This window comes from Dromaius novaehollandiae, chromosome Z, assembly GCF_036370855.1.
Source record: "Dromaius novaehollandiae isolate bDroNov1 chromosome Z, bDroNov1.hap1, whole genome shotgun sequence".
NCBI classification, from domain to species: Eukaryota; Metazoa; Chordata; class Aves; order Casuariiformes; family Dromaiidae; genus Dromaius; species Dromaius novaehollandiae.
The window spans coordinates 16,008,067-16,115,064 of record NC_088132.1 but is presented as its reverse complement, the minus strand read 5'-3'; the positions used below and the strand labels follow the sequence as shown (position 1 = coordinate 16,115,064).

Sequence of the window (106,998 nt, the reverse complement as noted above, 5' to 3'; positions counted from 1 at the left end):
GAAAGTCTGTATGATTTTTTTTTTAATACCTGCTTGCTAAGGCACTCATAATTTTTTCTTAGTGCCTGTATGACACTTGGGCTACATGCAGGTGAGCAGAAGAAAGGGGGTTGGGAGGTTGGAGTGCTTCCAGAGGAGGCGAACATGTGGCCAAAGAAAAAACATGTTCTTTCTTGAGAGTGCTCAGAGTTGCTTTCTTCCCTGGTGATGGCTTTGTGGAGAAAATCAGATGCAGGAAAGGAATGAGGGCACTTTTCCTGTTCCCATCTTGCTCACAAAAAAGGAGCATGTTAGAGGCTTTATTTTTTTGTGGAGTTTCACTTTTCCCAGTGTCCTTTTAACTGCTGATAGCATGTTCTTTACAGTCTGTCCAAGATATACATGGTAGAAGGGTGATGTTAAGTAGCATATCATTCACCTCAGTTTACTGTGCTGGAAGTGTGTGGGGTTTTGGAGAAGCAGTGGGTGAAGGAATTAACCAGGAGCATGATCATTTGTGACACACAGGTGGGTCCGGAGGCCCCATGTGAAGATGGATGTCCAACAAGTTTTTTTTTTTCCTCGCTATAATTACAATAGGTAGCAGTTGCTGCCCATGTACATTGATCATATCCTTCTCCAGGGAGGCACTGACAACTCAAAAAGCTGGAACTTTTTCACTTTCAACAGCAGTTGAATTTCATTCATCAAGTAGATTAATCAGGAGCACTTCTGACAACAGGTATTTTTGCTTCTAAAAGGTGAAGCACAATACTTTAGATCAAAGGCAACAGGATGCAAAAACTGCATGTAAGACTCCAATAGAGGAACTAACTGAGCATGTGCCTGCTGTTTAAAAATGTAATTAGTCCTTTGCTTTAATGAAATGATTTCCCTATATCCTTACGAAATCTGATCTGTGGACTGAGTGTTTCTTTGCAAGCTAATGAAATTAAAGCTGCTGTGAGTAAAAAAAATAAAAACAAGGTCTTGGAGTGATTCTTTTGCTCTCTTCTGTTAGAGCAGTTCCCATGCCACTTGGTTTCATCACAGATTTTTTAACTTCTCTATTCAGATTTTCCAGCTTCATTATACAGTTGTAGAACTTGCTTCTGCTGTGTGAAAACATAGGCAAAGTACTTAGGAAAAAAGAATTACTCCACTTAATTTTACTTATCTCAAATCCTACAAAAGGTTTTAGGTGACTTCTTAAAATACCAATGATCCTCCCACAGTCATTAAAATTCTTCTGTAGCTGGCTGCCTCTGGCCCGAGTAAATCCTCTTGAAGTTCAAATGTAATGGTGTTTGTTTCAGCAAATGTAGTGGTGAGGTGTTGTGTAGTAAAAGCAAAATGGTTGATTAAGTCATTTGCAGGTCAAAGAAAATGGTTTTTTACTACTTCATTTATTCAGTGGCAGCACAATCTGGAAACTAATTGAAAAGACTGTCCCTGGATGAGGGATTATTTACTAAACTTTTAACTCCCTTTTTTCTATCATATTTGACTTTAAAGATGCTGGGTGAGCTGTTGATCCACAGAGCTGTTCATCACAGCATTTGCATGAAAAGTTGAAAATAATACATTCTGTTTGACACTCATTGCATTTGTTGTCAACCCTGTTGTTTGCTCCATGGTCTCTGAGATCTCCTGGTAGCTTCAGGTTGGCTACTAGCTGGGCTGCTTAGCCCTGGGCATATAGCTAGCACAAGAAATAGCTCACCAGTTATAAGCTTTTTCAATGCTTCCTAAAAGGAAAGCACACCTACCCATAATGCACTGGTAACTGGGATTTTAAAGTAGTTGCCCCAAGATCAACCATTTTTTTAACTGTTTGCTTCCCAGCTAGTCACTGCAATGGCACTGCTTGAAAAAAGCCAGCAGCAAAGACTTGGCATAGGTCAAGAAAGGACAGGCATGTGATGTCCACAGCGCAAGCTGAACCTGGGTAATTTGTGTATCAAAGAAGAAAGAACATATTTTTATGATCAAAGTTTTAGTTGTGTTTCTCCTCCAACGCAACTTAGGAATATTAATATAAATTTCTCCTGAGATGCCATTGCACTTAGATGAAACATTTCCTGTCGCTCCAGCCGCCAGCAGGAGTATTTTGGGGATGTGCCTGTGTGGTGGTCGGGGCAGCGTGTCCGAAGAAGGGTTGTCCAGGCTAGCCAGCCCCAGTAGCAGCCCCCTGGAGCACGAAGCTCGAGCTGGACCTGCTTCTGAGGCAGGTTTTATGGCTTGTTCTGAGCTCTGTGCTGCCCCAGAAATATACTAGCAGATACCAAGCTTAACTGGTATTACTGGGGTTTCTGTCTTTGATGCTGCCACCATCAGCATTTGTCTGTTCTCACTACAGCAGACGAATGCAGACTAAACCCACACTGTTTTTTTCTGTTAAAGAAATAAGAGCCTACTGAACAGATTGTTTTCCCAAGTGAGATTAAAGAGGATGCCACCAACTGGAGAGGCTTTGATACAAACACATGTAGTTTGTCTTTGAATCAAAATTAATCAGACTGATGCAAAGCAGAGCTGACAAACACGTCTGGGACATCCACTCCACCCCGCGCTGAGGCATGACTCTGTTCCTGCTGTACCTATAATTTCCTTGGGGCCTTTCTAATTGTGAAATGGGATGCAGTTGGCAGAAATCAGGCTTAATGGACTGGTTCTTTTTCTACATGCTGCAGAAATAACATCATAAAACTCAAATGTGTGCTTTTCCTTTGTGATCTTTTTAGGAACTTGTCTGTACTAAAATTTACTGTTGCTGTAGTTAACATTGCTAAACTAGGATGAAAGATGATAGCATAGAAAAGCTCTGAATCTGGAATCCTACATTTGTGTGTTTAAGGTTTGCCATCCCAAAAGACATGCATCAGCCGTTAGTAAAAGTGCTTAAAAAAATGTTACTTGGTTTAAACACAACCAGTACTAAGAGCTGGCTCCTTTGTTTAATCCTAAATCTGCAAGCAGAAGAGATACTGGGTTCTTCTGTGGAGAACAGATGAGGGCACGGAGAACTTTGCTGTTCCCTTACAAGCATAGTAGAAGTTTATTTGTAGTGTATCTTCTGATCAGTTCTTCCAGTTAGCAATCAGCCTGTGCTATACACATATTAAACTTTATGGAGGGTCATTACAATTGTGATCTCAGTTTTTCAACAAAATCACCCAGGTTTTACAGCTTGATTGGCCATTTTCAAAAGACAGTCACTTTAAAGCATTGTAACTCATGCCTGTCCAGCCATGCCTCCTCAAGAATACGTACCCCATTCCTTCCTCCCATTTTCTTATCTTAGAAGATTTTCCAAACAGTTTTTCACTCAACTCCATTTTTCTAAATCTGTTGAGGGGAAAGAAGAGATTGATAGGAAAAGATACAAAGTTATTAAGCTGTGCTGTTGTCTTCTATAGTATAAGGAAATCCAGCCCACTGATAAGTCGCCAGCATTTTAGCAAGGGCCTCCTTGAAATGTTCCTTCTTGCCTGTGATAAACTTCTGATAACCAGAAGTGTATGTGTGAGCCTCAGGAATCTGTTCCTTTGTTTTCCTGTTTCAAGAAACCCGATGTTTATAACTCTTAAGTATGGAGAGAGCCAGTGAGGTTTGGCAAACAATTTTGCTATTAAGTGCACTTACTGTAAATGTTTATAGGTTGTATCTAGCACAATAAAGTATTTAGCATGTGTAATATGCAGTGTGCAAGAAAGGTCCTTCGTCAGGAAAGCTGGTGTTTTGGGTGTGGAGGGGAATTCTTCAGAAAGTGTGTCTGTGTAGGCACAAGCTTGTCAGCTGCGGGAGATACGGTAAGGATGAAACACAGGGACAATGAAGGGGCAGCTTATTTCTAGTAAATCACTTAATAATCAAAGCCTATTAGTTCTAGAGCTTGGGGGAATGGGGGTCCTTCTTCTGAGTCTTTTATTCCTAGCTCCTAGTTACCCATCTTTCTTTCTTCCAAGCTGTACAAGTCCCCATTTGCACCTTTTAACTTCAGGCATCCTCTAGTTGCTAAATAGTTAACAGGAAAACAATCCTGTTTTCTTCCCTTCTCTTTTCCCTTCTTTTTTCCTTTCCCCTTCCCTTTCCTTCCTTTTTCCCCTTCCCCTTCCCCTTCCTTCTCCTTATCCTTCCCCTTCTCCTTCCCTTCCCTTCCCCTCCCTTCCCTTCTTGATGCCTGTGCATGAACATGCTTCTCCCAGAATAGGTCTCTAGCTTTGATATAACCAGGGAAGGCCACATATTAACGAAAACAATGCTGAATAGCTTGCATTTGGAAATGAACATGTCTATTGCCCTGTCTGGCACAGCAATAGGAAGTAGGAGGAACTGAAAAGAAAAGTGTTATTTCAATTTTGATGGAGCACAGCTGGTTTACAAGTCTAGTGTATCTTTATGCTAATTCCTACTTCATTCCCAATTTCAAGAGAAAAGGTCTTTGTTAGGGGGTCGATTAACCCCCTGCCTTTTGTTAAAGCAGCTAAGCATTTATATTCAGAAAGAAACCCAGTGCCCTGCATTTTTGCTTTTTTGCTTCAGCAAAATAAAGGAAAATAAAGTTGACATTCCTAAGGTAAAATTAAAGTACTAGTCATTTGGGACTTTATTAAGTACCCAACAAAAACGTAAAAAGGGAAAAGTCAGATTATTTTCCTCTCCTCAAACCCTGGTGATTCATAGCTAATGCCCTAGTGTGGACTTTTCATGACATGGCATGTGTAATGTAAAGCAGTTCCATAGAGCTTGATTGCTGGACATAACAAGCAGAAAGCCAAAATACACAACTGCTAAATAAATCATGCCTCATGAAAACACAGTGCAATACCTCTGGGATTTCTTATTTTAAGACCTGGATCACCATTTGTTGGCAAAGTTAGATTGTTTATATGGCAATCTGTTACCATTAAATACACAACATGTGCAGTGATGCAGGACAGAGCCTCAGCATGCTGTGGGCAGCAAACAGAGCCTTGGAGAACAAGGCGCGAGCCTCTGGGATGCCGAGGCCCAAAGTCTGCAGCACCTTCCCTGGGATCATGGGGCACAAGCCACCCACCTGACAGCAGGCCCAAGCCTAGAGCACAGAGAGGGCTAGGTCCATCAGTATTTCGAAACGATAAAGCTGAACTTCGGGGGCAAAAAACAAGATGTGCACAGCCCCTTTGCACTGCTGCAGAATATCATCACCCACCCTCACTGCACTGCTTGTCTGTCTCATCCAGGCATCACTGCCTTTGTTTATCTGGCTTTAAACACTTTGGCTTTGTTCACTTTTCCTAGCTTTCCTATTTTATGCATCTTGCGATCTGCCCCTTCATGCCAGGTGGCTAGGATGTGTGTGGCTGGGATGACAGGGCTGTATGTGGGCATGTGGGGTTGGTGACCTTGGAAATAGAAGAATTTCAGGGTTTTTTTGTTTTTTGTTTTTTTTTTTTTTTTTTTTTTTTTTTAAGCCAAGCTAGTGCCAATACACTCAAGGCTTCTGTGACGTGGAACAACTTGGAGAACTGGTCCTACTTACCAGGAGAGAAGCAGATGAAGAAAGTGGCCTGAGGTGGACAAGTGACTGACATGTTTAGCTGAAACTCCTTACAGCCTCATTGCTGTAGGTAGCATATTTCCTCTAGAAGAACTAAAAACACTGCTCTCTTATTATTTCCTGCAAAGCCTGTAAGGAAAAAAACAGCAGAAAAATAGTGAGGTTATAAAAGCTGAATTGGGAGGCTGTGTCCAGTTTTTGTTCTTTGCATTCGAAAGATGTGAGTCACAGCCAGTGACTCAGCTTTGCTGGAAGTCCTCTCTTTTCGGCTCCCCAGGTGCCTGCATGTAGTGTACCTGGGAGTTTTCACACTGCGCATCCCAAAAAGTGCCTTGGCTTACCTGAATTCACTCCAGTGCTAGACTGCTGCAGAGGAACTGGTCCCAGCAGGAGCAGCTGCAGATGAGCTGTGCAGCAGCAGAGCAACTGGTTGTCGTTTGCCTTTTTGTTGCAAATGGTGATTCCGCGGTGTCTGTACTGCAGACTGTAGCTCTAACACCTGCTATTATCTGAAGGCTTCCTCTTCTTAGCATGGCTTTCACGTGCTTGTGGATGTGCTTTTCCCATCTCTAGTCATTGCACTTTCAACCTACTGCTGATCTATCTCTTTCATGTCACCCCTTTAAAGAACCCTTCCAGTTCCTCCTTTGTGTTGCTTTTTCTTTCTAAGCGTCCTCCAGGTAGCCCAAATCATCTGTAAAACAAGCTGTGAGATGAAAGCCAGGTGCTTTCCACCACTGCCATGGTTTCCTTGAAATTCACTGGGGGATGGGGTGGAAGAAAAACGAATACTATACATAAAGAACAGAGAAGTGAAAAATTACAGAGAGAGAGGGACAACAAAGTAGAGACCCCACTACCTTCTGTGCAGGACTTTGTTTATGATCCTTTCAAGGGCTTTCCGACAAGTTCAGGAAAGGGGTTTTTTGCTCTTGGAAAGAATAATGCCCTTTCCATGGCTTGGCTATTCTTCTGATGGAAGCTTGGAGACTTTGTTATTTTAGGTGTATTTCATTATTAAGAGCTCAAAAGGCCAACTGAAAAAAGGAGAAGCCTTCCCATTTCCCACCCACACTCAACACAAAACTGAACTGTTTTTATATAAATGGTGTTTCACCTCTGAAAAATTGAAGGATGCTTCGAAGTCTGACATAGGCCTTTTTTTTTTCTTCTGTTTTTTTCCAGAATCATGATATCTGGATATTTTAATGCTTGATCTGCCACAGATTTTGAAGCTTATGCATTCTTTTTGTCCTCAAGTGTCTCTTTACAATCCTGCTTTTTCAAAATGTGTAAACACTCCTTAGTTCAAGGGAGTTACTCAAAAATGTGCCTGGTTTGAGCTAGTCCAGCTGCTGTTGCCTTCCAGACCCCTCTCCTATTTGCTAACAGTGAGGACAGAGTTTGAGCCAAAACTAGATGTTAGCAAGTGACAATTATTTTGTTTAGAAATTCTTGTGTCAGAGGAGATGCCAATATCATATATGTGTCCTTACAGCTAACACACTATCCTGCTGGCAAGCTGGCTACCCCCAGGACATTTCTTAAAGAGGCACATGAGCTGGGGTGGTTTGAGGTTTTAAAAAAAATGACTGACCTTTCTTTTTTTCTTTGAAATTCAGTTCTTACATCCTTACATGAAAATGCTTAGGGATAAACTGTTGTTTAGTCTTTAGATTGTCTGTTTTTTCTTCTACTATTTTGGGATGTGCACACTTCTCTTCATGGCCCCACTCACCACAGTGATGTCAGTGGAAACACTGATGGGGTGAGGAGCGTTGAACTTATGCAAAGAGCTGGGAAAGAAGTGAGAGAGGGACTGTCAGAGGGCTCAGTAATGGGCTACCACTGATAAACATGGACTGGCACATTGATATTACCAGCACACCATTGGCTTCTGGCCCCTGAGTCAGATGATGCTGAACATTCATTTCGGACGTGCCGGCCCAAGCACTGGAGAGGAGGAAGGTTCTCAGACCTTGTCTCAGGATGCATTGGATGAATTCTTGCTCCTGTGGACATCTGCAGAGGTCTGGCTCTCGACATTGCTCTTATTCTTGGCTCTTTTTCCCTTACCAATTTGCATATTTTACCTCAGCTGTTCAGATAACGAGTTTTGGGGGCATAAAAGACCTTGCACATTTGAGTTCGGTGGTAGCAAATTGAGAAATTGGACGTGCAGTTCTTGTACCTTGTATGTTCACAAGCAGTGAAAATGAAGGCACCAGTCCCAGAAACAGTGATAACGTGCAGTGGTACATGACTTTCTCTGCATGGTGGGGAGATGAAGGACAGACCAGTGTAGCAAAATCTTTGGCAAATGAAAGTTTCATCGTGTTATGAAGCAGAAATTATTAACTAAAAAGCTAAGATAAAATACCTCCGGGGTACAGTGTGTCAATATCAGTGAAACCAGAGGGTCATCAGGGTTGATAAACGTGCCGTGGATGTTCTCTGCATTTTATGCTCCCTTGTTTTTATTTTGTGATCAGAGCTGTGATTCATATCAAGTGGCTAGATCTGTTTACATGAATTAAGTGATGTTCAGCTCTGTTACTGGGAGACCTTGTGTTTAAACAAACAAAAAAAATTGCAGTTTCCTGAGTGAGCCTGAAAAATAGACTCCACAATCATAGCTTTGTCCTTCTTTCTTAAGATAGGCAGGCAGTTAATTTTGAGGCTGCCTTGGCCAAGGTGCAGCCTGGCTTGTAACGAAAATAACAATGCTGGTAGCTGCTTGGTTATTTAGTGGATGGAAATTCAGTGTTCTCTAGTCCAAAAGAGCCTCCTAAAGATCTCCTGGTGACTGTTCTCGCTTTCCTTCTCTGCTAGGTGAGATTTATGATTTCTGCTTTTTGGGGGAGGGAAGGTCATTCTGAGACCTGAAAGAGTGGTGGGTGCTGGCCTGCTTACACCTGCAGAGGTGAATAAAAGCTCCTAATACGAGCTCCCTGAGCCCAGCCTGCCCCACAGCTCTCCCTTGGGCCATGTGGTCCGGGAGGCCAATGCAGAAGAGGAGCCTCAAGGCAGAGGCAGCTGAACTGGGGCATTTGGGTGCCGCTCTATCAGGCTGGCATCAGCCCGCAGTGAAGTCCTCCTACAGGAGAAAGGAGACATAGGGATAGGGAAGCATCCCTGAACCCCAGTGCTTTCTTTACTCAAATAGCAGTGCCTGCGGCTCCTGGGCAGCTGGCCACTGCTCAGCGGTGCCACTCGGTGACTCACTGTCATTTCCAAATAAAAAAAGCCCCCAGGAGCCTTCAAGTATCACTTAGCTAAGTGCCAGCTTAGTTAGCTAAGTAGCATCAGTTTAACTGAGCCACTTGAAGGGTCCTGTGAGCTTTTTGTACATTGGAAAAGACAGGTGTCAGTGTTTTGGAAATGCCAATCTCCATTGCAGATTCTCATTCCTGAAAAATGTAGCCCGGAAAAAAATGAATTTTCTGTAAAGCAGAAATCCTGCCTGTCAAGCCACTTGACTAAAAGCACAAATGAGCCAATTTATTCAAGGGAAGGTAAAGGAAGGATTTGTACCAAGGCAGGTAAAGCAGGAACTGGGAACCTTGACTGACCTTTGCTCTCATCAGCAGGTCACATGCTGAGTGTCTGTGTTGCGATGTCTGCTTTGGTCCGGGAACATGAGACATACTCAAGGACTTAGGCTAAGTCCACATGCAAAATGCAAGTGCTATACAAGCAACTCTTTTGGTTAGAAAGTAGCCATGAAAACTTGTAAGATTAGAACACTTTCACTTAAAAGGGAGTTACTGTTATTATTATTCTATTGTTCTATGTGGAAAACTGTCTGAAACTGGGCAGCACTGTTTTTTTCTAAGCAAAACATACACTGAAGCGACGTAAGTGTTTCACACTTCTGGAGGGGGGAAAGGATAATTATAAGGAAAAAAATTATGATTTTTTATAGCCATCCATAGATGACAGCTAAATTTTTAAACAATCTCAACCTAGGTGTTCTAGGACTGCAGACCTTGAAAACTGTCCTTGCAGTGAGCTCAAAGAGCAAAATGCAATCTGAAGGGTTTTGTTCACACATCTCAGTTTCTGCCTTTCTACAGCTGCAATAGCGTGAAGGGAGGCAGACGTTGAGGGGGACAAGAGACGAGCCCCCACATTGGTCTTGTAGAGAAAACAGCCTGCACAAGCCCCCAAAGGCGGTTGTGCCTGGCAGCTTTATCATGAGAGCAGCAGCCCATGGGTTAAAGACATTGCCATGTTGTCAGAGGGATGGGACAAAAAGGGCGGCAAGTAGCTCGTGCAAGTAGCCACATGAAATGGAGCTGAGCTGGACTACCCTCCTCTCTGCCTTTAGCGTTTTGTAAGGAGGTACAGACTTGGCTGGGATACAACAGAGCAGCCACTGAATTTGGATAGTACAAATAATTTATTATGATGAACCAATAATGTGGATTATCATGATGGCAGTCCTGGCCCAGAGTGCAAGGGAATGAATTTTGTCTTGGCTGAGGCTCTAAGGTTTGTTGTTAAGAGATGTCAATTACTGTGTTCTATAATGAACTCGGTATGGTCTGTACAGCACTGGCTTTTAACTTGTACTAGAGAGCTGTAACTCAGCCAGCTGGGATGTGTCAAAGAATACATACGACTTTGTCAATATTACAGGTCAGGAAGTGGAAAAACTGACAGTCTGGTGACCCCTCTGCCTTTCCAGTGGCTCCCTGCAAATGAGCATTTCTGCCACGCTCACTTACATTGCTTGGCCAGGAGGTTTAGCTGTTGTGGCAGAACCAATGCCACTGCAGATACCACCAGCAGGATGTGTGCATGCCTGCTTTTGCAATGGGTTTTTTTGTGGCTTTTTTTTCTTTTAACCCAGTAGTTGAATAGCATTTTGGAAGTTTCCTGTATCAACATTGTAGCTAAGCTAGCCATTGTGTTAGTGAGCCAATGCAGGGTGGTGATGTAAGAAAAGCATCTTACAGTCATCTGTACAAAAATTAAAATCCTACTTTTTCCACCCATTTTGCAGTACACAGTGATATCAGCAAAGCCTTTGTAGCGCAGACCCTTATGGGTTTTTCTAAAATGCTAGTGCCTTACCCGTTTACTTGCAAGGCTAGCATTTCCCCAAAACATTTACATGGCCTAAGAAGCTTTAAGTTTGGGTGAAATACGTCAGCTGAAAGTCAAAAGGACATAGCTTTCCAAGTGCCTAAATCACTCAGAAGGGTGGCTGAGTTCATTTTGCTGAGTTCAGTGGAGGGGACTCTAGTTGTGTAAAAGTATCTCTTCCAGTATACCGGTGTTTGTGCGAGTCTAGGTTATTCTAGTTCAGGAATCAAAAGACACAGTACCAGTGAAAGGCACCTTTGTACCAGTGCCTTGTATCGTTGTGTGATGGAGCAACCATTGAAGGAAAAACATCACACCCAGACCAACACACACCAGTGAAATTTTTTTGGTGTAGGCCGTAGACACCTAAGTGGCTTAGACACTTTTGAAAATACTACTCTTCATCCAAATAAAGTAAAAGAGACGCCAATATTCACAGTGAGTGGCTGTGCTAGTCATGTTGCTTAAAGCAACCTCCCACAAGCTTCCACCTTCAGTGAGAAACTCCATAACTGAAAAGCTTGGACATGGCCCAAACCAAACAGTGTGTTTTTCATTAAGAGTGGAAAAAAATTATGCTGTGTATAAATTTGCTATTAAGCCATGTTGTTTGCTATGAACTAATAGTGACATACGTGTGATTTTAATAAAGAAAAGCATGATTTCATTAGTTAACACTGTGTGCAGCTCAAGCATACGATGAAAAACAAAGCAGGTCCATTCATTCATCAAAGAAGCACTTATCAATAAAGCAACATGAGCCTTTGCAATGACAATCCCAAACAGGGTGGGTTTTTGCCTCCTTGTTGCTTCCTAATGGGCTGATCTGATTTGTGCCCACAGCCAGCAGTGAAGCCTAAGAGACAAGCTGTGCTTGCTGGGGCTGGCGCAGCCCTCCCCAGGTTGGTGCCCACACTTAAGGCCAGCACACTGATACCATGCAGGTGTCTGATCTCGCCACCAGCCCTCTGGTAGAAATCTCTGCACGAAGGCACCATGAGGGCTCTCCCCTCACTCGGGAGCTACAGTTAAGTCCCTGCCTGGGCTCTGCTGCAGCCATGCCTGGCTGGGGACCCCAAACTGCAGGCTTGACTTCCTCAGCCCTGCTGGCTGCTGCAGACTCGGCTGCTGCGCTGGGCCCTTGGCTGACCCTGGTCACTCTGCCCCGACTTGCCCTGATGACCTCGCTCTGCCCAGCCTGCCCTGCTGTCCTCCTCCGCTGCTCTCCCTTGCGGAGCAGCCCTCGCTGCTCCCTGACCGTGCCTGCTGGTTTGTGAGCTGTCCATGGGTGCACCCAGCAGTCAGGGCATTACGAGGACAGGTCACAGCAGGGATGCTTCTCGCCTCCCCAGTCCACACTCCCCACCCAGTTGCTCCTCACTGGTCCCGCCAGCCAGGCAGTGCTTCTGGAGAGCTCCTGGGGCTCATCCCCCAGTTCATAACCTGCCCTTCCTGGGCACCAGTTCAGATACTGCAGAACTGATGGTACCCTTGTAAACACTTGGTTCAGACACATTACACCAGGAATAAGATTATCCATATGTGGCACCTAGTTCAGCAAACAGTTACCAAATTGGTGCATTGGGACAGGGAAATAGCTGTCACTTCTGTTCCTGCCTCTAACCCAGAGACCCAGCACACAATCAATAAACGCAAAGAGAGGAAATACAGTCAACTGAGTAAAATATTAGACCAAGACTCTGGAGATACTGATATGATTCCTTGTCCTGCCACAGGCTGCATATGACTAGGCAATTCGCGGTCAGTATCTAACTTTTCCATTTCAATAAAGGGTAATAGTTCTGTTCTCCGACTCTGTTCTCTTTCCACTGTGAATTCTGCAATATGGGGAATGCCTCTTTATGATGTATTTACACAGAGCCCAGAACAGTGAATGAACATTTCCACACAAGAACATTTCCACCAGGAAATGAGGCCACTTCTGGTGCAGGACTCAACAGTCTCTCAGTAGAGCAATTCAGTCACTCAGTTGACTCACTGTCAACTCAGGCGTGAGCTGGTAAGTAATGTACTTACCTCATTCTTTGGAGAAGAGTTTGGATAAGAAAGCAGACAGAAAGAATTACATCAGAATGTGTTGGATACCAAAAATTAATGACAAAGGAAGAGGGCAAAATACATGTGCTATTCATTGTTGGTAAACCAACAAATAAAATATATATAAAAAAAAGAAAAGTAAATGTAATGGATTTAACTTCACAGAAAAAGCTGAAAGATTCTTTGCAATCAAACTTTGCTGGACCACAGCCAGAAAACTAACTGGCCTGCATGCTTGAGCCCTACCATTCTGTCAAGACTTGATCTTCTGAAGGACTGGGTATAAATAAGACACCAAAATCAGTGAGACCTGCTTAAAATTAGGATGCTAAAGTAGAGTCCAACAGGAAATGGCTGTATTCCCTGAAAGGTCTATGAGGCTTGTGTTAGCAAGTTTATCATTCAGGCAAACCCAGCTCCTTGCAGCCACTGACAGAGGAGGTGGAAAGTCTCTAAGGAAAGTGGAGCTGTGGGCTGCTTCATGGTGAGCCTGTGGTGCTTTGGCGGAGCAGGGAGGCAGTGGGCTCTGCCAGACAAACAAGGAGCAGAGCCACGGAGCTCCAAAATATTGCTGCAGCACAGAGGGACCTCTGTTAGAGCAGATTGACCTGACAACAAGAGATGCATTATTGAGGATTTTGGCTGCTATCTACTGCATCAAATTCACTAGCTGGTCACATGGCTGTTGGATGGGAGCATAAATCCACAGCACTGTGAAAAAATATCATCATAGATGTTCCCCGGCCTTCCCCAATGGGCCTGTGTTCCTTTCATGCATGGCAATTCCCCTAGGGCAACTAAGAGCTTTCATTTACAAATACTGAGACGAAAAATTTAACCTGGGTAGGACAAAAGCTCCGGTGACCATGTCAAACTGACCCTCTGTGGGCCAGCTGCCAGTCTGCTAGGTTTGATTTTTATTGGACCTTGTGCAGGATGGAGCCCAAGCCATGCAGCTGCCAGCCCCTGTGTTTCCTGTTGTGTTGAGGTTAGTTGGGTTTATTTCTTTCCTCCCCTTTATGACAGCTGGAAATGTGTTGCTTGTTTCTCTCACCAGAGCCAAGGCCACAGCCACGGCCACATTTTGCTGAGACAATCAATCTGAAACAGTCTTGCTGAGTTTTGTTGAAACAATCAAGTACTGCAGACCTGAAGGAAGTGGGGGACCAGGAAGGTAATACAGAGGCTTGAAATCAACCTCACTGTAGTGCATTCATGTCTTTGTAGAGGGAAAGGCATCATGGATTTTGCCCTGAAAGTACAGGTGTAACGTTATACAAAACTAGAGCTGCTACAGCATCTGAGATTGAGAAGGCTAGTGCCGTTGGAAGGGCTTTTCTTCTAGAATCGTTACATGTAAGGAATGCGAATGGTCCCAGTGCATGTGCAAGTCTTCTCATTTAAGTTGTTTTCCATGATTGCTGAGTTCAGGGATCTTCTGCCTTCTCCCAGACCTCTGAAGTTTATGGAAATATTCCCGGTGACTTCAGAGAAGTCTGGGTGGGAACTTCCCTAGCCTGGCAGGAAGTGCATGTCTTACCAATGTTCCCAGGGCCTGAAGCCATCACAGGATGGTTCAGGATGCTCAGGATGCCTGTGCCCACTCAAGCCTGGGCCTTCCCAGAGAAGGTGTGAAAGAAGGGGGCCACACCACTGGTTTAAGTGAAATGTAAAAAGCCCAGAACTTGTCCATAAGAGTCTGGGCTGATGCAAACAAATGCCCTTCAGAAAGGCCAGTGGCCATTCTTTGGAGGGAAAAAATTTCTGTTCATCATCACATTGGACTGAATGCAATTTAAGTAGATGAAGGCGACTTGGGTTTTTGTAAAGAAATTGCCTTTCCTTAAAATGCAAAAAAGTGAGGGGGGCATAATCAAAAGCATGATATCTTATATAATCGCATATCGGAATTGTGTATTGGGTGGTCATTGGCTTCCTATCCTACTATGAATGGAAATTTCATCTGCACCATGAGACAAAAACATCTAAGCGATCTATTTTATAATGTCTGCACCAGGATTGCTGCAGTGTTCTACACAGTACTCAGCAGAGCTGGGAACTAGTTCTGTAGTAAGATCATCAACTTTTTTGCATAGACTTGCAGATGCCATACCCTGGACAAATCAGTTGTTACAAGTAAAGGGCTTTAAACCATACTAAAATAGATTATTGAAGCTGCTCTCAAAGCCACAGAAAATGAAATACACAAAGTGATGTCACTGTTATCCATATGATCATGATCTTGTCTCATTTCTCCCATAAATGCTAGATGATCACATTGCAGTCAGAAAAGCAACTCCAGGTGTACGTCTACAAGACTAAGAGCAGAACCTGGACACTGATTCTACTTTCTTTCAAATGAGAGCTAAACTTGATTTTGACCTTGGTACAGACAGATCATATTTGTAAACCCTGTACTCTCATAAGCATAAAAATTTTCAGGCCAGGGACAAAGTTTCACATGACGAGGAGTGGTATTGAGTCTCTGAGCCGTCTCCACTATAGAAAGTGATCACAGGATGGAAGGTTACAGCAAGCCTAACCTTGGGACACCAATACTGCTTGGGTCAGCATTGACTTTGAACTACAAACCTTGATTTCCTATTTGTCATAAATAACACTTGTACTTTTTTTTTTGGAGGTAAAGATCATATCCTTTTTCTGAAATCACACTACCTAATGGCTGAGCTTTCAAAGAAAAGCTTTCTACGTTATAGTGAACATTTTGGATATACTAGCACTGATGATGGGGGAAAATTAAGAACTTGTTTACAACCACTCAGAATCCTAAACTGACTGTGCAAATAAGTTTCAGAGAAATATTCCTCTAACTTCACCATCTCTTACAAACCTGCTGCTTCAGTTTTGCATGCTGTTCATGTTATATATGTTTCTGGGACTTTTCAGAGTTAGGAGTAAGAAAACTTTCTGGTCATGGAAGAACTGGAGCTTACCAGCTCTGAATTCAACAAATAATCCACATCCAGTGGGGAAAAAGCTTGATTTCTGGCATGTTCTCCTTCCTGGAGAAGCAGGTGTGATTGCCTGGAAACCCATCATCATGCAGACAAGCTTGGCAAGTGGTAGGGGGAGTGCTCATATTAACAAAGGTGGGTTTTAGAGTAAGTAGTGCAGGTTGCTTTTTCTTCAGTTCTTTTTATGCATTTCAAACACGTTAAAACTCAAGTTTCTGGAAGCTAAGTACTGAAATACACGCAACTTTTAATTTTTCAAAGGTTTCAACTATTTATGGCTGTTATCAGACTCAAAAAGAATGAAAGATAAAGCCAGTTTCATCTACTTTCCTCAACTTCATCTTCCTTCCCTAACTTCAGGTAAATCTGTGCTTTCATTTGTTTAGTCATGTGCACCTTCTTCCATATCTAGCTGTACAAACAGACAACGATACCTCCATTTCACCTATTTACAGTCCAACTATAGCTGAGTTATATTCTAATTACTGTCTAATGTGATATTGACTGATTTTATCTGCTATCTATCTAGGTATCCATCTACAATAAATTTTATAGTGGTAGACACAATGATATTCATTAAGTAATCTGACACCCAAAAGAAAAGTGAAAAAGAAGACAGACAGAAATACAGGCGCAACACTGGGCCATTAAGTGCCCTTCACCTGTTCACAAACAGCCTCTGATTCGGCTCTGTGACGGGTTGCTCTCGGAAGGTGTTTGATAAAGTCCATACATCTGCTGACGTGCCGACTCACTCACTCGTGCAAAAATTCTCACTGTGTTGTGATGTTTGTAATAAACAGGGATCATGGGACAAGGGGAAAGCTTAAGGAATGTACAGGAGACTGGTTATCACTGCTTCTGAATCTGTGAAGGATGCTTTTGGCTTATGCTTTACTGGCCAAACACAACTATCTTATACAGCTGGGGAATGCTCACAATTCCAGTCACGAAGACGGGAACGCCTGCTGAAAATACCTAGCGTTCCTGACCTCCAAGGGTTATCCCTGGGAGCTGCAAGACAGGGTTCAGTTTATCGTCAGCTCTCGTGAATTCCAGAAAGTGCCTCTCCCATCTCTAGCTGGAGTAGGAGCATGAAGGAGCCCGAGCTGCTCTGTGACCATTCACCATTTGCAACCTCTGAAAAACTAAATCGCCAATTCTGACAGGGTGAGGAGAAATAATGTGGCTGAATGAGGCCAGGCTGCTGAATATCTTTCCGAAAACGGCCCACCGCACATTAGCGTAGGCATGTCAGGAGTTCCTCTTTGGGCTGACTGCATTTCCTATCGTTTTGTGAATGAGCACAGGTTACCGATGAGGGAAGGCTGGACTAGGCTGAATGGTGACTCTAGGAAAAGGGATGGAATGGCAATGTTCACAGGACTGACAGGTGTTAACACCAGGAAGGGAGAAGTTGCTGGAAAAAGGAAGTGTGGGGCTGTGAAGAGGAAAAGGAAGCTGAAAGCTGAGTCCACATAGACCGAGAAGCTTTCTGTCTGTGTCTGACACAGGGAGCGTGTCGCTACAAAGTGGTTTGAGAACTATAGTCTTTGATATTTCAACACAATGCAGACACTGTTTGCACCCAGGTAAATGCATTTCAGATACAATTGTTTGAAATAATTTCCTCATCATTCCTGAAGTATTTTTTCCCCCAAAAAAACCACTCAGTGCTACCCTGCCTCTACTACCTCTGAGATTAGTGCTAAAATGCACAGCAGTTCCAGAAAGAGCCAGTGCTGAACAGTTTTCAAACTCCCATCCTCCATGCTCAGATTAGCCATGGTAGGTGATACACTATGACTCTACAGGCCTCAGTGATAATCACAAGAGCCAGATTTTTGTAAACATAAACCTAAACAGCAGCAAAATACTGTTGCCAGTCCATTCCCTCTCAGCTTTTCAAAGATGAACTGAACTCCCCTCAGAGCAGACCACTTTCAGCAGCAGAAAGCGAGTAGATACAAGCGGCCTCAAAGTAGGAAAATCAGTGTCAAAGATGATTAGTTCAGCAGTTTTTCCAAAAAACATCATTCTTCCTCCTGCTTCATGCACATCCCTCTCTTACTACTCCACTTTGTAAATATTATTCCTAAATCCTAGCAGTCTTTTAGGAAAGCCTGTTCTGTGGGTTACTCTGTCAATACTGACCATTTGGCAATGTTCAAAGTTTTGTCACAGCCCGTTGAGTTTTATCGGTGTCTCGTGGCTCATGTTCTCAGCAACTCCCCTGCCCACCTCCAGCAAGGATGCAGCATTCATCCTCCAGTGCCCAGGAAGGCCAGAGGAAGAGTGGGACTATTTCTCATTTATAGAGAGCCTCTTTCAGGTCATGTAAAGGCTATTCTGCATTTTGATCTTTGTGATTCACTTACTGACATAGAGATCATGTTCAGCAGATGCAGAAATGGAACAAAAAATGAATGCCCTCGTTGGGGGACATGGTTACTCCAGGCACCGTGATGAACTGAGGATGTGCATATCTACACAGGCAACGGGCCATTTGAATTGGGAGACCTCCACTTAGTTCCTGGTATGCTCATGTCCAAATTAGGCATGACAGTTTTCTGAAGGCATAGTAACACAGTATGTTGAAACAAACATTATGTCAGTAACCCCAGCTGACAGGTTAATACACCTTAAAGTGTTGTCATGTGTTAGCATGTAATTAAATCCCTACATCTAGCCAATCTGACATGTGTTATATGATCATTGCCTAGAGAAAGCCAACCAAGTGGCACATTATTTTGCAAAGTTAAATGAGAAGAAAAGCAGACAAATGGAAAAACAGAAGTAGCCAATACTGATCATGCCACCTGTTTTGTTTGTTTTTGAATAATTGTTTTTATTTTGATACTGATCTCATTTACAGTGTTTTGTAATTTTTTATGACAGAGCAATGCCTTTCAAGATGTCATTTGCCAAGATTTGTCTGGAAATAGGTCTATTTTGGGGTAGGAGCTGGTTAAAAACAGCTGCAGTTGGAGAGGTGGGAGAGTCAGACCACGGTTATGGGTGAGCAGGAGACTGCATATCTAGCAGACAGGTGAGCTGCCATCCACAGGTCTCCTGCTGCCCCTGTGGTTGGAAACAGTAAAGAGCTGGTGCCATTTGATGGCTGGCTGTGTCCCATGTGAGCTGAGCTGCCAGTGTCGTTCAGGTATCCATTCGCACCTGGAGATCAGTCAAAGGATGTGGCCACCGAAGGAGGAGCACTGGGGGCAGCGGGCTGGGGTGCCCCCTCATCCAACTCTGCTGCTTCGGACAGAGGTGAGATCTTCAGCAGAGCTGTTGGAGGAGGCTGTGGTCGCATTGGTCTGGGCTGTGCGAGATGATTTAGGGCTGCAAGGCCATAAATCCAACCCAGATCAGAAGCCATAAACATAAATACTGACATTTTAAAAAGTGGAAACAGCATTTCAGCTGTGTTTCCCGAGAAGCAATGCCAATTTCTGCTACAGTAAAGGAAAACAGCAAAAACAGTACAAAGACCTTATTTTTGATGAAAAGCATCGTTCTGATGAAAGCATCATTCATTAGTTAATATGGGACTGGAAATAGCTTTTAACTCTGCTGCTGACACAACCATAATACCAGCGTTCAGGAAGTGTTTATCATCCCATCTGAAAATTGAGGTACTGACAGACTAAAGAGAAGGGAAGGCAGGCATGCATCTGCCTAGATGCACCTGAGAGGAGAAAGAAATGTGATTGCAGCAAGGTGCAAATGTCACCCTCTTGCATTGATGAGGCCTTGCATCCCAAAGGGAGCTGAAGAATTTTGCAGACTGCGGGTCTGGGTCCCAGATCTCCAGGGTGATAATGACTGCTGACCTTAGGAGGAGTAGATCAGACCTTGTGTGTGGGTACAGGAAGGTCTTTTCATCCACAGCGGTTGTCTCCATAGTGAAATGGGAATCTGGAAATCCATTAACATTGCATATCTTAGCTCTGTGCACAGAAAAGGCAGATTAATCATCTAGCCTATCTTCTAAATTATCTTAATGTGAATCAACACATGTGCTGCTTGAGGAAACTGTGTGAAGCACTATAGGCGTGTGAAATGTGTTATAAAAAGCTCTCCCAGAATTTGGGGCTGCTCAGCTTAACGAGTCTCTTTCCACAGCTGGAAAATTCATATTTCAGCTAAGTAGTGGCCAAAGGATTATTGGAAATTCTTGTAGGAGGGATTCTTGTGAGAAGAGGGCATTATTAATTGACACTTTCTCCCATAAATGTCTAGAGGTGATCTGGGAAATTTGCCTGTCTGGAAAAAAATCAAGGCAGCTAGAAGGTAGCTTGACCTTTGCAGATGCAAAGTGTCCTTTGTAAGAATGGTCAAGCAGCTGAAGAGAATTCCTCATTTTCTACCAGCTGGGGATGCAGATTGCTTCAGTTCTGACTGCCGAATAACATGGCTCTTCCTCTCCACACCCCACCTTCTCTTCTTCTCTTTTTGACCATGCTCCTTATCTGTTAAGTAGTTCCTGGCTTGCCAATGCTCTGCCAGTCTATTCTGCTCCCTGTTGCATTACCTGCTTTGACTAATGCCTCTTAGGGTTTCATGCTGCTAGCTCATTTCTTCCATGTCTGAGCCACCCCATGTGCAAGGGAACGGGACCTTAAGATGACAAATAGCCAATATCCATATTCTTCATAACTTCCTCTTAAGATACACCTCTCTCCATTCTGAGTTTACGTCTTAAGCACATGAAAGAAACCTTCGGTCATAGCTCTGGATGTCCCAAGCATAATTTCTGAGCATCTCCTTGAGTTCCAGTCCCTCAATAAGGGGAAGAGACAGAATATGCCTGTAGAATATCACCCTCTGATGGCAGCTTTCGAGTTACCTGCAGCTGGTCTATCTGACAACATGCTTATGTCACTACCTCACTCTCTCCTCTCTGTCCTTGCCCTACCTGTTGCGTGTTGTCATTAGCATGGGGAAAGACAGCCTTTTGTTTATTTGTACAGCATCTAGAACCATAAATTCCTAACTTTTCTGAGCACCCCTGGGCACTGCTAGGAATTTTACAGCAAATTCCAGTATATTGAGCAAGGGTATAGGGATATGTCAGGAAGGTTTGCCCTGATGGGAGGAAATAGAAATTCAGAGTTTTGCACATGTGTAATGTCCATAGCAAAATTAGACTTTTTATAAATTAACCTACCCTACAGAAAGAAATACGTGGGAGGCCCTGGTCTGCCTATCCCTTTGTATTAAAGCAGAGGAAGACAGACTGCTGTCAGAGAAATGGTATGTTAAACTCATGAGCTACATACTTGATGGTGGTGTGGAGTGTCACGTAAGAAGTTCTGTCTCAATCTGTTGCTAAGCCCTTTAAAATGCTTTTGGACAAATATACAGTTACTCCTCCAAGGACACTGATTCAGTTATAAAACTGTCTATTGGATCAGTGAATATATGAATCAGACAAGATGTTTTCTGATGCTCTCTGGATTCCACAACTTGAAATGATCTTGCTGGAAAAAACAAAGTCAGGACTATGGGGAGCAGTTAACGTGAGTGTTAGAAGACACATGATAGATGTGTATTTCCTGGCTTTTTTTTTCCTTTTCTTTTCCCCAGTGTTCTGCTCATTTTGTTGGTGCACTGCAAAATTTTCCTTTTATCTGTTTGTTATGCTTTCCTCTGCTGTCGCTGTATGTCATTAGCAAAGAAGAAGAAAAAAATCTACTCAAATAGAAATATAAATAGCTTCCCATTTATCAGATTCATTCAGACTGGTCCTCTAGTCTCTGCTGTGGCAGCCAGTTGTACTGGTTTTAGTGGTACTGAATGAGCAATTTAAGTGTCATGTGGATGAGGAATCCAGGCTTGACCCTGCCACGGGTAAGGAGACATCCCTGCAGTCCCAGGAAAAAGAAGGACGGGAGTGCAAAGGGACTTTTCTGGCAACACAGATAGTTTGGGATTCACTGCATGCAATTCATTCAAGACTCTTCATAGGCCACCTCAAATCAGCAGTAGGTTAATGAATCAAAACTCTCTGTGCTGGCAACTGTTTTCCAAGAAATTGTTCTAGGAGGAGTTTTTTGGCTGGTCACAAAGGCCTTTAAGTCAAAAATAAATCTGCTGAGCAAAGAACTGGTATGGGAACTTCCTAACTTTGCAGTTGTACAACAAGATGCAAACAGGAAAAAGTGATGCAAAATGACACAAAAGAGGGAAAAAAACAGAATGACCCCATACCAAGTCACATGCCTTGAAATTAAAGCTCGAGGAAATCATTAGCTGTTTTAGGAATAGCCTGCATTACCTGTAATGAAGATCTATTATAGGGCTACCACTGCAGCTTCTGTGAATCAGCATAGCCTCTACACAGTCACTCGTCAGTTTCCTGAACTGGCCTGCAGATTACAGAAAAGGCTGATCATCTTATCTTGAGCAATTCTCATGGCAGATATGTATGTCTTTACTAGGTCCATTTTGTAGTATACTTTATATCCATACAGGAAGAGCACTGAAAAAATAGGTTGCCAGTCACTAAAACAATCTTTTGAACATCTATTAATAACCTTTTGTAGAGCATTTGTTTATAAACCTCAGTAAAAGCTATGAACTATATTTAATCTCTAAACCTTTTTTATTTGTCTAGAACTACTTGTATGGGGGCTAGCAACTGCTGTCTTTGCTCACTTGGAGCTCATGACACAATTCATGGATTTCAAAGGAGCTATTCCTCAAGGAAAATACAACTTACACTGGTCAAGGAGGGCAAAATCTATCTCACTACCTCTGTTATTCTTATATTGGACTTTTTTTCCATGAAGGAGGAGAAAATCAGCTGCATGTTCATGGTGAGATAGAATAGCAGGAGATGCTTTTAGCAAATACCAGTGTCGAGGCCTGAACAAAGAAGGGCAAGACGCTGAGACTGCCAGGCACTGAGGTGTGAGCAGACACACACTCCTCCAGATGGCAAAAACACCTGATCTGTCCCTGGAAAATGCATCCGAACTCTGACTAACCCATTAAATGTATCCTGCTTTGTCATTAACTCCTCTGCAATAAAGAGACCTGTCCATCTCTGCAAAAGGAAAGAGCAGAAAATAAAGCAGCAAGGGTAGTTTTAATAGCTTGGCTTAAGAAGCTAGGAAAAACCCAAAATACAATTAGGAAATCACATTTTCTGCATTTCAGTTCAGGTGATTAGAAAATGCTCTGGAGAGGGCTGATGAAAAAAAGTTTGGGGGTAAACTATTTTCCATCATTTTCTGCACCGAGGTGGTTGCATGACTGCCCTCCAGCTTTTTAAGCAATAACCAGGCTTGAATTAACACAGCAGAGCGCCAAGGATGCTGCTGCTACAGGAGGAGTTGCAAGGAGCTGCTGTGATGAGGGAGGAGTTGTTAACAAAGGCTGGCACAGGGGCTGCAGTCTGGGAGAAGGGTGCGTCTGGGTCTGTCTGGGAGCCAGAAAGGGAAGGCTCTCCTCTGTGTTGTCTTAGGAACAATAAGCTGAAGAGAGGAACTCCTGTTACGCGGCCTCTTCTCAGCCGAAATTCCTCTCGGGAAAGAGGCAGGCAGATCTTGCGCTGGCTTTACCCTGCACCTGCCCTCTTTCCTGTTGCAGACCCTCTGGGTTGTGAGCCCAGCTGTCGTGCCCGCAGCAGGGCAGACTGACACGCCAGCCTCTGTGGGTCTCCAATGCACCAGCAACAGGAATTACAGGAATACGTGAGGCTGTCAATTTCCATGTTGGGGTTTGTGGGCTTTTTTTGTTTTCTTCTGGTTGGATTTTTCTCGGTAAAGCTTCTCAGGACAATACAGATGATCTTGGAAACGGTACTGCCTTCTTTCCCCTCACCTCTTTCCCCACTTGTGCTGCTCCTCCTACGTCTCCTCCCTCCAGATGGATCAAAACTATGATGAAGATGATGGAGCATGAGGTGACTGTATGTCTTGTCAAAAGTGGGATTTGGCAAGCTAGCCACTTTCTAAAGCTCTTGAGTGGAGACCTAGATGACACAGTGGTTAAATGTCATATGCTAGCCTGTTTTGTTTTCTTGTCAGAAATTGAACTGTACCAGTAAAAACAACAGGAGGAAACTTGAAGGGGGGAAAAAAACTTTGTACGGACAAGGCCAAAGTGTATGAAGCACAAGACGGCTGAGGATGGCTGTTCCAGCCCCTGCATGTGATCTGCTTGTAATAAAATAACAGAGAGTCTGGGCCATTTGCAATGTTCCAAGGCCCAGTGGAATAACACAGTCCTGCCATTTGGCCTTTCAGTATCTTTCTGCTTCATTAATTTTCCATATCTTTCCACTCCTTATTTTTATCTCTGGATTTCACTTTTCCTCTCTCATTTAAATCTGCATTTTTGCATGAGAAGGAGTAATGTAAAACAAAGTTACACTTCAGAACAATGGGTAGGGAAGATTCCCATGCAGATTCAGTGCAACAGAGCCAGACAGCTATAAAGCTGTTGGCTTTTTTGGTGAGAGATACATTTTTTTTCTTGGAAAACACGTGGTAAGTTCCTGTGTGGAGTTTGCCAATTGTGAAGTTTCCCAAGCTGCTTAAAGCATTCATCTTATTATTTTGTAACACAGTCTTCAAAAACTGTCCCTGGCTGTCTTTGCTGACTCCTCTATCATTTAAGTCAGACCTTCTGGATAATGGATGTTTGTGTTTCTTGCCACTCAAAGAGGGAACAGGGATCTATTTGTTCATTGGATCATTGTGTTATTTTGGCCTTAGTCAAGAGACAGAGAGGGGAAAAGGAGGATATTAGTTTCCATGTGTGCAAAGATTTTCAACTATTTTCCATTTTCACCAGGAAGGAATGTTTTGCCCATTTCAGTGCTCCTGCCTGTACATATTCACACCTCCAGAAGGTAAGAGACTTGTCAATTTCAGTGGCAGCAGGATTTAGCGCAATAACTTCAAAGTCAAGTCTGGACCAAACATTCTTGCAGGAATATAGACCCCTAGACACTTCACCTATACTTTCAGCTCCTGCAGTCCATACTGCTTTGAGTATCAAAATTATTCATTTTCTTTTATTTTTTACTTAATTTTCCAGACTTTTCCCCCACATGCTCAGGTTCAAGCACAGTCATTTCTATAAATTTCAGGGAAGAACAAAGTTTCAATGCTTCAAGGTTTTCTGTGGTAGCCCCACCAGATTCTTTCATACCTCCTGCTTTTCACATCTTGTTTCATTTTAACACACAAGTGTTCAATATGAACCCAGCAACTTAAGCTGGTTTTGAGCATGTGACCTTGTACTTATTACATATTGTAAAATCATTTAATATATTAAAGTGAACTCGTTATCATTTATGATTCACTTAATCTTCTAACAAGAAAATAAATGCATATTCAAGTACTTTTCCTGTTCAGCTCCACTGTGGTTATGTCATGATTTTTTTGCATCCTGGGCAATTCCTTCAGCATTTTGTTATTTCATATTGATGACTGCTTTGACATGACTGTTTATGTGCAATAATTGGTTGTGTATATGCATACCTCAAGATGTTTGGGAACCAAGTGAAGGAATACATGGAGACATCAAAAATCTGAGGTGTGAACCCCCATCAGCAGTTACATGCCTGGTGTTAGAAGCTATGATATGGGATCATGGCATCCGAGCGACAAAGAGCATTTTTGTTAAATATATACTTCTGGAGGACCCAAAATTGAATGCACTCCCTTGGAATCAAAGCTTAGCATTACTTCCAGACCTAAACATACACAAGTATGACATTAGCTTAAAAACCATGAACAGGTAAAAAAACACCTTCAGGGTACTTCTGCCTGCTGGTTGTGACTCTTCCAGGTTTTCCAATAATAACTTGCAATTTCAAAATTTAAGTTTTCTTTCAGCTACAGGAAGGCTCAGTGCTCATTTCCAGCCTTGGATGAATGCTGGGATTCTCACCTATCCTGGGAATTCCTGGGATGGAGATTTTAAGAAAAACACCAGGATTTGTTGAACTCATAAACTGAAATCGAATTGACTGGCAGGATTGTGTTTGAAATGAGATAAAGAGCTTTCTCTGGGAGAGGGAGTAAAGCAGGGGCATTGCTTAACTGCTCCAGGAACAGAAAAGGGAGGCTTTCCCCTTTTCCAAAAGAAAGGAGCAAGCCAGCTTCCCCATTTCAAGCTCTACCTCACCTAATCCTTGCTCACTCCAAACCGCTTGCTATTTGCAGTGAACTAGATGCCCAGGTCCTGTAAACTGCATTGAAAACCCCAACCTATCACTTTAAACTGTGCTCTCCTACACCTCTCCTACTCTCTTCTCTACAGTAGTCTGGTGCGTTAAATACAAGACTCTCCCTGACCCCACTTCACATCTGTGCAGACTTGCTTGTGGCTGTGTTATCTTTGTCCTTGCATTGCTGGTGGCTGTTACTGAGCAGCAAAGAGGGTTCTCCTAAAGCACTGGCTGGGAGTAACCTTGCTCTGGATGTTACAGTTATAACATTTATTACTATTTTCTTAACAAATAGCAGCAAAGTTTTAAAATTTGCAGTTAACATCAGTGTTGAAACTTTCTTCTCCTTTTTTTGGAGGCAAGCCCATCACTTGTAATAAAGGAGATTGTGTGTGGTCCTGAACACTATGAGAGGCGAAGAGGTGCCTATTAATTCTGAAGCATCTTTTTTGATCTTTGATCTCTGACAAAATGTAATGTTTTCTTCAGAAGCGGGACACCAAAGCAGTAACACTATAGAAGGGTATAAACTGAGAGAAACAGGCTTTTGGTATAGCGATTGCTGACTTACTGCTGTTCCCTGGGATTTGTTTTGGCTCAGCCAGGGCTCAGTCCTCCAGTGTCCTGAACATCTCCTGCCAGGGATCGGGCCTTATTTTGTTATCGGCTGACCACAATGTTTTGCAGAACAACTGCAAAATTCCCCCCCCCCCCCCAACAATATTATTTAATTGTTTGTTCGCAAGCATCTCAGCCAGCAGCTGGGGAACTGAACTGTGGGCTTCCAGGGCTGGAAAGCTCAGCAAATGAGCGGCCAGAGCTTTGTAACAGCTTCCATCTTCTGTGGCGTGAAACACAATATGTGTTCCCCTTTGGGAGATGTACTTCCTCTGCACAAAAGACATTGTCCCCATTGTTTGAGGCCTGTCATGTCTCAAAGACTGTGGGACTCCTCTTACATCACGGCTCCCACTTGGCCCACACATGGGACCTGCGGGGTGAGCATTGAAAGGCCTCGTTTTCTGCAGGTGTGCCTGTAGGAGCTCCCATGCCTTATGCATTAGGCAGGGGGAGGTACCAGCAAGTTGCATGAACATTCACATGCCTAATTTGACCACAGCTGGACATCTAACAAGTCATTGTAGCAGGAGCATTATCCTCATTACGCCTAACTTCCTTATATAGTCATAATAACTACAGTTGCAGGTTAGATATTAAATTTCCTATGCAACTTCAGACGGGATCTTGCTCTCATTAATAATGGAGCTAATGAGATTTTGTTTTCATGTTATTTCTGTAGAACACAGGCTCTATTGTAGTACTTCTTCAGTGTTTATTGGCTTGTTTAATTAATTCCAGTCCTGAAAAGAGTAGAAAGGGAAGCAAGGAGGGGATTTAGTAACTTTTTTTTTTCACTAAATAATATATGAAGACTTGTTTTTATTTTCAGGTAAGGATATTTATCTCCCAGCTGTACCAGGAGCTGAGCCGTGAAATCCCATGGCATCTTCAAAAATGAAAGGAGTTGGGAAGAACTTAACACAGGTACACATAAATGAAAGGGTTGATCGGGCGTGAGAGGGTGGGTAACAGCTTCCTGAAGTGAGAGGAGGCTTAATGACTCATGCCAGTTGACAAAACGTGGCCCTGTATATGTTAAGTACACACAGATGATGACCTGTAATGGATACTTTTTTCAGAAACACAGGTCAGACCTAAGCAGATCATATTTCTTAAGCAAATCTTACCATGTCTCTGTACTCTGTAGATAGCATTTAACTGGGGGGAAAGCACTGGCTGAAGACTAATTATGTTCTGGTTTTTGTTCTGTTTTGGGAAATTAGTGCAAATTACTTGTGTGCAGGTAGGAGTAAGGCCTGAGAAAACAGGAGACTTCAGTGAAGCCAGGTTGTCCCCTAGGGAGTGTTACCTCTATTCAGCCCTTCTTAACTCCTTTAACAAAACTAACATGGTACAAAATACAGCCTTCAACAGAATACACTTCGCAGTTCCTGACACTTGCTCTATCCTGTGAAGGTTTTAAATTTGCATTGTATTAGGCATTCCTCTCCCACAGACCGAGCAGGGAAGAATTTGCAGAGTCCAAGGGCATAATATTGTTAAAAGGTTAAAAGTCCTAGTGCTGCATCGTGGGTCAGGCAGGACTCAGTGGAGGAATTCTGGCACAGGTAACACAGGTAACTCACTGCAGCAATGGAGAGTTTCTCTGTCCCCCAGCAAAGACAGAGTAACACTCCAGTAAGTCCTTGCATGTTGTGGCATAGATTCTTGTAAAATATTTTCAGGTTTTTTTATTATAATTTGATAATTATTTTCCCTTATGTTTTCCACTTTAAATTTGTCTCAGAAATCAGTTATCAAATATTTTATTTCATTATTCTGCTGTCATTCATATTTTATAGTATAAAGAAAATTGAGAATTCTGAAAAGAACATGCCAGAGCCTCTGTCTCATCATTCAGCGTCCTTCATTTTCCTCCTGGAGACTCCTGACCTCCCAAAGAACAGTCATTAGTCAGCATTCAGTCATTAACAGCAGATGTCCCTTACAAACATGACAGTTAGTAGTGGGTTGTTAGTGCCATCAGTGAAGTTTCTACTACTTACCACCAGATCAGAGTGAGTAGAGTACACAAGCAGCTTTTGCAAGATTTCAGCAGTGAAGTGAGGGGTTGAGATGCCATCCGGGCCCATGCCCAGGGTTAAGGCATTAATGTGATGATAACGATAGATAATGGCATGCTCTCACTCCAGCTGTGTTACGACTCAGCCCTGCAGATGCTCATTTCTGCAGCGTCCAGTAGGACAGGCAGAGCTACACATGCCAGGCTTTTTGTGCGTCACCACAAGCGTAGTCAGCATGGGCAGGACTGGGTACTTCATTGGTGTTTGGGGGGAAATCTCCTGTATCTGCAGTCTCCATTCTTGTGGCATCAGAGAGCTCCTTGGTCTCTCACAGGATCACCATCGTGATGAGTGCATGCGTTGCTTGCCCTGGGGGAGGAAGCATGGCAACACTCCCCAAAGCACCCAGACTGGCTGCAGCGATGCCTGGAGATGGGTTCCCAAGCAACTGGACCACTCTTCCTTGCCAGCTTGCGGCCAGGTATAACTCATCTGGCTTTAGTGAAATGGCACCCAGGATGTCCTGTACCCATTCTGCTAAGAGATAAATCATTTATACAAGATCATTTTAGCTTCATGTATTCCTTAGAGACTCGTTGTGCTTTGCTGGGGGGAGCTGCCTAAGCATGCTCCTGGTCTGAGCATTATGAAGCAATCAAGGGGGCAGGCTTTTGCGGTTGACTTCCCAGGCTATTTAGAGGAGTACAGTCTATTAAACTAAGCAGGACTCACAATTTCCACCATTCACTCACAGGGTGTCTTTGTTCCTAGCACCCCATAAAAGCTCTCCCAACATTTTGAGTTTCTGTCACTTACAACAGCCACAAGGAAACTTAACAAAACTGCGCCTGTTCCTATTTTTTGAACATAGCTGCCACTGACAGACAGAACTACCTGCAAAAAGAGCAGGACTTAGAAGTATTTCTAGATGGACCCAAAAATGTGCCATAAACATACCAAGTGAAGCATTTCTTGAACAAGATCCATGATGTGTAGTTACCGTTCGCAGTGAGTGCCTAATGGATAATAGTCACTAAGAGATTGCTACTCCGGCATTGTTGTTGCATTACTCCCATGCCTAGGGGCCTTAACTGGGATCAGAGCTCCATTAAGCTAAGTGCTATGCAAACACAGAATAAGAGGCAACCTCTCTCCAAAAAATCTTGCCTTCATGACCCTCACCTTGCAATTAAATCTGTGGACAGACCCTTATGTATTCCAGGGATATAGCTGGAGTGTTATGTAGGGGAAAGTGTCTTCAGATAGGTCCATCACAACACGGCCTAGCTTAATGCTGCGTTTTGCGTCAAAAAACAGGCTAAGGAAGAATCCAGAGCAGAGAACCATCTGGAAATATGGCAGTGATCCTTAGCTTCATGCATTATCAATAAGCCTTAGGCTTTTCCACCTCCGAGAAAGCCATGGACTTGCGACTGTAGGTGCAAGTCCCACTCAATCCATTGTTGTCCTACTGGCAGACCTGTCCAGCCCATAATCTCCAGTCTGTTCTACAGCAGTTTGGTGCAGGTCTTTTGGCATCTTTAAACACTTTTTTGCTAAAAAAAAATCCTTTCTAATTTTTAACACTAAACTTCTATTAAAAAGTTTTGTAACCACTTTAAAGAAAATCCACTTAAATTTTGGGGCAGGCATTACTTTTTCCAGGGGTCTGTCCTCCAAGCATAGAAGTTGGCTCCCTCAGACAAGGCTTGCGTCCAGCTCCTAGCAACAAATTTCTGGTTCTGTGAAGGCCAGTGTGGCCTTCAGAAACTTGATTTAATGCCTGCAGATGTGACCCAGCCACAGAGCGCTCCAAGAGAGATTAGAAACAAACCCTTGGTTGGAGACATAAGAAGATCCTTAGTGTTACAGCCCTGGACTACCCTACCCAAAAGGAAAACAGGACCAGCACTTGTGCCCGTAAAAGACACCCAGCAAGGCAGCATCTCCATCTTTCAGGCATCAGGGTAAGGGAAGCATGACGGCTGTAGACGAAACATGGGGTAGAGAGTCAGGAAACCCGGTGCCCTTTTGGACATCCTCATTCACACTGTGGGGGGTGGGAGAGTCCCTGCTCTTCACTCGCATGCCCAGAGCTGGGCTGGCAGCCCATCTCCCTGGCTAGCCAGGGGTCTTCAGGGGCATCTGGCCTGTGGGAAATGCCAGGAGACAGGACTGGGTTGGAACTGGGGCTCTGTGAGCCTGGAACTCTGTGTAACTTAGATTATTTAAGATTATTTAGATTTAAGCTCATGCATTATTTAGATTTAAGCTCATGCATGTACTTGATTTCCTAAAAGACACAGGCAGGGAGGAAAGGGAAGGAATTATTATTCCCTCTAAAAATGAAGCAGCTCTGCTAGGTGCTTAAATACAGATCGAGAAATGCAGTCTCAAGGATCACATTTTGAACAGTGTTAGATTTTGCAGCCCTCCACCAATGTACACAGTTAACTCTTTGCTTTATTTGTAAAGCAGAGCAGGGGGAAAGCAAACTGCTTCCCTTGTGCTCCTGAATGGTTTCAATGGGCAATTACCAGACTAGATTTGTCCAGGCATGCTGAACCCATCTTCCATATTTTGATCAGAACCATCTTGCTAATAGCTCTGCATCCCATTTACTAACAGTCTCACAAATATTTATGAGCTAATTCCCTCCTCCGAAAAGCAACGGCTGTTGTGTCTTGAGAGCCCACAGATGCTGTATGTGGCCTGAGCCTTCTCAAGTTGGCAGGCATTGCTTGTTGCCTGCAAGCACACACACACACCCACACACACAAAGCCATGCTGGAAAGAAAACTTTGGTCCAGAAAAAAAGCACGAAATGAAAGCTCTAAACCTTTAACCGTCCTCTGATTAAAGCAGCATCAGCTAGCTGAGAAATAATTTAGTTTTGTCTCCCTTACAGGATGTGCAGAGAGAAATGAACTGAAGGAAATGATAAACAATGTTGAGTGAGTTCCCACCTCATGACTTTTGCTTTTCTGGCTCTTCTGATTACATTCTCCTCCCAGAAAAATATGCTGTGCTGTCTTTTCCCTTGTGGCAGCATAATCTGTGGCTGTGATACGAGTATGCATCATATTTTGGCATACATGCCTTTCCAGACCAGTGTCCCCTGAAGAATAGATACACACCCCTGCCAAAACATCAGACTTAACAAACCTGTTGTGCCTCACCCCATCCTTTGCTCTTTGCACCTGCATAGCTTTCTCTCATGTGACCCCCTGCTTGTTCCACTTAATGAACCACAGAGTTCAGCAGTTACAGCCCCTGCTGATTTGATTTTTTTGTGGACAAAACTTATTTCTTCCTGTCATTTTTTAATCCCACATAGAGGGTCACAGGTGAATTCTGTTTGCTTTCTTTTTGCAGTTTGTTTATCTCTCCTGGAGTTTCTAACACCTTGTCATTCCAATTCATAAAGATGCATCTTGTAGTTTTATATGCAGCCAAGAACTAATGACTCTACTTGTGTCTCAGCATTCACAGACGTCAAAGCAATTGAGTGCAATGCTTTGCCTTATCTTGTCCTCTGATTCCCAGTCTGTCAATTTGCTGCTGCAATGAGAGAAGGGAGGAGTACAAAAACGGCCTGAATCTAAGAGGTGTGGAGTCATGCAATCTATTGCCTTGTTTTCACAGGATCTGAAGGGAGGAGAGGAGAGAACATCTCCATTAGCCAGGACTGTGAAAATTTTGGGCCATCAGTGTGAGAGCTGATAAGAGGATACCCCCCTTCCCTGCCACCTTTTCTTTCTTTTGAATAAACAAAACTGAATCAGAGAAGGTGCAAAGGTGTGGGCCACCCAGCAGGGTTCACAGAAGGAGCACTATCCCTGAGTGATGCTGCAACCTGTGTGGTCCAGCGGGCTTCCAAGTGTACAGTAGTAACAATTTTGTTCATTATTCATCGCATGGTAACAGCCTGTGCCCCAAGACTCCTATAGAACCTTTGTCACTGCTGTGTCAGAGAAAGCCGGAGGAGATAGTCAGTGCCGACAGCCCATAAAGTCATATACTTAGGAACGGAAGAAAGCAACAGAGGTTCTCAACCAAACAACCTCGCCCATTTCATCCAAGAGAGTTTTCCAAATACTGTTTTAGTACACATTTAGCCTAATTGCATTAGTGTAGCACCTTTATGGAAGAAGTTGGTGCAGTACTGGGAGAAGGTGCCCGTGAAATGGCCTGTTTCTTTGGGAAGCAACTTCCCCCACACAGGTTCTGGCACGTCTGTTATCTAGCATTCCTGAGGATGCTAACAACCAGGTTAAAAGCAGCAATCATTGTACTTCTCCTTGCTTTCTGTGTACTGGCTGCAGCATCACAACTCTTCAGGGACAGCCTGGAGTGCTGTAAAGTGTTTGGGGAAACAGTACAAAATAGTCATCCCATTTAAACCTCTGTCAAGATATAGTCAAAATGCAGCCACATGCAGTCACGTTCACCAGGGATTTAAGATTCGACAAAAATGCCAGAATGCCTTCTAGTAGGAATTTCTTTAGGCCTATACTTTGACTAAATGATATACTACTGATATTAATCAGTATATATCATCTAGTAGCATACTGTGTTCCCTCATTCCACCCAGGCAAACTCCTTTGGTGATGATTCAGGACAAAGTACGTTACAGGGTTTCATTTTCTCCCACGAGATGACTTTTGGGGAGAAGTCTGTCTGTCTACTTCCCCTGCAGTGAGCTGACATAGCTGAAGTATCCCATCCACTTGTTTTGTATTTAACTTGACCATAGTTCCCTATGGATGGTAGTCATTTCCCAAGTGAGGTCAATGGGAATTGTTCCACTGACTTGAATCAAAGCTGCCATTATAATTAATAAATGGATGTGCACCCTATTTTTGTTTGCATTTGCCCAAGATTGTGGAAGAATGCAGGGAGAGGGCAAAGAACATGGCTGAGCATTTTTTGGAGATGCATGCTATTAGTTTGGTAATGGGTTTCTAATTCCTAGAATTCAGTCCCTGTTTCAGTTGTTTGTGTGCAATTCCCCATGTCAAATACTGATGATCTTTTGTGCTCAGAAAGGGATAAAACATACACACCCCTATTGCAAACACTGTTAACCATTCTCACCTATTGGCTCCGCAGAAGTAATGTTCAGCCGCTCAGATAAAATATGCAACAGGGATTAATTACTAGCTTGATCCTGACCTATTCATGGGGGGAAGAGTTCCTCTTTGCTCACCAGCAGAAAGACTATCCCATTTTCCATGTTTCTGAAATAATGCATTGGCTGTGGTAGGTCTAGAAAAATTTCCATTATGTTACTATGGGCATGTGTTCGGTGCCTCTGTTTGCACAGAATTAGGAAAATGGTTTTTAGACAAATCTACGCTCGATTGGACATTGCTGAGCAACTCACTATGACCCAAAAGCCACCCATTTGCTTGTTCTTTGTGAGGTAAAACTATGGCAAAAGTATCTCAATGACTCTAGCACCCTTTGTCTGCCTGGTCTCCCATTGAGCTGGCAATATAATTCTAATTGTCCAAGGACTGGTCTTTGATTAAGTCTGTTCTGGGGCTGTCACTTTGCTTGACTGAGACCATTGGTTACAGCCTACCCTTTCTACCAGTAGGTTTAGGTGACCACTGCTTGATCCAGCAAGATGTATTAGGCCTGCGAACAAGTCACTTTTTCCCACTTGTTTTCCTTCTGCTGTGGTGATGAACACTGTGTCATAGGCATTATGGAGATGGGTGTGATTCAGTGTCCTCGTATTGTTTTGACTTGGAAGCATCACAGTGTGAATTCACACTGGTGTAGGTGGCCGACTGCAGCACTTTGACCATATGAAACCATGTATTTGACTTTAAAGAAAAAGACAAACCACATAGGTAGGGAGCTTCCCCAGAGCTTGCTATGACCATTTATTTAATCTAGGCACTGGATGTAAAGGCTTTTCCTTACAAAGGTGCCACCAATACGGGAGGAGTTGGAGGAAGAGGGAGAGGGAAAATTTTACTTGTCCATCTACCACCAAAAGTGTGTGGCTCTCCAGGGAAGACATTCCTGAGACAGCATCAGGCTATTTGGATTTTCAGCTTGCCAAAAATGAGTATCTGAAATTTGCCAAACTTTTTGGATCCCAGCATAAATTTGTAGCCAGGAGGTCTCTAATTACAAGTCAGGAAGCTGCCAAGGAAGGTCAGGTACAGGTCACGCTTATATAACTTCAGCAAGAATATGCAGCAATTCATAAAGCTCCGTTATGTGATTAAAACTGTCCAGCTTCACATCACCTTAGATGTTATAAATCTTTATCTTGCATAACCACTGACATTATGAAAACTTCACTGTCGACAGTTAGGGTGGGATTTTCAAAAGTACTCTGAACTAGCCAAATTCTTCTGCTGGCGCTGAAATCAATGGAAGTTTTACCATTGGCTCCAAGGGCTAGCAAGCAATACTGTGTATACAGAGGAAGGATAAAGGACTAATCTCATATTCTGCCCTACTTTTCCCTCTCCAGGAAATGGAGCAGATCAAGAAATGATCCCTGCTGTATCCCACAATGCCTGTTACTTGGTAATACCATCAGCATGCTTGCTGCTACTTGGCCAGGACATGTTGTGCTCCCCAGAAAGGCAAAAGTGGAAGTTACACACATGCTGGGGTGCCTCACAGATCTACTCCTTCAGTATACCCATGTCCCAGGGAGGCAGATTTGCAGCAGAATGGTTTCACTGCAGATGGTCAAACTGCATGGGGACCAGAGGTTTCATACCAAGTCTCACGCCAATGCTTGTGCAAATGGCAAATTTTGGCTCCAGGAGTCCTCAGCCACTCCTTGAGGGCATGGCAGGACTGATTCTGATTTGTCACTCCCTGACATGTCTGCAGGATGTTCTCCTTCCTCCCTCTTAACAAACCTTTGATAAGATTTTCAGAATAAACCAGAAGTCTCTCGAAATGTGGGGCCAGCAGCGCATGAGCAGGTGTGTCAGCGTGAGGATGCTGTCGGCACTGGGGTTTGCGTTCCTGCATGGGCCTGGCCCTGTTGTGAGCATTGGGATCACCGATTTTCTTGGCCGTGGGTGGAGCTGCCTGCTGATCCAGGGAACCATCTGTGGATGAATCATGGAGCACACTGGAAAAAAGCTGGCCCAGGGGAGATGAGAAAGCCAGCTGCTGAGATTGACAGTTTCAGGGCTTGGAACTGTAAGAATCACATTTGGCCACAAACATCTAAAGCTGGGGACTGATAGCTAGTAATGACTGAATGGAAAAAGCGCTTGCTAAGTAATGCCGTAGTTCTTGCCTTTCCTTGTTGATGCTATTGTTGGTGTTTTACAAATAATGGTATTGCCAAAGCTTCAGGAAGAAAATGATTTGATCCTAAAATCACAGTCCACAAAATTACTTCAGCGCAGGGGCAGCCTTAAGGACAAGACCAGACTCCAAAACCCAGGAGGGCTGTGCATTTGGCTTTGAGCACATTTCACTTTTGCTGGATCAGAGGCAAGGACTCTAAGTGCATGTTTTCTTGATTTTAATTTGGAAAATGATTGTGTGCATTCCCAGTCAGTACAACGGGATTGTAGGGTCAGAGTCCTCTCTTGTCAGAGCAGGTACCACACAGGCAGCTGTATGGCTTCAGCACGGATCTCCAGCGGTTGCCTCTGGAGATGAGCTTGGTTTCTTGTTCTGTATCCTCTAGTCATATTTTCCTGGGATCTCTCAGCTATTTGACTTCAATTTTGGGTACGGTTGCATCCTTGTAAGCTGTAAACATGCTGAAGGCTTCAAAAGCCATTGATGTAAGTCAATGAGTAGCAATATTTTGAGTTACATGAGACAGAGTTTTTATTGATGATTCATCTTTTCTAATCCTAGAATGGGGCTGATCAGTAATAAGTGCAAGAGCCTGTGGAAGGGCGTTCTCTTGTCTCTTTGCAAATATTGGTATATAGGTACAGCATTAACCAGGTGATGTAATGTTGCACAGGGAATACAGAACGCTGTCACTTTTTGTCCAGTTACATGCCTCATGTCAAGCTCAGACCAAACAAATATCCTTCAGCTTGGATACATCTCTGATCTGAACCAAAATTTTACAATCCAGGCCCTTTTTCAGACAAATAGAACATTTTCACAATAGAATTAGTATATAGGGCATCAGAAAGTCAAATATTCAGTATCCTGACTCCAACAGTTACCAGAAGATACTGTAAAAAATGCAAGAACAGGTCACATATAGAGTAGGTTTCTTCCCCTGTGTTCTTCATGCTCTATAAAACAACCACATAAAAAATTCAGTCAGTCAAATTTAATAGCAACTAATTGGCCTCATCTCTGTGATTTTGTCCAACCTCTTTTTTTTCTTTAAATTTTGGGTTATGCAGCTTCCTGTTCATATAACTGTCCTGTATGAAATTTTTATTTGCTTGCTTGTCAGTAAGCTCAGCAGATACCCCTTCGCTCTTTTACTGGGAGAATCAGTAAATTATCATGAGCTCCAGTGAACTCTGAGTAAAATTAGGACTGCCAGTCAAGCCAGAGAGGATCTTAGGGTCCCCAAGGATGAGCTGTGTATGTTATTTCTCACAGTCAGAGATATTTTTACCAAGTGTAAGGTTTTAATCTAATATTTTATCACAAAGTTATTTTTAAAATCTTGCTATTTGATAATCTTTTGTCTGGGGTGGCATAAAAAGGCAAATGTGTAATAGCAGCTACTTAACTGTATGGTAGATTTCCAAGGAAAATATTTGCATAAGTCTTGCTGAGTCAGTGTATGTTTCAGAATATTCAGTGTATTCCTTTCATTGACAAAATCCATCTCATGCAGACAAAATCCAATACTCTGCACACTGAGGGAGAGAGTGATTTCAGCACCCGCTTTGCAAAGGAGAAAGCAACCCTCTTTCTTTGCAAGTTTTATAGTGTCATGTTTCCATATAGGGTGTTATACAGTTAAAATACATTGGCCAGAGCCTTTATTGTCTTGTTGAAAAGGTGCTACCTACGGCCCAGACAATACTTCACATTTTTTTACATCTTTGATTCATGAGAGCACAAACTATTAGCAGGCTTTGTTACTAACTTGAAGATTTCATGTGGAAGTCACACCAGTGTCAAGTCATCTTGTCCATTCCCCTGTCAGTCCATGGCTGTTGGACTGCAATGTATTAGTGATGCCAAACTATAAATCAGGCCAGTTTCATTTGAAATGGAGCCAAGAATCAGCCTAGCGGCTTGCAAAACCTTTTAGTTAACCTCATCAGTGCAAGTAATGACACGTAAATGCAAGTGGCTTCACATTGCTGGAGACTTTTATCTGAACATTTTGTACAGTCCTCACCAGGACCTCTTTCTAAACAAGGAGCAGCATCCCAGAGCCATGGAGACCCGTAGCTTTATTACACATTGGGTCTCTGCCCGAGGCAGGGGCAGCTCTGGTTTAATGGGAGCCGCACAGTCATGCCACCTTGGCCGCCGTAAGTGACATGGGAACATGCACTTCATCTGCCAGGGCTACCCTGCTCGGTGGGTGTCCACCTGCCCCGTCACTGCAATAAGATGAATGTCCTGCCCCGTGAACCACGTCGGTATGGGTATGTGGGTGGGAACCTGTGGTTGGGTTGCAGTGTTGGGAACAAGGGCAAGTGGGGGGGAGCAGGGCTGTCCTTCTGTTTTGCACTCGGCATGGTGGTTTGGGGTCCGGGAGCAACAGAAAAGGTATTACTGTGCTCCAGACTGGGAGAAATAATAACAAATGCTGTGGCACGGTGAGTAAACACTAGTCAAATCCAAATGAATTCAGCACTAGAGTGAGCATGCCTAGTATTTTATCCATCAAGAAAATGGCATGTTCCTCAAGCGAAGGACATCAAGTTCCCCGATGTTCTTTCGTCGCAGAGATCCTGTATCATCCCTCCTGGCCTCAGCAGGCCACGGGAAGTTCCCCCGTCTTCACTGTAACTAAAGCTCGTTCTCTAGTATCACTGCTGTTATGTTAGTACCACTTTAAATAAGACGTTAAATTTAGCACAGAATGAGCTCAGCATTCAGGACAGTGAATAACCCTCATTCATTCATCCAGTGCCACTCACTTCAGCACAGTTCCACTCTTCCATTAAGTTGTTTGTTTACATAAAAGTTTGCTAGCCTATATAAGTTCCTGAGCTGTAACATCTCTTTTACATAAGAGCCTTTAGGGAGGGCAGGTAAACATACGAAAGCCCCAACATGCTCGCTCATGCCCAGTAGACATGTATAATGTGGTTGTCTCAGAGGCAGAAAAAACTTCTTGGCCTATAAATTGCATAAGATTTAAAGCATCTCTCCAGGGAGGAAAATATTTGCTTAATAAATATAATTAATTAATTGTCAGAGAGTTAGTCTGAATCTATGATAAAATATCTTATCGGTTGTTGATAAAACACTTTTTTACTTAATCCTACATTTGCAGAAGACTACAAGAGATTGTGTTGACAGACAAATATGTGAGTGGTATAGTGTGACCTTTGATTTCAGGCTACCACCTCTCTAGTTCTAGAAAATTCTAGTTTTAAGATTAGCTTTAAGCTTCTCCTTTATACAGTTTAACTGGCCTCTGTACTTTCAATATGTAAAGGTAACTCTGGGGAATTCCTCTTTGCTAGATAGTGCAAGACTGCATAAAGAGTATGTTTCTAAAGATTTTCCAGTGAATGAGTCCCCAATTTCTCTTCTAAAGTTGAGAAAATTTAAAAAATATGCATGCTGTTATTAAGGCAGGTTCTAAAGCTGTAGCGAAGTTGGCAAATTGACATGTTTTTTGATATTTTTCCCCTTCTTCCTAATAAGAAAAAGATCCTAGTGCTATATTTCAGAGTCTTTGGCAGCCTCTGATTTCTTAAGCTTCATGACATGTGAAAAGCAGTTTCCCTTATACTTCACAGCACCACTCTGGCAGCAGAGAGAGACAGCAGCTCCCACTTTATAGAGATTTCTAAGGAAATTTTGTAAAGGCCTGTTAGGACCTCAAGTTTCCCTTGAAGAGGTCTGATGTTCTTACATCTAACCAAAAATGAAAAGTTTTATAAAGAATTGAAAGTCTTGAAAGCTACCAAGAGAAATTTGCACAAAGGGATCACTATAAACTTTCATCTCCTGCACAAGACAAGCTTCTTCACCCTGCCCAGTCACAAACACAGGGATATATGCATCCACAAGAATGCAAATAAAAGCTGAGCAAAATGAAATAATCCACTGTACACTTGTCCTCTCCCCAGCTACATTATTCTCACTGCTTCATACAGGATGGTAGGTGTTCCCACTCTAGTATGCAAAATACTCAGGATGACTAATGACTTTGGGAGCAGCTGCTTGTGGATGTCCAGCTTAGACGTCTCAGAGGGGCCTGGGATTTGGAGGGTGGGAAGCCAGGCAGTGATCAAACTGCCAAACACCACAGGTTCTGTCACAGAGCAAATCTTTGAGTACATGCAAAAAAATGTAACTACAAACATTCAAAAATCTCTTGTTTTTCTAGCAGGAACTGTGGCCCCACTTCTCCTTTTGCTTCAAAAATACTTGGAGTGTAAGAGCCGACCCTTTAAATATGATTCTCTCCAATTAAAAGGGCAAAAAAGGTAGACCAGACCAATTCTCAGTAAGGACAATATTTACAAAACACTTTTTTTTTAAGCTCTCAAGCAAGATTAGTTGCAGAAAAGATTTTACATCACATTAAAAATAATTTAAAAAAAGGAATGTACTTCATGGCTTTGCTGGCTCATTGTAGTCTGGAAGGCTGGTTTTACTCTCCAGTTTGGATTGTCAAAAATTTACAATGAATTCTAAAATTGTTAGAATTCCAGAAGACTTTCAGGGCTTACTGAATGAGCTGAGGAATAGGAATCATGTGCAGAAAAAGAAGTTATGACTTTTTTTAGATAAACCGTCAATGGCAAACTGTTTTCTCAGGTGTATTCTACAGACAGCAAACTCAATTCTCCTTTAATTTTATACCATGATTTTACTCCATGTATCTCTATGTGTGAGATGAGATTCCAGAAATCATGGAGGGAGGTAAATGTGATTTTCATCTACATGAGACACCCTTTATATTGCTCTGTCAAGGGAAAGGGGCCAAGAGAATGACACCAATGTTGCTTTTGTAACACCACGCCTTCTGTTCTCTAAATGTCATTTGGTAGAGGACAAAGACTGTGAGCATAGATAGCAGGCTAATTTTGCCACATACTTGGATCTTAAAAGTCTGTGTGAATTTTTAACTGCAGTTGCATACAATATAACCATTCTGATGGTAAAGCTGTAATAACACTTTTCTACTAACATAGAATATGACTATTTTCAGTAATAAATGCAGTGTTGGAGGAGGAAGGGGACAGAGAGCCAAGAATTAGCTTTATCCTTTCCTGATATCTCTTTATTTTATAAAATATTACACACAAGTTACACAGGTTGGGATAATGTAAAATGTACATCTCTGCTTGGGATGTCATTCAGAACCATCATTCATGAAATACCTATCAAAATAATCACAGAATAATAGGTATATATAGCCTTGGAGATCAAACTATTGGGTTTAGTCCCCAATATGTCTGAGAGGCAATTCTTTTAACCAAATTTGCATCATGTTGCAGGCAGTATCCAATAAAAATAGGAGTTTATAGTTTAAAATGCACTTTAAATGCAGCCATTAAATATATCCATGAAAACATCAGTGGATTTCTGTGCTGTTTGGTTGATGAGATTTTCATCATTTGTCATCTAGGATTAAGCTTTATACATGCTACAAATGCTATAGGCAGGACACTTGCAGAAGGAATGGTTACACAAAATGTGTTGTGAATCCACTTCTCTTTGGGATTCTTGCCCAGTGCCAGTGACTGCAAGACTCCCTTTGCCATCAATGGGAATAGGAACTGAATTTCCAAAAATGCTTATTTTCGGTTCACCCGCTTTCTCTGTATGAGCATGTAAATGCAAACTATAGTTTATTTCCAAACAGATTTTTGAATAACAAACTTTGCTTTCCTCTTCTACCCTCTGACGGTCCCACTGTTTACTCCCACGCAAAACAATTTGAGTTATGCAGTTGTCATACGGAACAGCATATAAATCTCTTGACTAGCACATTGTATAACATATACATTTACAAAAGCAGAAATCTCAAACAAAAGAAGGGGGAAAAGCTGTGAAAGAAGGCAAATTTTGAAAGCGATTCAACTTTCAGCTTTCAGCAAGCTGAAAAATGTACAACAGGAGGAAACTCTTCAGGGTAAAATCCAGCCATATATCAAGGCAAGAGAAGATCTATCTGCCATTTAATCCTCAAAGGAAAACACCATTTAGGTGCTAAGCCCTTTTGCTGGATCACGACACAGGAGTGATTATCATCTTTGGAGGGCATGTTACAGAGAGCTGCTCTGAGATGATCTTGAAATGATCTCTTTCCCCATATAGCATGGGAATCATTTTCCATCCCTAGCTACAGTCACTAAGGACTGCACATCTCAGTGCATGCTGACAATGCAGAGACTGGAATGCTGCACAAGGAAAGCCAAATTTTCCACTCTTCAGTAACTACTGGCCCGTGTCAACTGGCCAGGGCATGAACTGCCACCACCAAGAGGAAGCTTTGGCTAGGAAAGTGCAATGAAAAGGGCTACTCTTCCAAGTTTGTGGGAATCCCTTTTGCACAGAGGGAGCAAAGGGAACTTTGTAGCACGTGCTGTTACAGGTATTTAACATCAGAAGCTGCATCCAGCATTTAAACAACAAGGAAACTGTGATCAGGGTTCAAAGCCATCCAGCTGAGGGAAATGAAGAGCAAGTGACTACTGCCAGCACTGGGATCTTAGAAGGCAGAAATGCAAACTGTCCTCCAGGCTTTAAAGGGGTTGCTTTGTTCAGATCAGCATGTTACATAGGTTCTCCACAAGTCTGTTCTTGGGGCTGTCAGTGTAACTTTTGAGGTTACGAGAAGGTGCTGGTTTCCTAGGAGTATTTATGCTGGACCCACACTGCTGTTTCACATTCGAGGCCTGAGCCTGTCCTCTCTAAAGAGAATGATAAAATCCTTGCCACCCTGAGCACTCCAATTTACAAGGCAGACCAGGGGCCACTGTGGCAAGTGCAATAGAGATGCACAGGCTGAGAAAGTCCCTGCTGCAATGCCGTTCAGGTCTAACTTGGTAAAACAGGCAAAAAGTGGAAGGCAGGAAGCAGCAGCCTCTTTCTTTTAGCCGTGGGAAAACTGAATTGCACAAAGGTGATGTGACTTGTGCACAGTCGCTCAAAAAGTGGGTGGCAGATGAAACAAAACAACTAAAGCCAACTCTTACGATCATAAGTGCACCCTTGTTTACAGTGATGAAGATGGAGAATCCCCTGGGCCAAACACCCGGGGTTCAGCTCAGCAGCAGAGCCCTCCTGCCCTTGGACAGCCACTGCAGGCCCATCTGCCTGATCTGGGACATCGCTCCCAGCGACAACAGCACATATGAGGAGCTGAAGAATGTGCAAAGCACAACTTCTTAGGCAGGACATAGCTTGTCATTAGCACATCCCAAAGGCTTTTGGATCAGTGTTCATTCATGTGCTGTGGGAAGGGACGGGGTAGCCCATGGCTGTCCGCAGGAAACCCTAACCCCCAGGGTCTCCATTGCTCATTCCTACTACTGTACTGCAGGGATGACAGTAAGTCTTTGCCAGGTAGGTGACAAAATATAACATCCTGAAGACTATGAGGTGCTCAGAAAGTGGTAACAAGAGCTATGTCAGGAGCTGCAATAATTATTTATTTGAATAGGGGGTGTTGGAGTTCTTCGGCTTTGGTTTTTTTTAGCATTCAGGCCTCAGTAAGATGTTCTGTAATGGAAGGACTTGTAAATGAGTATGATAGCACTGGTCATTTTGTGCACATATCCAAACATTTTTAGCACTTCAATGTTTTACAGCACAAGCAGAGCTTCCTCTTGTTCTTCCCACTGTTCAGATGACTGCAAGCTCTTTGGTTTGAGTGGAATAGATGCCAGTGGTCTGAAAACATTAAACTGTGCTCTTGTGGCCACAACCAAAATGCTCAGAATGACAGTTATTTTTTTAAAAAACATAAGGTTATGACATGTAGAAGAGATTAACTCACATTACAGAAAAACATAGCAGAGAGTGCGTGTTTTTCAGTTCTGTTCTTCATAATGGTTTGCATAGCTTTTCAAATTTACCTTTCAAAAAACAAGACTGTTCCTGATAGCCCTATAAATGGCCACTGTCTGCTGCTGTTTCTTGGATGAACACAACCAGTGCGTAAAAATGACAAAAGCCACATGGACCACGCACTCGCTAGAGCTCCTATGCTGTAAGGATAACGAACAACCCAGGATCTGACTCTACTTCATATCAGTGATGAGACTCTGGGTCTGCTATTCCTCTCTGCCCAAGGAAGCAAAAGGTAAAATCTGTCCTGCAAGGAACTAATTTTATGAAGGCAGTGAAGTATGCATTATGATTTTGAGAACTTCTGGCAGAGAGACAACAGCTGATTTTTGCAAGTGGGTTTTGGACCACCTGTAACCAGGGCAGCGTTATCTTTGCCCTGTGTTTGTTCCAGTCTGCAACACTTACTGTGTTAGGCGTGGACTCCCATTTTTGTCCACACTCCTCTAAAGTGTCATGTTAACTCTGAAGGCCACTGATAACACACATCAGCCTTAATTACCTTCATGATATAGCACAAAGAAAGGTAGTCAGTGAATGCTGCAACAGGACATACAGGGATTAGGAGCTGATGTAAGGAAGTAGAAAATGGAAATGAGACAAAAATAGAACGGGGAAAGGAAAAAAATAAAGAACAGGACCTGCCATGTTCTCTAAAAAGAAAGCATGTTTTCTCACTAAAAGTGATATGCATGTCACAACGAGATGTGTGTGACTGATGCTTCACACATTTGTGCAAGTTTTGAATACAGAAGCTGCATTTTTGCCCAGCTCTTGGTGCAGAGAGAACTGTACTGCAGTCAGAGGGCATGAAATATGCCTGAGAGAATACGTGCCTCCAGGGACCAGACCCTCAAGCTGAATTTCTCCCTTAGCACCAAACAGCTTTGTTGCAAGGGCGAGGCAGGAAAAATTGGTTGTTATACTTGAGATAAATTTTGGGGTGAGATCGTGGCAAAAATCAAATAAATTATCTCTGAATCTCACTGTGGGGCTCCCTCTTTGGAAAATATAAGGCTTTGTGCTTCGTGGGAATTTGCTCATCTCTGCAACATGTTATGCTGGCTACGGCTGGTGGTCCTTTGGGGTCTTGTTTTTTTCTGTTAGTCATGTTCATAAGTGCCAAAGAGAAGAAGGAAATCAAAAGGAAAAAGCGGGTGGCCTATGGCTTCAAAACATCCTTTTTTTATAAAAGGAAGTGAGTATGCAAAAATAAAATAGTAAAAGAAAATCCAAAAAAGGCTTGTCTTCTGTGATTTTGGGTTTTTTTTAAGATGATGGTTGAAAACACATGAGGAAGGGTAAAAGCCAAGTGCATAAATGTAAAGGTACATGGAGACAATTGTTAGGGAGGGAAGTGCAGACATCAAAATGTTAGTTTGCTTTGCTGGGAGAACTGTTTGCTGCTGTTTGACATTCCAAACTGTTTGACATTCCAAATATAAGTACCGAGTTAGCAAGGCCAGGATCGTCTCTAACCTGATGGAGACCAGGTGTCGTGACTGGAAATTAGTCTTACAGTAGGGAAGGTATAGTCCACCTTGGGGAGATACAATCTAAACTCTTTGCTCGACAGAGGAACAAGCTATTTCTGCTCTCCCTAAAGCACTCTTCCTTTAATGTAACCGTGGCTCACAGACACCCCTTCAAGAAAGAAAGCTTCTTCCCTTTCCCTTTGGCAGATTAAGCACGTTGGGCCCGGCTCTGCAGAGGAGCTCCCTGTGCAGAGCCGCGGCTTGGGAGTCCACTCCACCACAGGCTGAACCGCATCAGACCACCGGGGTGGATCCGCCCTGCTGACGCTGACGGCTGCCCGCGCGGCGCCACCGAGGCAGGGTACGCGGGAGAAAGGGCCCTCCAGAGTGCACCCCTCAGACCTGCGCGGCAGCCACTGCCCTCTCGTACATGCGCTCCAGGATGCGGTGGATGCTGGCAAAGCTCGGCCGCTCAGAGGGCAGCTTGCTCCAGCACAGGCGCATCAGGTTGTAGAGCTCCAGGGGGCAGTTGTCAGGGCAGGAGAGGACGTTGCCGTCCCTCACGTAGTAGATGACCTCCTCGTGAGCCATCCCGTAGTAGGGCTGCATGCCGTAGGAGAAGATCTCCCACAGCACCACCCCGTAGGCCCACACGTCGGACTCCGTGGTGTAGCGGTTGTAGAAAATGGACTCGGGGGGCATCCAGCGAATGGGAATGGCATCGTTCTCATTCGCCTTGTAATAGTCCGCCGAATACATGTTCCTCGAGAGACCAAAATCGGCAATTTTGACTACCATATTCTCCCCCACCAGGCAATTCCTGGTGGCCAAATCGCGGTGCACAAACTTGCGCTCGGAGAGGTAGGCCATGCCGGCAGCCACCTGCTTGGCAATGCAGAGCTGGCTGGTGCAGCACAGGGCCAGGGGGTTGGAGAGACGGAGCCGCGTGTCCAGGCTGCCATGCACCAGGCTGCAGAGGTTGCGCGGGGAGCGGTCACGCAGGTATTCATTAAGATCCCCGTAGGCCATGTATTCAAACAGCAGGCACATCGGTTTCCCAACAGCACACACACCTGAAAGGAAACAGATGCACCACACAGGACTTTTTGGGGAGCAAAGAAGGTTCAAAAAAAAAAAAAACACCTTACACTAAGAGGAGATTTTCAAGGAATGCATGTGGAGGCAGAGGGAAAGATGAGGCACGCAAACACCTTTAACCTCCATCAGGCCACTTTGTGCCTTTGAAATTCCCTCAGCCAGTGACCCAGTGCTGAGCACTGTAAGAGATGCTAATCAAGTCATGCAGCTGCCCGCTTTGTCTGGACATCCAAAGAGGAGGATATAGATTTGGAATTGTACCTAATTAAGAGCCCAGTCCTGGTGAAACCGGCATTAACAGGAGTTTTGCATTTTCCAAGATGCAACTGGAAGGTCATGCTTTCAAGAAGCAATCTCTTCAGTCCTGACTACTGTATTTTTTAATAGTTTCATTATTGTAATTATTGTATTCGTACTGCTATAGGTATAGGAGATACACATATATAGGTAGACTTCAGGGATAATCAGGAAAAGCATTTTCAGGCACATGTTCAAGAGTTCAATGGTATACTTGAAAAACAAAGGCACCCCAAATTCCTCTGTGTTTTTGAAAAGAGCACATGCAAAATGTGGTTTGCAGAAATTACTTTTTGTATAACAGAAAGAGAGAGAGAGAGAAGGAAGGAAGGAAGGAAGGAAGGAAGGAAGGAAGGGGGAAGGGAAGGGAAGGGAAGGGAAGGGAAGGGAAGGGAAGGGAAGGGAAGGGAAGGGAAGGGAAGGGAAGGGAAGGGAAGGGAAGGGAAGGGAAGGGAAGGGAAGGGAAGGGAAGGGAAGGGAAGGGAAGGGAAGGGAAGGGAAGGGAAGGGAAGGGAAGGGAAGGGAAGGGAAGGGAAGGGAAGGGAAGGGAAGGGAAGGGAAGGGAGGCAAAAATACTGTGTTATTAGCATGCCTGTTACTAACTTGCCTACTACTAAAAGCCTGCATTTAAAGTGTATGTGCTTTCCTTTCTTAGGGCCATTATTTAGCAACTAGTGATCCAACTTGTTGTGAAATACAAAATTCTTTTTGATGATCTACCACTTGAATCTTTTGAGAAAAAACAGGCAGCTGTTCCCAGTGTGATAACATCAGGTCCTGACAAACATGAGGAGCATATGCAAAAGTTTTATTGTCTAACTTGTGTTCAACAACGTGGCTATTTCCCCACATCCCCACAATATGGAACTAGTTTATTCCTGTCCCCTTGCCCTTTCATGATTTAAAATGTGTTGACAATAAACAGGATGTTTATTCCAGTTTGGGGTACTTCCTGCTTTTCTTTTCTGTTGCTGAAAAACTTGTATTAATCCAGCTTTCCCAAAACTGGGATTTACATATTTCCAAGCTTTGTGGAGCTTCCTATTGAATTCCTATTATTGAAATAAATAAAGACCTCAACTGCTTGTTCACAAGGATCAGATCTGCCTACAACAATTTATAGCAGGATTGCTAGGTGAAGATGGCTAATGACGTCTACTTCAGTCAGAAACTGAAAATCTACTGAAATAAAACCTGGTAAGCAGCTTTCTTAACAGAAGAATGACCTATTAGCAGAGCTATGGAGCCAAGACTTTCTAAAAAGCCCAATAAACTAGGGTTTCCTTTCAGCTGGGAAGGGAGGGGAAGGAAGAGGCTGGTTTTGTGGTTGGGTTTTTATTTTTCGCTTGTGTCATTAGGTTTTTTTAATGCTAGTGAGTGTTCAGACATCGCAATAGTAAGTGGGACCCATAAAACTAACAAGACTTGTCCCTGTTTTTTTTACATACCCACAAAATAAATCACAGCTCCAACAAGCTTGTGTGTTCCCTGCAAGACATTTGTGCCAATGCTATTAAACTGGAAGCAGAGCTATGTGGCAGCATGGTCAGGGGTATATTGTGACACAAGAAAAAGAGGGTTTATTATAACGTCCCTTCCTCTTAAGGCAATAGCATCAAATCTTTATTTTGAGACTTGTGCCAGTAAATAATTTAACAGAGCATGTAGAGGCACACAGAAAAGTTTGTCTCTTTCACAAAAGGCATTTTTTCTTGTAGAAGAAACTGGCATTGCCTTTTGCATTAAGCCTTAGTCATGCCTATGTGCTCACCCCTGCACCCCAAAAGGAGCTCCAGTGGATTCACAGAGGGGGATATCCCTTAGTAGGACTCGTTGTTCAAATACCTAGAAGTTTGACAATGTTTGGATTGTCAAATTCTGCCATGAGGGCTGCCTCCCTCTGAAAGTCAGCTTGCATGTCTGCAGACGCTTCTTCCTTTAGCATTTTCACTGCCACCATTGTGAAAGGCTCATAAGGCAGCAGTCCTGGAGCCCTAGAGGGACGGTGAAAAAAGGGAAAGATATCAGCGAGAGATGCATGCAAAGAAAATGTTTTCTGTTTGTATTAAAAATCACAGGCAGACAGGCAAAAAAGTCCTCAGCACTGACTGAAGGAATGTGAAAGACTAACCTCCCCTCTTGGGCCTGTCTACCTTGCACAGCACAGAGATATTTAACTTAGTTCAGGGAGAACTAAATCCGCTATAACTGTTTCTGATTACTGCTCTTTTTGTTTAGAGGCTCTTTACCAAGACCGGCTACAAACAGGCTTAGATAAATAACTGCTAACCTGGATTGAAGGATATACCAGAAATTTGATGGAGGGCATCAAACTGGATTGAATCAAACCAGTTATGTCATTCCTTTTGGGGATGTAATGGTGGAGCCTACTGAGAGTCAAAAATAAACATATTTTGTATGAAAATGTTGAAATAGAAGAGCCATCTTTCACTGGATCTTGTCCCACACCAGGCACAACGGTGGCACTGGTACATCTACTATTACGGTTAACTAACAACTAAAGCAAATACATTCCCTCAGTTTTGTAAGGAAAATGACTTATACAATCGTTCTTTGTGTGTCTATGTTTGTGTGTGTCTGCACTCTAATGATTTTCAAACCCATTAGATAATTTCAGTTTAACAAGGTGAGGCAGAAGTCTGGAAAACAGCTATGTTCCTGCAAGTTTTGTGGAAACAGGTGGCTGGACAGAAGAGGCAAACCATATACTTGCCCTGTCTGAGGAGCAACTTAATACATGCATGCACCCTAGTCAGATGGTGGCAAATCTTTACTTAGCACTTAGTTATCTCCTGACACAAATCCATAGGAAATGGAGCTTCCTGACTTAGAGCAATCACAGACTGATTTTGCTTTCTTATCCAAAGGTTACTCTGCTCTAAACAATTTAATTAGACAGACTTGCCAAAGATTTAGGGATAGCTGTTTCCAGAGCACAGTAACTTTCCACTCTGCAAATGTGTGCCAAACTTCAGACAAGCACTTTTGTTGCCCAAACAAGCTCTTCCCAGGGGTCCTGCAGAAGCCATGCCTTTGTAGTTAAAACACTCTCCTTACAGGTAACTAGCCAAAGCCCATAGAAAGTGGCACCTATTTAAGTTTCATGTTACTGCACTGGCCTGACTGCCTTCCCATTGCTTAAATGCCAGGTTATTTTACTGTTCAGTAGCCCCAAGAGGAGGTTCCGATTTCCAAAGCAAACTTCCAGTTTCCCTGTCATCTACTCCAGACATATGGCAGTTGCAACAGATGCACTTGGATACTATAAATGTCAAATGCCAGAAGATGGCAGGATGCCCATCTAGAAAGGAATCTCGCAGGCAGCCAGATCACTGCTGAGACATTCGGGTGAGGAGGTCCAGCATGCGGGAGCAGAGCAACAGACTCCACATTTGTTTGCTACTGCCCCCATTAAAGCAAAATGTCTTTCATTTTTCCCCTCTGCTGGGAGTGAGCTTCCAGTCCAGTAAGAGGAGAGAAGCCTTCTCATGTATCAGCTGCTGCTAAATCTCAGTGCTTGAGAAAGTCAGTAGCAATACTCTGAAGCACCCAGCAGAGCATTTAAAAATAAGAGGAGGACATTTCTCTCTTCCATACAGCCTGATTGTAGATTACAGTTCATCACTGGCTAGCAGAGTTAGTGCCGTGTCAAAACAAGGGGCAGGCACAACTTCATACTGCGTGCTTTGGAGGGAGAAACTCATCCTAGGCCAGAGCTTGAAGTAGATGTATCCATCTATCCATCACTGAAACCATGCAGCGTAAACTAAACTAAGTGGAACTTAAATGAGAATAAGGTGCACACGGCCTTTTGCTGAGCCTTAAGCAACAGCAAAGAATTTCACCCACAAGAACTGATATCCTAAATTCAATCCAGTCATTAGCAGTTGTGGGAAAATCACACTGAACTGGAACAGAGCGAGTCTTTGTTAGCAGTCTTGGCAGAGAGCTGTTGAAGTTGAGCCCTTCGGTGCCCAAAAGACAGTCTTTGCAGAGTGTGGTAGAGATACATTTGCAGTGGAGTAATGCAAAGTTGATACAGCTGAATTTAAACAGAAGAATTCATGCTCCAGGCCAGAACATGGAGTATTCTGTAGACGACAGATAATTTTATTCCAGAACTAGGAGACATCAACAGAAATGACACTAGGTTTCCTCTCTAATGATTTCCAAATGCTTAGACAAAATACTTACACTGTTTTTGCATGGCAGTGGACAGGACAGAGGACCTGTCCTTGCGTTCTGCCTCATTGATAGATTTGTGCAGCACTGGCAGCATTTAGCTTTTAGGTACCTGCAGTTCAAAGAACTAACCTGTGGTGCAAGTAGAGTTTTAAACTCTTAGTCTGCGAAATAGTACCTGACTTCTGATTTCTGGTTAGACTTTCTTTCCAGAGCAGTAACTGCAAAAGATTGAGGAGCAACGTGAATCTGCATTTTAGATTTTGTTCTGGTCCCCATCTTCCTCAGCATTATATCTGGATAGCTTCTGTTAGACCATTAAATGATGCAGTCAACATCTGTTGAGGCTGATAGAGACCTACTCTTACCCTCTCCCTTGGAGAAAACTGTATATGCAGGAAAGTACTGTGAATTGGCAGGGGATTTTTTGTGGGATTTTTCTAAATAAACATCCACACTGTTTTTCAGTTATATTCGAGACAGCAGGTCAAAGAAACACCCTTTGCACTTGAAAAGAAAATAAGGAAATCTATGGTGGAGAAACCCCTGCCATCCTAACCTTTGACTGTCTTTCCACAGCCCTGGTCGGGCCTTAGGGACAGCCTTGCCTCTCACATAGACGAAGAGCTGTGACTTTGCAGAGGAGTCCCAGCAGGCCTGTGGAGCTGAACTGCTGGCAAAGACCTCACGTCCAGGGTTTTAGGCAGTCTTGGGCTTCAGCCTTGGGCTAGATCACACAGATTCTGCCCTGGGAGAAATCTGCTTGTTGATCTGCGCTGTGCTTGAAAGCTACTCATTGTGCCCTGACGGTGCATGAGGGTAAAGGCAGTATTCCCCTTAGTAGAAGATCTTGAATTGGCGACCACAACCCAACTGGGACTGACTTAAGCCAGGTCCCTAATCTCGTTTCGAAGACATCTGCTAAGGTAACTGGTTACTTCCTCATCCTCTCCAGTGGGAATTTGTTCTTAGTGAAAATGGCAGCCTTTCAGAAGTAGCTAGTAAATAATAGCCAGTCACTTCCTGTCCTAACATGTTGCTTGACCCAGAAGTAAGTAAACACTGAATCAGGATTCAAAGCAAGCCAACTGGCAAAGCATTACTGGCACTATGTGCAGAGCTATGTTTACAGGGATGACATACTATACTAGGAGAAGTAAAAGGTTGCTAAACTTATTCTGAGATGTCCATTTAACACACGTGGACAAGTACCTTTTATCCATCTGAGGTGAGAAGGCAACAATTTAAGTCGTGATAGCTTCAGTGACCTAGAGGGATGCACAGCTGGTGCTACTGGATGTCAGCACAGCAGTCTCTTCTGATGTGCCAGCTGTGTGCAGAAATGCCAGTGGCTTAAATTTTCCCTGGAAATATAAGGCTTCAGAGCCACTTTTGATGGAGATATTAGTAACAAAAAAGAAGCTTCTGAGAAGCAATGCTTCTGTAGCTCTTTCCCTGAGCCACAGAGAACACACGATCCCAAGGTATAATACTCTCCAGTGTGCAAAAGCTGGCTGATAAGGTCTGTTGCTTTTTTTTTCTTTTTCTCCAAGTTTCCATTAACAATAGCAAAAAGGTTTGTTTAAAAGGAAACGCAGAATTGGAGTAGTTTAAACCCAAATGAAAGGTCTCTACATCACTTCAACACTTGCTTAACTTGCTTTAATGACATTTTAATGGCCTTTGAGAGGTTCTGTTCAATATGGATGAGAGTCATTAGAGTCACTTCCATACAGAGGCCAGTTCAGAAAGGTCCTATGCAGCACCTAATTCTATTTAAATTCCTGATGTAGCACTGAAGTAGCATTTGGCACAAAGACTGTGTCCTGCTTGCACTTCTGCAGTGTTGTGAAGATACCCATTGTGATGGGCAGAAGCCGACATTCAGCAGAGTGTACTAAATGCCCTCTTTAGATCTTAGATAGTCAGATAACCTGGGATGAAGGCTGTTTTGCATCCCTAGGGTGGCACACATACAGTGTCCAGAGCACAGCTGTGACACAGCACCAACATGCTTTGTTCTTGATTCAAGTTCAGGTGCATTCAACTTAGCCATCCAAGTTAACAATCAATCACGGGCTAAGCATCTGTGATTTCCCCACTGTGTGCCCTTTAAACTTTTTTATTTTTAGCTCTCTCTATATTAAAGAAAAGTGTGCCTGCATTTCTTCCACATCCCTTCATTAAAAAAAAATTTGTCACATCTACTGAAACTGTTCCCCCCTTCTAACAGATTTAACCTGTGTATAACTCACTTCCTAATAGATATGTCAACAGTACAACTATAAACATCAAAAGTATCATCTCCTTGCAAGGAGAGTCCCTTGGCTTTGAAGTCAATGGGAGCTGTTCCACCCAGCAGGTCCTGGCCCATGTTAGGACTCTGATATTTCCCTGTATTTTCTTTGCCATCGCACGCTACTCCAGATATGATGAAAAAATCAGCCATGCTGCATTCTGGCTACATCACAGACCCATTAGCTGTGAAAGGACAAAGAAAAGACAACCCAACCCAGCAAAAACAAAACTGTACAGCCTGTCCACATTCTTTCACTACTTTTAGGATGGGATTTTCCAGTGTTCGCCTAATGCTGTCCTGCCAAAATTACAGATTCTGCTAAGGCTAACAGGAGTCCCTCAATCCACATCAGTCTAAGCAGGACTGAGCTCTTTGGGTTTTCACCCATGAGGAAGGGAATGATCTCAACTCCTATGAGATTCAACAGAACTGGGATCACATCTAAGTCCTTAAACTTAAAACAGGCAGCAACGGCTGTGAATTCCGAAAAAGCAGACTAAGTAACAAGGGCAGAAAAAGAAGTTGGCCTAAATGGGCTGGGTTTTTAGGGGATTTTTTTGTTTGGTTGGATTTGGTTTTGCCGCTGAATTAAATGGAAACTGGGTCAGGACCTAACTGCAGCATGACACATTGCCCTCTGTAGTAATCATTGGCCCGTGTTGACTTTGTAATGTGGGACACTACACACTGACAATTTGCAAATACTGGAAAATACAAGAATTTCACAATAGGTGACATTTTACAGGCAATACTCTTGGCAAAAACAGGCATGATAAACTTAGCTAGGCTTTTACTCCAGACTTTGGTATGTGAGTGAGACACTGTATCTACTAGACAGAAGAACAGGGCATCTGTGACAAAAGTTTAGCAATTATCAATGGAAAGCAGTGAACAACAGAAACGATTAAGTCTGAGTTTTACCAAATGGTTCTTCTACCATATGTATTTGATTTTTGTTTGAATAGTTTGTTTCTCTGCACAGTTCGAGTAAATAAACAGAAGATTTCTGGTTTTCAGAAAACAGTTGGCCAACTGCTCTTTTCTCCCAGTACCTCCAGGTAGCGAGGACTCACACACAGGCCCCTTACCTTGCTTGGAAGACTCTGCCAAATGCTCCTTCCCCAATATCTCTCACGTATTCAATATTGTTTCGTGGATACTCCAGGCTGAGTAATTTTGGATTGAGGAGAAGGGGCATCCGCTGGTACATGGGGTTGGGGTGCAGTCTGTCCAAGAGGAGTTCAGAGGGCAGAGTGGTAAGCGTTGGCGTTTCTGACTCCCTGAAACGATGGAGCAGTTGCTACATCAGTGTGCATGCAATCCCCTGCCAGGAGACAGCTTTTTGCATCTCCTCTGGGGCTGGTTTCTTCCAGAAAGGAGAAAGGAGGCGCAGCAGGGCTGCTGACAGAACCTCGCCCCAAGGTCTCACGCTATTCCCCCAAAATAGCCACCAGCTCAGCTTCTGCTCTGATACAGAGCAACACTGACTTGTGAGAGCTTGCTCTGGCATTGCAACAGATGAAGGGAGTGCTGCTCACCTGACCAAGAGCTAGCTGGACTACGCTCAGTCAGCAGTCTAGGCCTGCAGGCAAGCTCCATTTCAAAACAGAATCTGTTGCCTTGAACTAAGTCCTGGCCCTTACCTCTTTTTGTTTTTCCATTGCTTTCGCCGACGGCAGCAAACCAGGGTGGCAATAGCAAGGATCACTATCAGGGCAAAGCTGGAGATGATCGAAATGATAACAGTCATGGAGTAGGTCGGGGAAAAGGGAGGAGGAGCGGGGAGATTTGGAGTTTCTCCATTTGGTTTTCTCGTTCCTAATGATAATGATGCTGTAATGAAAACAAAATCAGATGGTTATTCTTCTTTTAGTCTATAGGGCTTTCCCTAAAGAGGTACTTATGGAATCAGCCTGCTGTCCTGAGATTACTGTGACGTTATAGATATAACAGTATGACTTCCCAAGAGTATCGTACTCATGGGGGGCTGGGGGGTGGGCAGGCTAGATTTAAAGGAAGCAAAATCCCTGCTTGCCTGCCAAATATGAAAATCCAGGATCTGGTAGTGACCAAGGCACAATTCCCAAGACAAAGGTTTCATCCCCACAATTTGACAAGGAATCAGACAGTCTGTAAGAATTACGAGTGGGACATTACCCTTGATGGCCTCAAAAAGTGTTCAGATGAAGTGACGTTTGCATGGGGAAGGATCAAAGATCCACATCACACAGTATCATGCATCCCACAAGCAATGTGCAGGGAGGATTGTAAAAGCAAGGTAAGTCCGCAGTGATAATATCCTGGAATAGTCCCCTGCCTTCAATAATTTGTACCTCAATGCCTTCGTGGGTCCAAATATGGTAAATTACTGTAAAATAGTACATTGGACTAAATACCTTTAGAAAAAAATCATTATTCAAGTAGCCACCTGCTGAATATTTTTGACCTATCCTAGAAACTGCTAATTTGTATATGCAATCACTGAGAATAGAAAGAAATTTTATTAAATTATTCTTTTTTAAGGCCTGCTAAACTGGTACTGACTTGTGTTCCCTGAGGCCCACAAGACCTCTATTCCAAGTCCAAGAGGAACTGCCTTATTTCCAAATCTTGAGATCCTAAAAATGCATATTTTAATGAAATATGTTTTGAAACAATTGTTCTTTAAAAAAGAAATAATAGAAAGGCTTGGTTTCAACACCACAGAAAGAAAATGTTTCCATGCTTTTCAGATTTTTTTTTAGTTAGGATTTGTTTTTATTGAGAAAAATCATCAAAAGCAAAAGAACTTTGCAAAATATTTCAGGTGCCTTAAACCTTGCCTTTTCCTTGAAACACATTCATGGCCAATTAATATCTCACAGTGCAAAATGCACTGCAAATTTAAATTGATCCTTTGGCCTTACTGTAATCAGGGGCAAGTTACTCAGCTTCTCTGTCTTCCTTTCTCCATCTGTAAAATGAGTATTACACCTCCTGGTCAAAGATGCTGGGTGGGTCTTTGAGAAAAAACAGCATTGGCTGAATCCAGAAGTCAGAATAAATTAGTATGGCCTTGAAATTCACGGTGTGACGTTGAGGATGCCAAGACCCTAGGTGTTCCCAAAACAACAACTGTGGTACCAGTCATAAATTAGACATACTTACCATCTCCGCAAGGAGACACGCTGCAGTACTCCCAGTTCACAGACGGGTCTTTTGTATAACACCAGGGACGATCATTTTCACCTCCTGGATTGCGGCAGTAATTCTCTGCATCAGACAGCTCAGGGAAGACCTGAGGAGTCCTTCTGTGTAAGTGAGGAACCTTGTGGGAGGAAATAAATTGCACTAATGTCTGAGTATAATTTTTCCTGCTAGTATTAAAAAAAAAAAGTAATAAAGAAAGAAAGGAAGAAGCAAAACAGCCTTGTAGTAATTTGCAAGAAACACTGAGAATGCATCTTGCAGTGGGAAGGGGTAACTCATAGTTTGAACTACTGAGACCGTGAAACACCAGTCAACGCAAGAACGAAGGCAGCCTGTCGCTAACCCAGTCCTATCAATGGGACTGGGCTGCCCGGCTCTGGTAACCTCTTTGGGAGAGCGGACCTCGAGCACAGCTCTCTGTATGGTGGGTCACACACTGTTGCGCACCTGGTCACTCCACTTCTGGCAGGGGATGCCGGAGGCCGTGACGTTGGCAACACCCTGGTAGAACCGGCCGTTGCCGCTGTAGCAAGTCCCTGGGGAGAAACAACATGGGGACAAGCCACCTGAGACCTCGTCCTGCAGCAGGGACTCACAAGTGTAAATGCCATGTCATTACATGAGAACAGGGGATGATAGCAGCAGATTGGATATGCATAAAAGACAATAGCAGTCAAGAGACTATTTAGCCTTCTGTTCACACTTAAATGATTCTGAGCTCAATACCTAAGATTAAATCTGATAAAACTCCAAAACAGGAAGTGGAGCTCTTGCAGACTAACTGAGCTGTGTGCTTGTGACGGTCACTGTGTCTATCCAAGCCACTGTGCTTTCATGCACAAAACGCAGCACAGACCCACATTTAATGCAGCCAGTGCCAAAGCAAGCCAAAGACAGTAGGCATACTGCAACATTAGTTTCACAGTTCACATCCTGCACCTTTGCGGGACAGTAGCAAGGAGCGACCTAAACTCCTGGGGAAGGTAGCAGAGGGCAGGAATTAATTAGGTCCTATTGTGATACCCCTGTACAGCATTTGTCTTCTTAGCCTGAATATTTGGAGACAGACTGTGGTTTTTGGCATGTATGGAAAAGCTGAAGGGAACTACAACTCTGAAGGGATACTATTAGCATAAAATAACATTATTTATAATGCAGGATGTTCACATAGTTCACATTCCATATCCGAATCTTACAAAGGCTGCAAAAAAGGCAAGCAGGAAATCTTGAGAGGATTCTTATTGCAAGAATATGCTCCCAAGACAAAAATGTAGACATGATCTGCCCTTGTAGGAGAGTTTAATGCATGCTGGCATAATTTATGCAGCTGGAGTGACAATAGAGGAGATAAAGCCTCACACACTTACACATGTGCTAGTAAATTTTGTGGAAACTCTGCTGATCATAGGCTAACATTCTGGTTGTTGTCATGCGTTACAGTCCATATATTCAGTGTCGCATTATTAACCTTGTTAGATAAATTAGTAAGCCAGTAAGCACTGTCGCATAACTTTTTTGCACTGTATATATATTCTTAAACTTCCAGCTAAGAGTTTTGAATTTTAAGCACATCTTTTTAAGCTTCAGAAAAGATTTGTCTAAGGCTTGATCCAAGTTTCAGACAAAAGCTATGCATGCACTTTATTTTATCTGAGCGGATTGTCAGATTGTACAGTCTCTTCTGTAGGAGAGACATAGTTGATTTATTTTTTGTGGGGCAGTAGTTGTAATGAGGTGCTTGTTTAGAGTAGCTGAGCATTCCTTTAAGGACCAGTGTAGAAGGCGATGCTAAAGTAAATCAAAACCCAGTATGATGACTACCTGCTCTTTTCATCTTGAAGCATTCACTGTGTTCTTTATTGCAGTTATGGGTCTTTTGCAGACCGATAGCTTTCTGCATTTCCATCAGACCCAGGCACTACCCATGAGTATGCAGGAACATCACCATGATGATGTCTGCACTGTGTGAGTGAGCTCAAACACAGGATCAAGTAAGTCCTCGTAGTCCAACAAGTGAAAGCATGTCAGTTTAGGAACGACAGCGAATACCATAAGCACACTTAGCCCTTCACAAATGCAAGGCGAAATACATTAACTTGGGCTACTCTGACTGGCATTTAAGCTACGGCGTTATACCTCACACACACAAGCTAACAGCACACACGTGGCCAGCAACGCTAGCTCTGCAGAGCTTGTCAGGCTGCCCAAAAACACTTGTGTCTGAGCCAAGCATTTTAAATGTCTCCCATTCAAAGGCAAGCAGAGCAATACTTGAAACCTGTCTCTTCACTGAACTAGTAGCCGACATGGAAAAATCTTAACCATGCATTATAATCATGAACTCTGATCTGGTGCTTCTGCCATAAGTCTGAAACAAACATCAGTGTGACATCTTTGAGGAGCAATGTGGAGGGCTTTAGAGGCAAAAGAAACACTAGGAAAGCATCCCTGAGTCTGTAGAGGGCAGGGAAATGAAGATGTTTTCAAATGGATGCTTGCTACAGTGAGGAGAAAGGGAATAATAAAGATTTTTTAATTGAGCTGTAATGAATAACTTCAATGTGCAAGCTAGAAAACAACTCAGTTCTTGTGCCCCAGAGCTTTGTGCACCTAACAGTGGTTCTCAAGTAAAACAGAGGGGAGAAGAACCACTAAAATGTTACTTTTGTGTCTCTCTGATTCTTCACTGAGCAGTACCTATCTATGAGATGCCAACCTGAGAACATACGGTTAAAGCTGAGCAAAAAGGTTGCATGTTTGCACAGCACTTAAAAGTGAACATCCAAGAAGAGGTTATAACTGTCTCAGGAAAGCGCCATTCACATGCCACCATCCTTCCTTTGTACTTTTTTCCCCAGGGAGAGAGGACTGACTACTGTTGTAGGCTTTTTACAGTGGGACAGTTGGGCTAGTGAGACTGCAGCATCTGCAAGATGTTAAAATGCTGGTCTCTGATGTGTACAATGCAGGGTGCCTGGGGTCTGGGCAATGGGTTGAGTGTGGCAGCCAAGCCTTGAAGGATGGAGGCTTCTCATAAAAGAAAATTCTCAAAAATTCTCAGTTTTACCTTCTTCATGTTCTCTTTCTATATAGAGCATACATAATGCTGTTGATTCTCAAGAAATTCCCTGCTCAAAAACATTCCCTGCTCAAAAACATAACAGAAGAGAGATACTGTACTTCATTTTTTTGAAACAACAAATTCAAAGGTCAAGCTTTAAACTGCAGTTTAAAGAGCTGAATGTGCACACTTCAGCCAATGCAAAAGACAGGCCCTTGCAGTATGTCAGATGAAATTATTAATAAAAGGATAAAACTGCAAAAGCAAACTAAGTCTTTAGTGTGAAATGCCTTCAGCAGAGGCAGTCCTTGTGCATTCAGCAAAACCACAAATTCACAAGGGTAACTTCACGATCCTTTTAAGGTCTGAAATCGGTTTTGTTCTGTCCATGTGCTCTCTAGGTCAGATGGTTTGCATTTGGGCTGCCAGCAGGTGACGAGGCCCTGGCCAGAGGTTTGTCTATGTGAACAGGACTGGAAGACAACGGGATTTGACATCAGGAACTGACAGACATGACCAGCAACAAAGCGAGAAGCTGACAGAAGTCAGAGACAGCGCTGTGAGGGATGGCTGGATCTCGCAGGTGGTGAAAGGGGAGTCATGTGAGAAATGGCCAGACTTCAGAGATAAGAGTATAGTGCTAGGGCCTTTGGGGGAATAAAGTCTTGTAAGGCCAGCTACACCTAGGTAATAGTGTATATGTTCAGTGAGAGCACATAGGACCGAAATGACCAAGGTAACAGTATCAGAAATACCAAAGGGGCATAGCAACACTAGAAAAAAATGGTTGGAAAGATGGGAGAACAACCAAGGGGTACTACATAAAAGCATTGTTCCTCCATAACTGCCTTCAACAGTTACCAGGTCACGTTTTTCCCCAAACACTAGGGAACTGGAAATTTATTTCACCATGCCTTAGATGTGAAAGCTCAGTTCATTCTCTGGTGAAAACCTGGATCCAGCCAGCCAGTCCCAGAGTAAAACACAAAAATGCTACCAATATTTGCAATATTGTACCTTAAACAAAAATACCACACCCAAACTCTAGAACTAACATCCAAAGTAGCCTACTTACTGGTTATATTCTCCTTCTTAAAATCTGTAAAAAAGAAAAAGCAAGGTGTAAAGTGGTATTGTCCAGAAGGCGATGACTGAGCGCTTGTCTAAGGAGCACGGAAGTGGGGAAAAGCTCCCTGCCAGCAGACCCCCAGTGGCTTGTGTCTTTGTGACGGCACCCAGACAGCAATCTTGCCATTGCTAAAACTGATTTTGGCAACGAGGATGTTATGACCCCAGTTTCTCTCAAGTACGGAGCCAGGTTTAGAAGAGAATTTTGAGGGGTATTTTTTTCCACATCCTCATTGAATCAAATAGGCAAACAGCTGATGATGCTGTTGCAGCGTAACGCGCAGATGCTGGCAGGATGGTGTTCACTTTGCACACCTCTTCCAACCATAACAACTGCTGCTCAGGAATTGGTCAGCTTTTATTTTAGTTGTAAATTTCGCTCTTCACAGTCATTGGCTTCCTTATTAGAAGGCAGCACCTCAGTGTAGTACACAAAGACACCCCAGCACAAATACAGGGCTGACTCACACCCCTCAGATCCCAGATTAAATCTCTCCGGTCTCTTCTTCCCTTGACAGCCTCCATGAGCCGGATCTGCCCTGACAAGGACTCCCCAGGCAGCTCCTGCTCCCAAAGGAGGGATCCTCTCCAGGATCCCTGCAGCCTCCTGTTGCACCAGGGCTTTCCCCCAGTTGCAGCTGGAGGCAAGAGAAGGAAGGGGAGATCCCCCGAGCCGTGGGAGCTCCCCAGGGCAGGGTGATGAGGACGGACACAGTGGCTGCAGAGCCAGCCAACACCAGGGCCACAGCAGCTTCATCCTGCCCCCCACTTGGGCCTGGTCTCCCAGTGGCATCCACAAGTGTGGTCCCCTCTTCCCTGCTTCCCTTGCTTGGAAAGCCACTATCCAGAGGAGCGGCAGCGTGCAGCCCGTTACCGAAGAAAGGGATCCTGGTGCAGGCGCTGGGGTCCTGGTGCAGGCTGGGCAGCTTGTTGCATTCAGGAAGGGTGAGAAGCATCAGCCCCGGCTTGTAAATCCCCCTCTGCGAGTTTTCCTCCATTGAGAGCCATTCCTTAAAGCAGTAGAGATCCTTTACAGCAAGGCAATTCTCTCTACATTATTTTGCAAAAAACAGTGAAATACAGTGGTCAATGGCTTGATAACAATTGCTGCATTCAGCAGTGGTATGCGGGGGTTATGCAGGCTGACAGAAATCCACAAATGGGGCTATGCTTGTCTGAGCCAGCTGAGACTCTGGCTCATAAACTGCAAAGGAAACTCTGTATAAAATGTAACAGCTTCCTTTAGGAAATCCTCAAAGCTACATTTTTAATGAAGCTGGGTTATGCTCAAAACGCCACACACGTCATAGTCGGTGAGGAATATTCATTCCTATCTTTTCCTACATATTTGTCAGCACCTTCTAGTAATACAACACGTCTGGGTGTTACCTGAGCATTTTTCTGTCCATTCTAAAAATCTCACCTGTCTCCCATAAATTATACATAAAAGTACTGTGCATTAAAGACAGGAGGTGAGCCGCAATGCTTAATCTTTCTAAGCTAAATATTTGCCTAGATTTTTAATCTCACACAAGCACCCACCCAATTTTCTTTTCTCCACAGATGTTTCTCTTTTTCACCTGTGACCTATCTGCAGCAAAACTTTTACAGTGCCTGCTAAAATAAGAGACCATGCTATCTCCTACCTAATGTGGATCTCAATTTACATAAAGTGAGATTTTTCTCATGATGTTCTTTCTGTTTCACTTCATCTTGTTTTACCAGCTGATTTTTATAAAAATGTGAAACATTCACTGAAAAGAGGTTCTCTGCATGTTTAAATGTTTCTTAATAAGAAGCTGCTTTGTGAAGAGGGCAAAGGCAGAAAATACCTGCTCTAGAAAAAAACTGAAGCTGTTACAATATGGGAAAGTCTGACTGTTTTTTATATTGGTTAATTTATTAGCTGTTTACGTATGTATTTATTTGTTTTCAAGAGCCTGGACTGTAAAACCACTTTGAGGTGGCATGTAGGGACAACTTTTGCTGAACTCAGCTGAAGGCCTTAGCAGATGCCGGTCCTTCCCAACGACCATGCTGGCTGGCCCAACTGGGAGCGGACACACTAATGCAGGAAGATACTATCAAAATGAAGGTTTTTCACAAAAAAACACCACCTGGTGAGCTGATGCAACCTCCCTGCTTGTCTACCAACAGTTAGTTACAACAAGAGCAGACAACAATGAGCATTAGCAATAGCTGCCAACACTGCAGACATTGACAGCACCATGACCTCTAAAGGACTAAGGCTGTTGGGACTTTCAGTGCGGCAGGAGGACAAGAGCTCTTTAGCAGCTGCAATAGATGCCTTCATGTCTGCAAGACTAGGCAGCTGAAGGCCTGGCTAACCTGAGCTGGCTTTGGCCAGTGCTGCTTTCTTCCTTTCTCACTTCCGTTACAGCCAATATGAAGCATCTTTTTTATTATTATTATTAAACAACATGTGGAAGAAGAATGACCTTCTGAGTAAAGAGATGCTTAGCCAGGGAAATGGGAAAACCTTACATCTGAAGTGCTGGCTGACCCTTAAGAGATCTGAATTGTGCTGGCTGCCCTCACTCTAAAACCCTGAGCATCCTTAAACAAGTCACTTATTCAGTGTGCAAAATGCACATGACCATTCCTCTGTAATCCTGTCCAGTACAGAGTAAAGTGAGTTTATGTTCATCCACGAGCCTTCGCTGTTGTTAAGGCACTCCAGGAACGTCGTGACAGAGTCATAGGGAGGGACAGTGAGTCTCCTTGACATGAGATCATACCATTGTTATAACACTTAATCCTGAGCAGTGAGAGCCCGATGAGATCATGTGCAAAGGTTACTTCAGATTATTATTAGAAGTTTTATGCAATGTAAACGACATACTGACAAAGATCAGCAGTAAAAGAAGAGGACAGGTGGTCCAGCAGCATTTTACAGATGAAAAAGGGCTGTTTAAGAAAAGGTGGACACACATACATAGACAAAATGAATGCTTTTCCAACATGAGACCAGTCCCTGGAGCCATGTCACTTTGTATCTGCAGTCGTTGAAAACGAAAACAATGATTTTTTTTTTTTTTTTTGCTCTCATAGCAGCAGTCAGCAGTAAAAGACAATTGACAATTATGAGATGAGACACCATGTTCCTTTAAAAACAGGAAAACTCTAATTTTAATCAATTTGCATCTCAGTTTATATGAAGTGAGATTTTTCTCATAATGTTCTTTCTGTTTCACTTCATCTTGTTTTACCAGCAGATTTTTATAAAAGCTTTACTTAGTCTGCTCATCAGTTACTGTTCAAGCCAACCAGTTTCCAAAGCAAAATGAACATAAGAAATGACATAGGGGGAGAGAAAAAAATGGTATAGAGAATAAATGATAATAGGACAAGTACCCCAAAGAAAATGTCAACATATCAAGGGAAGAATGTCCCTCAAAAATGAGAGAATTTTAGAGCACCTGAGATAATTAAATTCTTACTCAAAGGAGCAGTTCAATGAGATCTGAAAATTGGTATAGTCTAGCCAGTTTCTGTAGAAAGGTATAAAGTTGTCAGTAAAAAGCAGAAAAGATAACTGGAAAATAACCTAGACTGTGTGAAATGCATTTAGGTGCCCCCAGGGCTCTTATAACTACATATTAGATATCTGAGTTAGCAAAAGAAGTACTGGGTTAGGGTTTTGGAGAAACTGTTGTCCACCTGATGTGTAGTGGGAACAGGAAATAGGAAGAACACTGTTCCCTGGCTCTGGTCATGAATTAAGTTACATTTAAATCCACATTGAAATCATTGGGAAAAATCATTAGAAGAAAAATGCACATATCCACAGACTGATTCGCGGATTTCAAGAAACGCAACATCAGATAAGTCCATTAAGATTTAGATACATTTGCAAATGTTAGGCCTTGTTAAACGGTCAAGATCCTCAGCAAGTGCAGACAGGATGTTGATTTATATTACTCTGCCTTCAGTCCATAACTTTATGTGCCCCATAAGTGCAGACCCTCTGTCAACTCACCAGGACTTTTGTTCCTGAAGAGCTGTCTGCAAGCAGGGGAAAACGGAGTCCGTAATCCAGACTTTACCGAAATGTTTCATAGAGCACTGTGCAAAATCCTTAGCTGACAAATGTGCTGTGCGTGTGTGGCTCAGATATAAATACTGTCACACATCATGAAAATAGGCAGGGAGATCATACACTAAAGGGCATAATGACAAAGAGCAGAACATCAAGGCAGCAGGGAGGTGCCTGCCAACAACCAACAAGGCTCAGACCTAGTCTGCAGAATAATCTGTGCATATTTACACATACGTTTCTTAGGATATGTTCCATTACTACGCAGACTGGGGAATGCAGCGCAGCACAGCACAGGTGCCAAATGGAGAACGCAATGCCCTGTCATGCTTCTCGCTAGGATCTTCCTGTGTGCCTTTGTTAAAGGGGTAGTAGAGGAGGAGCAATCAGGGAAGCCAGGATTACAAGACGATGTCCTGTTGATTGTCCTAAAAAGCTCCTCCGTAACTGGAAAAATAATTGCCAGTAGACTACAACTGGCCCAAATCCAGCTGGCAGAGTCTCTGCTCTTGCTGCGTCTGCAAACTAGACTTTTATTTTAGTTGAGACATCAGAATTGGGTCTGCTCTCCTGATAAACACTAATTTGAATAATCTGTTTTAAGATGAAGTTCAAGGAGGACAATAACTAAGTACTGCACTTAGGCAGGAATGTCAGCTCCCCAAACATAAGAAGAGGAATGACCAGACAACAATCCTTCTAAGGTTAAAAATGAGCATGAATCAGTTGTGTCAGATTGCTGTGTTAGAAAAAAAAGAAAGCTTCTCCATGGGATGTCTACACAGGACTGTCCTCTGCAAGACATGCCAAGCAATTGTCATTCCTTTCTAGTTAGCACTAACAGATCCTCAGCTGGAGTCAGAGCACAGTCTGGCTATAACGCTTAAGGAAAGATGCACAGCAGGGGCTCCAGAGGCCTAAAAAACAAGACCTAGGAGGACAGCTTGGAGAAAGCCTGGATTTATTCTAGCTTGAGAAAATGAGGAAGACTTGATAAAAGAGAAAGGAAAGAAACCCTCCTCCATGCCCATGGTGGGAGGACAAGAAGCCATGAAGAAAGGGCTGCTCAGTAGGTTGCCTGGAGAGGGTGCGGTGGACTTGGACTCGTTACACAGACATCTGACAGCAATGGATTAGCTGTAGCAGAAGATGCTTTGGACTCCTCAGAGTCCCTGCCAGCCCTGTTTTAATGGACATTTCTCTGAGTATGGGACGACACATACGCTATACAGGAGGTTTGGCTTAGCAGGTACAACTACCCTGGCAGTGTCTCTAGTCCAGTCTTTTTGTTGTTGTTTTGTTGCAATCATGGTGGGAAATTGAACAATCAGTATGTTGCCTTAACCAGATTTTGTTGCATGTAGTCTGTCCGTATTTATCCAAAATTCCCAATGATTTGTTGATTAGTAATAATGTACTGATAGCCTTTGTTAATTATTTAAATCAACTGTGTTATTCAAAGGGATACTTCTTTTCAACACCTCCTGTTGAAAGCCGTACACTACACAGACCTCTGGGCCTGAAAGTCACCTTAAATTCCACCGCTGACCTCAGACAGAGCGAGATCAGGCCTTCTTTGTGCATATGATGGAGAAAGCAAAGACTGATGTAAAGGGAAAACCCATGCAAACATAAAGGGGCCATTTTCACTCAGTATTCCTGTGTATCTGGACAAACTCTCCTTCACCACTCCCCTGCTGCCTACACATCCCCATGAAATGAAGATGAAAGATAAGCACTTTTTTTTCTTTACCTGCAAACTGGTTTTGGAGCCGGCCCAGCTCCCGAGGGATTGCACTCCTGGAAGATGTAGTTACACAGCAGAGACTCAGCAGCCGGTTGGCAGAATGAACTCACCATTTTCAGTTCAGTCCAGGCAGTGTGAACAAGCAGCTCTTGGGTCTCCTCTGGGTCAGCATAGGAGGAGTTGAAGAAAACAAGAGCATTCTTCGCCAAGATAGCACTACACACCTCACCTCTGTACGTGCTGCAGTAGCCTGCATCACCCTTGTATAGTTTGCTGTCAAGGGCAAGAACACACACATACAGTACGCTTACAATCATAAATACCTGCAGAAGCAAATAGCTGAATGTCTAGGCATTGTTTCTGAATAAAATGGCATTCATAAGGCTGAAGTGGGTGCATGCTTATAACCACTAAAATGAGGTAATACCATTCAAAAATGGAACATTGCAAAGAACCCAAGTGTCAGCACAGGGCCCTCCAGGAGACCTCTGGGTGTTGAGGAACTGGTTTTAGCTTCTAGCATTAGAAGGGGGCAAAAATGCTGAGTGGCAATGCACAACCCTGACCTAGCACGTCCCCTCAGCCAGTCCCCAAGCCCTGATGGGAAATCTTCTTGATTTTTTGTTCCTCTGCAGAAGAGATCAGAAGTGCTGTTGCACACCTATGGGAATTCATTTAGTGTCCTGACAAGCAATAGCTTAATTTTGGAGGGCCTCGGTGAGCAGGTGCCAGGTGAGTTCCACTCAACACACTCCAGAAAATCCTTTGCAAGATAAGATCAGCAAAACTTGTGCCTGGCCCTCCCCAGTTCCTGCACCCCTCATGGCTCTATGTTTCTCCCACACACCCTTCTCATTTGCTCAAGGCAAATGTCTCACTCTGCCTGTGGCTGCCAGAACAGAGAGGACTTTTCAGTGGGAGACATGGGAAGGCAGAAGACAGAAGGCAGTGGAATTTTCCATCCCATGCTTACCGCTGAAAGGTCTTTCTCTCCCCTCTCTACTGCATCTCCCAGGTTGCAAACCCCCGTCCTCAAGCATGGGGCCAGAAGCTATGCTGAAGCAATAAAAAGCACAGCAGGGTCTGCTCCTTCTAGGCCATTTATTTATTTTTCCCATGTCTTCGCATGTAGCAGGAGACGGCTGTCATTCCTCCCTCCTTCCCCAAAGCCATCAAAAGAGAGCAGAAGGGCGAGGGCATGCACAGGTCAGCTGTGCTTACAGCAGCTTGCGCGGCTGCCCGGGAGAGAGCTGGGCAGCAGCAGGGTCTGCAGGCGGAGGACGTGCCCTCTGCTCCAGCAGCCATGGGAAATAATGCCGTCGGGGCAGGGCAAGAGAGCACCTGGGAAAGCCGCCTCTCCCACACGTGGGGCATTACCGAAACACAGAGGGAGGAGAGCTGGGTGCAGCTGTCCCCATTGCTCATTCAGTCAGTTTAACGGGGGTCACGGAGTTCAATTCACAACACGCCAACCATTTGGAATAGCCAACAGAGCTATTTGTATCTTCGCCTTTTATTTCTTTCTTCTATACAAATAATCACCCATTGTCAATGTCCTGCGGCTTCTTGTTATTTTTCTTAAGAGAACTGGAGCTACACTGAAAAGGGATTATACAGGATACCTAAACAAGCTTTTATCCAGCCCAAATTCCTGCTTTTACGATGCTGCTCTCAGTAAACAGTTTACACTTTCTGGACCCAGTTTAGCTGCACTGTTTTGGGGTCAATATCAACTTTTTTTCAGTCTTGGCGGTGACTTTTTCAGGTTGGCTAAAAAAAACCAAGAAGGAAGTGATTGCTCGACGTAGTAACACAACAGCAGTGCTGCTGTGATACTCCCCAGAAAGCCTGGGCTCTGCAGACATCCTTCATGTGACACCAGCACCTCCCCTGCAACCTGCATTGGTCCGACAGCCTGTAACTTCTCGCCTGTCACGGGGCAGGTTTCCCAGTCAGCACTGCACTGTGCTAGAGCAGACCATCGTGTAGTAGAGGTCACATTGTTCGCATTTTCCTGATGATAGCAGTTTTGGTGGGTATAAAAGGTGTGTCCTTCATATGCCCCAACAGACAAGACAAGGCACAGACATCCATGGGACAGCTGTGCTACTGAGTTCAAAGGGCCACAGAAGTAGCTTGTCAAGAGCCACCAGTGTTAATATCACATTTCCCTGTTTTTTTTAAATCTGCAGGAGACACAGATCAGGCCATGATGAAGAAGAACCGATAACTTTTTTATTGCAGTACCTTATCACTGAAAGAGAATTTTAGACAGCAAATGCTGACAGCAACTGTTGAAGAAACAGACTGAGCATTTGATAATTGTTTCCAAGCCTTTTACAGTTATATAGATGCAAATGTAAAGCATAAGTCTGCCATCATCATTCAATGGTCAAAAAATCACTTAAAAGCTTCCTGAAGTAATCTCACAAACTCCTGTGAAGGAGATGAGGACCTTCACAGGGAGCCTGAGTCGGCAAAGTAGCAAAGCCATTTCATCAGATTTTCTCAGGCTGTTCTTTGCTCCGTGGACTGATAGATCATATCCTTCCTCCCAGGCTAGCCCTCTCACTTTGCTTCCAGGCTGATCTGCCAGTGGGACATGCAGAAATATGTCAAGACTCTTAAAAAAAGAACCAACCAAGTTCTTCAGTACTCCAGAAAATACTAGGCAAAAGTGCATACCTGATCATATACGAGTGACTTTGTAACAAATACCTGAACTTCACTTGCCCTAGCCTTGTGATCACTGTACCAAAATACATTCATTGACTGTGTACAGACAGGAACTTATCCTGCAGCTAACCTTTTGCCCATAAATTTATAAGGTCAGAGAAGCTGCAGGTGTGTATCTGCGAACAGAATTTATGCCCAAGTATTCTGCCCACTACTGTATTTTAAACACTCTCACTGATGTTTGATGCACTGTTTGCTTGATACAGATGCATGTTTATCTGAGTGGGCCCAGTTTCTACTCATGGCTGTATGAAGGACCTCAGCATTTCCTGCAGGTGAACCTTACCTGCATACTTGGGATCCAGAAACATTCTCCCTTCATTTAAGCAAAGTTAACAAAATACCCTTAGTTTTTCATTCTTCTCTTCCTGCATCTTCCCTGGCCCACAGAAATTTCCCAAACAGCCACATAAAAATAATTCTTACCTCCATTCTGTCAAGTAGTACCAGATCCAGCAGTTTTAATGAGCAAGGAGAAAGAAGAAATGGAAAAGACATCAGTGACATTTCACTGCCCCCTCTGAGATGAAGACATTAAAAGTCCTGTGCTAGGCAATCTGTTGAAACCTGTAAGCTGTCTGAAAAGGACTTTATATCTTCTAGTGAGGAAGAAGAGGTGCAAATTATTGCCTGCAATTCTTGTTGCGGTGGGCTGCTGTGCCTGTCTCCATACCTTTACTCTTGCCCTTTGGGTTCAATGTAACTGGCAAACAGTGTCTTCAGTTTAAGCCACCTATATGCCCATTTCTGCAAGGGGTGGGGGAAACTACAGCTGGTGGAGCAGCCTTGCCTTCCAGCCCACCGTGTCTTGGGAAGCAGAGCTGCGCTGTTGCAGGCAGGAGACACTGACCACCCGGCCAAGGACCAGCCCAGGCTACTTCTGCCCCAGCCCTCAGGCATTATCATCCCTGCAGAGCAGAGATTGGAGCTGACATGTCCCAGGTGAACGACAGGGCCGAACCACCGCCGTGCTTCTGGGCTCCCCAGGGACTCCTCTCTCCACCACCCACAAGCCCCTGCCTTCCGCAGGATGGGAGGGACAAACTGTCACCCTTCTGTCTGTGCGGCAAACACAGTCAGCCAGCTCAGGCTGTAAGCATTTCTCCTCTTTGGAGCCTCCCTTCCTCGTCCGGGAGGCGTCCCCGCGCAAGCACAGTTCGGGGTGCAGAGAGGTTCCCCAAGGCGCAGCAGCTGTGCAGGCCATCCGGTATCGCTTGGAGAGCGGGAGAGCCTCATCCCACAGAAGCCTCCTTGCTTTTTGGATGCAACCCACTGAGAAGCTAAAGATCTCACGAAAGCTATTTTCACCTTGCTGTTAGGTGACACCAATGCTGGGCCACGGCCACTACTTCCTCCACATGGATGAACTTACCAAGGGCTTCTGGGACACAAAGTACAAGACAGCATCTGGCATTCAGGAAATGACAGCTGTGCCCGTCTCTGAAGTGTAAGCATATATGAGGAAATAGCCTGGCGGGGGATGCACTGGTACTCAAATTTAGCCCTCTTCAAACTATTAGCTCTCCAAGGCTTTCTGTCCACCTCCACAGCACTTCACACACCTTTCCTCCCCCAGGAAGAAAGCTGGGACTGCAGTTGCAAGCAGAAAAAATAAAAGCCTCTTCTTTTCCAGCATACCTGAAACACTGATGGTCGCTGCAGCTTTTGCGGCACCAAAGGTTTTGCTGTGTTTGTTAGTGGCTAGGCAAGTGAACAGGCCAGGTCGGGTGACGTATACCTGCAGTCTGGAGTCTACCACTCTGTCTTTGACACTTTCCACTATAGATCCTGCAGAAACCTGAGAGTGAAAAGCCTAGTGCAATGGTGTGTCCAATTAAAAAGAAAAAACAAAAACAACAACAACAAAAAACAAGACATCCACTTTTGGCATTGAAATTGGCAGAGAAGCTGTAGCAAGTAGATGAAAGTGACAGAGAGCTAAAGGCTGCTCATGTTATTTTGGTACTTTCATAGCAGCTGACCTCATGAACAAAAGCAAATGTTAAAGACCTCTCCTACTTCACACTTCAGCACTACTTTTACAATTAATTTTCAGTTTCAGAGGATGGTATTCTCAATTTTACTGATGTAATTGAGCTGGATAATTGCACCACGACCTCTACTTATTAAATCATTTGTCTATTTATGTATTAGGAAGTAAGAACACTGTATGGCTTTGTGGTCCAACCTTGGCTGTAAAGAGGGAGAAAGGAAGACAGTTTGGAACTCATTGCTTCTGGATTAATATAACTACTGTTGCTTTTTCAGGGTCATGGTGAACAAAACAGATATTCTGGCTCCCATACTCAGAAATATCTGATAGACTTTCTTATCTCACACGTGGAAATGTGGAAGGGGCTGCAGACGTGGTAATGCTGGCCTGCCGATTTCTCAGATCAGAAATTCCCAAGCGAATGAGATTGGAGCCCGTCGGGTTTTGCCAGCATGGCTCAATTTTATCCTGAAGTCTTTCCTGCTCATATGGCATCCATGTGGCATAGGAGGACATGGTACACCGAGACTCTACCTTCCAAAGGCAATAGCACTGAGTAGCATTGCCTCTTCTGCCCTTCACATCATTAGGAAGCATAAAGTATAACTCAGGTGAGATGTGGTCACTTTTGGATCCCACTGGTGCTACCTGGCCCTAAGGATAGTGAGAGTTGGGCCCTAAGGATAGTGAGAGTTGTCTCCCAGCAAAGCTCTCTGCCTAAGCATCCAGCTTTGAGGTTAGCCAGATTAATCTGACCTCCTTGACGGTTAGTAGAAACATGATTTCAATGGGATCTGTGTCCAGACCCAAAAGTATTAGCAGTGATAGCTGAAAAAGCAAGTAGAGATGCATCAATGTTATGTCACTTCTCTAGTAAGCAGATTGGTTTCTCTTTAAAAAGAAAATACTAATACTAAGATACTAATATATTTATTCTACCTCATTCAGGCTCAGCTTGGAGTTGTGGTGAAGGGACATGCGTGTATCACCAGCTAGACCAACACACTTCTAAGTTAAGTTTCAGGGATGGGCAGTATGCTGGTCATCGCACAAAGGCAAGGACAAGGGATATTTTTGGTTTTCCTGCCAAGAAGTCAGTTCAGATGGATGGGAACTCAAGGGATATTTTTTCACATGTTTATCCTTGTTAAGTTATTGATCAGATTTATTTTTATAACTTTTTCTACACAGAAATTTAGTCAGCATTAAAATATTGCTGAGTCCTTCCTGGTGGAAAGGAGAAATTTCTTTATAAGCTACCCCCTGTCTCCTGACAGTCATCCAGGAGAGATGGCTGTTAACACTGAGCTGATTGTGCTGTTTTAGTCATCTCCTCTTCCCTCCTGCCAGTTCAGGCTTCAACCATACACCATTGCAGTAGCTTCCCCCCAGGTGTGAAACTGTTTGACTTCCACTGGTGTCACATGTGATCTGAAGTGTTTCTCCTCCCCTTCATCCTATATTCTTCTTTCTACTAATTCAATTAGAACCTCAGAAATAATATTTTAAAGCCGAGGTCCCAGTCTGGGGCCCTCTGGAGGGTTTCGCACAGCTGGATGGCCCTCAGATAGGAAATCTGAGCATGGTGAGCCAGGATTGCTCCTCTTAGCTTGGACCACACAATGAAAAACGCTTTGCTTGCCATGTCAGCTGATAGAGCTCACGGGGACAAAGAAATATACTACAGCTGACGATAACGCAAAGGCCAGTTTCAGCCCAAGGTCTCCCTGGGTGAAAACAATCCCTGGCTGACTTGGCTCAGATAGCTGCAAGCAGTATGAGCAGTATGTGTTACCATGTACAGTATGGAAAATCATCATGAATCGCATAAGAAAGCCTTATGTAGCTCATGAAAATAGCAGGTAGTTGAATCTTAGATCTTCCAAGTTGGCTGTTGTATTTTTTCTGCTGGGAACCTGAGACCTTTTCATTATATTAATTGATCCCTTTTGCTTTTCAAATATGTTCCCTGAGATTTTGTTTCCAACAGGTCTGTTTTATACCTTTGAAATTCCATCCCAGCATCTGCCAAAGAAGAGACTTCATCATAGCTTCACATCTAGCTTACTTATCCTTTGTGGTGCAGAAAACTACAGCTTGAGGTCCACAGTGTCCTGTAGTGCATAGCAGGAGGAAAAGGTATTGTATTTTTGTTTGGGTAGACAAGACAGCTGCTACTTAGAGGAATTTGCATTTTTCTGTTCAAAGGCAGTTTAATAACCACAGCAGTTTCCCACTCTTTAAAGTTCAGGTCAGCATTCAGAGACTATAACACCACAGGGACATTGCAGGGAGCACATCCTCAAGTGACTCCCTGTCACCTGCTCGCGAGTCCATCTTCAAACACATGTGCTCCACTCCACCTGCGTCCTGCTTCAACTTTCCCAGACAGACTCTCATTAAACAAAGGTCTCCTTGCCATATTTAAAATGATGTGGTCTGGAACACAGCCCTCTTGGGACTGACTTTTGTCTTGCAGACAGAAATGCCACAGAGCAGATCTGACCAGTTAAGCAAAGGCCCTGGGTGAGGGCCAAGCATACTGGCAGCGTAAAGCTTTCTGCAAGGCAGCTGAGCTGATCAGAGCGACACAGAACAACGACCCTCCTAATCCACCAGGTGAAAGAAAGCTGTAAAAAGGAAGGAAGGTGGAGAGCAGGCTCTAACTATCCTGAATTGTGAGTCCCTGATACTTTGAGACCCCCTCAGAGGCAGGGTAGAAATCCTGCTTTTCAGCATGCTTCTGAAAAGAGAGCAGTGAACTCTGTGGTTTTACTGTTTTCTCAGCTGCTCTGCAGCACATGGACAGAAGCATGATCTTTGGCCTAGGAACTAGTAGAGGTGGCTAAAAAAGATCTCAGGGACATGCATCGTCCAGAGGAATATGGCAGGGGCTGATGCAGACATCTGGAGGCTAAACACACAAGAAGGGACCTGCCTGTGAGTCCGTGCAAACAGATGCCCCCCAAAATACCCTGGCCTGGTACTGCCCTTACAGGGGCTGTCAGACTCCCTAAAAAGCATTGTTACAGCTGGCCTTGTGGTACTCTCTTCTTTTCGTGCCACCAAATAACAGCCTTTGCTGTTATTTTACTAGCGTAAGCACCTTTGGGGGAGATTGGGTTTTGTGCTATTGCTGATTCACCTAAGGCTCATGTAAAAGATTGTCTTGCATGCTGCTTGGGGGTGGGTATGCCATGTTATCTAAATAAATTGTACTAGCAAATACCCAGAACTGCCTACAATAAGATTTCTTTTCCACTGAGAAACCATCCTGCAAGGCCTGAATGAACACCTGCAGTTCTTTCAAAACAATTATTATTGAAAACTACTGATGACCCATGGGGCTCTGCAGAGACAGATCTTCTTGCCCCTTACTGGTTTCCCTAGTGACTTCAGGGGAAAATAGAAAATAACCCCTAATAACACTGGAGGCTACAATAAGGTTTAGCAGAGATAAGGAAGGTTAGACAGCCTGCAAAGTAGTCCAGGCTCCTTAGTACATATTTTAGTACACGAAAAGAGGGGATACAGACCAAAATGGGAGCAGTATTTTGAAGGAAGGAACTTTAGCAAGAGGATTTATTGATCATACTGGACAAGAAAGTCCACATGAACTGTCATTGCCAGACTCTGGCTCAGTAGGAAAGTGCAGAGGCAAACTGTCAGTCTGCACTCAGCATCTGCTCAGGCTGATTCCACAGCATTGCACCCCAGAGCCCACGTCTTTGAAAGGCTGTTGAAAAACCATGGAGAATATAAAACATGGCCACAATAAGCATGTGAAGACCAGAGGGAATCCATTACAGAGAACGACTTGAAAACAGTTCAATTGATTTGGGTTCTCAGGAGTGTATGTGAGAGCTGTCTTGACTGCAGTTTACAGTTTCACTTCTGGAGAGGCAATACTGGACATTAAATGCATCTTCTGTCTAGCTGAAGGCCAGCATCGAAATAACCTACACAGGGACCTTAAATAGTTATCAAAGCAGACACCTGTTTTAAATGGTCAGGACAATAAAGCTGTGGAACAATTTCCTGTGAGAACTGGTGGACTCTTCATGTCCTGGTGTCTGCAGTGAGGCACCTGCCTCTCTTGAGGACATGCTTTTAGCCGGGAATAAATTGGTGACGTTCTTTAGTGTGCTACACAGGTCAGTCACAAAAATTTCAGCTCTATTTATCTGCAAATACAGTGTGCATACAGGGTCTCCCAAAGGCATTTTGCCTCAAGACAGTTTGCCCTACCTAACTGCCTCAGTTTGTGTTAAATGTGTGTGGGGGTTGTCAAATGAACAGTTTTTTCACGTTATTGTTATCATTTTATTTCTCAGAGGTATCATTAAGTGAAAGGCCAGGAAAGGTGGCTGCAAAAATACTTAAATCCAAGATGACGTCCTAGACATCCTGGCTCAAAGGAAGTTTGTAAACCTCTAGAGCATCCTTCATCTCACATTTCCCAGATATTGACAAATAAAGCTGTGCAAGACCCTGGAGAAATGGGAAAGATTTTTACAGAGGAGAAAACTGCAACACAGCAGCTAGGCACTTTCAATCCGATTGCACAGGAAGGCATGAAATAAGACAGGAATAGAACCCACAGGCCCTGGCTCCCAGCCCTGCGTTTTAATCATTAGGCTGTGTTTCAGGCTGCGAGCAGATCTCATGGGCCAAAGGCATAAAAAAGAGACACTTACAGCTTTTCCATTTTCAAGCCAGGTGACAGTGGGGACTGGAATGCCTGTTGCCGCGCACCGCAACGTCACCACAGACCCAAAGGTGATATTATGGGACTCAGGAGCCTTCAGGATTCTGGCAAAAACTGTGGGAGAAGACAGAGATACTAGTTGAACAGATATTTAAAGCTGAGACTCGGACACTGTTCTGAAATGGGGACGTTTCCTCTCCAACAGATCTTGAAATAGGCTGTGGCCCCAGCCCTACCAAAAATAACAAGTTTCCCAGTGAATAAGATGACAGTCTTGGGAGAGGGACTACAAGAAGAAAGAAAATGAGCAGCATGGTATATTCTGCATCTTACAGGTCAAAATTTTACCTCTGAAAATTTATATACAGTCTGAGTTTGATACTTCAGAGGAAGTAATGTGCAAAAAACAAGGGGGAACTCATCTAGAATATGCAGATGGGACAACTTGCAGTAGATACAAGGCAAGTTATGATACATGTTTTAAACCATCGTGTGGGGACCACCAGTGCAGTCGCATACTGTTAAGGTTAAGGGTCAGATAAGTTCCTCAGTATGATCCCATTGATTACAACTTACCACAGAGAATTGTGTAAACCTTGGCATTTTCCATGCCATTACAGCATGTCCTAAGGAAAGAGTGTCTAACACCAGACTGTGGGGGAATGGCTGGCAAGTATTTCTGATGGCTGAGATTCTAGAGGGAAAAGCAGTTTTTTAAAATGTCTTTTCATCTCCAGTGTTCTTGTCTCTTTGTGGCAATATGATTACTCAAGAGTTTGGAGATAAGTTCCCCCTTTCCTCTAGCAGATATTCACTTTCTGGTGAAAAGACAATACTGAATTGCTTTTGCTGAAAATGCATTTCAATCCAGAAACATGACTCTGATGGCCTCCACAAGCTGTATTTCAGCTGCAGTACTTGGACCACATAGAGGAAAGCAGAGAAAAGAGACAGTTCCCACATGGAACATTTGAGTTTTGACCCAAAATTTTTAATGGAGATTCCTGAATGTCTGTACAGAAGCAGGCTAAATAGCTCTGTGCCATTTCTTACTCCTGTTTCTCATGCTTAGTGAGTAATGCTGTCTTTGTACCTTCTCGGCTGCACAGCAATGACTAAAAATCTCCATCAGAAATTTTAGTAGCAAACAGGGAGATTCTCTTGGAGGTCTCAGACAGGCTTTATATTTTCTTCACCACATTTGCTATCCATAAGCTTCCCCTTACCAATTATCTGACTATGTCATAGTCTTTCATGGCTCTGTTTGCTCCAACACACTTCTTGGCATTGGCCACTGACTGCCCCATTTTCCGGATGGAAACCTCAAAAGCAGTGTGATTAAGAGACCAGCCAAGGGCCTCTTGAGAAACTGAGTATATGTCCCTGCTATCTGGGATGTCTTCCATCAGAATCAGAGAGAACTTCTCCTGAAAAATTTCAGCTGGAATAAAAATACATACACTTTCCTTCTATCCAGTCCTGGCCTGGGAAAAGCCTGAGCTTTGTATTAACAGAGAATCTGAAAACAGTTTTCATTTCACTTGTGGGTAAGTAACGTTAGCAATACATTTCAGTGTAGAAACGTAGAAACTTTTTCATCTTAGGAGCAGAACCATTCAAGGGAATCCTGAGCAGGGTTTTTGTGAAGATTAAATTTAATATCAGTAAAGTGAAAATGGTAGGAGGTTATGTATTATATTCCATTTGTTAATTCCTCTATGCGCTCTGGGCAGTCCGTCACTGTCTATGCTCAGTGCTGCTTATTTAAAGTCTCTGCTTTAAATATCAGGGTTGTCATATCCCACTGCATCTCAGAGTGGCAGCAGGTATGAAGCTCCATCGCTAATAAGGAAAGCTGCAGTCTTTGGCCAAGGCTTTTTCTGAAGAATAATAAGCAAAATGAAACCTTTGCCTGAGATTTCACTTCAGGCCATTAACACCAGATGGTTATGAATTCCACACCAAGCACCCTGGGCCAAGCTCATAATTACTTTTATACTTCAGTCAGAGAAATACTAAACTTTTGGTTCTGTCCTCTGGCAGCGGTTATGTGCACATGGCTCCCACTAAAGCCAGCACATTAATTTCCAAAGCCAGAATATGGCCCTTAATGCTTTTCTCATGCTGCCATTATTTTTACAGTGTGCCACTGGGACTGTACTCACATGATATTTCTGCTGCTCTGATCCTGTCCAGCTTATTTAATATTGAAGTAATGCATTAATAGCACCCCATTAGCCAGTGCCAGATATAAGCATGTGTTCCACTCTCTGTACCTTCTACTTTCCCAAAATCTGCCAAAAGTTGTTAGCCAGGAAAAAAAAAGGCACCATACAAAAATTATCATAGTTTTACAGATGGGGAACAGAAACACCATAATATTAAGTGTTTTGCTGAGGCTCACACACAGTGCCTATGTGGGGCCAAAATCTTCAACCCAGCTCCTCTGGTTCCCTCAGACAGTGGTAGCCACTATTCTTGCTTTAGTAGCCCCAAGTGCTGTTGGCTCGAGTACTCATTTGCTAGCACCTGGAAGGCAAGGTATCGGGCCATTCAAGCCTAAAACCCAAATACGGGGGGAAAAAACTAACAAATAAGCATTCTTGTCTCTCTTGTGTTACCTCCATTTCTGCTAAAGCAAATAAGACATCTATATTGTTAAAGACACATTTTTTTCCTCTGAACAGGTTTTCTTCTCCATATTGTTGATTAGCACCTCAGTGCATGAGAAGGACTCTCCCTTCTGCCTCCAGTGCTGCATATGCAAAATACTGTAGGTGTATTATCTAGCATAGTTCCTAGTTAGGGCTGAGTTTTCAGGGCTGACTAACTAAAAGTCAGCCTACCAAGAAATAAGCTGATCTCCAAGAGGGTGGAATATGCAAAGATCTTGCTACTTTTTGTGCCACTGTCTGCATTTTCTGTACTTCTGAAAATGAAGTTACAAATTTAATACTTTAATACTTAAACTATTTACATTTACATGGGATTTTTTAAGTATTTAACTTAAAGTTCTCTTATTTAAGTACTTAACTCTAGACACTCTGAGTGGAATAATTTTTGTTCTTACACTGTTCACTTCTTAAACCATAAATTCTTTGTGGGAAGGACTGGACTCCCTCTGTCCCGACAGGCTTTGAGTGCACCGGTTACTTGTCACTGGTGCAAAGTGGGATAATACCACCAGGACAAGGTTGAGCTTCTTGTTGGCTCCTGTACCAGTGAGGAAACTTGCCTGTATGGTACTTAAATCAAAGAATTCAGCCTCGAAAGCTGTTACTTATGCCTCTCTGACTTTTTTTCATCATATTACACAAAGAAAGAAAGAAAGAGGCATGGAGGAAAGAAAAGGTGATTCTGATGGTGCCAACACAAGCAAACAGGAGGAGAGGTGGGTGAAGGGCAGGAACAGGCAGGAACAGGAAATGCCAATAAATATTTATAAAATTAACACTATTTGTTGGGTGTGGGGTATGTTTTTGTTTTCATTTTGCCTCGGAGTGAAAATGTCCCACAACTTGTTGATTTTTAACATCTCTGCTACTTGTCCTCCTTTTCCAGTTGCTTCTGAATGTGGATTTTGCCAGGATCTTCACCTATTTAGCAACATAGGCTGTCATAAGGTTAACAACATTCACATTGAGACCCCCAGGGTTTCAGCATGGGATTTACACAAACATATGCCAAAGCGGAGGTAGAGAAGGTGGGAGATGAGGGCTTTATTTATTTATTTATTTAAGTGGAAAATAAAACAGAGTGCCTCACTCATAGGAGCTGGAAATGAAATCTGGCCAATTAAAAACCAAGCCGGTATGTAAAGTTTCACTCCCAAGCCCCCTAATAAATGTCCTTTCTTTTACAGTCCTGCTAAATGATGTACTGTATACTGCAGGGCTTGCTAGGAGGTATCTGTACTGAGGCCAGCTGCTCTCGTTTCTGAGAATTAGGTAACATCATCCAGTCCAAACAGTAGGGCTTTAACACAGTCACGAAATTTTTATACTATAAAAAGATTAAAGCAGAGTCCCCCCATCCCCCCAGTTTGAACAGCTAACACTTTCCAGGTGACTTTGCTTTTCCCTTGCCTTTGACTGAGCTGTGTTGCGTCTGGATTTGGCCCTGATCTTGCAATCTGGGCAGATGCCACCCCCCGACTGGGAAAGTCCTGATTTTTGTTAATGTGGGTTTTGACTGGGCCTCTTGCACCTAGGCAGGAACCCAGGCGGCGAGAAGCCGCACTGTCCTGTTCAGAAAAGGGCAAAGTGATGCCCAGAGCTTCCTTCCACCCTTCTCTTCCCCATGTTCCTCCTCTCCTGGGATCTAGGCAAACTAGGAAGCTGCTCCAGGGCTCTTGCCATGGGAAACGGGACCCTCCTCAGGCTGCACACAGCAACAGCACTGCCACCCTGTAGAAAGATAGCCATTTCAATCCAGGATTTCAAAAGTCTTCACACTGGCTTTGATGGATCAAGCCCAGCCTAGCGCTGGTTTTGGGGTGGGGCTTGTTTTCAGTGCAGATTTTCTGCCACCATTGGCTTTGGTTGGAATTTGACTTTCAGGAAACACAACTGACATCTGCCAGTGTACGTGAATTAACACAGTTTTAAAACATCAGTGCATACGCATTGTTGCAGAGTTTGTTGCTAGTCCTGGCTTACTGTAAAGCAAACCTGATAACCCAAATCTGGACGAGGTCACTGAAGTCTGAACTTGTGTTTGCAGCTACTCAGCAACAGTGGATACATGCTGCCTTCTAACAACAGCCTTAGGCTCACTGAATATGTGAGAAAAATTTGCATTTCCCATACTGTGAGATCCAATATTTCAACCCTGATGATTAGGCTTTTATCATGAAAAATGACCTTTTGGATGATTATGACCCGGTCTTCTGCTGAAATTTGCCAGCTATCCTGCAAAACAGTGCGGGTAAAGGCAACTTCTATGTACATTTTTCTCTGGTATAACTTGTGTCACACTGAGAACTGATGCAACTGCATTGTTGGAAGAATTGGTAAGTTACATATTGCCTTGGAAAATTTCCTGATATAAATACCCTGGCAAAGCCTTTGCATTGTGTACTATTCATGTGTAAGCACTTAGGAACTAAACTGTAAGCATTTTTTTTTCAGTCTTGTTTGCTGATGTTCTGGTGGTTCTTTCAAACCTGAAGTGTGACAGATTGAAATGACTCCTTCTTAACAGAGGACTTCACCACGGTTGGGTTTTGTTTACTAATCCATACAAAATCATTAATGGTTGCCAACCATATGTTCTTAAGCACCATAAATTTGTGTCAACCTGTTTGCAATCCTTGCCAATAAGAAGTACAGTTTTCTAAATCTCCATTCAGATTCATTCATTTCACATCCATTCATTCTTTCTGAGAAATCTAAATCAGACAGTCAAGGAGGGACAATAAGCAGAGCAGCTAGACTTTCCTTCCCATTAGTAAGATGGGGATATATGTATGGGAAATGGGATATATATGTTTGAAAAAAGCTTCAGCATTTTTATTTTCTGACTTTTCAAATTAATCCTTGCAAAATCCCAACAATTCTTCAAATACCAGGCCTGAAAACCCACTGCACATTACGTTCATTGATCAGCAGTTGCAGAGACAGCCACACTGCACTACGTGCAGCAATTTATCTTGTGCCAAGACCCAGAGCTGAACAAGTGAGGCACAGTCTCTGCAGCTGACATGATGGGACCGAATCCCAGCTCAGAGAACAAACAAATTCTTTAGTAAGCATGATCAGCAACCTTTCTCTTGCAGCAGAGACAGACTCTGCATATGGATCAACACCACTCACCTTACGGAAACTGTTCACGTAGTACCTTCACCACTACTCACAATATGCTACCTTTCCTCCTCATTCCAAAATTGTTGGGTTAATAATTAAATCTCATGATAACTGTAGGGTCAATTTTGCTTTGATCTCTGTGTTACTCTTATCAAAACTGCAATATTTATCTTTTTGCAAGCCTACCAAGTAATTACAAAGAGGAGCAAAATTCTGCAGGCAAAGCTGATATGAGACACATCTACTTATCTCTGTCAAATTTCTTACTTGTTTTTATTTAATCCCTGCCCAAAATGCGTCTATGGCCAGAGAACCATGTGCATTCAGACTATCCAAAGAAAAAATGATCAGTAGGAAATGCACACAACCACCATATTATTTCTCAAGGAACAGGTCTATTAGGTGTTGACCCTAGAAGATCAGACTCCAGAACAATCATAGGCAAGTGGTGCTTCATCATTTGCCTGCCTTTTATTTGTACTGTTGCCTCACAGCTTGGATATCATGCTAATCTGGTAGGAGAATGTATTTTAAATCACATATATTTTAAATCCCACCATATTTTAAATCTCAGTTTTTGTAGAAAATCTCAAAATCTCCAAGTTCTATTGGCTCCTGACATGACTTGGGAGGTTCTATTGGCTCCTGACATGACTTGGGAGGTTTGGGGTTTACAGTAGTTCTAAGATACTCTGCAGCACAGGTCAGACAGCTGGAAAGCACAGCAACACCTACACATGCAGCCTTATGAAAAGAACAGCAGAAACAATTCCAGACCTGTGTGGAAGGAAGATGGAGGAAACCACAACATCCCCATCCTGAAGCATATCCCTTCAGATTATAAGCTGTGGTGTCTAATATCAAAGCAAGCTTTTCTTAGCAAGGCAATAGCTTTTCAAAGTAACCTTATTCTAGGGGGAGCTCCAAGATTTATGGATACTGGGACAATTTGCATCAGTGGAAGGACTCCCTGAATGTTAAATGCACGAACTGGCACAGGAATTTCTCAGCTGTGGAAGACTTTGCATCACATGTAGATCTCTCTGGAATCCTAAAAACAGAGCTTGCAAATATGTAAAGCTATAATAAACAGGAGTAAAATGTAAATAGATAGCTTATATCCTGTGTAACTATATAAAACCTGTTCAGTACAAGTGTTCATTTCTATATACAGAGCAAACACCAGATTCAAGGACAAGTGAGGATAATGTGTTCAAATTACTTCCCAAGGAAATGAATAAGGAAATTCTTTTCATGTCAGCACTAATCTTATATATGCGTTTGGTTTCTCTGAAGGAAAGACTCCTATAAAGTTCTCTAGTTTTTCTAGAATATGGAGACACACTGTTTAACACTGCCATTACCTGTTACTGTGTGTGAGACTGGAAAAGAGGTTCTTGGTCTCCTGAATCAAAAAGTCACTCTTTTGCTAGCTGCATTTGTGTTTGGCAAGCAGCTCAAACAGGAAAAGAGTCAGGTGAGAAGCAGCACTTTGATTTTGCCTTCCCATTTCCACGAGAGCCAGCAAAATTGTCCAGCCCTGCTCCATTACATAACTGGAAGACTTGTCCAAGCTGGTGCAAAGGCCTCCTGAGCCCTACAAGGGGAGAGGTGGTGGCTTCACCTAGTAATATTCCTAATACACTACTTGCTAAAAACCTAGTGCTTCTAAAAGGTCTGCCCTGCAATCCTCTGGCATAGGAGGTCCCAGCGTGACCATTACTGGTAGGCAGAGTGCATCTCTCTTGACTGAAGTTGTCATACCTCATGCCTATGTCTCAGCAGAGCAAGCTTCAGGAATAAGTTAAATACTTTGTGCTTGTTTGTGCATTTGCTGAAGCTTTGGAACTCTCTTATTTCTAATGTGGATTGCCCTGCTGCCCTTTAATTAGAGTTACTGTCATTTCTGTAGCATCTTAGGGCCTCTAGATGACTAAAATGACTGCAGTAGGTAGGAGATTAACTAGATATGCCTGGCTTTCAGTTATACCAATGTCAACCCACCAAGGCCAGCCCATTACTTTAGTGCAACTACATGGAAACTTAGTACTATTTTCTTTCCCTGTAATGCTCCCCACTGCCATAGCCCTTTGCAACTTGTAACAACAAACTGCAATATTCTCTATTTACTGTGATAAAATATGGTCTGCATGCACATACCCCAACTCCATCACAGACAGGAAAGGAACTCCTTTCTCAGAGTTTATGCTTCTGCTCATGACAGAAGCAAACACCTTTCCTCAGTTTTGGTATCCAGATTTCACTTGGTAACAGCCCTGCACTTAAATACAAAACTGCAAGCTTCCTCTGTCAGTCTGCTTCTTGGCAGTAGATTGACTTTCGTCTCATCAGAAGGTCCTACCTTAGAGGATGGCACAGATACACACTGAGTTTTCATATGATAGCTGTTCTGTGGGCAGGGAAGTGTGAGTGTAAGTCAGTGTAAGTGTGCTGACAGGCTACCTTGATGGTGACTTGGTATCTGTTTCCTATTTTCTCTGTGCAAAGAATACGCTGCAATACAGAAGTGGTGACACAGAGGTGTAGAAAACACGGTACATTGGGAGTCAGTTTTCATTTGATATAAGCCCCATCTCTGGAATGTAGTCTAATCAAATTGACAGATTAGCTAGGTTTAATATATATGTTCGTTCTTGTTACCTGAATTATTGTGTGACCTTCATGTCTTTTGACTTATCTGTGAGGCAAATTTTTCCCAAGACTACATAAAAAGACCACAGAACAGCTGAAGGAAAGTAACGATTTACAGATTGTGGCCATAGTGTGTTAACTAAAAAGCCAAGGCACTGCCTTCTATTATCTCGCCCTCACCATCGCCAATAATTGGACAAGTGGGGAAACAACAAAAAAAGGTAAAAAAATTGGACAGATCTACCCATATGCTTGTGGGATCCTCCCCTCCAAATGGATGATTCTCCAAGGAATCCCTTCCTATTTTTAAGGGCAAAGCAGTTCTCAAAATGGCTTATAGGGGAACATTTTTGTGGCTTGTGGCAGAGTATTCTTTTAGTAGCTAGTAATAAGCAATAAACTATGGGCAGGAAAAGACTTCTGTCTACCAAGGTTGGAACACAAAAACAAACAACATCTAAGTCATTGCTTCTACTCTTGTTCTGATTTGTTTGCTTTTTGTGCTGTTATAGAGTAGCAAAGGAGGAAGTAGAGTAGGAACATTTTGATGGATGGATGAATGAAACTGGCTGGATAAAGGATAAGTAGCCCTCAATCAATAACCACATTCAGCCAATTGGAAACTCCAAAAAGGATTTGATCCAAAAAAGTTATGAAAACCCTGGAGAACCAAGTTAGTTTTCTGATGAACATGCTGGATCTGCCAGCACTTGTCCTGGCTGAATTGTTTTGGGGGGGGGGGTTTCCTTGCAGACTTCTGACTGCTAATTTCTTGACATGCGTTTCTGCAGTGGTGGCTTCAAAACTAAACATTATTGCACAGTATACACCAAAACCCTTTGATTCCACAACTCTCTGGTGCCACAGGCTGGAGATTGGGCTCAACTTCATGCATATCACAAGACAAAGGTTCACTGAATTATTCAGTATATAACCAATAGTACAACCTTGTACTCCTTCCTTTCCCATTACAGTCCAGGTTTACGGTTTTCTCTTTTACTCAGGATGTCAAACTAAAAATGCATTATTGAGCAAACTGGAAATATTGGAGGTTTTGCTAGATAAGTGCAACACCTAGAAAGATGCAGTAGGCAGGTTGTTCTCCATCTTCAGGAAATGCAAAACTCTTTTTTGGGATTTTTTGCACACCTATTCCTCGCATGTAATGCTAGAAAGTACCGTAGACAAACCAGATGGACTTCCTACAACAGAGGACTTCCAGGCATCTTCTTTTTTTGGAATGAAAGGACATTTCTCAGGAAAACATTCTATCTTGAATTATATTACTACATAATCCACCATAACCCTTCGTACATTTGAACATGAATAAGTCCATTGGTTTTCAGAAAATGCACTTCCCATAGTTGGTGCAATAAAAATGACTTAGCCTGATAAAGAAACATCTGGTTCATATTTTTGTAACTCTTTTTAGACAGCTGTCTGTTCCAAATTTTAAGGAAACCCACAGTTAACTTTTCAATTTTGTGACTTTTTTGTTTTGAAGCATGAAGACCATGTAGGACAGAAATAAAGTTCATTATTCTTTCTGCCTGTTGCTACAGTGGCTCTTTCCTCCTCCCTGAGGAGAACATTCTCCAAGACCCAGCAAAAAAATCTGCCAGAACACAAGAGCCCAGGCCAAGCAATCAAGCCTGTAAGTCATCTCAACATACTGTTTCACTTCTGTTTGCAGTAGAGGCTTCTTATTTAATGGAGGAATTGTATATACTTTGAATATCCGTTCTAAGTACCACATCTGCAAATGATAGCAAGTGATTAAAGCGAAACCATCCAGTGGAATTTATTCTGCAAGCTAAAAAAAAATCCCTGCTGGACAGTTTCTCTGTGAGCTTGAGTGACGAATGCGCTCACATTTGGAATATCCCCATGCCTCTTACCAGGCATGGGCTTAGCTCACGACTTTTAGTTAATCCTTTCAATGTCGTACTTCTTATACATAATGGCTACAAAGAACATAATTATTGCACATGTCAAGTCCTGGGGAAGGTAGAGGGCATACAGTTTTAGGCAATTGGCCCACAAGCTGAAGCTGATAAGCACTTGCATGGCTTTTGCTGAACTGGTCCTATCAGTGGCCTGGACTAATGTCACTGCAAACACCAATGAAATCTGAAAATTCCTCCTGCTCTAGAGTGTGTGTTACATAAAGAGCTGTATAATGCATGAAGGAAAGAACAGACAAATGTCTCGCTAAAACTTTCTATCATGCAAACCCTACAGATTTCAAATGCTTAGACAAGGGCCAAGGACCGCATTCTTGGCACACCCTAAAGTACATACCCTGCCCTCAATTTTCACTGACATCCGTGAGGATTTCTGTACTTGAGGGCAACTCTGGCTAATGCTGAAGGCAATAGCTGCTCTCCTATTAATTTCCAAAACAGTAAACTTCAAGTAAAACTGGATGCAACCTCTTAGCCTACGTTACAAAAACTTCATTTTCCAGAGAGTTGCATGCTGTACAAATCAGGTAAGCAAGCATGTACTTATATTCTCCTACAGTTCTGAATCTTAGAATCATCCAGGAGCCTTTCAGCCCCAGATTCATTTTGGGCATCAGTACAGCTATCAACAGGAAATGTGTACAAATATTGACTAATCATTTGGCAAGATACTGCTTCACTGAGTACATAAAAGGTCTTCTCTCCTAGGGTTAGCAGATGTGTTCATTATCAAAACTGATAATGCAGCAATTAAACTGCTAGTTAGCAAAAGGCTTAAAAAAGAAAAAGAATACTGAACTGCTAGTCAGGAATGTTGTCTCCAGGAAATTAAAAAGACACTTCAAGACAAACAGCCAAGATAACTATATGTTCCTTTATGCCAGTGCACATGTTTCATGCTATGGACCTTACTGGATGTACGTGAGTAACAGGAAATCATCTAACATGCTAATTTTAGCAGAATCAGCAAACTGATCATGGCTCGTTTGTTTGGCTTAATCAGTAAAATAAATTGATCATGGCCCTTTAATCTACCTATTAAAGTGCTGATTAAATTGGAAGATCCATTGAAATGTTGTATTTCCTTATGTTGTATGTCCTTAGATTGTGCTGAACGTGATAGCAGAACAGCCTATTTTAGCAATACTTCCATAGCTAATAGAGTACCCATTCACACAGAGATAAATGGTGAAAACTCACCATACTGAAAAAACAGTTGGTTAGGGGGTTCTGCAGGGGGTCAGCAGGAATCAGAAGAAAGCACATGGGCAGAGCTGTGTGCAGAAGACTTGTTTCCTGCCTTGGGCTAGTACTTTTTTAGAAAGGACTAGTCTAGTGTCTTTTCTTCCATAAGTTGCATGGTCTACAACTAATTTGACAAAGGGGACAAAAGGGGAAAAGCTGACCCAATACACCCACACAGCTCCCGTATCATCTGCTAAGCCCAGAGATGAAGCCAGCCTGACAGCACAGTGTTTAGCCACAGTCCAAAGCTTAGCACTGCTGGAAACCCAAGCTCTGGTGAAGGACCACTTCATACCGTTCCCAGCACACATCAAAAAGAATGGGCCCCACTGTGCCGGGACTTCTCCTGAGAGCTAAACCAGAGGTGTTGCTGCAAGCCACTCCCCTCACAGCATCATTTTATTGCTACAGGACACACTACAACAGTAAAAATAGTATGCAATCTTCCTTAGGCACAATGGCCACTCACCTAACACGGTCACTTACAACACACTCTTGGCACACGCTTGCTGCTTGTGTCCCCCTCCAGCCACCACCACCTGCTTCTCAGTGTCAGGTTGGTCTGGGCACCTTCTGCTGCGCTCAGTGCTGCAGGATGCCAAAATACTCCTCCTCCTCTCACGAGTGTCTAGACCACTGAGGCTTTTGATGTAGATAGTAGTGTTCCTGGGCTCAGCACAGTTCCCAAAGATAATCCTGGCTCTTTCTATGGACCCAGCAGTCAGGTCTGCTGCAATCATGTTTCTGCCCCTAATAAACTGCGTCTTTTAGGGAGAGAATCCGTTTCACCATCATTTGTCAAACTTTATATGGATTTGCCCTGAATTTGGTGCAAAAGAGAAAAATCACAGTCCAAGAGGACATGCTTTTTCAACGCTTTCAGTTAAAACTCTGATCCAGTTCTGGATATTAAAGTTCATTAATTGATTAAAGTCCATTAGTTCATCACCTGGACTTTGGGGCCTATAATTCACCCTTGGGAAAGAAGTAGTTTGCTCTGGCTAGGGACGGTTTTATGTAGGGTGTGCTGTATGAGGCAAGGCCCAGAGAATGCTAGCTCCTTTGGATTCTTACCTCTTTCTAATTCACTGATGAAAATCTGAAAGAATTGAAAAATTAGTTCCCACTAAGAAAGCCCTCCGTTACTTTCTGTTTCTTGATAAGAACCGCACCAGAATCTTCATTTAAAATTGTTGCTCAAATTATTCTAATTTTGCTGCAAAAATAAGTGAATGAGCAGAGTTCAGTATTATAAATGTTAAGGAAAGTAAATGGGAAACAGAGAAAAATATATATGGGGCAGAAAAAGAAAAGTAGCATTTTTAAATCTGTTTTGTCCTGGATTGTTAAAACCAGATCAGAATGAAGACCAAAAGGCACCTCAGTGATGTAAATATTCGGGCCAAGATATCATCAGTTGTTTGAGTTAGTGCATCCAGCATAGAGAATTTTATGTGTCAGAGACTTGCTGTTGTTTCTGGGCTCAGCTTCAGCAAGTCGTATAAACATGTGCCCGACCTTTCATGCATTAAAGAGTCTTACTACATTCAGAGGCAGAGGGTCAATCTTTCAAGCAGCTGGATACCTCCATACTGTGAATGATGCCTGAAACTAACTGCAGTGCTAATGTAGAACCCATTAAAATGGATGCTTATGACAGAAAATTAGAAACCTCTTTCAGAAATCAGGAGCCGCCTGATCTAGATTTAGCTAGGCATAAATATTTGCACTGCGCTTTGAACAGGCATTTGCTTTGGAATTAAATATTCATAGTTAACCAGCCATGCTCAGTCATTTTATTTTAATATTAAGCCACACTATGCAGGGCAGCAACTCCAGTGAGTGGTAGCACCAAGATTTAAGGAAAAATATTGTAGTGTCATTATAGAGAAGAAACAAACGTTTCTTCAGCATATTTTCATTAGTTTTCTGAACACAGGACTCCAATGAATGCTCAGGCAAGGCTGACCGAAGCGCCATGTTTTTGCATCAGTTTTAGATTATTATTTACTTGGAGGTATTTTAAAACAATGATACTAAGGGGATAGAAGGGCAATACCAAAAATAATGATAAGCTAGGTGAGCCGGGCTACCCAAAAGGTATGTGAGGGGGGTGCATGTGTGCGTGCATGCATATATGAACAGGTATATGCATGTGGGTGTATGTTAAATGCTTATGAGAGTTAGTCTAAAATACTAGGAGGAGAAGTGGTCTGTATGCACTGCAAGCGGTAGTTAGGATTATTACCCTTGGATTTTGGAAGCCAAAAGGTAAAACAAACATACACGAGTCTAGTTTGGGTGGCAGCCTGAAATGAGGTATACTATATGGGTGCCCTACCAGAAAAACCAAGGCGAGCCAGAGAACAGCATTGCTTTGTTCACGCAACACATGAATGGAACATGAAGGGAGAGTCTGTGTGTGAGCACTGAGCTCCCATTGATTAATTAAGAGCTAATCTTTCTTGTTTTAAAAAGAGTACACACAGGCTCTCCTTTGCAAGGAGGATATTTGTGGATAATTTGCCGTTCCTTGAATTAACAGTCACTGCATAATTCTGGACACAAGGACAAAACAAGATATTAATCTGAGCAGCCCCGATTTTGGTGCCATTCCAACCCACTTTTAGATACTTTAAATCTAAAAGTGTCTCGTAGATCCGAAGCAATAAAATCCCAGTGCCTGAGGCCCCTTTGCAGTGATGGGCAATATGTGTGCATAGCATTGGGCACTTGCCTCAGTTAATTCTTGATCAGCCTTTGGCCACTGTCTCAACAATGGGGCCAAACCAAAACGCAGGACCTAGACTGTTCAGAGCCAGCTCCAAATATCTTCAGTGTGGCTCCTCACTTTGAGCTCAAGAGAAGTGCAACTCTGAATCTACATTAGGAATAGCTGCCTTCCTGTTTTAAAGCTATTTAAGAAATGTCTAACCTACTTGAAGTCTGTACATGTAAATATTTTTTAAAAATGAAAAATGAATGCATTTTTTTTCAGGCAAACAACAAACCTACAGTAATTTTCAGTTGGATCTAATACACCTGATCTTGCTCCCAGGAGAAAGTCAATGGTCCTCTTAGAAATGGGATTGTACCCTAAATAACCTCTGATATTCACAGACCAAACATAACCTGCACTAGTCTTCTGAAGCTTACTCGGCAAATGGAGATCCTTTTCCACTTTTTATAGCACAGATGATTCTATTCTGAATAAGCAATAAAAATCATTCCTTCTGCTCTGAAAAACCTCACTTAACCCAACTTCTCTTATAGGATCCAGGAACACTGAGTGCTTTAATGCCTTCACTCAACTTACCCTGCAGTCTACTAGTCTCAGCGCTCTGAAATTGGTGGTGATTTATACCAGAGAGCAAACACTTTATGTAAATAAAAGAAGGACACTGAGCAAGTAAAGATCAGAGACAAAAATCAATGCAGTGTTCAGTTTAGCAGGCAGAAAATGTGTAAGTCCTCAAGGAGAACAGCTCTGTTTAGCTGAAGAATCAACTAATTCAGATGAAAAATCAGAAGCAAGGGGGAGGGACATACACATACTGTAAAATGCCGCACTATTTGGAGCTGCAGCTGTCTCTGATCAGGCTCTTTGCAGAATACTTCTCTCTGAAAATTTTCCAGAGCCACCAGCTTTCTGTCTGTCCATCTCCACAAGCCATACACTATAGCCCAGGGGTATGGTGGGACTTTCTGAACAAGAAACAAGCTGGCCTCTTGGAAACCATCAATCAGAAGAAAAAGCCAATGGACTAAGTACATATTTGGGAGCCCTTACTCAGAAAAATTTCATACTAGGGCCAAAGCAGCTGTGAGATATGACCATCCACAGACAGTCCCTTTTGCCATCAACCAGCAAAGGGAATGAGTGTGAACCAACTTTTGTTTCTCGGTCAGCTTTTCTTTCCCTTCTCTTCCTCTGCCTTGTGGGTTATCTCTGAGATATTTTTGTCAACATCAAAATGATATTTCAGGTTAATTTAAGTTAACTGGGAAGTATCTGCCTGTGAGGTAGGTATGTAAAGCCAGAGCCAGGTTCAAGGGCTACTCACCTTCCACTACCACTGTAACGGGTTTTGAATAGGCTGTGCCCAGGCTGTTCTTGGCTACACATCGATACTGCCCAGCATCTTCTCTCTGGACATTGTGGATCCTTAAATTGCCTGAATCAAGGACAGCAATGCGAACATTTTCCTGCCAAAGAAGGGAATGATGGAGTTAACAGAAACAGGAAAGAAAGAACATCCTCTACAGACTACACATAAGCAGTACCAAATTTCCATTTAAAATGATTGGGCTTACATGCATAAAAATGATCTGTGTTGTCCTGTGATGGAAGAACTTGGGGACAGCTCTTCCTGGTCAGCATTGTCACAACATACTCAGTCATCCCTGCTTTTACAAATCAGTGAATTATATCTTTGAAAAGGTCATCAATCTTAGCAAAGCAGCCGAAAATACCTTATTTAGGAAAACACTCACAAATGCATTTTGCGGCATTTGGCCACACCTAGTAGTAGTAAATAAATGAGGTACAGGAACATAGAAAAGTTTGGGTTTTAGGTAGAATTATTGCGAATGCTGACATTTAGTAGATAAGTCCTAGATTTCTTTCTAGAAAGGAAAATTAGCACATAGTATGAATGATGCTTATATTTTATCACAATACCTTTAGCAAAAAAGCAGGCAATACTTTAATTTTATTTTCTACTCACCTTTACAACTGTTTCTCCTTTGATCCATGAAACAGAAGGTTTTGGATTCCCCATTGTAGTGCATGGAAGAACAGCCTTTAACCCTTCTATTATTTCCACATTTATAGGAGGTCGGATTATTTTGGGTCCTAAAATTTAAAAAGGCAAAAATTAAACTTAAACTGGAGGTAAGAACTATTAGAACAGGACAAGTTCTGAAATGTCCTTTGTCAACAAAATCTCTTGATGTTTTTTCTGTACATTTCTGTAGCTGAAAGATAGAGGGGTCTTGGTAGGTCATGAGCTGCCTTGGAAGGAAAAAACTTTCTCAAGTGAAGCTTTCAGAGTTTCAGTTTACAGATACAAAAACAACCAAGTTGCATAGGTTATTTGTTTTCAGGAGTGCAGTTTGACAGTAATTTGAATTAGGACCTCGGCTAAAATCCAGATCCAGATAAGAGTATTTCCAATATTTAAGAATGTTTGCATTCCCAGTTTTGGCATTCTTTATTGCGTAAACAGTGTCTTGTGTAAAAGCTCAGGTCTGGAGTGAATTGATTTTGAAACAGTTTTAATTCAGGCTTGTCTCTAGCTCAGCAAGAAGGACATGTAAACTCAATGGACATCACTAAGAGAAGGATTTATGACCAAGGCCAGTGAAAAGGAGAAAGGTCCTTAAAGAAAAACAATTAAACTCGCTTGGAATTAATTGAGGGCAAATTTTAATTCATTTTATCTGAAGAGAAATGTTATCTAGCTTACTCAAAGCTGGGAGTAAAATCGATCTTCATCTTAGAGTTTTGAGAGGTCTGAAGTTTTGCCTCCTTTGCACATTACTGAACCAGCAGGAGAGCGGCTTTCAAAGAGCGTTCACCTCCTGGCCAGCACCTGCGGACAGTCGGGGTGACGGAGGAGTCGCAGAATTAGCAAACCTGGAGGATCATGCTCATTAGCACAAACAAACCCCTTCCTACACACAGATGCTGTAATAGGTATACATCTAGACTCATCATTTAAGTGCTCATGTAAATAACTGCAGTCACATCAATTCAGCTTCGCTGAGCTTGCCACATACATAAACATTTGTGAGAACCAGGCCCCTCTTTTTAAAGTAGGATGACTACATTTATATCATGACGTTCCAGACCTTTCAAGACCGCTGTTAAGAAAAGCTGAACAGTATATGCTTGGTTTCATTGCACTCAGGCATAAATCTGATTAATGAAATATTATGTTTAAACAGCAAGCTCATATAGGATTTTCATAGTATTGCTATGAAGGGATAATCTATCAAATTGTGGTGCTTACAAAGTTTCATGCAAAGCAGATTCTTCAAAAGGTCTTTTTTTATCCTTGCTACACAAACAGTGCCTGTGATTCTAGCACAAGTATTTGTTATTCAAAATGAATAATCATGGACAAATTGGACCATATTTAGTTAAGATATCACCTAATATGCCATGATGGAGTAGCTTAGGCATAATATTTTAAATTTATATGACCACTGCGTAATTAACCTGTGGAACTCCAGAGAACATCCAGGCTCAAGAACAGCAAAGAAACTAAAAATAGAAATTAGACAAAGCTTCAGCTGGACAGTAACAGACCTGAAGCAAACAGCTGAGTAAATTTGTGAAGGATTAAATTCTTACATGACAAAAATACGTCATCGACACTAATGCAGCAGGTAGTCCTTATATAGATGCTATGCACATGTAAGCTTTGGACCCTCTGTGCAGCACATAGCTGTCTTAAGGGCCCTGAGGTCTTACATGTAATACGGGTCTTACCTGAAGACAGCACTGCAAGCCAGACCCCTAGAGGACATGGGCTCCCTCTGTCTTTGTAGGTGCTCCAACGTTTGCTAAAGCCCTTCTTATTACATTCTTACCTGGTGTCAGGAAGAGATTCCTACCTGCTTAGCTTCTTCTCAGGCATATAAAACTGAACTCCTTATTATGAAGGTTTTGCACCAGCCCTTGAAGTGTCCTGCACTGGCTACTTACAAAAACAAGCACATTCCCTTCTGCATGGTCTGGGCCATGTGGTGGGCAGCGTCTCACCTCTGGGGGAGGCCACAGCACCAGGACTGTGAAGAAGTCACAAGGCTGCACCTTCCTAGCATATTGTAGTGCCTCTCATCTGGGCACCAAGCTCTTCTTGCGGGTTCACGCGGCCCGCATACTGCACAGCATCTCGCCTGTCTCTGCCTGTCAGACGTACCCCCCCGCAGCCAGGCTCTCCCGACATGGGGCACCCTGCGAGGGGGCAGAGGCAGTGGTGCTGCAAGGAGGGGCCAGCAATGCCAATCGCGGGGCGAGGGAGCAGAGGCTTGGCCTACTTGGAAGCAAGTCTTATGCACAAAGCATGAGCCTGGGCAGATCTGCAATGATCCTGGCACGTATGCAACCAACTGACCAGATAAAGGAACGAAATGCAAAACCCAGTGTGCTCAAACAGATGTGCAAAAGTAGAGAAAGACAGAAGCTGGGTTGTGGTTGTTTTGTTGTTTTTTCCCAGGGGACCAGGAACACTTAGGCCATTCTGGGGAGAAGGCCACTTTTTTCCCCCATGCAGCTGAGTTTCTTTGTTTTTACACTTACTCATTTTCACTTGCAGAGCCCCACAGCTCTGTGCAGCCACTCCAACCCCGTTGTCCGCTGTGCAGCAGTACACCCCATCGTCGCTGTCCTCCACGCTCAAAATGGTCAGGAGCTGCCCATTCCTCTGTATGCTGTACCTGGTGTCGAACAGCCTGCAAGGCACAGCGCAGCACTTGTGAGGAGAAGGAGGAGAGGCAGGGAATGGAGAGAGGCAGTTGCATGTGTATTTGCAAGCTGCTGATGGCACTTCAAAAGGCAATTTGATAATTTTTAAAGATAGGGAAAGGCATTGAAAATGTCAAGATGAGCTTTATGATTTGTTCTGGTTCTTACTAAACCACGCAATTCCTAACTCCCACTGGTGTGGCAGCACTTCTGCCCCCAACCCGGTATTGATAGAATATGTCTCACAGTAATATCTTGGGTTCCTGTCTCCAGGAGACAGGCATGAGCACAAGTGATCTTAATCCATCTGGTTCCTATTTTAGGTATAATCATTCAGTGCAAGGGAAGGACTATCTACTTAGGAATGGGAACTGGCTGAAACATTTTAAAGAAACCTCCTCTAGGTAAAAAATGTTTTTTCCCTAAATGGATAATTTTCTGGAAATATTTTTGCTTGTTATGAAAAAAAAAAAGACAGCAACCAAAAGCCAAGCATTCTTCTGTGTCTGCATCTAGAAGTGTTTTTGTTTATTTGTTTGGAACTATAGAATTGTTATTTTTATGGAAAAAAAGGACTGTGCTGAAGAAAACAAGTCATCTAAAGTTTGGAAGATACAAATGTAGCTATAACTTAATGATAGCAGGATTTACTCTGGAAAAACATGCTAAAACCTCCTATCAGTTTAGCAGAACAAGATTTGCATAACATTTCATAAATATCTTAGTGTTTGACTTTCACACCTCTTTTGATACCTTCTGGAAACATGTTCATGCAATTGGCCTTTGATTCTGACAAACATTAGTGAAATAGATCTGATGAGAGGATTGTCTCCCAAGTTGTCGCAAATACCCAAAGCCCAGGTATGCAGTTTTTTGTCCTCTACTGTTAAAAATTGTACTGAGTAATCTAAATATGTCCATTAAGGTGTTATAGGCTCAAATTTCCTTACAAAAGCACCTCATCCAGCCTTAAGTGTTACAGGCTTTTATTTCCCCCCCCCCCCTTTTTACCCTAAGAAGAGTATAACAAACTATCACCTGTTGTGTAAAATGTGCAGGTTCTCTTTCTGTTTTTCCAGAAAAAAGCTTATCCAGGATAGCCTATGTCCTGACTGGGAGGGCCAATCTCCACGACAGCTAAGAGAAATCCCCGGACTATTGGGCAGACCATCCTGCGTGTAGCGATCTACACATGGCACAAAACAGCCAAACAGCTTTATTGTAGAGGCTTGTAGCCTCCCACTGGTTTATCTAGTTTCCAGTAAAAAATGATGGAGCAAATGATTTCCCTATAGTTTACTGTTATATGCCATTAGCCATGGCATACTTGTCACAAATTTCAAGACCGAAAGGAACGTTGAAAGGTGCTTCCAGAATAATGCTGACCATAGCCAGTATCCTGACACTACTTCCACTGAAGCTGAATGTTTACATATTATTTTGTTCCGGAGGTTAGCCATCCATTCAGGGGGTCTGAACCTTGGCAAGAGACAAAAAATTCATAAATAAAATAACTGTTATTTATTGCTGGCAATGACTAGTTTCTTTGAAGTTTGCTAAACACACACACACACATACACACACACATAAATATATTTATACTCTTTTCAGAAAAACGTCCACTGTTTTGATCCTTTTCCATTGTGCAAATACTTTCACCCATGCTCTTGGAAAGTAATTGAAATAGTTTCAGCTTATCTATTTCCCTGACTTTGGTCCAAATTTTTGTATCCAGCAGCATTGACTGTTAATGTCAACACAGCTTTGGGAAAGCAATTTAGTTGCTGCTACTATTGCTGCCTCAGAAGCCTCAGGAAAGGAATAAAGCAGCCAAGTTCTCTGGCCTCCAGAAGGTCTTTTTGGATTAGTATTTTCTCTTTTGGTTCGTGTTGTGAAAAAGGCACTGTGTCTGAAAGAGAATGGAATGCCTTTTAGAAAACTGTGATGGGCTTTTTGAAATGGAGATTGGGACCAAAAAGGGTCTGTTTTCCATATGATTTTAGAGTAGGAGAGTGGATCTTTAAAGACTGTGGGAAGAGAAAAGCATGCAACCCCTGTGGTCCTACATGAACGGCTTCCTCAGCCAGCTTTTATTTTCAGGCTTGGTGTCACTTATGGGGAAGGAATCAGGAGAGAGGTGACCTGATTTGGAAATTTAGACCTCCATTTCCTATGAAGCACTGTCACAGAATTAAGATCGAGGTTTTGCTGGTCTTCTGTTGCAGGCAATGAAATAAGATTTCTGAAGGCAAGCACACATATGTGCAGACAACTGTTTTTTTTCTTATTCTAAAATGGCCTTCCTAGCAACCAGATCTCTTCCTACTGCCGACTTATTTAGAGTCTGCAGAGCCCACAGTTCACGGGCGGTTTGGATGCCCAACCCCAGCACTAAGAATGCTTCGGGAGACCATCTGCACCTGCCTAACACAGAAGTCTCTCACTGGGAACCAGCCTTAATTGTACTGCACAAAGATTATTCTGTAAATTTCCATTACAGAGAGAATCACAAATAGAGATCAAGAAGGGGTAAAGCCATTTGGCAGATGCGAAGTGATTTCAAAGTTAAGAGATTGGATCTGGTTTACTTTACATCGGCAGAGCCCTAGCAATAGTAGCAACTTCAGAATACACTTCCAAGGTGTTCCTCTTCAGAGGCACTCTGGTACATGGTGACTGATGTTTAACAGTGCATAACACAAAAAAGCCAGTTTCCCCGTGTTAGATCCAGAAGTGAACAATAATGTTTTTGCATGATATGACCCCTTTCATGTAACGTTTCTCAGTTCATTGCAAACACTCAGGCAGCAAGTCTGGCAATGCCTCCTTTAATTACTATATAACATTATCCTTCTTCGTAAATGAGTAAACTGAGGAACAAAGTGAACTGCACCATTTGAGGCCAGAAAGCAAATTCCTTGCATAGCTCACAACAGAAACTGACTCTCTCTAAGCTCAAGTGTGTGAAGTTGTGAAGGGCAGCTACCTCTAACATACACAAAATTGAAACTCAGAGAAAATTCAAGGCCACATACTACTGTTGCCTACACATATATATTCAAAACAAGCCTATGTTGCCAAGAAAATGGCCTTCCATGTTAAGGAAGCACATAGCAGAGCCAGAAGTTAGTCTACTCCTCCTGCATATTAGCAACAGCTTTCCGTTTCTGTTACCACCAACCACGTCTGTACAGTCCCGAGGGTGTTCTTATCACTCCTTAAAAAATACAGATTCCCTAAAAATTATAGCCACTCGTCCCTCCAGCCCTAGACCAGTTCTGATTTTTCCAGATACTGCCTCTACCGTGAAGAAAAATGTGGATTTTTTGGAAGGACAGCCTGCCAGCCACCTCAGAGTGGCTGCCTGCGTGCCACAGGGCAGGGTTGCTCCTTACCTGATGGGAATGCTGTTGCGTGTCCATGTGATCTCTGGCTCAGGGTACGACTCCACGACACACACAAACTTGGCGACGTCCTCCACCAGTGCATCCACCGTTTCCAGAGGAGTGCTGATAAAGGGAGCTGCACAGAGGAGAAGAAAATGAGAAAAACCTCCTGCTGCTTTCTGGACAAAGGATGCTGATGGTGCCAGGCTCCTGGCAGGGGCAGGCCAAATGCGGATGCAGACACATCCCTGTAGGGTCACTCCACAGCCTTTTCCACAGGGTGGATGCACTTTATGCATCCTCCATGCATTCACTTTAACTGGGGTCACTCAGTGTTTGCAGTCCACCGTTGTCTGCTTTACATTTTGCATTTTCCCTGGTGCTCTCTGAACAGTACAAAATAAAGTGACCCGTAAGCACAGAGTGGTTCAAACCATCCCAGCAAGTCCCTTGTTTCTTAACCCTCCTCTCACACAAGATAAACTGCGCTGGGTGCCGTGTTGTAAGGGCACAGCTGAGGCTCTCCACGTGCTATGGCCATTAGGCATGAGCTGGTATTGCAAGAAATGGTACACAAAAGTGAAGGGGCGCTCCCCTGATCCCTGGAGTGGGCATAGTGTCTTGTTATTAGTGCACAAGGCATGAGATTTGGGCTTCTTTATCAAAATTTGGGGGGGGGGGGACACTAAAATATAACACTTTTTTTTTCAAAGGGAGGCTTGTAAAGGCCTGCCAGGTCTCCAGTATTCTTAGCCTGACTAGTGCATATGCTCTCTTTTCCTCGTCTTCTCTAATCTGATAACACCACAGTTAAAAGTCTAATAACTGTACTTTATGCTTATTATCACAGACCTGTCATCATACATTATCTGAATTTATCTTTAGAAACACATTTTCCATCACACTGGTAAAGTACTGCAGCATGGATAGAAGGGATCAAAGGGTACTCCTAGTGAATCACTTTCCACGCACATGGTATGCATTGCAGCCAAAGACATATGAATGACTTTTAATATATAGCTGTGGGGGACATACATGCATACAATATTTGCTGGACTGGATTTCATTGACAGCTGTGCCTAGATGAACTAGTTTCATACCATGTTCCTTAAATGCCACCTTGAAAATGTGCAACGGATGTAATAATCTTCCTGTTCCTTTGCAATACAAAAAAACCCCAAATGGCCTACCTGTCATAAATTACAGGACATGTTTTGATTACTGTAGCATTATCTGGCACATTGTGTGTCTTTTCACATAAAAGGACTACCTGCATGATATCTACTGACTCTCCTTTGTACAGTTAGATTTAAATATTTGCAAAAAGTAAACAGCACCAATTTTACCCTTCCCTCTTAAAAAATGGCAAAAACAAGGTACTCCAACACAAATTACTGAGGTTAGTTATAAGGCATTTACTTTAATTCTTTTTTAATTTATATTGCAGTAAAAACTAGAATCTCTTTCAAGTGCAGCTGAAATGAAGCTAGGGAAATTAGAAATGGACTTACTCTGTTAAATTCAACTATCAAATTTATGTAAAAGGCCCAGTGCCTTTGAAATGTCATTCAAATAAATCTATGTCAATAACATTTCTGTATTATATGAGTTCAGACTGCATAGTTAGTAATTGCTATAGTTATACGAAAAGAAGATCCTAAAACTACAGCTAAGATAGGACTAAGGATGTTATGCAAACATTAATTAAAACATGTCTGTGTCAGGATTATTGTTTGAGATCACTGCTTTAAGTTATATTAGGCTTTGATTTATTGTTAGATAGAAGGTATTGTCTGTGCATATTGCACCTGGGATGAATCCCACTTCAGTTGAACTGAATGGAAGTTTTTGATGAAGCCTAAATTTCCCTGCTGGTGAAAACTGTCTTCCAAGAATAACCTCCATTAATGGCTATCCTGTCTTCTTCAAAGGGGCTGTTATTATTTCACGACAGATTTTATGAGGTTTTGATGGAAGTAAGTCTGACTGAAATATCATTTTATGGTCTAATTTTATATATGATGTTTTTATTGCTGTTGTCCACATGCCTTGATCTCCCTTGTAGGGTGCGCTTTTAACCCTGAGAAATGTAAATTCATACAGTAACCCAAACTGAAAGCAACCAGTTTTCTAACTGTGTTGTCACAGTAAGAATGGCTGTTCTGACAAAGAGTGAAGTTAGAGTTGTACTAAAAGCCAGGATGCCAGGTGCATAATGACAGCATTTTATTATTTGGGCAAAGAAGAGCTGTCAGGTTTCTATAGTAAATATATTCATTTGGAGCAGTTAAGGAGTTCCCTGGTATCTTTTGAGTTCAACATGTGACATAATTATCTACAGCAACATTGTCCACTGGGGGTCTGATCTAGCATCCCCTGAAATCAATCACACAACTCTTAGGACAGAATCAAGCCTGTACTCACAGAAAACCTGGGAGCCTTGAAGAATAATCACATTAGCAAGAGTAATACATCCTGTAATTATTCTCCTACAGCCTTATCTTTTCCTACACCATAATTAAATGTTAAGAGAGCAGAGAAGGTCAAGAAAATATTCCTTTTGCCATAAGGAGAGGGGAAAAGGACACAAACCCAGAACACATGTGATATATCGATGCGACACAGTAAGTGGTGCAGTATACCGCCATTTTGTTATAATACAGCAAGGGAGCCCCAAAATGGCCACGATGGTGCTTCTTTATAATCAGCCATCAAAAATGCCCAGCTATTGGTATCAGTCAGTTTTCTCCCAGGAAAGGAATCAAAACTTATGGTGCCTATACTACCAGATTTTAACATGAGAAAATAAAATCAAAACGAAACAGTTATGTATTTACCATTTTGCTTATAGACGGCCCAAAATCTTTGTGTGACATGCATCAGGCTCTCTGACACTTTAGGTTGTATTGTGGCTTTGAATAATATTGAAAATCAAATAACTTACACATCTGTAAAGCCACTCAGGTGCTATTCTCCTGGATCTCTGTTGTAATTTCTGGATATAGCAAAATCACCCATGGCCAGTTACAGGGCCAAATTGTTCCTTACCCCTTGTGAGAAAACCAAACTCTATTCTACTTTCAGCCCACCAGAAGGTATCAGATTATTTTGGTTTTGATTTTTGATTTGTAGTTTTAAAATGGGAAAAGCTAAGGGAATAGAACAAAACAAAAAATAGAGCTGATCTGCACTGCAGTGTTACAGACGCTCTGAAATATTGCAGCTTCTCTCGTCAAAAACTGCTCACAAATGTGTTTCCAGCTAGTACTGCAGAACCTCTGTAGAATACCGCTTTGTTGTATTTGTGTATTCAACCTCTCTCAAGAAACATGGTAATCCAGCCACACATGACGTTTCAATTGTCTGAGAAACATTCAACACGCCTGTTTTGAGGAAGGGTTTGTATCTCTTCACTGTACAATGCCACCAGGAAAAAGTGACTCCCATTCCTCTTTGTTTTTCTTGTCCCTCTAATCCTTTTTCACTAGAGCTTTTAAAAAGACCATAGTCCACCAACTTACTTTACTGCCTTTGCAAAAAAAATGACATTTGGTTTCAAAAGCTTTTTGTAAAGAAGAGATCTTTGTTTTCAGTTCTGAGGCCAGCCTGACTTCCAATTGTAATACAGCAAGGGAATAGCAGGGATGTTGGCCTAACAGGTGACTACTGGTTTTCCCGAGGTTTTTTTTGTTTTTTCCTGAAGCTGTATGTTTTCTGGCATACTGTGGCTGAATCCTGATCATCGCTGGTGATGGAACTGTTCATCCACAAGGTTATCATATGGCAAATCTGGAAGAACCCTACTGCGCTTCGTACCTCAAAGACTTCTCTGAACAGACTTTTTTTCAGTTCTTGATTCGGCTAGAAAGGGTGTACATCTGTTTGTGTGTGTGTGTGCATGTGTCTACCAGAGAGGAAGACGGTATAGTAATTATATGTCCTATGCAATGGATATGAAGAACATTTATATTTATATACCTACTCACTATAAAGGCATTAAAGCTATTTACTTCACCTTTAAGCTTTATACATTTGTAAGCATACATAAGCACACAGAATATCATAAATCTTTGGATTCCACAACACTGTGCTTTCAGTAGTTTAAACCTGTAAGATTCCTTTGACAAGAGACATGTCCATCCCACACAAACTGGACCTAAGGTCTTCCTTGTCCTTTAGAATGGGACTAAACACAATTCCTGGGCAAACATGCTTCATTCCATGACACAAACACGAGATTATTTTCATTGATATCCTTCTAAAAACAACAAAGTGACCACTAGACAGATGAAGCTGAAAGCAGCGCATTTTTGCAGCTTTCAGGAACACTACGACACTGCCCAGCCCACAGTTACCAGGGATGCCTTTCCCTTGTAAAATCTCCTTAGCAAGTGGCAAAAGCAGAGAAAGATGAAAACTCTTTAGACAAACCTTTTGGAAGCTTCTCGGCCAAGCTGAAGGCTGCCAGGGTGAAGATACGTATGAGGGGAATGTTCAGGAGGTCTTTCATGTTTGATCCAGAAAAATAGACGGCTCCTTCAGGCAACGTGCACGGAGCTCTCTGCCTGTTTCATTTTAGACTGTGGTGTGCTAACAAAAAGTTCCTGCGCGAACGACTGAGCAGGGTCTATGAGATCTAAGTATAATCAGGAATTCTCAGACTTGGCTGTGGTGATGGACGTGACCAGCTGGTGTGTATCCACTTAGGTCAGTGTGAAAACGTGGGGCTCATGAAACAAGAGAAAGCAAATCCCTTTAGAATTCCTTTTAAGCAAACAGTGAGGAATACAATGGCCAAATGCTTTTCCAAAACAATACCCTAACCTGGTACAGTAAAATTAGCAGGCCATAATTTCAGCACAATGTAAGTACAGCAGAGGAAAAAATTCTTGCCACTGGATTTTACTTCAACTTAGTCCTTCTCTCTTTCATTTTTCTCCTCTCTCTCTCTCTCAGACTCCCTCTGTCTTATTATAACCTTTCATGATTGGCTGCAATAAACCACCTGTTCCCCTGCTGATTGCATTTCTTTTCTTAACAGATACATTTGCTAGAGCAGGAGAGGTTGGCATCTGGGAGCTGAAAGCAGTCTTCTTTGCCAAGGAGGTTGCCAGTTTTGAGAATCACTGCAGCAAATTGAAAAAGCAGAGCCTTGTCCTGGGAAGCAGATGTCTCATAAGCTCTGTTGAAGGGAAAAGTGAGTAGACACAGTGGGAGTGACATCTACACCCTGGGAGAAAACAAATATTCCATTTTAATATCAGCAACGGCCCAGGAGATTTTAACATGGGTAGAGGCATCCCTGTAACTAAATTGGATGCTGGATACCAACTCCAAAATATCTTATTATTCACCTGGTCTCTATTTAAAGTGAAAGACATAAAGTCACATTTTCTAGGAAGCTTTAGAGGGGCATCAGACTTGAGAAGATCTAACTAACTTGACTCTTGCCCCTTCTTATCACAGCGGTCTGTGTTGTATCACCTTTTTTCAAAAAATGTCAAATCATTTGTAGTCCCTGTTTCCCTAGCATTTACAATCAGTGTTAACAGTGTGGAGTGGCTAGTCTGAGGGCAACATTTGCATGAGTAGAAGAGAAGAAGATGAATAATTACATTAGGGAGGATCTAACTGATGATGATGCCCTGAGAACATGACATAGCAGGTGTGAGTTTAAGGGAATGTGCAGCCATGACATATCATTGTGGAAGGTACTTTGAGATCTTTGGAATTTCCTTCACTTGCTGGACCTCTCGGTTTCAACTTCCTATTAGCAATCATTTCTGCAATGAATGTACATATTTGAGTGGTGTTTCCTCTGAGGAGCAAATGGAGAAAAGGTGGCCAGAACTACGTGTGAGAATCCCAGTGGTTTGGGATGGCATAATAATATCCATGATACTTTAGGGGCATGCAGCACTGACTGGGAGCAAGGACCCATAGGCAAGTGCTCCCTTGAACTTGAATTAAAGGCAGAAGTGCTCATCAAACATATGTTATGGATGTTCCAGGAATTCTGCAGCTAGCAACAACAACAAAACATAACAGCAAGACAACAACAAAACAACAATAATTATACCAGGGAACAAAGAAATCTTGACTTATGGCTGAACTTACAAATATTTCTTTTGTTTTGTTTAAGTTCAGTCACATCTAGTTTATTTGTTCCATAGAAATGCAATTTGGTCTTTTAGAGTAAAATTCTCTCTATGGAGAGAGCTGACCAAAGAGCCCTGTATCACTGAATTTTTTACTGGGCTGTGCTATGAGGACTTTGAAGCTGTACCATCTTGCTGAAGTCCAAGAATGACTCTTTCCCTTTTTACTTGCTCATTACAGCATTTAGAAATGACACTGACAGCAATGGCTGTTAAATGTTAATGCCTTTTCATTTTTAGGATTGCCAGACAACTGCTAACCTCTCATTTCCTACATTTTCTAAATTTGTATTAAGCCTTGTTGTAAGCTAAGCTGCTCTAAATTGAAGGAATGCAAATTTACATTATAAATATGAACACAAATGAGACGATATGCTTGACCAAGGTGGAGTTACTTTGTTCTACAGAAACATGTTAGATGGCCAGTAGGCAAAATATATATGGGAAGCTGGTGATCATCTGTGCCCACCACAGAGAGAAGACATCTCTGTGTCTGGACACAGCAAAGGTAGATGAATCCAACACACAACTGTGTTGAGTAAAATCAGTGGAATTGAAATACTGGGGACACCAACTTTTCTTTGGTTCCAAAAATATTTTCAGTGTTGAGCTTATAAAAGTAAAATGCTCCTTTAACTTTTACTCAAAGTAGTTATTAGTTTGTTGTTTGTTTTTTCCTAACAAAGCTGAAATGCCTACAGTTTACAGCTAATTATAGTTATTGTTTGCAGTCATGCCTCCAGGCCTCAGCCAAGATTAGGTCCCAGTGGCCTAGACAACTCATAATGAGAAGCAGTCCCTGGCTTGCAGGCACTGCAGTCTGAAGCTTTGTTCCTGCAAAGGTTTATGCATCAGCTTAGCTCTCTGCACCACAAAGACCTCCAGGGAAATCAGTGCAAGAAGTTCAGTGCACAATTATATCTCTGAGGTCAGTGTCTACTAAGGCAAGAGAGGTGAGGAACTGCAATGGATACATCATCTCCTACAAGGTGTGCTGGAGTATTTTTGACCGGTTACCATTTTTTCACTCTGCAATTTGTTTGCAAAGCTATTTTTAACCACACAGAGAAAGTCTGGATTTTTGAGGATTTGCTGAATAGTTTAGATCAATGTCTTTTAGTTAATGGATCGCTTGCAAACTCCTCATCATGATAAAGAAAAATTTGCTTTTCACTGTTTGCTGGACAGGATCATTCTAGGCATTTTCTCTGCACGACTCTCGTTTCCCTCTCTCTTGCAGGTGCTCTGCTGGAGTCTGACAATTTTAGACTCTAACACCACATGATTTGATAGCTGGATACTTTGACAGTTGCCTTTCCTCCACATCACCAGCTGGAATATTTTCTCTCTAGATAGTCCAAGATGTTCATCCGTGCAGACAGACCAGGCCTGATATTTTTGGTGGAAAGTGTCCAGCTGGGGAACAAACTCCCTCTGCAGAGGAACAGAACGAACTTGCTTTGGCAGTGGTCCCAGTGAGAGGTGTGGAGGCTATTCCTGTAGACATATCCAAGTCAGCACTAATCGAGCCTGCCCAGGTGTCCATTTTAATGCAATGTCATGCATGTCAGTGCTGGCAACCCACCTGAGTAAATATAAGGCCCACAGGTGCAGCCCTCCACAAACCCAGTGTGTCTTAGCTTTACTACTACCGGTACTGCAGCCACGTTTCTGACTGCAACACAGATGTAGTCTCTGAGGCCTGAGTGCAGATTTGAGACCTTACACAACACAGGCCACACTGACTATTTTTACTTGTTTTTCACCAGCAACAAGAATCCCTAAAGACTACTAGGTCATTATTATTCAGCTCTATTCATACATATAATGATCAAGCCTTAAAAAGAATGAGCGTTAAACCTGCCAGAATAATAGATGAGTACAGACACAGCAGGTCAATGCTCTTCAAATCTCTTCTACCTGTAGTTCCCTAAAAAATTCCCAACAAAGAACAGAGGATCCTGGAGAAATGTCCCATGTGTATATTAGTGTCTAATAGGAACAGGCTCGCTTTTCTTGGTCTCCTTCTGCAGCGCTTTTAGAGTTAGTCATGAGAACCAGACGTAACAGACTGAAAGCATGTGACAAAATATGCAACTATTTTATTATCTGGTGTGCAAGCAGCAAGTATTACTATGTAGAGGAAAACTCCTGAAAGCAGATATTTGCTTTTAGTTGAGGTTGGGACTCTAGAATGGGTGATAAGTTCATCCCTGATATAAATAACTGGATATATTTGTATTTGAAAATAAGATTTTCCCCATTGTGCATTCTGTTTTTTTTCATGTGCTGCTCCTGCAGTGCAATCAATAATGCCACAGATGTCGCCAAAAAGGCTAAGCATAACCATATTTCCAGCATAGAACAACCAGAGCCTTGGTTGTCACTGGAGAACCAGAGGCACAAGTAACAGAGGCCAACACAGGTAAAGCTGTCATAAGTGAAGATGGAAAACAACTGCTAAGATACACTGAGTAACTTGAGGATGAAGTCTGACATAGGTGGTTTTTCCATGTTGTAAAGGTGTTTCATATGAAAAATCATGCAAAATCTTTGTTCTTTGAAAATACTGCATTTCATATTGGGCTTACAGGTCAGGTGATGGTTGGGGGCATCTCTGGTCATTTACAGATTTTCCAAT

The 106,998-nt window shown here is 42.8% G+C and overlaps 1 protein-coding gene across 1 annotated transcript; it reads right to left on the bottom strand.

The window, feature by feature from the left end:
- Positions 1-44,209: 44,209 nt before the first annotated feature.
- On the bottom strand, positions 44,210-102,742 carry MUSK (muscle associated receptor tyrosine kinase). The gene is made up of 17 exons (XM_064501919.1): positions 102,631-102,742; positions 98,209-98,335; positions 94,649-94,800; positions 92,067-92,194; positions 91,404-91,545; positions 75,664-75,788; positions 70,612-70,771; positions 69,400-69,406; positions 66,244-66,510; positions 61,308-61,483; positions 60,381-60,404; positions 56,692-56,780; positions 56,203-56,362; positions 54,699-54,888; positions 54,144-54,335; positions 48,399-48,547; positions 44,210-46,231 (listed from the first exon to the last, which is right to left on the bottom strand). The coding sequence occupies exons 1-17, from the start codon at positions 102,707-102,709 to the stop codon at positions 45,555-45,557; spliced, it is 2,844 nt and encodes a 947-aa protein (XP_064357989.1). The 5' UTR covers positions 102,710-102,742; the 3' UTR covers positions 44,210-45,554.
- Between the last annotated feature and the right edge of the window lie 4,256 nt (positions 102,743-106,998).

Coding starts and splice junctions, on each gene's coding strand:
- MUSK (XM_064501919.1), bottom strand. CDS start 102,709: ATGAAAGACCTCCTGAACATTCCCCTCATACGTATCTTCACCCTGGCA. Junction 75,789..91,403: donor CGTTACAGTGGTAGTGGAAG/GTGAGTAGCCCT, acceptor CTTCTCCCACAG/TTTTTGCCAGAATCCTGAAG. Junction 54,889..56,202: donor CGTGTCTCCTTGCGGAGATG/GTAAGTATGTCT, acceptor TTTTCATTACAG/CATCATTATCATTAGGAACG.